The sequence below is a fragment of the Entelurus aequoreus genome, linkage group LG18 (assembly GCF_033978785.1).
Source record: "Entelurus aequoreus isolate RoL-2023_Sb linkage group LG18, RoL_Eaeq_v1.1, whole genome shotgun sequence".
In the NCBI taxonomy this organism is placed as follows: domain Eukaryota; kingdom Metazoa; phylum Chordata; class Actinopteri; order Syngnathiformes; family Syngnathidae; genus Entelurus; species Entelurus aequoreus.
In genome coordinates this window covers 31,612,036-31,756,214 of record NC_084748.1, presented here as the reverse complement: position 1 = coordinate 31,756,214, position 144,179 = coordinate 31,612,036, and the positions used below count along the sequence as shown (strand labels likewise).

Here is a 144,179-nt window from a genome sequence, read left to right as displayed (position 1 = left end):
AATTTATACCCCGCACTACAGTCCCCTGGTCTGCTTCTGACCAGCGGCGTAGCCTCATGGACACTGCCCGTACCTTCCTACCAGTCCCGACCTCGCACCACTGCTTGCCCCAGGTGCACATTCCCCCTGACCTGCGAGCAGCGGGGTACGTGTTCATCCGCCACGATGCCCATAGGGGGCCCTTGCAACCACCATACGACGGTCCTTATCGGGTTGTGGAGGCTGGGGATAAGACATTTGTCATTGACATTGGGGGCAGACTGGATCGCGTCTCAGTGGACCGGCTGAAGCCAGCCCACCTGGATTTGGGCCGTTCAGTTGAGGTGGCTCAGGCACCACGTCGCGGTCGACCCCCACACTGCCAACCGACGTCTGCTCGCCGTCAGCAGCCGGCTGTCACCCTCCCGCTTCACCCCCCTCCACCTGCCCAGGAGCTTCGGAATCGCTTTGGGCGGGTCATTCGGGTCCCTGGTCGTTTCACTGGGCCAGTTCTTGTGAATTCTGGGGGGACGTGTGTGGTGGATATACACACACAGGACACTTATTAATTATTACGGTTATAATTCACTGCGTTCTAGCCCATGTTTACTTGCATAGGTGCATAGGTGCTTTTACTTTGAAGTGTTGAGACACACCTCTGTGGTGCTGACGTAATTACCTGTGCGACAGTTTTGTTGTTGTGTTGTTCTCTCTGAAAATAAACGGAGTGTTACTTGGCTCTCCAAAGAGGAATAAATCTCCGTCGTTTCTCTGCCTACACTCCTACAATATGCAATTATATATATATATATATGTGTGTGTGTCTATATTGTGTACATATGTCTATAAATGTGTATATATGTATACATATATATATATATATATATATATATATATATATATATATATATATATATATATATATATATATATATATATATATATATTTATATTTGTATATTTATATTTGTATATACATGTGTATGTATATTTACATATATGTATTTATATTTATATGTGTGTATATGTATGTGTGTATATATATATTTATATTTGTATATATATATATATATATATATATATATATATATATATATATATATATATATATATATATATATATATATATATATATATATATATGTGTGTGTGTATATATATTAGGGCTGCGAATCTTTGGGTGTCCCACGATTCGATTCAATATCGATTCTTGGGGTCACGATTCGATTCAAAATCGATTTTTTTCTATTCAACGCGATTCTCGATTCAAAAACAATATTTTTCCGATTCAAAACAATTCTCTATTCATTCAATACATAGGATTTCAGCAGGATCTACCCCAGTCTGCTGACATGCAAGCAGAGTAGTAGATTTTTGTAAAAAGCTTTTATAATTGTAAAGGACAATGTTTTATCAACTGATTGCAATAATGTAAATTTGTTTTAACTATTAAATGAACCAAAAATATGATTTATTCTATCTTTGTGAAAATATTGGACACAGTGTGTTGTCAAGCTTATGAGATGCGATGCAAGTGTAAGCCACTGTGACACTATTGTTCTTTTATTTTTTTTTTTATAAATGTTTAATGATAATGTCAATGAGGGATTTTTAATTACTGCTATGTTGAAATTGTTACTAATATTGATACTGTTGTTGATAATATTCATTTTTGTTTCACTACTTTTGGATTTTTCTGTGTCGTGTTTGTGTCTCCTCTCAATTGCTCTGTTTATTGCAGTGTTGCTGGGTCGGGTTTGGTTTTGGAATTGGATTGCATTGTTATGGTATTGCTTAGTATTATTTTGTTGGATTGATCAATACTTTTTAAAATAAATAAATAAATTAAAAAAAATTAAATTAATAAAATAAAATAAAAATAGATTTTTGGAAAAATGAGAATCGATACTGAATCGTACAACGTGAGAATCGCGATTTGAATTCGAATCGATTTTTTCCCAAACCCCTAATATATATATATATATATATATATATATATATATATATATATATATATATATATATATATATATATATATATATATATATATATATACACATATATATATATATACACACACACTCATAAATATTGGTTATTGTTATCAGTATTCGTTAAGGAGAGGATTGGAGGGTTTTCATTGCAATCTTAGGGAATGTAGGGTATAAATGTGTTTGTGGAGCAACATTTACGCAAAATTACATTTGCATAAGGCAAACAAATTGTCCAGTCCAATGTTGACAGAATTAAAAACATGAAAACGATCTGCACACTTATTAAAGATTTTTTTTTTTAAACGACTTCTGACTTGTTGCGATTAACTGTAATTAATTATGAGTTAACTACGGATAAAAGGTGATTAATCACGATTTAATATTTTAATCGTTTCACAATCCTAGTAAGAAGGCGTTAACCACTAAAATGTTTTTTGAAAACCTGTTCTCAATGGTCCTTTTTAAGTCTGTTCCTTCTTTTAGAATACATGTCAAAGTCAAAGAAAAAGCATTAATCCATTGATTTTCTATCAGATGAAGAGGGGCAAGGTGACAAAACAGATAAAGCCGGAACAACACCTTGTAAGCGCAGAGATGCTAAATTGAAGAACACTGCAATTTCCTTTGGGGGCGTGAATTAATAGCACTAGCAAGGGAGATCCCAGCTTGTGATTGTGGAGGGAATGTACGAGATATGCTTGGGCACACATATATTAATGTCGGTTAAAAATGCATCTATTTTGCTCGTAAAGAAATGTGACAAAGGCAGTGTTCGGATTATGTCGGCCTTGTTCTTCTTCCCCTCAGGAACCTCCTCGATTATTTCAATTAAAGTGTCACCTGTTAGCCAGACAGCTCCAGGTGATGTTTTACCATGTTGAGCCAACGCCAACGTTCCCTGAACCTCAAGCACCAACGGAATTCATTTCAATCATCTCCACTGTGCTCGAATGAAGCCAGGGACTGAGACTATCCCCTAGCACACACACACACACCCAAATACACACACTTCCCATTTAGTCTTACCTCACCACCTCCCCCTCCTCCCTCCCTCTTGTGTCCCCTCACTTTAATTAGCTCCAGATTAAATTAAAAGCTATATGTTGGCGTTAATTGATTTATCTAGCAGGGTCTATAATTACAGGTTCTCAATGGAGAGATCGGCGCTGCGATGCCAGAGGCTTTCCTCGCCTCTTTGTCTACACGAGTGTGTGTGTGTGTGTGCACGTACATCGTTCCGTCGCCCCGTGTTTGTGTGTACGGGTGATCGCTACCGTAAGCATAATAAGCATTGTTTGAGCCAGTCGGAGGTTAGCGAGCAGGCGCCGCACTTCCATCAAGCAAAGAATAGATGATGCAAATAGATGCCGTCTCTCACCATAATGAAACACAATTACGGGTTTATTAGAAGATGTAATTACTTTGTTAGAAGGTCTCAATTTGTCCTTGTTGTGGGCCATTTAAGCTATTACACAGTGTACACGCTCATTCATACTTGACCTGCTTTGTAATGTGTGACACTCTCGTTCAGTAACTATTGTGGCGAATTGTTTCTATGACTCGCCAACGAGTACAGTCAGAGCACATGCTTTGCAGCGTAAAGATCGACCGACCAACATGCTACACAATAACCGACATCTGCACAATGTCATGAGATCCAAAATAGGAGCTTTGTCACAAATTCTGACTATAATGTACCCCAATAGAACACATTGCTCCACAAAGGCTAAATAATTCTAATCACATCCACTAGACTTGAAAATACTGTTTTACTCCAGTCCTGTAGTATACTGTAGATCAGTGTTTTTCAACCATTGTGCCACGGCACGTGGGGAATTATGCAACTTCACCTAATTGGTCCAAAAAAATCATAAATTATAATCTGCAAATAATGGTCCATTTCTTAGTGTCTGTGCTGTGTAGAGCTCGGCAGGGTAACCACGTAATACTCCATGTCAGTAGGTGGCAGCAGGTTTTGATTGATTGATTGAGACTTTTATTAGTAGGTTGCACAGTGAAGTACATATTCCGTACAATTGACCACCAAATGGTAACACCCGAATAAGTTTTTCAACTTGTTTAAGTCGGGGTCCACTTAAATTGATTCATGATACAGATATATACTATCATATATACTATCATCATAATACAGTCATCACACAAGATAATCACATTGAATTATTTACATTATTTACAATCAGGAGTGTGGAGGGGGGGTGGGGTGGGGGGGGGGTATGGACATCAAGTAGTGGACATAGAGAGAGAGAGAGAGAGAGAGAGAGAGAGAGAGAGAGAGAGAGAGAGAGAGAGAGAGAGAGAGAGAGAGATCAGAAGGCATAAGAAAAAGAATCTGCATTTGATTGTTTACATTTGATTATTAGCAATCCGGGGAGGGTGTTAGTTTAGGGTTGTAGCTGCCTGGAGGTGAACTTTTATAGCGGTTTTGAAGGAGGATAGAGATGCCCTTTCTTTTATACCTGTTGGGAGCGCATTCCACATTGATGTGGCATAGAAAGAGAATGAGTTAAGACCTTTGTTAGTTCGGAATCTGGGTTTAACGTGGTTAGTGGAGCACCCCCTGGTGTTGTGGTTATGGCGGTCATTTACGTTAAGGAAGTAGTTTGACATGTACTTCGGTATCAGGGAGGTGTAGCGGATTTTATAGACTAGGCTCAGTGCAAGTTGTTTAACTCTGTCCTCCACCTTGAGCCAGCCCACTTTAGAGAAGTGGGTAGGAGTGAGGTGGGATCTGGGGTGGAGGTCTAGAAGTAACCTGACTAGCTTGTTCTGAGATGTTTGGAGTTTAGATTTGAGGGTTTTGGAGGTGCTAGGGTACCAGGAGGTGCATGCGTAATCGAAAAAGGGTTGAACGAGAGTTCCCGCCAGAATCCTCAAGGTGCTTTTGTTGACCAGAGAGGAAATTCTGTAGAGAAATCTCGTTCGTTGGTTAACCTTTTTGATTACCTTGGTTGCCATTTTATCACAGGAAAGGTTAGCCTCTAGAATGGAACCTAGGTAGGTGACCTCATCTTTCCTGGTGGTGACACTGTCACCTACTTTTATGGTGAAGTGATTGACTCTCTTAAGTTTGATGTGGGACCCAAACAGGATGGATTCTGTTTTACCCAAGTGGATGGATAGCTTGTTGTCAGCGAGCCAGGTGCAAATTCTACAGAGCTCAGCACTGAGGATTTTCTCCACCTGTGACTTGTCCTTGCCGGATACCAGCAGGGCAGAGTCATCCGCAAACAAAAACAATTCACAGTCACATGCCGATGACATGTCGTTTATGTATATTAGGAACAGTAAAGGTCCCAATATACTGCCTTGGGGGACTCCACAGTTCACCGAGAGGGGGGGGGGACACGGTGCCGTTCACCTCTACCACCTGCTCCCTCCCCTCCAAGTAAGACTGCATCCAGCTCCAAGAGGTTTTGTTAAATCCGATTGCTCTGAGCTTATCCAACAGTATAGCGTGGTTAACGGTGTCAAAGGCCTTCTGAAGGTCCAGCATGACCATGCCGCAGTATTTGCCCGCGTCCACCTCATGTTTGATGTGGTCGGTCAGATAGAGAAGGCATGTGTCAGTGGAGTGGTTAGTTCTGAAGCCGGATTGGAATTTGTACATGAGTTTATTAGTGGCAAGGTAACTATCGACCTGTTCATAAACTATTTTCTCCATTACTTTCGAAATGGAGCTGAGAATAGAAACAGGTCGGTAGTTGCCAGGTTCCAATTTGCTTCCTTTTTTAAAGAGGGGAGTTACTCTTGCTATCTTAAAATCTTTTGGTACTTGGCCTTGTGTAATTGATAGGTTTATTATGTGCGTGATGATCGGGGCAATGATGGAGGCAGAGTCCCTGAGGAATCTGGAGGGAATATTATCAAGACCGGTGGCCTTGTTAGGGTGGAGCGCGCTCAATTTTTTAAACACCTCATCAGCTGTGACCATTTCTAATTTGAAATCATTGTTGGATACTCCTAGCTTTCTGTAGAAGGCTTTAATGTGTTCTACACCAAAGCGACCAGAGTGGTGGGACAGCTTGTTGACAAGAGTTGCAGCTATGCTGGTGAAAAAGGCGTTAAGTCTGCTAGCTACCTCCATTTTGTCTGTAATGAGGGAGTCACCCTCCTTGATGCTGATGTTGGTGAGTCTTGTTTTAAGTTTCTGGCTGCAACCAGGAAGCTGGTTGTTGAGAATTTTCCAGAGCTCACGTGGCTTATTCGTGTTTTCCTCTATTTTGTCGTTAATGTAATTTTTTTTAAAGGATTTAGTCAGGTTGGTTGACTTATTTCTTAATTTATTGCATTGCTTTTTGAGAGTTGAAAGGAGTAATTTGAGGTTGATATTATTGGGTTGTTTATCTACTTCTGTTTTACATTTTTGGTATTCAGAGTATTTCCTGTCTCTGTCTTTTATGGCAGCTAATAGGTCCGGATTCATCCATGGTTCCGAGCGGGCTTTGATCCTGACTGTTTTCACGGGAGCCATGTCATTTAGTATCTTTAGGAACGCTGTTTTGAAGCGATCCCAAGCGACATCGACCAGGTTGCTCGCGAGCACAGGGGACCAGTCCCACTCATCTAATTTTAAATTGAAATTGTCATTGGAGTATTTTTTGAGTGATCTGGATTGGGCTGTTATGTGGCCATTGGCTTTAGGTTTAGCTATTTTACGGGTGCAGAAGGTTAGATAGTGGTCGCTAAGACCACAGATCATGACCCCACTATTTTTTATTTTAGGCCGGTCTGAAGTGAGAATGAGATCTATGGTTGATTGGGTGGAATCACACACCCTTGTGGGTAGCGCTATTAGCTGGGAAAGACCGTGGAGATTACAAAACTTGCTGAAGGATCTGAAGACAGGCGCATCTTTGCGTTGAATATCTGTGTTCAGATCCCCAGTTATAATTTTCTCCATGTTGTCTGTCCCCGCCAAGCATTCTTCCAAAGCCCCATAGAAATCACTCTGATTAGGGGGTCTATAAACAGTCCCTATTAGTACCGGCTTAGCATTTTTAAATTTGATTTCCGCCCACACAGATTCCAGGTTATTGTGGTTAAGATCAGTGCGAGTTATGTATTTAATATCTTGGTGAATATACATACAAACGCCCCCACCGTGTTTATTCCTATCCTTTCTGATAACCGAAAAGTTTTGTATTTCTATCTCTGAATCAGAAATACTTTGATCAAATTTGGTTTCAGAGAAACACAAGATTTTTACCTTCGTGTTGAGGAACATTTCTCTGATTTGGTCGAGTTTGGCTCCAGAGAGGCTGTTCACATTAAGGTGGATGATGTGTAGTCCACTGGAACCAAAAAGAGCATCAGAGTCCGCTGTGTTGTGGTACTGACCAGAAAAATTGTTGGTTATTATTGCTGTTGCAGTTGAAGAGCAAGGAGAGAGAGGCATATTGATCGTCCTCCAGGTGAAGGGGGAGGGAGAGAAAGGGGGAGGGGAGGGAGAGGGAGGAGGAGGCCAGGTAGGGTTGCTGGGGGATGGGTTGGGTTTCCTTTTGGCGGGCTTTTTTGAAGACAAAGAGAACGAGAATAACGAAAATGTTTGTGTAAAGGCGCCTCTAAATCCTGTGTATGGCGCGTCCTCGGCCGTCCGGGACCGGGGGAGAGGTCGCGTGGTAGTTAATTGCTTTGTAGAAGTCGGAATGTGTCTGGTGAGACGAGGATGGTTTGTTGTGATCCCACTATGTAGACCACAGCGTGCAGGTTAAAAAGGTGTGTGTGGGGAGGCGGGGCCGGCGGACCGATGGCGCCCCCTCCAAGATGGCGGCGAGCAAGCGGCGAGACTGTGCACGCCGAGAGCGACGCCGCAATTGTGACCAGGTGCGGGGATCGCGCACCTGGTCACGATCAGCTGATCCCCTCGCGGCAGTTAAAAGGCGCGGCCGAGAGCGACGAGAGTGTGTTAAATATTATAAACTTATCACTTTATCACTGTTCCCCTAGCATTCAAAAAAGCAGTTATTCATCCTCTGCTCAAAAGACCTAACCTCGATCCTGACCTCATGGTAAACTACCGACCGGTCTCCCACCTTCCGTTTATTTCCAAAATTCTCGAAAAAATTGTTGCACAGCAGCTAAATGAACACTTAGTGACTAACAATCTCTGTGAACCTTTTCAATCCGGTTTCAGGGCAAATCACTCTACGGAGACAGCCCTCGCAAAAATGACTAATGATCTATTGCTAACGATGGATTCTGATGCGTCATCTATGTTGCTGCTTCTTGATCTTAGCGCCGCTTTCGATACCGTCGATCATAATATTTTATTGGAGCGTATCAAAACACGTATTGGTATGTCAGACTTAGCCTTGTCTTGGTTTAACTCTTATCTTACTGACAGGATGCAGTGTGTCTCCCATAACAATGTGACCTCGGACTATGTCAAGCTAACGTGCGGAGTTCCCCAGGGTTCGGTTCTTGGCCCTGCACTCTTTAGTATTTACATGCTGCCGCTGGGTGACATCATACGCAAGTACGGTGTTAGCTTTCACTGTTATGCTGATGACACTCAACTCTACATGCCCCTAAAGCTGACCAACACGCCGGATTGTAGTCAGCTGGAGGCGTGTCTTAATGAAATTAAACAATGGATGTCCGCTAACTTTTTGCAACTCAACGCTAAGAAAACGGAAATGCTGATTATCGGTCCTGCTAGACACCAACATCTATTTAATAATACCACCTTAACATTTGACAACCAAACAATTACACAAGGCGACTCGGTAAAGAATCTGGGTATTATCTTCGACCCAACTCTCTCGTTTGAGTCACACATTAAGAGTGTTACTAAAACGGCCTTCTTTCATCTCCGTAATATCGCTAAAATTCGTTCCATCTTGTCCACTAGCGACGCTGAGATCATTATCCATGCGTTCGTTACGTCTCGTCTCGATTACTGTAACGTATTATTTTCGGGTCTCCCTATGTCTAGCATTAAAAGATTACAGTTGGTACAAAATGCGGCTGCAAGGCTTTTGACAAAAACAAGAAAGTTTGATCATATTACGCCTATACTGGCTCACTTGCACTGGCTTCCTGTGCACTTAAGATGCGACTTTAAGGTTTTACTACTTACGTATAAAATACTACACGGTTTAGCTCCAGCCTATCTCGCCGATTGTATTGTACCATATGTCCCGACAAGAAATCTGCGTTCAAAGAACTCCGGCTTATTAGTGATTCCCAGAGCCAAAAAAAAGTCTGCGGGCTATAGAGCGTTTTCTATTCGGGCTCCAGTACTCTGGAATGCCCTCCCGATAACAGTTAGAGATGCTACCTCAGTAGAAGCATTTAAGTCCCATCTTAAAACTCATTTGTATAATCTAGCCTTTAAATAGACCCCCCTTTTTTAGACCAGTTGATCTGCCGTTTCTTTTCTTCTCTCCTCTTCTCCCCTGTCCCTTGCGAGGGGGAGTTGCATAGGTCCGGTGGCCATGGATGAAGTGCTGGCTGTCCAGAGTCGGGACCCCGGGTGGACCACTAGCCTGTGCATCGGTTGGGGACATCTCTGCGCTGCTGACCCGTCTCCGCTCGGGATGGTTTCCTGTTGGCCCCGCTGTGGACTGGACTCCCGCTGATGTGTTGGATCCACTGTGGACTGGACTTTCACAATGTTATGTCAGACCCACTCGACATCCATTGCTTTCGGTCTCCCCTAGAGGGGGGGGGGGGGGGGGGGTTACCCACATATGCGGTCCTCTCCAAGGTTTCTCATAGTCATTCACCGACGTCCCACTGGGGTGAGTTTTTCCTTGCCCGTATGTGGGCTCTGTACCGAGGATGTCGTTGTGGCTTGTACAGCCCTTTGAGACACTTGTGATTTAGGGCTATATAAATAAACATTGATTGATTGATTGATTGATTGAGACGGAGAAAAGGCAGCTGCTAAAAGACCACGCCAAAGGCGACGTGCTGCTGAAAAGCAGACGCAGACGGGAGGAAACCATCCTCGGCTACCACGGGCACGACGGAGCCGTGCTGCTGAAAAGTAGACGGCAACCGAAGGTGACGTGCTGCTGAAAAGCAGACGGCGGACGGAGGGAAACCAACCGGGCGCTCACGTAAGAAGCAGCTGCTGGAAAGCACCCAAAGACTCTGTTGCTGTAAAAATTAAGAAGTCTAACCCGTCTCATGAGAATGTCTTCCCTGAAATGGTCCTGAGAACCCGCACGGCAGTGGGGACGGCCACAGTGTGTAATGCTTAAACCAAAAACGAACAAAAGGGAAAGGAAAAGGCAATGAAGCATAGGGATGGCTATGTAAAACGACAGTAAAACTGAACTCGCTACAACTGAAGCAGAATGCTGGACGACTGCAAGGTGTGGAGCAGAGACGGCGTCCACAAAGCACATCCGTACATGACATGGCAAGCAACAACGTCCACACAAAGAAGGATAGCAACAACTTAAATAGCCTTGCTTGCTAACACAAAGCAGGTGCGGGAAATAGCGCTCAAAGGAAGACATGAAACTGCTACAGGAAAACACCAAAATAACAGCACAAGACAAAAACTACAGCACTACACACAGGAAAACACCAACAAACTCAAAATAAGGCACGAGGACCTGGTGGAGTTTCATTTTTTAACGTTTTCTGCTGGTGGTGTCCCTCCGTATTTTTGAATGAAAAAAATGTGCCTTGCCTCAAAAAAGGTTGTAAAACACTGCAGTAGATAGATAGAACTGCAGTAATATGCATTATAAACCAACCAGCTATTAAACAGTAATCAATTCAACCCAACCAGCAATCAAACGTAACCAAACCCAACTAGTGATCACACCCAACCCAAACAAATAAACTAGCAGTTTAAACCAAACCTAACTCAACCAACAATCAAACTTAACCATTGGAACACAACCTGTGACTAAACTAAATATAACTAACAATAAAAACTTGCAATAAAAACCCAACTAGCAATTAAGCCCAACACAACCAGCGATCACACCATACTCAACTTGCAATCAAATCCAACACATTCAGCGATCAAACATACACAACTAGTGATCAAACCCAACACAACCAGCAACCAAACCATACTAAACTAGCGGTCAAACCATACTCAACTAGCAATCAAACCCAACAAAACCAGCAATCAAATCACACCAAACTACCAATCAAAACCAACCATTGATCAAGCCAAAACCAGCAAGCAGTCAAATCAGTAACCATACCTATGCCAACCCAAACAGTTGTTTAATCTGACTTAAAATCTGTCTAACAATCAAACCCAATGCTACCAGTGTTCAAACAAAACATTGATTTAGAATCTACCTAAACAGCGATCACACCCAACGAACCAGAACTCATACCCAATTTAACCAAATATTTCCCCCACCAACCTAAACAGCAAGCATACATAACCTAAACAAACCAGTGATTAAACTGAGCCTAACTAATCATCACACCGAACCCAACTAGTGACTGGAACTCAACCAAGTTAACGATTTGTCCCAATCAGCAATAATACCTGTACCTAACTTCACATCTAATCCCAGACAAACCAAATTCCAAACAGTGATTAAACTAAACCCAATTACCGACAAAACCCAAACATTGATCATGCTTAACCTAGAAAGCAGTCAAACCAGTAATCATACTGGCTTGACCGGACTAAAAGTCCGACTAACTGTCATTAAACCTTCTGGCGGTTGTTGGCAAGACTCCAGGATGCAGATAAGAAAGGTCCTTTAATCATGGACCGGATAGGCAAATATCAAAAGATACACCATGAACATTAGTCAACAAACTAGTGTCTCAGTCCTCTGATCATTAATCTAGAGCAGGTGTGGAGAACAGCACTCAGAAACAGTGGTGAAGTCACTTAAAGACAAAACTAAATCAGGAAATGGAACAAAAATATGAGCGCTAAACAGGACGAAGCACTTAACGTAAGAAAAACATCACAAAACCCCAAAAACCGCCATGCAGATCAGGACAAAAGCAATCAGACCAAATGCTAAAAGTGATCAAACCCAACCAAACTATCGATTTCGAGCCCACCCAACCAGCAATCAAAAAAACAATTAAGTCAACCCCAATTTAACCAATGATTTCACCTACCAACCCAACCAGCAAACATCCATAACCTAACCAAACCGGTGACTAAACTTAACCTAATCAATGATCAAATCTAACCCAGACCCAATCATCAATCATAACTTAATCAAATGCACCCCCAACTCCAAAATGTGATTAAACCAGACCGACCTTTATACCAACCCAACCAGTGATCAAAACCAACCTAATCAGCTTTCATACCGAAGCTAACCAAACCAGTGATTAAAACCCAACCCATAATAAGCATATTGTTTAATAATAACTCTGTGACAGTCTCATTCAAAACTGGCCTTTATTATATTTTTAAAGGTAGAATTTTTGACTCAGCTCCTGTGTTGGGGCTCAATGGATTCAATCGAATTCATGTTCTTCTTTCCGGTCCACTGCGTGCATCCCAATGCAGAATACTGGTCATCTGTCAAGTCTAGCCTACCTTGCTGTGTGGAATTGGTATAGTGGGGCAAGAGCACATGTCAAGAAGGGTCGAACATCAGGGTTAGCATAGTGGCAAAAAGACAAAAAAGAAAAAGGTTGGTAGAGAACAAAGAGGTGAGACTGGAAGATGAAGAACTTGTGAGGAGAATAAGGGAGAGTAGAAGATGGATAGGGAGTATGAGATGAAAAGAGACATGGCTCATCTGCTTTTGCTCTTTGGCTGCTGCAAGATTGCAGGATTTCCTAGATCAGCCAAGTGTGGAAGTGAATTTTTCCGTGGCTTTTCCTTCGCCCGCCCTCGCCTCCCCCCTCCAGCTCTCTGGTGCAATTTCTCCCTCATGGTCTTTGTCCCCCTTTTTTCTTTTCCTGTTACACAGCGATGGATTACGTTTCTATTTTATATCAGATTAGGTTTCCTTATCCTTTCTGTGCTACTTGACTAGATCCTACAGTACATATCACTCCAATATCCAGGATTTCGTAGAATCTCTCCGAAATTAGAACATGGTATCCTTAAAGAGAGAGAGAGATGTTTGAAAGTCAGTACTCCCCTCACATTTCAGCATTTTTTGTACTACAGTACTGTATGGGGCCTGATCTGCTAAACGTTTGCATGTACCAAAACATGTGCAAACTTGCTAGCGCATTCAAAGCTGATCTAATAAGCTTGTGCGCTAAAGATTGTGTCTATTAAATGAGAACAAGAGCCAGCGAAAGTGTTTGTCTTAATGTATATGGAGAAAATACACTGATTATCAGAACGCCACAATGCTAGGACGACGAGATACAAATACGGTCATTTAGCACTCGCAATGTGATTTATCAAGACTAAAACAGTTCTACACATTTGGAAGGTACATGCAAACTGGCACAGCTATGCAAAAACGAATGTAAGAATGGAGGAGATTGTGCTGCCATGACAGACGATGGAGAGAGAATACTCCATATGTGTGCGTGTCAACTTGCTTGAACTGTCATAAATACAAATATGAGTCATATTGTCTACTTAGCAATTATTTTTTTTATATAGCTGCCTGATGACTTAAGGTAATGATTGGAGCCAACAGACACCAATAGGAATTAATTTGATTCGTTTTAGTATCTGCTAGTGGGTTTTTTTAATGGTGTTCGTTTTTTTCATAGGATATACTGTATATCATTCAAATATATCCTATATTATAGATATTATTAACATATATCATACCCAACTAGCGATCAAACCCCACACAACCAGCCCAAAAGTTATATCCAACAAGCGATCAAACCCAACACAACCAGCAATCAAACAAACAATACTTATATATTGTGTATATATATATATATATATATATATATATATATATATATATATATATATATATATATATATATATATATATATATATATGTATATATATATATATATATATATATATGTATATATATATATATATATATATATATATATATATATATATATATATATATATATATATATATATATATATATATATACATATATATATATATATATACGTATATATATACATATATATATATATATATATATATACGTATATATATATATATATATATATATATATATATATATATATATATATATATATATATATATATATATATATATATATATATATATATATATATATATACACGTTAGGTCACAAAAAAATACAGAGGCTATATCATTCCTACAAGCAAGTGTTAAGCTTGTTTTGCAGGTTTCCCCTAGTCAGGGGATTTTAGATAAGGGAAACCTGCGAAACAGGCTTGTAGGGAAGAAATAGCCTCTGTATTTTTTCCTGACCTAACGTATATTCCGCTCTCCTCCGGTATTGAGCACTGTATAACGGATAAACCACAGAAACCTCGACTATATATATATATATATATATATATATATATATATATATATATATATATATATATATATATATATATATATATATATATATATATATATATATATATATATATATATATACAGTATATCTACAGTATATCGTTGTTAGCTTTAGCAGTTATCAGCAGCAGTTTGTCGACTCTGACGGCTGTTCTGTTGAATCTTTTCTCCGATTGTGTTACCTCTGGTTAATAAAGAGAAGAAGCCGCCGCCCGCCCCCTCCAGCCGCCGAAGCTACGGAGTGGGCAAGTAAGCTGTGCGCAAAGACGAATGTGGCGGTACCAACTCCGGATGCGAGCCAGACCCTTACCGCGCGACAGACCCTTCCTCAGCTACGATGCCTCGCAGCGGACTTCGATCTGGTATGGACCGAATCCGACTGTTTAAAGCAGGGGTCCCCAAACTTTTTGACTCGGGGGCCACATTGGGTTAAAATAATTTGGCCGGGGGCCGGGCTGTACATACATATATATATATATATATATATATATATATATATATATATATATATATATATATATATATATATATATATATATATATATATATATATATATATATATATATATATATATATATCTTAATTAGATTATCCAAAAAAAATAGTGCTCGATACCGTGGTAGAGCGTAATATGTATGTGTGGGGAAAAAAAATCACAAGACTATTTCATCTCTACAGGCCTGTTTCATGAGGGGTTTCCTCAATCCTCAGGAGATTTTAATGGAAGCATTCACATACCATGGTTTATATAGGGCACAGAGTGGGTGGGTACAGGCAGGCGTGGGAGCGTGGTGATTGGCTCATGTGTTACCTAGGAGGTGTTTCCTTCTGTGACGGCATGCTGATACAATTTCGCTGCGCTTGTTGAGGGATGACAAGTCTGGACGGTATATGATAAACAGTTTCTCTTTTAAGCATAGGTTGCATCTTTTATTACCACTGTTGTAAGGTGTGCTGGATGCAAGAATTTGCCATGTTATTGAATATTCAACATTATTGTCTTTGAGATTCCAAATGTGTTTGCTGAGTTCTGTAGTGTTCCGCAGGCTTTTGCAGCTGAAAGAAGCCTTGTGATTGTTCCATCTGGTTTTGAATTCTCCCTCAGTTAATCCTACATATGTGTCGGATGTGTTAATGTCCTTGCGTGTTACCTTTGCTTGGTAAACGACTGATGGTTGTAAGCACCCCCCGTTGAGAGGGCAATCAGGTTTCTTGCGGTAGTTACAGCCTTTGTCGGTTTTGGAGTCGTTCTGCCTGGTGGTGGGCGGCTCCTTTTCAATTGCTTTATTGTGGTTTGAAATGATTTGTCGCATGTTGTTCATGCAGCTGTAGCTCAATTTAATGTTGTTCTTGTTGAATACTTTTCTTAGGGTGTTGCCTTTGGGGAAGTGTTTGTCGATCAGGGTGAGGAATTTGTGGCCAATATTAGTTGAGACGTTTTTGCTGTATGGGGGGTTGTACCAGATAATGTTGTTTCGTTTTCTGCTCCTTTTTGGTTGGTTTCCTGGCGTGGGTTCGTAGGTGAGGGTGAAGTTGTATCCGCTTCCATCAAGTGCTTTTTGGTACGGGGGGGTTGCTTTGTCGAATTCAGCTTTGCTAGATGACAGCATCGATAGTCTTTTATTAATTCCGGTAGGTATTCTTTTTGTGGTGGTGGGTGAGTGGTTGCTGTCATGGTGCACGTATTGGAGTGGTGTGTTGGGTTTCGTGAATGGTTGGTAGCTGTTATTTCTCAGGTTGAAAGTGACGTCGAGGAAGTTGACGGTTTGCTTGTTGGCTTCAATCGTGATCCGTAGGCCGTTCTCTTTGAAGATTTGGCATATACGCGTTTTGGTATTCTCGCTGCTCCTTGGCGAGGCGCGACACACTGCCAGTCCGTCATCACGGTAAATACCAAGGTTCAGGTTGAGGCTAGCGAGCTGGGAGAGGAGGAAACTCCCAACAAGTTTGCACGTTTCTGCTCCGTCAAAACTCCCCATAGTGACGTCGAATGTTGAATTGTTCTTTTTTTTGGTTTAGCAACATCCAAGACAAACAACAGCACAACTTTATCTCCTTTATCAAGTTGTGGTGTTGTTTGTCTTGGTTTAGCAACATCCAAGACAAACAACAGCACAACTTTATCTCCTTCGATGTCGAAGAATTTTACCCTTCCATCACGCAAGACCTACTGACCAAAGCACTAGACTTTGCCTCGGACTACGACTCAATCACAGGCAACGAAAGAAACATCATCATCCACGCAAAGAACTCCATACTCATCCGCAACGGTACACCATGGCAAAAAAAGAACAATTCAACATTCGACGTCACTATGGGGAGTTTTGACGGAGCAGAAACGTGCAAACTTGTTGGGAGTTTCCTCCTCTCCCAGCTCGCTAGCCTCAACCTGAACCTTGGTATTTACCGTGATGACGGACTGGCAGTGTGTCCGGATCCGGCCCGCGGGCCGTAGTTTGGGGACCCCTGGTTTGAAGAGTCTTATATATAAAAATTAAAACAAAGCATTGCAAAGGCCCACAGCATGTGTTGATGCGATATTATTTCTGCCCAATGTCGAAATTCAATGAAGCGCGGGGATAACTATCAAAGTCAGCATTAAATGATATCATATATCGGTATGCCGGTATTGTCTTAAATACATATATCTTTTTAAAATATACTGGTATAACTCGTAAAACCTGTATATCGCTCAGCCCTAGTTGTACTCCACATAACAAATCACCACAGTTTGGAGCACATAGATGCAGTAAATGAGTGTTTCCATGGTGACAGCCCATAGTACACGCAACATCCTCTTTTAAGTAGGGCGGTTTGCACCACTTTTGTACTTGTTATCAATTGTACACGCAGTCTTAGTAGATATCCCCCAACACACCCACTAATAATACACACGTTTGTTGTTTGCACATGCTATTTACCACTTATTTGGATCTTAGTAGGTCCATAAACTTGTTAATGCCAAAATTGCAGATATTTCTTCTATCCATTGTTTTGATGAATACAAAACATATATTCGAATGGATTTAAATTACTTTGGTTAGATTAATGGGTCCCTAACCTGTTTAGAGACGGTAGTGTCTTCATATTGTTTATATTGCTCATCATCGGCCACACAATCTTACATTTACAATGTAGGAAGCCCCTGCCTCCAAATATAGTCAACCAATCAATACAGTTTACCTCTATTGGTTGCACAAAAGCATGTATAGGTTATACACAGTAGATGTGTATGTGGCAAGGGCTTCTCAGCAGTCTGCAGTTCTATGTTGTTACATTCTGATCAAAGTGAAATCCATCAGCTAAACTTCATTAGGAGGCACAGCCTGGGTAAGTCTCTCCAAAACGCTGCAATTTTCTCAGCCAGTGAGTGCTTCAAACCTGGATGACAATAAGCAGGTTTCTCTTTGAATGCCCAAGTAGCTTTTTTCAAAAGTATTTTTTGAAATGACTCTGGGGAAGTCATTTTTATAGGATTTTAACATTTGAGGGTAATTTTCAGTTTGAGCGTTAATGGATTAAAGCAGCTCGGTGGGCTCAAAATGCCTCGAGGTGATGTAACAGAGTGAACAAGTTCTGGACAAAAGCACAAAGCTCATCAGGGTCCAACACACGATTTGCATTAAAAACTGCCTTTATAAGAATTCTACTCAGTTTTGTCAGTAAAGTATAGAGATGGGTAACTTTCAAATTTGAACCTACTCAATGGTACCAATTGTTGGTACTTTTGTCTGTGGTAATACATATACAGTATGTTTTTTTTAATAATAAAATATAATTTTTATTGATTATGATTATGATTTCTGTTTAGTTCTTATATATTGTTTTATTTTATTTATTTCATTATCTCATTTGCAAGTATGACATTAAGTGGAAAATACAGTTGTAAGTCCAAGACGCTAGATAGCAGTAAAGTATAGTTTATAGTGTGTTTTTTGTTGTTTTTTGTTGCACCCTAAAAAGTGTTAATACTTTAGAATTGTACTTTTTACGCATCAGTTATTTGATTGTAACGTGCATCATAGTTGTAGTTTTCATTAACACATTTGGAGGCTACCATGTAAAATTGCTAATGCTAATCAGCAGCATGCCAATAACAAAGCCAATGTATATTAGCATCAAGCTACATCATTTTTGGAAAAGTGGAGTCTTACTTAAGTTGAAGCAATTTTTGAGCCAGTTGATTTGTTAGCAATAGAAATTTCAAAATTACCACGAGGTAGTTTGACTGAGTCCGCTCTCAGTGCTTTTGGAGTGTGCAAAGATCCGGATGAGTCAACAAATAGATGTGCTGTTACTCTCACCCCGGATACCGTAACAATGCACAATTGTATGTACGTGAATCGGTACCTGGTAGGACCGGCTGGATTTGGCTGGTGCTAAAAAAAAAAAAAGGACTGGATTCAGTACCTATTCCTAATGATAATGCCAGCCTAAGACGTCAAAGTAATTTATTTTAACCGGAGCACATTTATCCATGAAAATATGGAGAAGATGTTGGTGTGTTTGACGTGTAGCAGCCTGCAGAGATTTTAACCGGCGTGCATTTATCCATGAAAATATGGAAAAGATGTTGTTGGTGTGTTTGACGTGATGGAGCTTGCAGAGATACCGTAGAAGTCTGCTTTCCAAGGTTAATGCTATACTTTTTTTTATTTACGTTTGAAAAAGGCATGTTACACACACTAAAATTGTGCTGTTTTTGGGGGGGCCAAGCACTGATAAAATGTATTTTAATTCATTTTAATCAAGAACATTGATTGGAGATGCATGTATTTTTAATTACAAGCTCCGTCACAGAACCAATTAAACTTGTAAACTAACTGTACTCGTATGTCTCTAGAACGTTAGTTTTTGAATGTGTGTTTTTGGTGGTAGTTCTCTTTTGTAAAACCAGTAACTTTCTTTAGAAGAGAACTGCTCAGTTTGTTTGTAGTTAGTCATCAAACTTGTGATGGCAGCTGCTCAAATTCTAGATTCTAGCTCTTTTCCAGCCTGCTTCCATCCATCGCTCTCCTCTTTCTACAGACGTACGGACAGCAGATTATGAGGCAGTGTGTTACGCCCCATCATTTCTTAGGGAACCTATGATTAATTGCACGTTATTAATTTAACTGAGATTGTTCTCCAGACACATAGCGGTCAATAATCTCGGATTTCTTGCTAATGGCCGAATTATTCATAATTTGCCATTTTACCCTTCCTAATGTGTTCTTTCTTTGTGAAAGTTCATCTAACTTGGGGATGAAGGAAATGGAGCAAATAGGTTGATTATCTTTTGGAAATGATGAAAAATAAAATGTCCTTTACTTTAAAACCCAGGTCAAATTGCATAATGCCATTCAACTCTGGAATAATTGTCATCATTAAATAATAAATAATAATAAAAATCATTTTAACAGTTCCAATGTAAACGGGACATCATAGTAAACAAGATAACGAGTTAACGGAAGTTTCTTTCGACGTCACTTTTTTTTTTGTTGTTGTCTTTTCTGTCTTACCCTCAGTCCATACTGTTTACAGCTGATGTTGAGTCACCGGAAGGTATAGAGAGCAGAAATGGGCAAAGAAAAAGTATAATGAAAGGCAAGTTTAGCTTTAAAGCTTTGTCATGTTGTTCTTTCTACAAGACAAAATGTACTGTTGCTTTGGGTTATCTCCCAAGTTCCTAGCTGCTGCAGCAGCAGTGTTGCCAAGTCTGCGTATTATAAGCAACTTTTTTTCTACAGTCACTTAGAAAGTTTGTGAATTGTGAGTTGCGTTTTTTAGGGGGGCTTTGTGTTTGTGTGGTTGCTTATTTTGGTTTGTTTTTAAAGTTAAATTGCCAATGATTGTCACACACACACTAGGTGTGGTGTAATATGTCCTCTGCATTTGACCCATTCCATTGTTCACCCCCTGGGAGGTGAGGGGAGCAGTGAGCAGCAGCGTGTGCCGCGCTCGGGAATCATTTTGGTGATTTAACCCCCAATTCCAACCCTTGATGCTGAGTGCCAAGCAGGAGGGTAATGGGTCTATGTTTTGTAGTCTTTGGTATGACTCAGCCGGGGTTTGAACTCACAACCTCCCAGTCTCAGGGCGGACACTGTAACCACAAGGCCACTGAGCTGGTTTGAACATCTGTTTGCTTATTTGGGCTTATCGGGCTTGCTTTTGAATGTGTAGTTGCTTATTTGGGCTTGTTTTTGAATGTGTAGAACTTGTAGTTGCTTTTTCGGGGGCTTAATTTTAAACATATAGTTTCCTATTTGAGCTTGTTTTTGAATTTGTAGTTGTTTAATTGGGCTTGTGTTTGACTGTGTGGCTGCTTATTTGGGCTTGTTTTTTAACATGTGGTTGCTTATTTGGCTTGTTTTTGAACGCATAGTTGCTTAATTGGGCTTGTTTTTTTAATGTGTAGTTGCTTATCTGGGCTTGTTTTTGGACTTGTAGTTGCTTATTTGGGGCTTATTTTTAAACCAGTAGTTGCCCATTTGGGCTTGTCTTTAAACGTGTGATTGCCTATTTTGGCTTGTTTTTTAACGTGTGGTTGCTTGTTTAGGCTTGTTTTTAAAAGTGTAGTTGCCTATTTGGACTTGTTTTTTAATGTGTGGCTGCTTATTTGGGATTGTTTTTAAATGTGTAGTTTCTTATTTGGACTTGTTTTTAAACACATTTGCTGGCTTGTTTTTGAACTTGTGGTTGCTTTTTAGGGCTTGTTTTTAAACATATGGTTGCTTATTTGGGATTGTTTTTAAATATGGTTGCTTATTTGGGCTTGTTTTTGAATGTGTAGTTTCTCATTTGGACTTGTTTTTAAACATGTTTGCTTATTTAGGCTTGTTTTTGAACTTGTGGTTGCTTTTTAGGGCTTGTTTTTAAACATATGGTTGCTTATTGTGGGCTTGTTTTTGAGCATTTGGTTCTTTATTTGCCTTGTCTTTGAATGTAGTGTTGCTTATTTGGGCTTGTTTTTTAACGTGTTTGTTTGTTACTGGATATTTTCTAACACGCCTGTGCCTTGGAGACTTTGTATGTGTAAGGAATACACAGCTACATTTGTTTGATACTTATTTATAATGAAAAATGTGCGGTTTTAGACTGCAATATTGCTCAACTAAGGACACTTAATTACCTACGATTAGCTTGTGCGCTTTTGTGTGCTTAGCTGTTGCGTAGCTGCTAGACCAACCGTGTGCTATGGTATGGTATTAAGCGGTTAACTGTCAGCTTTGCACAAGTGAACACGATCCAGGTCTGCCTGTTTCTGAGCTTATATCGGACATTTTAGATGCAAGCAGATATAGATAGATCAGGACACCCCTGAACATTTGCACCTCTTTGTTCCTTTTCTTTTTCCCTTACATGTTTTGTGTGTCTTTCTGTATCTGTTTTTGTTAGTACACACATGCAAATGCGACTGCAGGGCAGCAGTCACGTAGCCACCGTCTTTGCTGCAGCACGACTAGAAAACACACGGCGACTACATGAACAAAATTCCTCGCAGGAAGTCTGCTTGTGCAAACCTTTATCAGATAGCACAAAGGGGAAAGGACCGCCGCTTGTGTGCCGTCTGCTGCTGTCTACCAGCAGAAAGGCAGGCGTATTGTTTAGTCGTGTATGTAACTGGGCTCCACTATGCGGCAGCTGATGTTTCTACCTGCTAAGATCGCCATCGCCACAGCGGGGGGTCACGGTAATAACGCTCTGTTGACATTAGCCCAGGTGGCAATATGTCAGCCTGGCGTCATCTCATTCTAATTGTGGCTGCCATTGTTGTATAATTAATGTTTAATTAGGAAACTCGCTTCAGTAGTGATGGGGTCGTTAAGAACACTACACACACACACACACTTCATCACACACTTTAAACAAATGTTACTTTGCAAAGGTAAATAAAGGGGTCGGTTTTTTCCTTGTTTCCCCATCTCATGGCCTCTTTACTTCCTTGTATGAAGATGTTGTCAAACATTGCAGGTCGACCGCTTTTCTCGACATATATAATTTGTTACCCAATGGGGTTTTTTTCTATGAAAAATTGTTCCATAAATTATCATAAATCATATCAGTTATTTTTTGGTGGTACGCAGGCTCCATCTACTGGAACGCCAAACAATCCTTTGATTCAAGTACAGCGTTTTATATTATCATATATTTAAACACAGTGTTACTGTTCAAATTGTGTCTAATGTTACAGTGGTCAAAAATATTAAATAAACCTCTGCCTCGTTTTTAATGAATACTTAGCCTCACTACGCTACTGTATTTTAATGTTGGTCATTATGGTGGTACTTGGAGAGCCAAATGTTTTTTATGGTGGTACTTTGTAAAAAAAACAAAAACAAATAAGGTTTAGATTTGAGAACCACTAAACTACGGTATATTATATTATATTATATTATATTATATTAACTACTTACTGTCTTTTTACATAGTATATAAATGTGCACATAGTGACTTGCTGTTCAGTGCAAAATAAGTTCCAAAACATTAGCATAGTAGTATTAACCAGGATTGTACACCCATGTTTTTGTTTCGATTGTTAGACACTACATGTGTGCAAATACAAAATAATGCAGGTGTTTACAGGGTGGTCACATAAGTTTTTACCTCAGTATTGAGTGATTACAAAAATAATTTAACTCTGCTTGATCTAAAAATGAAACTGTTACCGACTACCACAATTTATAGTTTAGCCACTTTTGAAGCTGGAAAAGTGTGTGATTGTTTCGAGAATGTGTCTTGACATGTTTTGATGTCGGATCGACTGTTTGCAATGAAAAAAAGTCTCCTTTTGACATCCTGCCAGCCGTTTTTCATTTCTATTGAGCTTTTATGTCATCTTACTTACTAAATCAGTCGCAGTAACAATCTAAATGTTATGTTATTACTGCACCTTAACTGTAATCTGAACACGGAAATAAAGCACCACCCACCTCTTTCAATGCACACAGCAGGCGTTTGCTGTAGGGACGTCGCCTCTTCTCACGGCGAAAAATAGTCCTTTCTTGTCGGTAGACCGACTTGCCATGGCTTTGAACCTGATATTTCCATAAGGTAGACTTTCTTTTGTCCATTTTCTGCTTGCTTGTGGCTCATCAGTAACAAGTGACCTACAGCCAAGTTCCCCTGCTACTGCATGGCCCGAGTGTCAAAAAGGAAGAGTTTGTGTTAATCAGCCGTTAAAAAAATTACTGCCGTTATTGAAATTTATAGTTAACGCGTTATTATCGCGGTAACTTTGACAGCCCTATTATATATACAGTTGCGATCAGTTCTTTACACTTGTAAAGAACATAATGTTGTGGCTGTTTTGAGTTTCCAATAATTTCTACAACTCTGATTTTTTTGTGATAGAGTGATTGGAACACATACTTGTTGGTCACAAAAAACATTCATGCATAAAGCAAGGTTAATATTTGGTTACATGTCCCTTGGCAAGTTTCAATGCAATAAGGTACTTTTGGTAGCCATCCACAAGCTTCTGGTTGAAATTTTGCCCACTCCTCTTGACAAAATTGGTGCAGTTAAGCTAAATTTGTTGGTTTTCTGACATGGACTTGTTTCTTCAGCATTGTCCACATGTTTGAGTCAGGTCTTTGAGAAGGCCATTCTAAAACCTTAATTCTAGCCTGATTTAGCCATTCCTTTACTACGTTTGACGTGAGTTTGGGGTCATTGTCCTGTTGGAACACCCAACTGCGCCCAAGACTCAACCTCTAAGCTGATGATTTTAGGTTGTCCTGAAGAATTTGGAGGTAACCCTCCTTTTTCATTGTCCCATTTAAAGCACCAGTTCCATTGGCAGAAAAACAGGCCAAGAGCATAATACTACCACCACCATGCTTGACGGTAGGTATGGTGTTCCTGGGATTAAAGGCCTCACCTTTTCTCCTCCAAACATATTGCTGGGTATTGTGGACAAACAGCAACATTTTTGTTTCATCTAACCGCATAACTTTCCTCCAGAAGGTCTTATCTGTGTCCGTGTGATGTCAGATGAAACAAAAATTTAGCTGTTTGGCGAAACAGGCTTGTAGGGATGATATAGCCTCTGTTTTTTCTGACCTAACGTGCGTGTGTGTATATATATATATACGCATACATACATACTATTATTGATACGTCTTTTTCTGAAATAATTTTCTTCCGACATCTGATTGACTGTTGCTTTGGCTTGCGGATGCATTTTAATGTGGACACAGATGTTTTAACCCTCAATTTCGCTAAGAGAAAAGATAGGAGTTTTTTTTTTTCTCTCTCGAACAGTTCCTTTATGTTTCCTCTTGGTTTTTCTCTTTTTTTTTTCTTACAACCATGGCAACTCCAGCTTGGTTTATAATGTTCTCGAGCTTGTTATTTGAAGACAGATCCTTTTTCCCCCTACACTGGCAGATATCAGCCGAATACAGGAAGGGAGGGGACGATTCATGTGGAGGTGTGAGGTTGTTGGATTGTTTGTGTGCGTGCGTGTGTGTGTGTGTGTGTGTGTGTGTGTGTGTGTGTGTGTGTGTGTGTGTGTGTGTGTGTGTGTGTGTGTGTGTGTGTGTATGTGTGTGTGTGTGTGTGTGTGTGTGTGTGTGTGTGTGTGTGTGTGTGTGTGTGTAGGGCATAAAGATCAGTTGGGGGGTGCAGAGAAAGAGCGTGCAGCTGGAAGAGGCAGAAATGAACAGAGGCGTGAAATTGGGACTGTACCCTCCACCACCCACAGCCCCCCTTTAATCTCCCGCCCAGCGCCTTCCCCTGTCCCCTCCACTCCGTTCCACCAAGGAAGGGAGCGTGTCTGCTCTGACTCCATGTGCTTGTGTGCTTGCTACCTTCCTTTGCTGCTTGTACTTGCTATGCCCAAGTGATGCATTGTCACTCCCCTCATGTACGCATCATTAACACACATATTCACCTACACACACACACACACACACACGCACAAGCTTAACCCACCCCACCACTCCTGCTCCTTCTCTGTAGCGGTCATAACTCACCTTAATTGTATTTGGTAGGTGGCGCTCAGACACAGAGTGCATGATGAAATGTAGCCGAGAGAGAGAGAGAGCAGTAAGTGGAGTGAGGGCAAGGCACTGGAAGGAGGGAAACCATCGACCTATTGGCCCCTGCAAAATACACTCAGGGTACATTCAAACTCACCCTTGGCTTGGATAAGATACACATTAGGGAATTGCCCAAGTACTACACACTCGTATATTCTTTGCATGCAGTGCAACCATCTCATTGGAGCATAGACAATCTGAGATTAGAATCCAAATATTAGACACAGCTCTTATGATGCAATGTAATTCAGCACCACCCAAACTAAAACCACAGGAATAATATAAATCTAAACATTTTTCACCAAGTACCACCTCAGAAAAAACATAGCTCTTTAAGTAGCACCATAATGTTGGTGAAACATCTGGTTGACTGGTGCAGAACCAACAACCTGGTCCTGAACGTCGACAAGACCAAGGAGATCATCAATGACTTCAGGAGGCATCAGTCCAGCCACACTCCACTCTTCATCAACGGCACAGCAATGGAGATCGTAAGCAGCACCAAGTTCCTGGGGGTGCAGATAACTGACAATATGACCTGGTCCCAGACACCAGAACTCTTGTAAAAAGAGCTCAGCAGTGCATGCACTTTTTGCGTCGGATGAAAAGAGCACAGCTCCCTCGCCCCATTCTCACCACATTCTACAGAGGCACTATAGAGAGCCTGCTGACCAACAGCATCTCTGTCTGGACTGGAGCCTACAGTGCCTTAGACTGGAAGTCTCTGCAGAGAGTGGTGAGGACGGCGGAAAATATCATCAGGACTCTTCATCATCTTATCCAGGAAATCGCAAAAAGCCGCTGCCTGACCAGGGCTCAGAAAATCTGCAGAGACTTCTCCCACCCCCACCAAGGACTGTTTTCACTGCTGGACTCTAGAAAGAGGTTCCGCAGCCTCCGTAGCAGAACCTCCAGGTTCTGTAACAGCTTCTTCCCTCAGGCCATAAGACTCTTGAACGCATTTTAATAATCCCCTCTATTCCCCCCAAAACGGATTAACTCGCTGGAATATAAAAGCAAATATAACATACATCCATAAACGTGGATGCATATGCAAAAGTGCAATATATTTATCTGTACAGTAATCTATTTATTCATATATGCACCGCATTGCTCTTTTATCCTGCACTACAACGAGCTAATGCAACAAAATTTTGTTCTTATCTGTACTGTAAAGTTCAAATTTGAATGACAATAAAAGGAAGTCTAGTCTCTAATGACCAACAATATTATACAGTAGCGTAGTAGGCCTAAGTATTCATTAAAAACAAGGCAGATGTTGTATATAATTAATATTTTTATATTTTTGGCCACTGTAACATTAGTCAAGCTTTACACACAGTTTGAACAGTAACACTGTGTTTGAATATAGGACAATAAAGCTCTGTATTTAAATAACAAACCAAATATTTGGCGGTACCATTAGATGGAGCCCATGTACCATTAGTTATACATCTTCCAGGCTTAGAGAATTACTGATATATATAGATTATGACATTAATTTAATCAAAATTAGGCCATTTATATTTTCCAAAACTTTAAATAGATCCTATTAGATAGTGCAGGTGTATCTAATATTTTGATTACCGATAAGCATAAATAAATAGTTTTCCTCCTTCGCGGAAATTGACCTACTAGCCCACTTATATATAATGTAATATTATATTATTATCCAACACTTAAACCTAACTCTTGCGGAAATCAAGGGAACACACTGACCGTATACATACAGCATCGTACACGATAGGAGTATACACAATACACACACAAAAAAGAAAAAAAGATGGCACTGTAAAGGTTAAATTGGCAAAATAAAGATAGCGAAAAATGTTTTAAAAAAGCATTTAAAAGTGGTATTTTAAAGGTCAGTCTTCAGATTTCCCTTTAATGTCCGTCTATGTTCAGTGACATTTCCCCCCCAAAAATTGGTATCATTATCAATTTCAACTTGTTGGCAGTGTCATCACATGGCGTTGGAAGGCTTATTGTGGCTTTATCACCTACATATTCAATGTAAATATTAAAATGGGCTTACTGTACAAAACGTGGTGCATGTTGTTAATGAGGCTATCAAAAGGGAGAATTATCTTTGTAGAGAGAAAATGAGCGAATAGCTTTTCCTCCAGGACTTGGGTTCTGTGCCAGAAGCATTAGAAGGCGCAGAATGTTTGGACAATGTTGTAGGGACAACAATTGGACAAAGTTGACTATAACAAACAGAAGTGCATTTGAAAAAAATACATATGCAACATTTTTGTTTTTGCTCACATTTTTGACGAGTTGAACGCTTAGATCTAAATCTTTTACTACATTTACAAAATATCTATTTCTCTCAAATATTGTTCACAAATCTGTCTAAATCTGTGTTAGTGAGCATTTCTTTTTTGCCAATTTAATGCATCCCATCTCACAGGTATGGCATATCAAGATGCTGATTATTGCACAGGTGAGCCTTAGGCTGCCCACAATAAAAGGCCACTCTGAAATGTGCAGCTTTATCACACAGCACAATGCCACAGATGTCGTACGTTTTGAGGACGCATGCAGTTGGCATGCTGACTGCCGGAATGTCCACCAGAGCTGTTGCCCGTGAATTGAATGTTAATTTGTCTTCCATAAGCCGTCTCCAAAGGCGTTTCAGAAAATTTGGCGCTACATCCAACCGGCCTCACAACCGCAGACCAGGTTTAACATGCTTGTCGTCTTCATCGGGGTCTCGACCTGAATGCGGTTCGTCATCGTAACTGACTTGAGTGGGTAAATGCTCACATTCGATGGCCTCTGGCATGTTTCCCTCTCATGTCCGTCTATGTTCAGTGACATTTCCCCCAAAAAATTGGTATCATTATGAATTTCAAACTGTTGGCAGTGTTATCACATGGCTTTGGAAGGTTTATTGTGGCTTTATCACCTACATCAGGGGTGTCCAAACTTTTTCCACCGAGGGCCGCATTCTGAAAAATCAAAGCAAGCGGGGGCCATCTTGATATTTTTTATTTTAAAAACCAATACAATATGTGTATAAAAAATATACATTTAGGCCTCCACTCAGGCTTGATCCCGGGGACCCCAAAGGGTTTTGGTCAAAAAAATATTAAAAATGTGTCATTATTCAGTATTATTATTTTTTATTATTATTCAAGTTTTAAATCTCTAGATCAACATTAGGTCTATCTGTCAATATAACGGTTTTAAAGATATATGTTGTATGCTCTTGTTGTCAAAGAAAACCCTGTTTTTTTATGGAAAAAATACAAAATATGCAATATTTTCACACAATACAATTTTTAAGTGGAATATTTGAGATTATATAATAATTGGAGCCTTAAAAAGGTCAATAACTCATAACAACATTGATTTTAATTCATTATTATTTTTTGAGCAAAGACATTTAAAAACAAATCACACTAAAATTATTGGGGATCCAAATAATTATAGTGTTAAAAAATAAATTATATATATTTTTTTTTTACTGTTTACTTTTAACACAATAATCTCGAGATCAACTTCAGATCTATCCGTCAATTATACGTTTTATTGTTGTTTATGTTTTTCGTTTGTTCGTTTTAGGCCCTTCTTTATAAAAAAAACAGCTCAGTTTTTTATAAGGCAAACACAAAATATGCAATATTTTCCCCAAAAATATCTCAGATGTGACATAATTGGAGCCTTGAATAGGTCAATAATTCATAATGACTTTGATTTTGATTCATTATTATTTTTTAAAGAAAGAAACAGCCTGCATGGCAGCTTTGTGTTATTAGAGTAAACATTGCGACATTTTCTTGTTACATTTCACCTGTTTGCTCTTTTATACCACTTATCATGTTTTTTATTTTTTTCATTCGTATTTTTAAAATGTGCCGTGGGGCCGTTAAAAAATGACCTGCGGGCCACAAATGGCCCCCGGGCCGCACTTTGGACACCCCTGACCTACATATTCAATGTAAATATTAAAATGGGCTTACTGTACAAAAGGTGCATGTTGTTAATGAGGCTATCAAAAGGGAGAATTGTCTTTGTAGAGAGAAAATGTTATGGCTATGGTGTGTACCTAATGGATTGACTGTTGACTATGTTCAGGGTTAAGAACCAACGCTCCTCAATCGAGAGTGATTCCCGACTCTTACACAAATACAGTCACACACTTAGCATATGTCTGTTTATACACACACACAGACACACACACACGCTTGCGTTTTTCTCCCTGGACAGCTTTGTTAATCAGTGTCGTAGTAAATCAGGGGCCCGGGGTGCAATGGTGGGTGGCATAATAAGCCGTGTGACTGGTGAGAAGGTTTGTGTGCTGTTGTGTCGACTTGGGCGCAGCTTGTTAAGGAGCAACAACAGTTGTGCGAGTCCTTCACTGTTTGACAATCACAAAACTCACTCTTGTTTTTCAGCCACGTTAAAAGTATAACGTTGCAAGGTTAGGCAGCTGTGGTGAGGAATTAGTTGATCAAAAGAATACATTTAAGTTAGAACAATAGAATTGCTTGAATAATTATGAAGGATTTGTTCAAATTAAAGCTGCACTAATTACATATGGCTCATCTTATCCCCAAGCCTCTTTTAGCTGTGTGTTTAGATCTAAGGAGCAACATCCTAATAAAACCTCATTATAGCCATCATAGATAGACTTCTAATTAATTTAAAAGGAAAACAACTCAAAAGGCTGATAATCTCAATAAACTCAATACACTGCAAAAAGTCAGTGTTCAAAAACAAGGGGAAAAAATATATATTTTACTTGAACTAAGCAAAATTATCTGCCAATAGAACAAGAAAATTTGGCTTGTCAAGACTTTCCAAAACAAGTAAAATTAGCTAACCTCAATGAACCCCAAAATACCTTAAAAGAGGTATATTCTCACTAATAACAAGTGCACTTTTCTTGATAGAAAAAACAAATATGAGACCTTTTTTCTCAGTATGTTGAAAAATATTCTTAAATTAAGTAAATGCTAGTGCCATTATCTTGACATAAATGTATGCGCTCGGCATTACATTTCTTGAAAACAGCAATCTTATACTAAAAACTAGTTTATTTTTCTTAATGGAAAGGCAACAAGGCAACCGCTTGTTACTCTCGGGGGTTTTTTTTATTATTGTAATTTTGAAGAATTTATCTGAATGTGCATGAACTATTTCTGTTCACAATTGTTGGAAATGTCAAATGTTTAAATATTAACGGTCAGTTCACTGTACTGTGCCAACTGTACTACTATAAGAGTACATTTTTTCTATTGTTACATTGAAAATAAAACAGCAAAGTCCATTTGGCTGTCATCTGTTTTAATTATGAGACACAATTGTGTCAAAGTCCTGATTTTTTATTTCATGCTCGAAATAAGAAATTATTACTTTGAAAAAGCAGTTTTATACTTGTGAGTGTTGATGACACAGCTTTGCAACACTTGATATTCTAGTTTCAAGCATGTTTTACGCAATATAGGTCATAAAATCTCAGCTACAAGCTGTAATATCTTACTGAGATAATTTAGGACCAAAACACTTAAAACAAGTAAAACACTCTAACATAAAATCTGCTTAGTGAGAAGAATTATCTTATCAGACAGAAAATAAGCAAATATCACCCTTATTTGAGATATTCAATCTTTCTTAGATTTCAGTTTTTGCAGTGTATGCTCCCATTTCTGTGGCAAAGCAGGTTTTTATAAAAGGTAAAAATATGATTACCACCATAGAACAGAAAATGGAATATGTTGTGGTGAAAGAAATCTCTTATGTTCTGGCTTTGGGACTCAATTTGTTTTCTGTATTTTGGTTCTATTTCCTGTCCAGCAATCTTGTTATTGTTGTCCACTTCCTGTTTGGGCATGCCAGGTGGTAACTTTACCTCTGTTTAGAGTGCTGATGTCCTCACCTATACTCGATTGCCAATCAGGAGGCCTCTTGGTTCATTGTTTGTGTCATGTTTCCTGCATTTGCATGTGTTTTGAATTATTGTTTTTGAAGAGCTTTTGACTCACCCGTAGTCCACTGGTGCAACAGGCTTTTTCCTTGTTGATATATACTGAACAAAAATATAAACGCGACACTTTTTGTTTATGCATTTTTCAATGAATTGATCTCAAAGATCTAAAACTTTTACTATATACACTAAAGACCTATTCCTCTCAAATATTGTTCACAAATCTGTCTAAATCTGTGTTAGTGAGCATTTCTTCTTTGCCAAGATAATCCATCCCACCTCACAGGTGTGGCATATCAAGATTACTGCACAGGTGTGCTTTTACAAAAGCTGCCAACAGTAAAAAGCCACTCTGACATGTGCAGCTTTGCTTTATTGAGGTCTGGGGGGGTCAGTATCTGGTGTGACCATCATCTACCTCAACTCATGTGTTTATTCACAGAAGGGACCAAGATAGCCTTGCAAGATTCCATGGTCAAACACAATTTGTTCAAATTCCCGGCCTTTTTTTCCAAAAAGTATGGCTTTGTAAATAATGATCATTATTCATTCATGCACCCCCTGCATCTGAGCATGTGAATTAAAAAAAATACGGCAGCGTAATTCCGAATTGAAAAAGTATTTCACACTTGTTACACTAAATAACACTATATTTTCATGTTTCACATGTATGATTTTTTAGGTTATAGTTTCATGTGAAGATGTCGAAAATCAAGTGGCACACCTTTTCGGAGCACTTTCAGTTTTAGCAGCAAAAACTAAATAGAACCTTGTAAATTGTACATTGGATCTTTTGCAGTGCGAAACATGCATACTACATGAGAAAAATGTTGTATAATATTTCATCAATGTGCAATTACATATAGACTATGTTTTCACTGCAGGCCAGAGTGGACCAAATCAGATTTTTTTCCAAATGACTGTTTACACTGCAAGTAAAATGTGATTTTTATCAGACTCCAGTGTAACAGGCCCATATGTGGCCTTGACGTCACTTGCATGCACACTTTGATGAAGTGAAAACAAAGGAAGTTGACCGGGAGGAAGTTGCTACTACTACAAAATCAAATAAAATTTGCCTTAAAAATTTGTGTGTTTCTATCATACTTGCCAACCCTCCCGATTTTTCCGGGGGACTCCCGAATTTCAGTGCCCTTCCCGAAAATCTCCCGGGGCAACCATTCTCCCGAATTTCTCCCGATTTTCACCCGGACAACAGTATTGAGGGCGTGCCGTGATGGCACTGCCTTTAGCGTCCTCTACAACCTGTCGTTGCGTCCGCTTTTACTCCATACAAAGAGCGTGCCAGCCGAGTCACATGTCGTATGCGGCTTCTGCAGACACGTAAGTGACTGCAAGACATACTTGATCAACAGCCATACAGGTGTTACTGAGGGTGCCCGTATAAACAACTTTAACACTGTTACAAATATGCGCCACACTGTGAACCCACACCAAACAAGAATGACAAACACATTTCGGGAGAGCATCCGCACCGTAACACAACATAAACACAACAGAACAAATACCCAGAACCCCTTGTAGCCCTAACTCTTTCGGGCTACAACACCCCCGCTACCACCAAACACCCCCCCCTCTCCCGAATTCGGAGGTCTCAAAGTTGGCAAGTTTGGTTTTTATGTGAAAGTAAATGGAAGTAATATAATGTATGAATGGATTTGTACAGTGTAATATATTTGGGAGGGTTCTAATCTTCTGATGGTTGTTAAGTAGAGGAGACATGGACATCAGCGTGGCTCTACGTGAGCTTTATTTTTCAACTCAAACGTAAGCAAATGCGTTGCATCAATTCCGGTCTTTCAACAATCATTATTTCTCCCGAATCAAAATATGTATTCGTATATTACATGTAGCCTATTATTTGCGCGCTATTGACACGTGATGCACCGAAAATTCCGTCGTCTTAAATAGACTTTGCTCACTGAAACCGGATGTTGTGATGAAATATTCCATTGGCGACTACGTCTTTCCCCGCGTACACGAGGGACGTAGCTCACTCAAAGCTGACAAAAAAGTCCCATTTGCGTCGCATTCAGGTCGCATTGCGTTTAAACTGAAGTCACATTTGAAAATATCAGATTCCAATCGGATTCAGGACTACCTCCTGATGTGGCCTGAATCTGATGCCAGAAGATCAGATTTGAAGCACTTTGGAGCGTTTAGACTGGCAAAAAAAACCCCGATCTGCGTCACTTGAGGGCAAAAAAATCAGATTTGGTGGCCTTTGATTCATTCGCAGATGCCAGTGATGTGTGAAATACAATGGGATGTACGTCTGGATTAATGATCGCTAATTACATATTCACTGTGTTTGGGGGAAACAAATTAACAGATTGTGTTAGAGTGTGGAATCTCCTCTGTAAACGATAGTAAATTTGCTCCTTAACCGTAAAGCTCAATAAAAGTAAGGCTATCTTTGTGGCTTTCATGAATAAACACATGAGTTGAGGGAGTTTAAAGGCTAAATTTGCTTGGGAGGCACCGGGTGTTTAGTGGTTTTCCCATCAGACCATTATGGTCGATAGTAAAAGAAAAAGAAGCCATTGACTCTTCATTGCAGACCCACACGACCAGGAGGAACACAGCAATCCCCTGCATTGTTTTCTCCTCCTCCTTTCCTCAGTAGCCAAAAGAAGGGAAGTAATTCTAATGGGGTCCTACTTCACACCATCAATTTGTCTTTTACTGCTCCCTCCCTCCTCTCTTCTCTCAACTGCCACCCTCTCCTCCTTCCCTCTGCAGCCATGGTGCAAGGTGATGGAGGCGTGTGTGTGTGTGTATGTGTATGTGTTGGGGGAGCACGCCTAAGGGATTATACAGCCTCCCTACATGAAAGATTCATGATGCAGTGTGTGTGTGTGTGTGTGTGTGTGTGTGTGTGTGTGTGTGTGTGTGTGTGTGTGTGTGTGTGTGTGTGTGTGTGTGTGTGTGTGTGTGTGTGTGTGCGTGTGTGTGTGTGTGTGTGTGTGTGTGTGTGTGTGTGTGTGTGTGTGTGTGTGTGTGTGTGTCAGGCATGGCTGCAAAAAGGGAACACAGACAGTGGGAAAAAGGAAATAAAAGTGGGGGGTATAGTCGGTACAGAGTGTGAGACAAATAGGCTGTGCACAGCAGGGCTTACTCTCCAGGTTGTGATTATACCACTGAGCTCTTTGCACAAATGCACACGGCGTCTCACTTTGGTAGGACATACAATAGAAAATAGCACTGACAAAATATGGTTTCTTTGCATGACTTTAAATAACTAGTGTTTACACACACAGACAGAAGGTACTGTATCATAATGGGCTCGATTAATATACAGTAACAGTGAAAATATGAGGAACATTACTGAACTTTTCAGTTTCTAAATCAGGGGTGTCAAACTCATTTTAGATCGGGGGCCACATGGAGAGAAATCTACTCCCAGGTGGGCCGGACTGGTAAAATCACGGCACGATAACTTAAAAATAAAGACGACTTCAGATTGTTTTCTTTGTTTAAAAATAGAACAAGCACATTCTGAAATTGTAATCTTGTTGGGGTTTTTTACACTTACATGTTGCGGTTAATGGTATTCTATCTTTATTTGTCGTTATTTATATTTTCTGAACAAATTATATGATAATGTTCATCAGTCAACTCATTAGTGTTAATTTTCAACCTATCAAGATAAAAAAAATATGGTAACACTTTAGTATGGGGAACACATATTCACCATTAATTAGTTGCTTATTAAAATGCAAATTAGTAACATATTGGCTCTTAATTAGTCATTATTAAGTACTTACTAATGCCTTATTCTGCATGGCCTTATTATACAACAAGTAAGCCATTAACTAAGAGTCTTCTCTCAATAACCTCCGAATTATATATATATATATATATATATAAAGGTTTATTTGAAATAGGGACAGATACAAAAACATAGACATCTGAAACAGTTATCCAATGTATGCATCATAGTGTTTGTAGCCAAAGCTAATTTACAACACTTGTCCCCAACAACAACACAGATCCAACATCATTAAAATAGAAAAATAAAAAATAGAAAAAGGCGAAGATGAGTCAATAATAGTAATAATACAGATAAAGTGCAAACTAGATAAAAGCCAATAATAATAATAACACAGACAAAGGGCAGACTAGATAAAAACCAATTAGTAAAAATTAGTAAAAACTAAACATGGGAACACGATTGTTGCTCAACTAGCCATAATTTTCATTCTTTTTTGAAAGTGACAAGTGCAGGTATACTTTTCAAAGTGTCCGGTAAAGAGTTCCATAGTTGTGGTCCTTTTATTGAAAAGGCAGTCTGGGCAAAAGGTGTTCGACGGAATGGAACGCAACAGTTGCCTTTTGACATTGCTCGGGTGGTAGATCTGGTACCACTTTGCAGTCTTGTAATTGCCTTGCAGAGCAATTGGGGAGCAGAGTTATCCAAGCATTTAAAAACCAGTTTGACTGTGTGTAACAAAATAAAATTGGTAAAACTTAAAATATTGTATGTGGTTAAAATTTGACAATGATGATATCGTATCGTTATTGCTCATTAGTAACCCTAACCCGTATATGTTCCCCTAGTGTCCAAAAAACTCAAAATTAAGTCTTTGTTACTTTAATAAGCAACTAATTAATGGTGAATATGTTCCCCATACTAAACTGTTACCAAAAATGTTTATCAAAATCAAATTACAGTATGTTATTTATGTAGTTTGATCATTTTCCTCGACTGATGTACCAACATCATGTGGTTTATTTTGTACATATGTAGCATCATCTACAAATATACAAAAAATTGCTATTGCGACATCCAGTGGACACATTTAGAACAGCTGTTTCTTTCATTCAAAAATTTCAGGTTAATTTTCATACTTGGCAATCTCATCCCGCGGGCCGAATAAAACCTGTTCGCGGGCCTGATCCGGCCCTCGGGCCGTACGTTTGATACCCCTGTTCTAAATCGATGAAGACGTCTGACAGGCATGACTTGGTGTGACAATGTTGTGTGTCACCTGCTTTCTGCAAAGCTTTATGTCTTCAGACATGCTGATCACTAAACCTTACGACTTCTTTTTTAGTGCAGCACGTAAAAATACAGAATTTGCAGCCAGGAAACTATCTTCGGCCAGACTCTATTAATAGTTCCCATTCATAAAACAATCACTTCTCCCTTGATGCTGCCCTCGTTTCCTCCAGCAGGCGTGCGCCAGGAAAGTGCGTCTGACCAAACGAGCGGTGTTCGGAGGAAGCGAGCCATTGTGCCAAGAGTCTGTTGCTCCGTGACAACTCCATTCACGAGTCTGTGAACACATGGAAGAGAGGACGTGTTTATCAAAATCTTCACTATTGGCTAACACAGGTGTTAAATGAGTTTTTATTACAGGATAATAAGTCTATCCTATCCTCAGAGGGCCACTTGTAACAGTAAATAATATACAGTGCATCCGGAAAGTATTCACAGCCCTGAACATTTTGTTATGTTACAGCCTCATTCCAAAGTAGAATAAATCCATTCTTGTCCTCAAAATTCTACACACAATACTCCATAGTGACAATGTAAAAAGGTTGTTTTTTTTATTGCAAATGTATTAAAAATTAAAAATCCCATGTACATAAGGGTTCATAGCCTTTGCTCAATACTTTGTTGATGCATCCTGGATGAAAACCATCGCTTCCCATCCAATCTGATGGAGTTGGTAGGTGCTGCCAAAAGGAATGGGCAAAACTGCCCAAAGATAGGTGTGTCAAGGTTGTGGCGTTGTATTCAAAATGACTTGAGGCTGTAATTGTTGCCAAAGGTGAATCAACAAAGTATGTGAATATTATTTTTAATAAATTAGCTTTTTTTTTTTAAAATCACAATGTCATGGTATAATTTTGAGAAAAAAATAATTTATTCCATATTGCAACAAGGCTGTAGCATTACAAAATGTGGAAAAAGTGAAGCACTGTGAATACTTTCTTGATGCACCGTAAATGTAAAATAATTTGCATAGCATTTGATCATTGTATATATTATTTTACGTACACTGTAAAATAATCTCTAGATTTTACATTAAAAAACGTGTCAGAAAAGTCCCCAGAATGTTACCGTAAGGTCTACGATTGTTGTTTTAACAGGGTATTTGGGTCATGTTTTTTTTTTTTATATATAGTTCTCCTATGTTTAAAGTCTATTTCCGTTAAAGCGCTATTTCTCTTGTTTATAGTCTGGTTGCTAGGTGCGCTGATAATACACATCAGTTTCTGTATATTGAATGGTATCCCCACCTGCTGCCGCCACTAATCACACCCCGTTATAAACCTGTGTTGCCGCTTACATGCATACTGCTTCTTGTCGGTCCTTTCGCATCCTGCGAACACGACCGTTGCTACAATGTGACCCGAACCCAACAGTATTATTGTAAACTGAAATTCACGCGAAAATTTTAGCGACTCGGCTGCCAATTTTTTACTGTTAAATCTTTTGTCATCTATGCAGTGCACAGTTTGATGAAAAACTTGCTTTGAAATCATAAATATTGTTTTTGTTTTAACAAAATAATGTTTGGAACGTATGATACTGTATTTGTTGTAGTGTTGTCCCGATACCAATATTTTGGTACCGGTACCAAAATTATTTCGATAATTTTCGGTACTTTTAGGTACTTTTCTAAATAGAGGGGACCACAAAAAATTGCATTTTTGGCTTTATTTTAACAACAAATCTTAGGGTACATTAAACATATGTTTCTTATTGCAAGCTTGTCCTTAAATAAAATAGTGAACATACTAAACAACTTGTCTTTTATGAGTAAGTAGGCAAACAAAGGCTCCTAATTTAGTCTGCTGATGTATGCAGTAACATATTGTGTCATTTATCATTCTATTATTTTGTCAACATTATTAAGGACAAGTGGTAGAAAATGAATTATTAATCTACTTGTTCATTTACTGTTAATATCTGCTTATTTTCTCTTTTAACATGTTCTATCGACACTTCTGTTAAAATGTAATAATCACTTATTCTTCTGTTGTTTGATACTTTACATTAGTTTTGGATGATACCACAAATTTGGGTATCAATCCGTTACCAAGTAGTTACAGGATCATACATTGGTCATATTCAAAGTCCTCATGTGTCCAGGGACATATTTCCTGAGTTTATAAACGTAATATAATTTTTTTTTTAAACGAAAGAAGATGTTGTGATGCCAAAAAATATCAACGTAATCATAGTAGTATTGACTAGATACGCTCTTGGTATCATTACAGTGGATGTTAGGTGTAGATCCACCAATGACGTTTGTTTACATTTTGACGTGTAGTGTGTAGTGAAGCATATTTAGCTATTCCTCGTCTTGCAGGGATGATACTTGTAAGAAACATACTTTAATTGTCGCCATGGAGGCGAGGATTTTCAGCGGCTGGTACATTTCAATATGATTCATTAGTATCGCAGTACTATACTAATATCGGTAAACTGTACAACCCTAATGTGTTGCATTATTCGATAATATTCAAGTTTAAAATATATGCAACTGCATGCAGTACATGTATTTCTTTCCGTTCAAATGAATATAGGTAGAAAGATAAAGTACTTTATTGCACATATTATTATTTACAGGCTTTCGCGGGCCGTATAAAATGATGCGGTCTTCCAGATCTAACCTAATGCTCCCTTTCTAGCGTCCTCAAACACTTTCTTTCATTATTATTATGGCTGCCTTTGATTGCATTTCAGATTAGAGGGGTGGACGGCGGGCTTGAGGGGCGACCAGACAGCGAGAGAAAAAGATGGATGAGGATGAGATGATAATATGTGAACGCCAGGAGTGAGCAAGGGCAGATGAAGGAGAGGCAGACGGACAAGCAGAGTGAGAGAAAGGCTTTAAATGAGAGATGTACAGGGGGGGAAAAACAGTGGAAAAATAGCCTCTAGGGGAGCATACTGTTTGGATGTTCCCCCCCCCCCCCGCACCCCAACACACCACCCCGCCGGTGCAGCAGCGAATAGGAGAGGCCGAGTCGCCACTATTGCAGTGACCTTGCAGGTCAGCTGGCGGAAAGCAGCATTAATCAAAGTGACGTGCAAGCTGAGGCGGCTGATAGCATTTAAGCAGCAACACGCACAACAAACCTCCTTACACACACACACGCACACACACACACACACACCCACACACACACACACACACACACACCCACACACACACACACACACACACACCTTCGTCTACCATCGTTTTTTTCCCCCATCTCCCCCATCATGCATCTCTCTCTTTCTTCCTCCATCTCTTTGCATCGCCCCAAACCCTGTGTGGAGCTGCTGGTACAAACAGTGAATTAACCCATCACCACCTTGTCTTAATGGACTTCTAAATATCAAACCTTGCCCGTGGTTATGCCACAACATTTACATGAGATTTAATCAGTTGCCTTCAGGCCACTGGCGGGTAGTTTGATATCGATTTGCTTGTTTTCGAGTGTGGGTTTGTTTCGACGCGTGTTTTTGTGGAAAAAGCTGGTGGGGAATAATCATAAAAGATGGATGCTTGTCTGAAGGTGTGTGTGTAATGAATGTGCCAGAGGATGAGAAAAGTGATATTCAGGGCTATGACTGATATTGGCCTTTCTATGTTGCCTCTACTGTGCCCTTTCCCTCCAATGGAAAGCATAGACACTGTATATACATGCAAAGCATTTACAACACGGGTGTCAAACTCATTTTAGATCGGGGGCCACATGGAGAAAAATCTACTCCCAAGTGGGCCAGACTGGTAAAATCACGGCACGATAACTTAAAAATAAAGACAACTTCAGATTGTTTTCTTTGTTTAAAAATAGAACAAGCACACTCTGAAATTGTACAAATCATAATGTTGTTGGGTTAATAGTATATATACTTTATTTGTCGTTATTTATATTTTCTGAACAAATTATATGATAATGTTCATCAATCAACTCATTGGTGTTAATTTTCAATCAAGATAAAAAAAATTGGTAACATTTTAGTATGGGGAACACATATTCACCATTAATTAATTGCTTATTAACATGCAAATTAGTAACATATTGGGACTTAATTAGTCATTATTAAGTACTTATTAATGCCTTATTCTGCATGGCCTTATTATACAACCAGTAAGTCATTAAATAAGAGTCTTCTCTCAATAACCTCAGAATTATTGCTCATTAGTAACCCTAACCCTAACCCTTATATGTTTCCCTAGTGTCCAAATAACTCTAAATTAAGTCTTTGTTACTTTAATAAGCAACTAATCAAAGGTGAATATGTTCCCCATTCTAAAGTGTTTCCAAAAATGTTTATCAAAATCAAATTACAGTATGTTATTTATTTAGTTTGATCATTTTCCTCAACTAATGTACTAACATCATGTGGTTTATTATGTACATATGTAGCATCATCTACAAAGATACAAATAATTGCTATTGCGACATCCAGTGGACACATTTAGAACAGCTGTTTCTTTCATTCAAAAAGGTCAGGTTAATTTTTATACTTGGCAAACTCATCCCGCGGGCCGGATAAAACCGGTTTGCGGGCCTGATCCGGCCCTCGGGCCGTACGTTTGACACCCCTGATTTACAATAACAGTGTTCTGGGAGGAAAAGGTTAAATATTTTAACATTGTGAGATCACCAAAGTAGTAAAAATAACTTAAATGGGGACTGCACTTTTGGGGGAATTTTGTCTATCTTTCAGAATCCTTATGTGAGACAATAACACATGTCTTTCTTTATTTGTATGCATTCTAATTCGTAAAATACTTCAAGTACAAGGATGCTAATAATGCAGATGTTGAGAATACTCTATTGCGCCCATAACACCTTGTTAAAAACATTCAACAACTGCCAACAATACTCCATTTACATGTTGTGACCTGAATACTTACCAAGTATTAACGATGTTGTTATTATAAGTGCTAATGCAGACAAACTACTTCTAGCCGCGCCGTGATCCCAAGAGAAGTAACTAGCTTATGCTGCTATATTGACATACTGAGCCAGTGAGTTGGTGAAAGTTAATTCTAGGTTATAAATCATGCCTCTCACCTGGATAGTGGAAGGTTGTGGTCAACTTTGACATCCAACTTAGACTCAAAGATGGCGAGAAATACCTTTTTTTTAACCTTTTGTGGGGATTATGATGAATTCTTCACCTAAGCGGAAATGTATAAACATTGCATCAGTTGGCATCCCAGTAAAAGCAGACTGTGGAAGTCGCTTTCAAGCAGTTCCACTGAAGACACGGCACAAGAGCCAAGCGTGCAGTTTTTAACAAAGGTTTTAATGTACATAGGTTTTTTTCCAAAATCTTTCTCCCCCAGAACGTGACTTTTCAGTCACGTTCGTATCCTCTCCCCCTCCTGCTCCCGGCCGCTTACTGTTAAAGACAACAGATGATTAGATTTACACGTACCATCTGTGAATTCTAATCACCTGCCGGCTGTGTCTCGCCGTCAGCACTGCCACGCCCCCGTCTGATGGTGCTCTGTCCTCAGCACCATGGACAGAGGCGGTGACTTTTGCTCCTGCAGGCAGCGCTGGCTACATCTCCCTCCACACAGACATTGTACAGTAAGTGAATGTTTTGTTATGTTCGTAGTTTGTTTATCTTATTTAGCACTTAGTAGCTTTGATGTAAGCTACAAGCTACATGGGTGTAAAAATAACTAAGCGACAGGAAAAGATACTCGTTCAAAAAGTAGCTAAGCTACCGCCAAGCTACTGGGAAATGTAGTTAAGCTACGTACGCCTCTTACTCGCAATTTTGTTTTTTTACTATTTGGAACACACGGAAAAGAGAGACATGTTTTTCTCTTACATAAGGATTGTGAATGATGGGCAACATTTCCCCAATGTAGTTCCTCTTTAAGTGCTTTATAGATACACGTAAATACTCATAATCGACCCTTTAGGAATTTATTTTCTGAATGACTCCTTTTCATTTTTAACAAGTAAAAATTGCTAAATGTGCTATTTGTCTGATCAAATAAAGGGCAGAAACTTCAGATGAGTGTCTCCTCTCGTCTTAGTGCACATACCCTCTAAGTTCAATGCGCTTAGTGCTTTCAGTCTGTGGAATGTCTTGAAAGGGAACCTATTTTGCAAAACCAACTTTTTTTTACCATTTGGTACCTGCTGTTGTGTATTTGGGATCTGCATAAGTCCTGAAAATTTGAAATCAATCATGGAGGCATTGCGGAGATATTTTTAAAATAACCTTGCCTGAGGCTATACTTCCGCCAAATAAGCCGTTCGGAATTTGCAAAAACCTTTGACATTTTTCGCAACGATTATGTTACTAGAGTATCCATATATGTTTTAAATCTACCCAAAGTTCTTTGCACGGGTCCGCCATTAATAAGCTCCTTCTTTTTTACTATCCTCTTGTCGTGGGGCAGACTGGCTCGTACATGCACATGAATTCTCCACTGTTGCCATTTCTAATACAAAGTAGCGTATAGTTCGAACTTTATCTGTCTGTAGACTCCAAATGGAAGTAGGGTTGTCCCAATACCAATATTTTGGTAACGGTACAAAAAAGGCTGAACGATTCTTTCCACCTGCGACTTCATCAAACTGCATTTTTTTTGTTGTCTTCAAGATAAGCCTGGAGGTATTTTCTGAAAACGATACTTTTCTAAATAAAGGGGACCACAAAACATTTCAATGTTGGCTGTATTTTTAAAAAAATTCTTATGATACATTAAACATATGTTTGTTATTGCGATCAAAAAACAATTTTGGAAGTAAATAACAGTGAACATACTAGAAGACTTCTTTTTTAGTAGTAAGTAAGCAAACGGGTTACAAAGGCAGTAACATATTGTGTCATTTCCAATTCATTCCAATATTTTGTCAAAATTATAAGGGACAAGAGATCGAAAATAGATGGATGAATGGATTATTAATATAATTGTTTCGGTACTTTTCGGTACTTTTCTAAATAAAGGGGACCACAAAAAAATTGCATTATTGGCTTTATTTTAACCAAAAATCTTAGGGTACATTAAACATATGTTTCTTATTGCACTTAAGTCCTTAAATAAAATAGTGAACATACAAGACAACTTGTCTTTTATTAGCAAGTAAGCAAACAAAGGCTCCTAATTCAGTCTGCTGACGTATGCAGTAACATATTGTGTCATTTATCATTCTATTATTTTGTTAACTTTATTAAGGACAAGTGGTAGAAAATTAATTATTTATCTACTTGTTCATTTACTGTTAATATCTGCTTACTTTCTGTTTTAACATGTTCTATGTACACTTCTGTTAAAATGTAAAAAGCACTTATTTTTCTGTGTTTTGAATACTTTACATAAGTTGTGTATGATACTACAAATTTGGGTATCGATCTAATATTAAGTAGTAACAGGTTCATACATTGGTCATAATTAAAATCCTTCTGTGTCCAGGGACAAATTTCCTGGGTTTATAAACAATAACAAAATGGGAAAAAAATTGTGACAATAAAAATATCAATCATTGAAGTATCGACTAGATACGGCTCTTGTACTTGGTAGTGTTACAATCGATATTTGTGTAGATCCCACTTTTTGTTTACGTTCAGGAGCGCTAGATTGCTGTTAGCGGTTAGCTATTATATCCTATGGTGTGAAGTGAAGCATGTTTAGCTAGTCCTCATTTATTTGTCGCCGTGGACGTGATAATTAGTGATTTGGAAGTATTTTAAACATTACGGAGAGATGTGAGCCGCTCTGTAATTGGTGTTTTAAAATATATCTAGCTCGTAGCTTGCTAGTAGTTTTGTTTAATTTCAGATACATTTTCAACATAAATTAATACATCTGTTATTATAACCATATCATATCATACCATCTCCTAAGGATTTCAATAAAACATTTTTAGAAAAATAAGAATACAATAACTAGAAATAAATTAATACTTTTTAAAGGAGCTCAGCTGTTTGCAACTTGCTCTCAGTTACATTTTTGAGACAAAAAATAACAAGAACACCAAAGACTAAGTTATGTTAACATTAGTGGTTTAACGGAACATTTTTTAAAGTGTCCATTTTCTTTACAATTACTAATTATGTTGAATAAAAATTGCTTACCTATCTGAGGAATCTGTTTGCCATTGATTAGTCCTTCTGATGGCATGTGTTTATATGTTTGAGTGCACGTATGTTACTGTGTACATTGCGTGTTATTAGTAACATTTTGTTATTTAGGACATTTCATAATTATTGCTCCTATTTTTTTTTTCTGTACTACTAAAAACCCGCGGAGACCTGGCATTCCAGGCTACAGCTCCCAGACTCTGGAACAATTTGCACCAGTCCCTCCGTGATCTTGACTGTGTTGAAACTTTTAAGAAACATTTGAAAACTTCTCTTTTTAGTAAGGTTTTTAGTTAATGCACCTTTTAACTATCATTTTTAATCCACTTTGTATCCTTTTCATGATGTTGTCCCTGTTGTTTCAATAGAATTGTTGATTTACTTCACCTATGTTTTGTACAGCGCTTTCTGATTTTAACTGTGAAAAGCGGTTTATAAATAAAATGTACTTACTTACTACTAAATTGTTTCATTTGGTAGCACCTGTGCTTTTAGTGAATAGACTAAACATGCAGCCCTGTAATTGGCGATTTGTATTAACTAATGCTCACTGTATTACTATTATTGATTAGAGCACAAAAGGTTACAATAATTGATATGAACCTGACCGCATTTATTGAAATGTAACAAACCTGATATACTGTAAACATACTTGCCAACCCTCCCGAATTTTCCGGGAGACTCACGAATTTCAGTGCCTCTCCTGAAAATCTCCCGGGACAACCATTCTCCAGAATTTCTCCCGATTTCCAGCCTGTATGAAGTAAAGAGACGTAACTTCGTCACCTCGCCTGGTTATTGACTCCAACCCAGAATATTACACTGCCCATACCTACGCTCCTTCAAAGGCTGTGCTACTGGCTGCAAAGCATTGCACTTTCAAATACAACAATGAGTAGAGAGGAGTGTTATGTGTGTATATATGTAAATAAATGAACACTGAAATTCAAGTATTTATTTTATTTATATGTATATATACTGTATATAATATATATATATATATATATATATATATATATATATATATATATATATATATATATATATATATATATATATATATATATATATATATATATATATATATATATATATATATATATATATATATATATATACATATATATATATATATACATATATATATATATATATATATATATATATATATAGTTAGAATTCACTGAAAGTCAAGTATTTATTTAATTTATATATACATATATATAAGAAATACCTGAATTTCAGTGAATTCTAGCTATAAATATACTCCTCCCCTCTTAACCCCGCCCCCCGGCACCGTCCATTCGACCCCGCCTACCTCAACCCCCACCCAAATCTCCCGAATTTGGAGGTCTCAAGGTTGGCAAGTATGACTGTAAATATCCTAGCACTTTTTCCAACGTCTAATCAGATTACACTGATGTCATTCCCTATACGCCTTGCAGCCATTTCAATATTATTAATGTAAACAACATTCTAGTCCATTCTAGTCCTTTTGTTCCTTTTCTATCACTCCGAACCATAAAGAAACTGCAATTTGTAAGTTTTACAACGTAGCATAGCTTCTCTCACTGACAGCATGCAATCCCAGCCAGGCAGTTAAAAAGAACGTCAACAAGCCATTGTGCACATGGTGACGCTCCTCTCTGACAGTCGATACAAAGCAATCAATACAACCCGCAGACGCTCACTAGATAAGGTGTGTGTTTTATTGTGTGTGTGTGTGTGTGTGCGATACAGACAAAAGAGTGTGTTTGTGTGACTCCAGACTTGGGGGGCTAAGGGTAGTTATAGCTGGCTGAGTAAATTTGTGGCCGCTTGTCTTGTTGCACTGATGATAGTATTGATCTGGTGAAGATCACCTGAAGGTTGAGATGTGTCGTCTCTGTTTGGACTGGCCACACAACACCTTTTACTGCTTTTTTCCCCCAGCTATCCCATTTTTTTTTTTTTTGATTGACAGTTGTGCTACTTTCATTCTCTGTAAGTCATTATAACACTAGGATAAAACAGAAAGTAGACTTGTTAGCCCTTAATTAGTCATTTGAATCCATAAAGGCAATCAATTAAGCTTAAGTGTGCAATAAATCTGATTAAGCAGTCAGTTCCCAAAACACCATAAAATCCATGCAGGTCTTATACCCTGGTAATGAGTTTGCAAATAGGGAGGGGGAGGGGGGCTAATAAGTGATGGTGCTCACCCACACAAACACACAAAACGTGCTGTACAAACCACGTGGACACTTCTTTTTCCGCCTTTCATGGGTGTTAATTCAACATATTATCTATTGGGGAGAAGGATAAGTGAGGCTTAATATATGCTAATATTAAGGCCTGGAGAATGTAACTATAAATCAAGGTCACCAGGAAAAGGCGGACTTGTGGGGATGTTGTACAGGAAGGACCCTGGTCTTTTGTAAAGTTTGAAGATTGTTCCTGCTATTTAGATGCGTTAGTTGTAAAAAAAATAAAAAAAATAAAAAAGAACGATGTTATACATATTAATAATATAATATAATATAGCCATGAAAGTTTGATCATGTACGTTGCCAAGACTATCTACACTCCCTTATCAAAAATACTTACCCAGATCCCAAACATACACAAAAAGGTACCAGTAGGCAAGAAAAGTTGGTTTTGCATAATAAGCCCCCTTTAATACCAGCTTTACAGTTTTAAAAAGCTGGTTTCAACCAAATCAATGCAATAATTACTTTTTAGTAAACATACCAAGTGTGTGTGTGTGGGGCAGCAACGTTGGGTCATCCAGGACAGCTCGAAGGGGAAGGGGTATGCTGCCTGCAAATTTTGTAGATCAGACTTCTCCATTGAACATGGTGGCCTAACGGATATACTCATTCATGAACGGATTATTTATATATATATATAAGAAATACTTGAAAATATATACACCCCCGAAACACACACACACACACACCCCCATCTCCCGAATTCGGAGGTCTCAAGGTTGGCAAGTATGATGGGGGGACCCTTTAAGAGTCTTATGTATGGGGGCCAATAATTAGGTGCAATACTCCTGCTTGTGATTAATAGATTAATTCAAAAAATAATAGGCATTTATTAAGAAGATACATTTGGAATACATTTAGAAACGTTATATTAATGCTGGTATTCCAAGGATGTGCCTTCCTTTCGGTGAATCCACCACTGTATCATTCCTCCCTATTCTGTGACACCCTCCCTCCATCCTCGCCACCTTGTCTCCTCCCTCCCTCCTGGCCTTTACCTGCTTGCTTGTCTCAGGGGAAATTACCACAGCTCCGAATCGCTGTCCTATACTGCCCTGCACACACACACGCATATGGACAAGCAAACACACACACACACCCTTGCGATGATAGTGCAGGCATGGCTACACATGCCTCACCACATCACGCACACACACACACACACACACACACACGCACACACAGATGTGTGTTACCCTAACTTGCCATGCTGTCTATTGTGCTTCCTCTCATAACACGGTATTACATTGAGGATTATAAACATTTATGCTGCAATTGTGGGGAAGGGGCTAATCTAATATTGCATTTGTATAAACTACACAGCAGTTGCTGCATGCATTGTGTGCATAAATGTATGAGAAAATGATATCGGATCTTTGTTGTGATGTAATGTTTATTCTGTGTGAGAGTAAATGAAAAGGATCCCCCCCGGCCTTGCAGCACTGTCTTATCTGGCAATTTTGCAGAGCGCCATTGTGCTCAGTAGTCATATTTGATGACAGGAAATGTAACTAATGGTTCAGTTATTAAACTATTAATTGATTGTTGAGATTGTTGTACGGCGAGTGCAGTATTCAACCAGCAGAGGCGCTTTGGATTCAGTCTCAACTAGTTAATAACGTGCAGCCAACATCAAGACTCCTCTGTGCAACATCCGCGATAAAACAGTGCCATCAAAACAAGTTAAAAACATTCGGAAAATCATATTTAAAAACTAAATATTGATAAATCCAATTTTCACCGAAATAAATTAAAGCAGACAGGGGTGTAGCACCAAATTCTGGACCCACATACCTAAGACTCCTAAAGGGACGCTCATCCCACCCTTAGATCTAATCGCTACTCCATGCACACAAATAATTACTGAATGGATTTGGTTGAAACCAGCTTTTTAAAACACATGTATAAAACCTTAATTAGGTTTGCGACTTTTCAAAGGTGGAATAACCTTTCTATAACATATCTAGCTAAACCCCCTAAATCAGTGGTTCTCAAATAATCAATAATCACTTCAGAAAACACTTGGCTCTCCAAGTACCACCATAATGAGCATAATTAAAATACAGTTGCGTAGTAGGCCTAAATATTCATTAAAAACAGGTTTTGTTCAGCAAATATATTTAATATTGGTGGCTACAGTAACATTACACACACTTTGAACAGTAAGACCGTGTTTTAATATTTAACTTTGTGATTCTTTGAGGTACCACAGGATGGAGGCCACAGTACCACAGTTTGAGAATCACTGCCCGAAATGATATAGTTTCGTTTTGGGAAAAAAGTTTAGTTTGTTGTATTTATTTATTTATTAATTTTCCAAAAAAAGCAAACACATTCAAAATAAAGTGGCTAAAATATTAATTTAATGAATAATATAACCTACTTAAATAGGATTATAAATATGTCAAGTGTTCCTTTACTTTCTCGTGTGAAGTAGAGATTATCATCAATTAATGGGATATTACCAATCATTATAATACCTCATTATTAATATCATCATTATTATATTATTAGGACTTAACTCTCCTGAGAGTTAAGTCTCCCCCGGTCTTTAAAAGAGATGCCTCGGTTTGTAACTTCCATTGAGTGTCCTTGAATGCACCACAGATATGGGCAATGAGATGCAAAAGTGAAACTTGTACATACCTTTCTCCTATGCTGCCATATAGAAATGTATTATATGTTTCCCTTTCTCCTATCACCTCACCCTTGTTCCAAAATGCTGGTGTGCTGTGTGCCGATGCTTAAAGATGAACTTTGACGATTTTATGACGTCTGTGTTGAGTGAAGTGTTAGAAGTTAGGTTTGTTGCTATCAAGGTGGAACAAACCGTTTCATGTTCTTGAGAGGGGTAAACTTTATTATACTTTACTGTTTTGATTTTATATTAACATTTATGATATATTTTTTTTGTAAATTACCTATGTAAAACATCTTCAAGCTTTACAACATCCCCACCTACCCTACCCCTCAAACCCCACCCCCCAAAGGCAGATGCCCACCCCTACCTACGTAATGGATATGTAATTCCATCACATCGCTAGACAGCAAAGCAAAACTAGGATACTCCCTTAACGCTTTTACCGGCCCCCCCCTTCTTCCAGTCCGAGTGGCCATTTTGCATATGTCAAGTCCAGCCTCTTGAAATGTCACTTTGAGTCAAGCAGCAGTAGCCCGCTGTCTGCATTTTGATTGCACACGTGCATTAAGGGCAGTGTGCGGAAGGTTGTGTATCCATAATCAATACGAGAGTATCTAACTCATCTTTCACTGACAAAGGCCCATCTGAGGAGGGGAGGTTTATAAGGTCTGCTTTTGGGGCTCAGTGGGGATATTGGTGAGCCTTTGCAGTCTGGAGTGGGGCAAAACACAGTAGAAAGTCACACCTTTTGGACAGAAATGTTACAAATGATCATCAGGAATTATATTGTGGGAGATATCAGCAAATTTCAGCTCAGTGGGCAACTACAGGACTAAGTGTGATGATAACCATAGAATCTGAAAATATTGCAATATAGCAATAGGGGAGCAAAAAAAGTGGTACACTGAGCTATTAAGTATATTATGGCAACAATAAGTCAATAGAACAGTCCCTCCATGATTTAGTCAATTCACACAAATTCAACCAATCCCCACGAATAATGCACGTCCTCGCAACTTTATGAGTGGCCAGACATGTCAGACTTTCCCCCCAATCAAATGTGTCTTTGAACAGTGCTCAAATGTGTAACAATATAGCAACTCTTATTGCTTACATGGCACAATTACATAGCTCTCACCTACTTCCTGTTCCTGTCTACAGTGGGTAATGTAGTATATAAACAATTACTTCCTTTACATTTACATGTGTTTGTATGTTTATTTAACCTTTATTTATCCAGGGTAAGACAGTTAAAAACAGATTTTCATTTTCAATGCTGACCTGGCAAAGAGGCAACATTTACATGTAAGAGATGTTGAAGCGTGATGACAATCTCTCATCGCCACTCATGTAATAACAAAAACTACCATTTTAGATTGCTCTAAGCAGTTCACAAATGCTCTTAATGTGCGGGGGTAAATCTTTTGGGACATGAATATTTAAGATGGACAAAATACTGTATGGATAATGTCTGCAATTTGTGGATGACAGACCAGACAGCAAACAATAAGGAAGACTTTGGTAGTGTTTCTTTCTGTAGTTATAATTAATTATATAATTAATTTACTATTATCAAAACAGTATAGTAATTTCACAATGAGCTATGGGTATGTGCTTTTACTGCAATCTAGTGTCTACTTTTACATATGTGAACATCAATACTGTATTTATTTTCCAATTTTTGCTCCAATCCTGTGCTTTTTGAGGTTAAGGTTACATGAAACACATAAACCTTACAAATAAAGCTGCAGTCTTTTTTTTTTTTTATTAAAAAAAAAATAATACTAATAGTAACAAATACAATTGAAATAAATAGTAGTAGTTTATTTTGGACATGTTAAAACAAAGCCAAAGAAACAATAACAATATAAGGTGATCATTTTAATAACATTACAGTAGAGAAATAGGAACAAATACTTTGCAGTGAAAACAGATAAACAATGAAAACCATACATAATGGTGAGGTTTTTCATATCCAAAAAGGAGTGGGAAGAAGTGACTTACTCCCACCCCCTATTTATGAATCAAATACCTAGATTTTTTATCATCATTATTATTATATACAATGATTAATTTACTGGTCTTATTACAATATATTATCAATAATATTTTACTTACTTTACTCACTTTTATTTGGCACAAAAATACAGTACATAAGTACAATATACACATACTGTATATAGTCACATGAATACAAGTACTAATGATAGTAACACCAACCAATAAATTACTATCCAAAGAATTAGAATAATAGCGTAAGCCCCTTGTGATTGTCATTCTTGTACATAGTAAAAATAATGTATTTGTATCACTTCTTAAACTGAACTAAGATTGAACATTTGTTTAACCCTGCATTCAAACTGTTCCATAGTTTAACCCCACATATTAAAACACAACTGTTTTGGTCTTACATCACAAATTTTACAATTGAAATTAACCCTAATTTATGAGCCCCTTCCATTTTAATGAATGGTTTTAAATGTAATGTGTGCTTTAAATGTAATGTGTGCTGTTTGTAGTTCCACAAGATCTTTAAAATGTAGTCGTTTTGAGTGTAAAAGTAAAAATAATTAGTCCATCCATCCATCCATCTTCTTCCGCTTATCCGAGGTCGGGTCGCGGGGGCAGCAGCCTAAGCAGGGAAGCCCAGACTTCCCTCTCCCCAGCCACTTCGTCCAGCTCTTCCCGGGGGATCCCGAGGCGTTCCCAGGTCAGCCGGGAGACATAGTCTTCCCAACGTGTCCTGGGTCTTCCCCGTGGCCTCCTAACGGTCGGACGTGCCCTTAACCAGATGACCGAGCCACCTCATCTGGGTCCTCTCGATGTGGAGGAGCAGCGGCTTTACTTTGAGCTACTCCCGGATGGCAGAGCTTCTCACCCTATCTCTAAGGAGAGCCCCGCTACCCGGCGGAGGAAACTCATTTCGGTCATAACCCAAAGCTCATGACCATAGGTGAGGATGGGAGCGTAGATCGACCGGTAAATTGAGAGCTTTGCCTTCCGGCTCAGCTCCTTCTTCACCACAACGGATCGATACAGCGTCCGCATTACTGAAGACGCCGCACCGATCCGCCTGTCGATCTCACGATCCACTCTTTCCTCACAAGACTCCTAGGTACTTGAACTCCTCCACTTGGGGCAGGGTCTCCTCCCCAACCCGGAGATGGCACTCCACCCTTTTCCGGGCGAAAACCATGGACTCGGACTTGGAGGTGCTGATTCTCATCTCAGTCGCTTCACACTCTGCTGCGAACCGATCCAGTGAGAGCTGAAGATCATGGCCAGATGAAGCCATCAGGACCACATCATCTGCAAAAAGCAGAGACCTAATCCTGCAGCCACCAAACCGGATCCCTTCAACGCCTTGACTGCGCCTAGAAATTCTGTCCATAAAAGTTATGAACAGAATCTGTGACAAAGGGCAGCCTTGGCGGAGTCCAACCCTCACTGGAAACGTGTCCGACTTAGACAACAGTGGCCAAATGTTAAGCTCTGACACTGATCGTACAGTAAGCGGACCGCCACAATCAGACAGTCCGATACCCCATACTCTCTGAGCACGCCCCACAGGACTTCCCGGGGGACACGGTCGAATGCCTTCACCAAGTCCACAAAGCACATGTAGACTGGTTGGGCAAACTCCCATGCACCCTCAAGGACCCTGCCAAGAGTATAGAGCTGGTCCACAGTTCCACGACCAGGACGAAAACCACACTGTTCCTCCTGAATCCGAGTTTCGACTATCCGGCATAGCCTCCTCTCCAGTACACCTGAATAGACCTTAAATAAATAATTAGTGTGATCCTTATATCTTGCTTTGTGAATGACCCTTTTTGCTTTTTTTCTGCTGGGTGATGAGTGGATATATTGTGTTGATGTAATTATTGCCCCAAACCTCTCCACAGTAGGTTAGATATGGAAGGATTATTTAACAGTATAGACTACAGAGTGTTTTGAGAGTTTTGCTATGCTTTGTAAAACTTTGGTTTGTATATGATTAATATGCCATTTCTAGTTGATATGACCATTGTTTGTAATAAATTAAAAACATTTGGAAATTTTAGGCCGCAACGATCACAAAAAAAACACAGAGGTAGCAAAAGAGGGGACTTAAACAGTCAGCTGTAGTGACTCAGGATGCTCTTCCTGCACGTTAATTATTGCATCTGTCTTGTTTACACAGCACGCTTGACTTATTTCACACTTGTATGACTATTTGGGTGTTTTTTGTCTTCTCGTCGCTGCTTTATTTTTACATCAAAAGACCTTTCTGATGCCTTTATCTGGGCTTGTTTGGCTGGGTGTTGGAGCACTGGCCAGGAATGTGCTGTTTTTAAGAAAATAAATCACATGTACGACTATGCTGCCACTGTTCTTGTGCATAGCAATCAAAGAATGTTTAGAAATCTATCAATTTCCACTGTTTGCAATGAAAAGAGTGCATCAAATCCAAGATTAGCCTGCAACAGAATAAGCCTAAAGCTAGTCTTTAGTGATATACATTTTGACTTGAACAAAAGCAGAGACTCTCGGGATTATTTTTGTGCAATTGTCCTGGTTCTGTTTTATGAGCGTCTGTGATTATTAATGTTTCTGGGTAGAGGAACTTCCCCCCGTGGGAAATGTGTTTAAATGACAAAACGGAGACACGGAGCATGTGCGTTAAATATGCATGAGATAAAGCTGAGAGTGTGCTTCTGCAATATGAGACCAGTGTTGTCTGCAACTCTGTGGTTTGGTGGATGCACGTGCATGCTGCTGAGAATGACCACAGACTTCGGCAGCAGGTTTAGAATAATTTTTAAAAAGAGTCTAGCGTTCTAAAAAAAAAATAGAGTGAAGCAGCGCTTTGTCTTCAAGAGGAAGACGTGAGTGAACTTTATTTCATGAGAATGTCTGGCAAATCTCTCTAATCGGCTTAAGTCTGTCAGCAGCCTGCCTAAATGTGAAAGCAATTAGGGAAATTGGTAGAGTCAAAGAAACATTAGAGAGGCTCCTAAAGGAATAGACGGAGAGGATGAGTAAAAACTTACAGTGAATGCTGGAACAGTAAAATGACACTGTTCCTATTAGTTGTGTGTGGGTACGCCATGATCACGGTCCGGTAGGTACCTCGGTTTGAAGGTTCATTTTCAGCACAGTTGTTTAAAAAATGTTTAAATTTAAACATAATATACATCTTCAAAGGCTAGATAAATAAATGAATACAAATGTTTAGAAACGGTAAAAATGTAAGAAAAAAGATGTACTATGAAGAGACAAAGCTGAGATGTTAATACTAATAACTTGAGGTGGGACTCTTTGGGCATCCCATGATTTGATTCTATTCTGATCCTTGGGGTGACAACTCGATTCAGAATCAATTCTCGATTCAACACGGTTCTCGTTATATATTTTTTTGGGTATAAAAAAATAATAAAATATTTTCAAAACATATAACGTACAATTTACAGCATACGCGCAGTGTTGGCCTGAAAAAAACTTGTTTTTAGAAATGTATTATTAAAATGTTATTTTGAAAAACCACAAAAGGTTAATCTATTTAATAAAAGAAAATAGTTCTACAATATTAGGATAGAAAGCAATTGTGAAGACAAAACAATATTGAAAAAATGAAAACCACAAATTAATAAAGGCAACCGTATCAATATAATAATATCAATATTAGTTGATGTTTTTAATCCAAACAATTATTTTGAAAAATGCAACAAAAAATTACAAAAAGTGTTCAGATTAAATTGGTTTTTTTTCTTTGATTATTATTTTCCAATTGATTCTCAAAAATTATGAATCAATTTAGAATCTCAATAAAATAATTGTGATTTGGACGTGAATGTTTTTTTTTAGCACCCTTACTAATAGCTAATAGTATTTAACTTGTTTCACCTGTAACACAAAGCTGACTCAAAGTTTGGTCTTTTAAGGATGAACATTTCTTATCACGGTTATTGTGACTAAAATTATCATGGTTATCATTATTATCACGGTATAGCTCAAAAAGTACTTATACATATTATCAAGCAATCAGATTGCGCTAGTTAGTGACCAGAGCGCTAGCTGCTTCTCCTGGAAATAAGCAGTATCACCATGGGATGAGCTTATTGAAGCGCAATAATCACCGTTTTGCAATAAATATGATTTGAAATGGTAATATAAACCATCTGGAATTTCACAACGATTTATGAATAATATCTGTTTTTGTCTTTATTTATTTATTTTTTTACAAAAAAAATTCCCCCTCATGCTTTGAATTTTCAGTATGTGACTCATTGTAGAAAAAGTTTGGACATCCTTGGTTTAGACACAATAACCCACAACATTCCTTATGAAGTACAGTGCTTGAACAATTAACAACAACACACACATTTGATCACATTGAAAAGGATCACGCTCGCAACTCTGGCACTATTTACTACTTTTTATCATATAAAAATGTATTGATAGATAGAAGAAGTTGTACATACTGTATATGCAACATGAATGCAACATTGCAATAACCATGGGAGCATACAGTATATCCAGAAATGTTGCCAGTCGAAATAAGCTGTCTTTAGTGACATCAAGTTGTTGGAAACCATGATATTCAAATATAATACATTTTCAGGTCAATTTTTTTATTAAAAAATATATATTGTTTGCACTTTTTTAAGTGAAATTATTTTTTGGGACGGCGTGGCGAAGTTGGTAGAGTGGCTGTGCCAGCAATCGGAGTGTTGCTGGTTACTGGGGTTCAATTCCCACCTTCTACCTTCCTAGTCATGTCCGTTGTGTCCTTGGGCAAGACACTTCACCCTTTGCCTCTGATGGCTGCTGGTTAGTGCCTTGCATGGCAGCTCCCGCCATCAGTGTGTGAATGTGTGTGTGAATGGGTAAATATGGAAATACTGTCAAAGTGCTTTGAGTACCTTGAAGGTAGAAAAGTGCTATACAAGTATAACCCATTTATCATTTATAATACATTTTTAATAAACCTAGGATTTAATTTATTGCATGTATTATACTAATTCATGGTAAATAAATTGTTCAATAATTTATATATATATATATATATATATATATATATATATATATATATATATATATATATATATATATATATATATATATATATATATATATATATATATATATATATATATATATATATATATATATATATATATATTTACCATAATTAAAACATAAATGTGCAAACGTTCCTGAGACAACTGCGACCCGCAAACACACTGCAAAAATGTGAGCCTCTCAAAAGTATGTTTGAACTGAACTCGCGGGCCTCACTGCAAGTTGAATAGCCCAATTGATGAACAAATGAAACCTTTAGGAACACCACTAGAAGTTGAACAAATGACTACTGATTGCATTTAGATTAAACAAGCTACAGAAACACCTTTGTTACATAAATCACATTACAAAAAAAATGTGTAACTGCCAAAAAGAAGTGGACTTAAAGGAGTGCCTTGAAGAACGCCTCAGTTATGTTAATCACGAGTTTGGACCTTAGTGTTCTATGTTTGCTAGCAAGGTTACAATGTCAATGCAAGGATCTGCCAATGTGTTTAGGAGCATTGTTTTTAGGAATTTGCTGCAAAAATGTTTGTCTGTCCTGAACTTGGGGGGCCGGTATGGTGTCATTCCTGGGCCGGATCTGGCCCCAGGCTGCCAGTTGCATAGCACCGTCGTACATACATTTCCATCCTCTTCCTTAGGTGATCTGACAAAACAATATAATGTAGGCACACGTTTATTAAAATTGTAACAAAGTGCTAGATTGATGCTACCAGCTGAAAGGTTTCTGGTAAAACATAGTTGAAGTGGTTTGCATGAACCCCAGAATAAACTACATAAACCTCAAGGCATTTTTTTTCTGAAGACATTCCCCTCTGCTCTCACCCTTGTTAACCCCGCGTACGGAACATCTGCTTTCCTCTATTCTGTTGGCTATGGATGTCTGAAAAGCTTTGGGCATCTTGCCTTGAAACCCAGCAAGAAAAAAAAAACTTTAGGGCCCCTGGCTTTCTCTTTAGTAGTCTCGTAGTGTGTAGGAGACCTCAGCTTTTCTAAGCAAGTTCTCACTGGTCAGCCTTCGCCTTTGTAGACCGCAACTTTGACCTGTTCCCACTGCACTCAGTGTGTGTGTGTGTGTGTGTGTGTGTGTGTGTGTGTGTGTGTGTGTGTGTGTGTGTGTGTGTGTGTGTGTGTGTGTGTGTGTGTGTGTGTGTGTGTGTGTGTGTGTGTGTGTGTGTGTGTGTGTGTGTGTGTGTGTGTGTGTGTGTGTGTGTGTGTGTGTGTGTGTGTGTGTATAGTCTGCACACAGAGCAGTCATTTCCATGAGAAAGGAGTGCAGAGAATGGACAGGGGCCACATTTTCTTTCTCCAGGATGTGTGCAGACGCGATCCAGGGAGCAGAAGGGCGACCTCATCCATCATGCCGTGAATAGGCAGGAATTATCGCCCCCAGGTCTTTGCACAACACCTGATCAAGACATTCTTGACAAAAGCCGGGTAGAAAAACTATAAGAGAAGAGTTGAAACTCTGCTGAATAAAGTGCATGATTGAACAAATTGAATTATTTAATTATATTGTGTTGCATATTATAACTGTAAGGACGCGGTGAGGGAAATTACAATTATTCACAAACTTTACACATACTTTCTTGTATTTAATTAATACGGTCATCCCTCGCCACATTGCGCTTCAAATATTGCAGATTTGCCACTTTTTTTTAAGCATGTTCTACAATTTTTTGGTCCTAAATTAAGCATTTCCAAGCATAAAAATGGCTAACTAAAATAAAATGTCAATAACACAGTAGTATTGTTCACAAGATGAGACCAAACCAATCAGAGCACGCTGTTCAATATCGTGGCCTCCGATTGGCTAAGCCTCAGGCAGCATTACTCTATACTGGGTTAAAACAGTTGACTAAAGGGTGTTATTTCATGCCAACAGGGTTGAAAAATCTATTTAGAAAGTACTAAACCATTTATCATGCTATAGCTAGGAATATATTCAGTTTATAATTAATTATTCCTACTTCGCGGAAATCAATCAATGTCTGGAACCAATTAACAGCAATAAACAATGGATTAATATTATTATATTTGATGTCTCTTTTGACACTTAAGCAATGCAATCTAGTGAGAGGCCAATAACAATCTCACAAATGGTACTACACAATGTCTTGTTACACAGACATGTCATATTCACATCAAAAGGCAGGGAAAATTGAGTTTTTTAGGCAGCATTTGTCTATTTACGCAGACATCCATTAGCAGTCATTATTATGTTTCTTCACGTCTGACTTGGAAGGGCTAACTATGTTCATTTTCCCGCCATCAACAGCGCCTTGTGGTGATAACAAATGTGGACCAACCAACACCACAAAGGCGTATGTCGGTATGTAAAAGTAGTGTAAGGGATAGCGGTGCTACTGTGTGGGATTTGTAAGCATGATAAGTATCTCAGAAACATATTACAGTCTTGACAGTATCTGGTGATACACAGTGCATTACTATATTGGTATTAGCATTATCTATTTGCTATCTTTCCATGTAAATGAAAATAAGGATGAGATTTTCTGTGTGGATTTTTTTCCCTACATTGAAAAATGTATTTATGGCATGTGACCCATGAAATACCTTCTATTGGTAAACCTTATGGCTGTGAATGTTTGGGCACCACACGATTCCATTCCATTCGGTTAATGTGGGTGACGATTCGATTCAGAATGGATTCTTGATTCAAAATATATACTTTTTTGATAACATTGGATGCCAGTTCTATGATTAACTACATTCCTCCATAAAATAGATAAACAGCTCTGATCAATTTCTATATTACTTAAAAGAAAACTGGTTTTGTGTGAGAATCAGCACCTCCAAGTCACCTAGAAAAGGGTGGAGTCCCATCTCTGGGTTGGGGAGGAGATCTTGCCCCAAGTGGAGAAGTTCAAGTACCTCAGAGTCTGGTTCACAAGTGAGGGAAGAGTGGATTGTGAGATCGACAGTAATGCGGACACTGTGTCGATCTGTTGTGTTAAAGAATCAGCTGAGCCGGAAGGCAAAGCTCTCAATTTACCGGTCGATCTACGATTAAAAAAAGTCCCATCCTCACCTATGGTCATGAGCTCTGCGTTATGAACAAAAGGACAAGATCACGGGTACAAGCAGCAGAAATTAGTTTCCTCCGCAGGGTGGCGTGGCTCTCCCTTAGAGATAGGGTAAGAAGCTCCGTGAGGAGCTCAAAGTAAAGCCGCTGCTCCTCCGCATCGAGAAGAGCCAGATGAGGTGGTTCGGGCATCTGGTCAGGATGCCACCCGGACACCTCCCTGGGCAAGTGTTTAGGGCAAGTCCGACCGGTAGTAGGCCACGGGGAAGACCCAGGACACGTTGGGAAGACCATGTCTTCCGGCTGGCCTGGGAAGGCCTCGGGATCCCCGGGAGGAGCTGGAAGAAGTCGCTGGGCAGAAGGAAGTCTGGGCTTCCCTGCTTAGGCTGCTGCCCCCCCGACCCGACCTTGGGTAAGCAGAAGAAAATGGATGGATGGATGGTTTTGTTTAAAGAAATGCTTCCCAAACATTTAATACAGTTGAGTACAAATGAGGCAAGAGAAGTATCCAACACTTCTATTTTCTAATGTAAATCTGCACAGCAAATATGGGCAACTGCATTAACAATATGATTTGCCATAGTGGCTGGACAGAACAGATTGAAAAACGTATATATACACTACCGTTCAAAAGTTTGGGGTCACATTGAAATGTCCTTATTTTTGAAGGAAAAGCACTGTACTTTTCAATGAAGATAACTTTAAACTAGTCTTAACTTTAAAGAAATACACTCTATACATTGCTAATGTGGTAAATGACTATTCTAGCTGCAAATGTCTGGTTTTTGGTGCAATATCTACATAGGTGTATGTGCCCATTTCCAGCAACTATCACTCCAGTGTTCTAATGGTACAATGTGTTTGCTCATTGGCTCAGAAGGCTAATTGATGATTAGAAAACCCTTGTGCAATCATGTTCACACATCTGAAAACAATTTAGCTCGTTACAGAAGCTACAAAACTGACCTTCCTTTGAGCAGATTGAGTTTCTGGAGCATCACATTTGTGGGGTCAATTAAACGCTCAAAATGGCCAGAAAAAGAGAACTTTCATCTGAAACACGACAGTCTATTCTTGGTCTTAGAAATGAAGGCTATTCCACAAAATTGTTTGGGTGACCCCAAACTTTTGAACGGTAGTGTATATACCAGGGGTCGGCAACCTTTACCACTCAAAGAGCCATTTTGGAAAGTTTCACAAATTAAAGAAAACAATGGGAGCCACAAAAAAATTTTGAAAATTTAAAATGAAAAACACCGCATATAAAGCTTAAATTGCTTTGCGCTATGTTAACCAGGGGTCTCTGACACACGCACCGGCACGCATCTTAATATGGAAATTTAATGTTAGTGCGGCCCGCGACTTTTAATTGAATGGCGCTTCATAGCCTCTTTCTTGCCAACCCTCTCAATTTTCCGGGAGACTCCCAAATTTCAGGACGTGCTGGCACTGCTTTCAGCGCCCTCTACAGCCTGCCCAAACAGCGTACCTGCTTGGCCACATGTTGAATGCAGCTTTTGCTTGCTCACGTAAGTGCCAGAAAGGCATACTTGTTCAACAGCCACACAGCTTACACTGACGGTAGTCGTACAAAAACAACTTTAACACTGTTACGTTACAAATATGCGCCACACTTTGAACCCACACCAAAAAAGAATGACAAACACATTTCTGGAGAACATCTGCACTGTAACACAACATAAACACAACACAACAAATACCCAGAATCCCATGCAGCCCTAACTCTTTCGCTCAACCGACGCACAGAGAGGAGGAGGGGGGTTGGGGGTGGGGGGTTGATGTGTGGGTGGGTTTTGTGGTAGCGGGGGTGTATAATGTAGACCGGAAGAGTTAGGGCTGCATGGGATTCTGGGTATTTGTTGTGTTGTGTTACGGTGCGGATGTTCTCTAGAAATGTTTTTGTCATTCTTTTTTAGTGTGGGTTCACAGTGTGGCGCATATTTGTAACGTAACAGTGTTAAAGTTGTTTTATACGTCCACCGTCAGTGTAAGCTGTGTGGCTGTTGACCAAGTATGCCTTGCTGTCGCCTGTGTGTGCAAGTAAAAGCAACATATAACATGTGGCCGGGCTGGCACGCTCTTTGTAAATGCTATAGAGGACAATTAATGCAGTGTCATTAGGGCACGCCCTTGATTAAGTAATTAGAGTGAAATTAGGATAATATTTGCCCTGGGAGATTTCTAGGAGAGGCAGTCTCCTGGGAAAATCGGGGGGGTCGTTAAGTATACTGGGAAAACCGGGAGGGTCGGCAAGTATGCAGCTGAGCCGCATCAGAGTGGTCAAAGAGCCGCATGCGGCTCCGGAGCCGCGGGTTGCCGACCCCTGGTATATACTGTATATTCCCACTTCACACATACACACACACAGAGACGTGTATATATATATATATATATATATATATATATATATATATATATATATATATATATATATATATATATATATATATATATATATATATATATATATATATATATATATATATATAAATCGATTCAAATTCGAATCGCGATTCTCACGTTGTGCGATTCAGAATCGATTCTCATTTTTAAAAATCGATTTTTTTATTTTTTTTTTAGTTAAATTTTTATTTTTATTTTATTTTTATTTTTTAATTAATCAATCCAACAAAACAATACACAAAAATACCATAACAATGCAATCCAATTCCAAAACCAAACCCGACCCAGCAACACTGCAATAAACAGAGCAATTGAGAGGAGACACAAACACGACACAGATCAATCCAAAAGTAGTGAAACAAAAATGAATATTATCAACAACAGTATCAATATTAGTTACAATTTCAACATAGCAGTGATTAAAAATCCCTCATTGACATTATCATTAGACATTTATAAAAAAAAATAAAAAAGAACAATAGTGTCACAGTGGCTTACACTTGCATCGCATCTCATAAGCTTGACAACACACTGTGTCCAATATTTTCACAAAGATAAAATAAGTCATATTTTTGGTTCATTTAATAATTAAAACAAATTTACATTATTGCAATCAGTTGATAAAACATTGTCCTTTACAATTATAAAAGATTTTTACAAAAATCTACTACTCTGCTTGCATGTCAGCAGACTGGGGTAGATCCTGCTGAAATCCTATGTATTGAATGAATAGAGAATCGTTTTGAATCGGGAAAAAAATCGTTTTTGAATCGAAAATCGTGTTGAATTGAAAAAAAATCGATTTTGAATCTAATTGTGACCCCAAGAATCGCTTTTGAATCGAATCGTGGGACACCCAAAGATTTACAGCCCTAATATATATATATATGTACATATATACGTATATATATACACACATGCATGCATGCATGCATGCATATTAATACTGACCAAAAGTCTAAATCTGAAAAACAAATCTTAAATCTTAAAAAGAAAGATCTGAAATTGAAAAAAAAATCTAACTGAAAAAGATAAAAATTTAATCTGGAAAAAAAACATAACCTTAAATATCAAAATATATGAAAGTGGAAAATTTAAATCAATAATTCATTCTAAATAATTACCAGAGTAAATCCTAATTGTATTTAACTTGAAAAAAACATGTGCACCTATTTTCTTTTTAAATACATTAAATCAAACTTAATTTTTTAGTTTCAAAGTTTCAACGTGCAAACCTTTTGGCTTTAATTTAGGTCCTGGTTGTTGTTTTTTTACTTCATAATGTGAGATACATCAGAAACTGTGAATACAATGTTCACATCGCACTTCAAATATTGCAGATTTTTTTATTTACATTTTTTAAGCGTATCCTAGTGTCAAGGTGACTAAATGGTGTTATTTAATGTCTAGAAAGCTTTCATAATGTAAAAAATGTTTATTTTGAAGATTGTTCAAACAGTTTTATGTTCTAGTTATGAAAACATTTGATTTATAATTAATGATTCCTACTTTGTGGAAATTTGCTTGTCATGCCGGAACCAATGAACAGCAATAACCGAGGGATTACTGTAACCTGAAATCCATTTTCTACCGTTTGTCCCTTTCGGGGTCACCGGGGGGTGCCGGAGCCTATTTTAGCTGCATTCGGGCGGTAGGCGGGGTACACCCTGGACAAGTCGCCACCTCATCGCAGGGCCAACACAGACAGACAGACAACATTCACACACTAGGGCCAATTTAGTGTTGCCAATCAACCTATCCCCAGGTGCATGTCTTTGGAGGTGGGAGGAAGCCGGAGTACCCGGAGCATACTTGCCAACCCTCCCGAATTTTCCGGGAGACTCCCGAAATTCAGCGCCTCTCCCGAAAACCTCCCGGGACAAATATTCTCCCGAAAATCTCCCGATTTTCAGCCGGAGCTGGAGGCCACGCCCTCTCCAGCTCCATGCGGACCTGAGTGAGGACAGCCTGTTTTCACGTCCGCTTTCCCACGATATAAACAGCATGCCTACCCAATCACGTTTTACCATACGAGGAGTCCGGCATACCGCCGATGAGCATGGTGCAGATGGAGAAGATCTTCTCGGCGTCCGTGTTGGCGCACACGTTGCCAAAGCCGACGCTGGTCAGGCTGCTGAGGGTGAAGTAGAAGGCGGCGATGTACGAGCTGCGCACCGACGGGCCGCCGACCGTGCTGTTGACGTTGGGCATCTCCAGGCATTTGCCCAGCTCATGGAGCCATCCTCGGGGAAGAGACGGGAGGACAACAGGGTGACAAGAACTAAATCATCCAGACTAGAGATAAATTGTATTATTATGTTTATCTTACCTAAAAATAAATATATTTATTAATTATTTTTTTAAAACTAAATACATTTTTACTATATTGTGCTAAAAACATCAAAATTAATTGTATTTTTAATTGTATTTTTTCTGACTCCTTATTACATCTAGCCACAGAATTATACATTAAAATAAACATATTTGAAATAATTAATTTTAAATGATCATAATAATTCATTTAAAATGACCATATTTAATTATTAAAATAATTTCTTGTTTATCAACAACTTTAGCATTTTATTCATTATTACATTTTGAAGCTCTCAGAAGCCAAGTTATGTTATATTCCTTAAGATTTATTTATGCAAGTTTGAAGTATCAATTCTTTCTTTTCTTTCTTTCTTTAGTTTATTTCGAACATGAACACACTTACATCTTAATACGTCACACAATTTCATATCATTTCATTTTACATCATGCCCGAAAAGGAGTAGGAAGAAGCAAAGCTTATTTAATCCTACCCCTTCCCCACTTCAAAGCGTTTACAATGATATAGAATCATTTACTGACCTTTTTATATAATAAAATAACATCTATGAATTAGTATACACAACAGTTTTATAATATGTAATTAATTAATTCAGTCATTATTAACATACTGAGATGAAGAATATCTTATTTTTAATAAGGTTAGAAGTATTTCTCATAATTCTTCTTCTTTGTACTTTGTAAGCACTATTATTTTGAACAACCTCTTAAACTGGATCATATCAGTACAATTTTTAACTTATTTACTTAATCCATTCCATAATTTGATTCCACATACTGATATGCTAAAAGTTTTAAGTGTTGTTCGTGCATATAAATGTTTTAAATTATTTTTTCCTCTAAGGTTATATTTCTCCTCTTTAGTTGAGAAGAATTGTTGTACATTCTTTGGTAGCAGGTTATATATTGCTTTGTACATCATATTAGCTGTTTGCAATTTTACCAAATCACCAAACTTTAATATTTTTGACTTAATAAATAAAGGGTTTGTATGGTCTCTATATCCAACATTATGTATTATTCTAACTGATCTTTTTTGTAACACGGTTATTATCTAAACATAGTTTTGTTTGCATATTTTCAGGATGTAGATATATATATATATATATATATATATATATATATATATATATATATATATATATATATATATATATATATATATATATATATATATATATATATATATATATATATATATATATATATATATATACATATATATATATATATATATATATATATATATATATATATATATGTCTTAATTAGATTATCCAAAAAAATATAGTGCTCGATACCGTGGTAGAGCGTAATATGTATGTGTGGGAAAAAATCACAAGACTATTTCATCTCTACAGGCCTGTTTCATGAGGGTTTCCTCAATCTCCTGACGATTGAGGAAACCCTCATGAAACAGGCCTGTAGAGATTAAATAGTCTTGTGATTTTTTCCCACACATACATATATATATATATATATATATATATATATATATATATATATATATATATATATATATATATATATATATATATATATGAAATACTTGACTTGGTGTAGATATATATATATATATATAATATATATATATATATATATATATATATATATATATATATATATATATATATATATATATATATATATATATACATACATATATATATATATATATATATATATATATATATATATATATATATATATATATATATATATATATATATATATATATATATATATATATATATATATATATATATATATATATATCCATCCATTTTCTACCGCTTATTCCCTTCGGGGTCGCGGGGGGCGCTGGAGCCTATCTCAGCTACAATCGGGCGGAAGGCGGGGTACACCCTGGACAAGTCGCCACCTCATCGCAGGGCCAACACAGATAGACAGACAACATTCACACTCACATTCACACACTAGGGCCAATTTAGTGTTGCCAATTAACCTATCCCCAGGTGCATGTTTTTGGAAGTGGGAGGAAGCCGGAGTACCCGGAGGGAACCCACGCAGTCACGGGGAGGACATATACCGGTATATATATATGAAATACTTGACTTGGTGAATTCTAGCTGTAAATATACTCGTCCCCTCTTAACCACGCCCCCAACCACGCCCCCGGCCCCCCAACCATTATTCTGTAAAAGTAGCTCTCACTTGAAAAAATGTTGGAGTTAGAGAGTGTTGGTTGGTTTCAGAATACATACATGCATACCATCCATCCATCCATTTTATACCGCTTGTCCTTTTAAATAAATACTCTACTGTACCGCATCCACCCATGTAATCTGTGCTGCTTGGCCATCCTCAAGTGTTTTTGGGGGGCGGGTCTCAAAACAGGGGGCGGAGTTAAGTCGCGTCCTCTGATTGGATGGTACTGAGTGACGTTCCTAAAGCCGCTTCCTAGTCTGTCTGCTCTCCGGGGGTGGAGAGAAGCGACACTGCGGTGTTTGCTAGTCGGATCAAAATGGCTGCGAGACCACTGACACCGAGAGCTCACTGAACGCCTACCATGACTGTGCTCTCAGCCGTCTGGACCCACACAGAATGTATTTTACCGGAGTCGCTTCTCACTTTGCATTTGCGGTAGCCGGCGCATCACAAGTCGTCCCGCTGGCGAGCTAAACCTTTCTTTTTTAGCACTTTAAACCTAGTTAGCCGGCTGGCTTTCGGACGGCCGTTTGCTAACACGGACAAAAAACTGCGCCATAATTGTTTTTGTTGAACCTCTAGCAGCTAACGTTGGCTCCAACAATTTTATCCGGCTTTCAAGCGCCGTTTTTATCCGCGTCGTTTATTTTTGTTGTGGTTGCTGGCTGCGCTTCGCCCCCTTCCCCGCCCCTTTCCTGTATCGCATATGACGTTTTAGCATTTCATATTTTGGACAAGTGCTTTTTTTGTTTTGTTTACATGTTTCCCCGCCCCAGCTATACATTATAATATTGTGTTTTTGGTATAAGTGACTGAAGAGGGGTCGTTGTTTACCTCGCCATCCGGTCACCAAGCTGCTACGGCGGTCGTCGACGAAGCTGCCGAGTCTTGACTGAATCTCTGTCGTCGCTTTACGGGTAACTTTGCAGAGGACACCGGGGGGATGATTTCAAGCTGCCAAAGCCGTGGTTAATGCAAGGTAACGTTGCATTTCATTTGTATTTCTAAACACTGTATGTACTCTCAATTTGTAAACCATTTTGTTGTGTATTCCAATGTTGCTATCCTGCAGAAATTACACATGCATGATGCTGAATGTGACTTTTTTTTTTTACGCCATGCATCACTCATTTCATGAGCATTAGATGTGTTCTCCAAAGTACTTGACGTGAAACTTTTTGTCTTACATCACAACTCTGCCGTGATTGGTGGGAGTTGGGTTGGAACACACCGTACATGTGGGACTTCCACATGCATGCAGAAAGGATTACTATAGCTGGCCATTGACTAAAATAGCATATTAGGCTTTATATTTTATGGAAAATGCATGGTTATATTTTGCAGCACAGAGTATCTTGTGCATGGAAAATGCATGGTTATATTTTGCAGCACCGAGTATCCTGTGCATGCATTCCACTAGACACAAGTACATTAGTAAAACATTGCTTCCCCCGTTTCCCTGTGTTCAAGTTCCCAATTCTGAGGGTTAAACACAGCCTTTGATATCTCATCTGCATGTCTTAATTGAAGTACATAATTTCCTGTTCAATTTCACCCATCCCCCACTCCTCTGTCGTGTTCCGTCAGAACTGTCTTATCTCAATTGTCACACACCAGTGGCGTGAAGAAATGGAAAAATTGGTGTGCGAAGCGGGTCGCACACATACAGTACATGTGCGTGGGTATTTCTTGCCAGATGATGTTTAATAGTCATGTGCAGGAATTTTTTCACCAAGCTCGAGGGTCCATGCCCTGCTTTTGCTAATCGGGTCATGAGGTGCCCCCAACTGGTTCACAGACCCCTCCATACACACTACTTACCCCCACCCCCCGATGGTCAAGTGTCCTCCTGTCTCAACTGCCACCCGGTCTTTTGCAAAGGCTTGAGGAGCAGGACATAAAAGGGGTGGCTGTGAAAAGATGTTGCAGAGGCTGTCAGGGAGTAGTGGGAGGAGATGGAGCCAAAGCTTGTTAAGGAGAGGGAGTCTGTAATGTAGGTTCCTTACAGTCTGGCTTTTAAGCCTGCACGTCTGTTTGAGCGGGCCGCCCAGGTAGATAAAATCCGTCTGCTTTTATGATTAATGATCGCCGCTTAAATTTAGCGGCCATGGCTGCCATAGGATCTTTATAGTATGTCAGTCCTCCCTTTTTACGGCATTTTTAATGATTGGTGTGAAACATGAAATTCCAGTTTGCGGAGCATTATTTACTTGTCAGCTTTTCTTGTTCTTTTTCTCCTGCTAGTGTTTTTACCATTATGTCCCAATTGTTTATACAGGGGTGGGCATCATTGATCTTTAAGAATTATCTCGAATGTTGTTGACTAATGTTGCGTCATGAAACAATTACAACAAAATGGACTGTTGGGTGGATCTCGTTTAAACAATATGTCATCAGCTATGACATTAGAGGTTGAGCTACAGTACACATTGTAAACTAATATAATCTAGTGTTCTTCAATACAGTGGCAACTCAATTTATAAGATTTGGTTCTGTAACAGAGCTCTTAACTCAAAACACTTGTATCTTAAATCAACGTAATGTATTGGAAAAAATTTAAATCAATTTAATCAATGCTCGGTACTCAAAAAAAGGCCAATTTTAACATGTAACATGCCTGTTAAAAAGAAAAGCAAACCTTTGGATGAAAAATATTGTATGAAAAGACAATACAATAGGATATACTACAAGCAACTACAGTAGTTTTATGAAATAATTTAGTGTTAATAATAATGTAAAGTATTTACTTTAGAGGGTAGACTTCTACGGTATCTGCTTGCAGCTGCTTCTCCGTCAAACCCACCATCAGCAGCTTTTCTATATTTCAATGGATAAATGCAGACTTGCAGTGCTACATTCCAACTCCTTCACCAAATCGACTACACACTTTGTCATGTTTTTGTTGATGTTGTTCTTTAATTCAATTAATATAATCTGCTTATTCTCAGCACTGTCCTTCACACTTACTTTCTTCCTTCCAATGGTTGAAAAACAAAGTTTGGTGAATTTTTTAATTTTACAAGGCTGAAACTTAAAGAAATTTAAGGAAGGCCACCACCAGGAGATGAGCCTGCTGCTTAATTAGACTCAACACGGGAAACCTCGTCCGGACACAAAAAGGATTGACAGATTAATAGCTAGTCTATTTTTGCAGTACTTTTTGTGTCTCACATTTGCAAAGAAAATAATTATTTATTTATTATTATTTCTCGCTAATGCGAGCAAGTAGGACCAGACATTTTGGTGGCATTTGCTACGCCAAATAATGGCGGGGATGCCTTTAACTTACATTTTGGCTTGCAATTTAAAGCATAACAATTAGCCTAGAGACCGCTCTTATCTTAAAACACGCTTAATTTGAAGCACTCTTAAGTTGAGGTACCAGTGCAATGAGGACATCTCCCAAAACAACAATTAATTGAATAATTTATCATTAATTTAAGAAAACTTAAATCAAACGCATCCTAGTCTGGAGTCCTTGGGTCTCGGGAATTAAATTCAGGGCAATCCTCTTGGTACTCTCTGAGCAATGTTTAATTTTTATAAATCCAACAAATTTGTTAGAGGAGTAAATAAATACTTGCTCGTGTTATGTTGCCTTCTGTGGCAATTTGTAAACTATCCAGCAGGAGAGCACAGATTAATTAATCAATCTGTGCCAACACGTGCAAATGTGCATTTAAGACGTTTGAGTTTAAAATAAACTCAGTCTCAATATTGTTTTCTATTGATTTTTTTGGCAGCACAGTAGGTGCTGTCGGCTGAGCATGATTTATTTTCATTATTTTTATCTGCAGTCCTTTATCGGTGCATTCCCCACTTCCAGGGTTGTCTGACCTTTTACAGATAATCCACTGCTGCATATCTGGTCATTAGGTTGCAGTCCTTCCTACTACATTGTCAACAAAGGAAGCTCGATCAGACGTGCTTGCTTTGTGTCATGCTATCCCACAACTCTTAAGTTTTTGTATGTTTGACATACTTAGTCACTTTCCTACAAGGCTCTAAGTTCCAATGAACAACAAGTTCTTTCAGTCCCATGTCAGACTTTTTTGTTGGCTCTAGTAAATCCCACTTAGTTGTGCTTCGGAAAAGTGGCTTATGTGGTCTATCCCCTTTCACCCCCGTCATTGACCTTGTCCCAGGACTGATCGTGGTGGTCACTGAGCCTGTGATTATGAAGCCTTTCACACAACTGGCACAGACATGAGAGAGAAGATGCTTAACATCACTGCAGGATGCTGCTCCAGTCAGGAGGGCTTCATTGACAGCGGTATCAACTGCATTCAATTTGTGGCTGCCAAAAGCCATTAACCTTGTTCTCTAGTTTGTGCGTGGCTATTTTCAAGTGTAGCGGGGCAGAAGAAATGGATGCCAGTTTAGTGTGATGTGGACATTATGATAATGTGCACTTTATTTGTTTTAAACTATTTTAGTTGCGTTCTGTACAAAAAGTGCACTTTAATTTAGTGTTTTTTTGATATGTCATCTTAGTGACATCATGCACAAAAGTGCACTAATAGCTTGTTTTAAAATGTCTCTGACAATCTTGCACTTTCTGTTTGGAAATTACATGAATGTTTGTGCCACTGCTTAATAACTGTTTAATAAATACAGTGTTGGTCAATTGACTTAGTTGTGATTTCCCTCTCTGCATGAAAGTTTAAAATGAGCATATATTAATGCAGTATGAACAAGAATGTTTTAATGTAGACACATAAAATCATCATACTGCTGTGGTTACATGCATCAAGTGTTCATTCAAGGCTAAGGCAAAATATCGAGATATATATTTTGACATGGCCTAAAAATATCGAGATAAAAAAAAAAAAAGCCCATATCGCCCAGCCCTATGTTCATTACACAGTTTTCAACTTTCCGCCTCAGGAAGTCTGTTTGTTGGCAAAACTTGCTGCACTATTACTTCCGTTGTGTCTCTCCCATCTTTTGTGGCTTAAAAATGTGTTACAGTTTTATTTATTGTATTTTGGCGTTTATTTGTTGTGGCTTTTGCAATTGTGCTGTAGCTGAAAGTTGTCGTGTTTTGGCTTTGTGATATTGTCTTGTGGCGTTTGCGTTTGTTCCAACTGTTCTCGGCCTCCATAGGTATCCGCCATTCTTGTTTTGATGACTGATGGCGATGATGCCCCAGACAGGCAGACAGACTTGAATAATGTTTAACGTCCTTATCAAAAGTGCTACGGTAGTAAGCGAGATTTTGAGCTCATTGTAAACAAGGGATAAACATGGCAAAAGTTACCTGGCAGTCTGAAGTTACGAAAATTGATGCGAGAGTTAAAAATCCCTGGCGCTGGCCTTGTCTGTAAAAAACTATTGATAAAACACTACTAAGACTTGTTTTTGACAAGATTGATAAACATGGCTTTGCGAAAAGTAAGATTTTCCCCAAGGAAATCAATTATGGGAAACATGGCCATGTCTCTCACAAAGATCATGTTGCTTGATCAAAACACAAGGAGCTGGTTTATATTCAGAAGACAAACTATGCATTACCTGGTAAAGTGATAATAATTTCATGAAATCTCCTAAGCATGTTCATTTATTCTTTATAATAAATATAAACGGAAATTTAAACTGCAAAGTTAAGATAAACAGTTACAGTATTTGTCTTTTGGTGTATCTTCTGTTTGATATTTTATATGTATCAGCATAAATGAAATACGTTATGTGTGAAAAGATATAAATAAATAATCACTGGAAAAATTGGGACTTTAATCATTGTTAGGATATAACTAAAATGCATGTTTTAAAAATATGTTGTCCACCTTTCAGTGATGTATGTCTGTTAGAGGCTTATAGTCCGGAAAATACGGTAGCTATATTGGTGTTAATTTAGTGTAAATTTGTTGATGGTGGTGGATTTTATCATTATTTTGTCTTTATCTGCTAAAAAAGCCCCTAAACAATATTTGGTGCATTACATGGGACATGTAAGTGTCAAAAAGATAGTTAAAAGAGTTTGCTGGATGAGAATAAACCCAAAAGTAAAATAAAGTGTAGAAATGCACCCAATTGCAGGAAATGCTGTCTTGATTTTCAAAATTGTATTTTGGGTTCTGCGTGGCAGCACTTGGTGCTGATAGAAATCTTCTTATTTTTCCCTCAAACGGTGCTCACATCCCTGTAAATGTGTATGTGACTTTGAATATATTTACTTTTAACATCATTTTATAGATGGTTGTACTGTACCTAAATGTAACATTTATTTTCTGTAGAAGTTTAAAATATAGTTTAGTCTTTGCGTCTGTTTTACATCTTCCTCAACGTGTGTGCCAATGGAGGGGGCAGGGTTTAGGGGGGCCCCAGCAGGGATATGCCAGGTCAGCTTTGAATAGGGGGAGGGTAAGAAGGGAAAACCTGGCAAGCTGCTTGCCTGTGAGTCCTGGCGTGGCTCCAGGGGAATGTTCACTGTGCGGAGGTTTATTTGGGGGGGCCCCTGTTCCCTCCCTCGCCTCCATGTTGGCTAATTGAAGAAACACGGTGGGAAGGCGAATGGCATCACATTGAAGCTGACGGGGAATATGCAGGGCATCCAATTCAAATGTTCTCTTCTTCACTCCCCAACAAACATTGGACAGCCTTACTCATTATATAACATGCCTTGAGCCCTACAGCACGTCCAAAGCCCACAGTTAAAGCCATGTAACTAGCACTAGTATACAACAGCTGGTTTTACGCTCAGGGTTGTGGCTTGTACAGCCCTTCGAGACACTTGTGATTTAGGGCTATATAAATAAACATTGATTGATTGATTGATTAGATTTAGACAGATTGTTTACTGTTTGCTTTGTCGCCAACATCAGCACAGTGAACTAAAAATGTATCCCAACGGGTACACTCTGATCCATCTTCTGTGTGGTCTTTGTTATTGCTGACACCATTGTCAACTTCTGAGTTGTTGACTGACATTTTGGTGCATGCAGTGTCAGGAAGCTGTGCCAATGTAACCTTGATAAATCTATTCCAGTGGATTATTCTCATTCGTCTTGGTGAACATCTGGTTTGTCATCTTTGTGTGTAGTTTGGCTCTCGTGATTCTGACAGTTTTTACACTATAGGGCCTACCATGATATACTCATTATAAACAAGTTAAGTAACAGAATGTTTATGTCTGGTCCTACTCTTGACTTGTATGTGATAATGTGTTTGAGAGGTAGGCCTGGGTTGATAACAAATTTTGCCTGACGATATATTGACCTACGAACTATTGCAGATAAACGATATTGCCATTTTTATTTTTATGAGACCAAATTAACTTTTGATTTAATGATAATACATAATAATGCATGTATATCCTTTCAAGTGCAATTAACTTGTATTTCTTGTGTATTTAAGCATTGTAACTGGAATGAAAATGTTTAAATCTTCAAGTTAAATCAAATAAAATCAATTAAATATACTTTAAGTGAAAGTTTGCACTTGAATAAAATTAACATTTTAAGGAGGGGATTGGAGGTGGCTCATATATACACAACATATACCATAACAATAAATGAAATGGCTAAATAAAGTATTGACAAACAAAGTTGCACTTCAATATTGAACATGCAGGGAGAGGTAGAGTTGCACATTAACTGACGATCAAGTTAGGACCTTCTTAAACAAAAGTGCAAAGTGACAATATAAATACTACAACTTAAACATATGTATTAACAGTCCTATGCAAAACAAAATTAAGTTTGACAGATGCTAGTTTTAAACCAGCATGTCTTCGGCGATGTGTTTAACCGCACTTTCTGTATGCGCACACTGTTTTGCACCGTTTTTGTTTACAGAGACCTGGCTTCTTCGCCAAACACGAAGTGAGTGTGGACTGTTGAGTGGTTGTTTTCCAAATGGGTGTTGTAGTCGCGCACTGGCCGAATGTGAGTGTTGATCGGCTCATCTTGTTCCAAAGGTTTAAACTGAAATATTCCCATATTGGTGCGGCGGTATTTGGTTTTGTGATAATTCTGTCCGTGTTAGCTGCTGCATGCTAACTAGTTGCACTGTGTGATGCTAGCGGGCCCGTGTCGCTGCACAAAGAGTCAAAGACACTTAATGAGGACAAGACAATTCACCCCTTCTTTTCATTCCGCTATGGTACCAACATGCGTAGCCACTAAAGCGACAAAAAGTGTGGCTGATCTTGAATGTATGCACATGGTGATTTATCGACGCTGGAAAACTTACCAACTTTAATTTTCATTTATCGTCTGTTAATTGACTTATCGAATATCGGCCCAGGCCTAAAGAGAGGTTAATACATATAAAGGGAATGTGAGGCATTGCAATATGGATAAACAACATGATCAAATTTGTTGCTCTTGGTTGATTCTGTGGAATTGATTTCTGATTATCTGCAAAATGGACTGCCCTACTTGGCTCTAACCAGCAGGGACATTATTGATGCAGTCTCAACTAGTTTGGTCTTCTAGCAAAAAGTATGTGCTTTAATTGTTGTGTTTTCAAGGTACCATAGGTGTAAAATATGTTTTTGTTGTCTCCCGTTGATGGACAATGCAAATTGCAATATCTTAACACAAATAATGGAAATATTAAAATATGCAAGCATGTGCAGAATATGTGCCGTCCTGCATAGACAAACACAAAGCAATCAAGAATGTGTTGCTTGACAGCTCATTGACTTCAGTCGACAATTGAGAAAGTCATGGCATCTGCGAGCAAGTATTCCTGCTCGATCCCGTGCTGTTTTCCTTCTTAATGAGCTGTCACCGTGTTAAAGTTTCAGATCGACTCGGCTGCTTCCTCAGCAAACACACTGCGAGCTCGTTTTGCCGAGGCAAACCTCAAAGCTGTTATTTATAGAACCATTCCATAACTCTCTCGCTATTTCTGTCTTGGACTTTATTCCCCTGCTCTGGCTTTTTCTTTCATCACCATTCTTAAGTCACTCAACAAATCCCAGCATCCACAAGTTTCACTGGCACATTTAATTGATCAAGCCCAGTCGAGCAGAAGTGAAGCATGTTTGTGTTTGTTTACACACACCTGTTGATGACCAAGCTGGTAGCTGTAGAATTCTTGGTAAACAGTGTTTGAAGCACAACAACCTTGCTGCTGGAATTTACAGGCTTGTTTCAGTCACCCCAACATCACCATGCTGAGTTAATAACCACCCATATTACTCTGTATAGAAGTAAAGATGCAATAAGGTAAGCACTGATCCTGTTCCATGTCCGTTAATAATAATAATCCTCCAGAGACTCTTGTGGCTTTTTTGTAACCCACAGGAATGACTGGCTTAGATAAATGGTAACAGTGGTGGCGATAGCTTTCCCACATTGTGTAGCTATGGCCAGATCATATTGCTTCACCACTGAGACTGTGCTCTACCAGAGCCGTTACCATGTGAAGCATTGTGTATTCTTTTCGGCGTCTTAGCGTTTTTAAATTTTCTTTGTCTTCTCCTTCACGGCTCGGCATCTCTTAGCGGCACTATTTTATGCACTGTTTCTTTTCATACTGCAATCTTTTCCCCCATATTCCTATGGTTATTAGTAGTCAAGGCACATGGATCTTTCTGTGTTTCCCGTCCTTACTCTGCTGACTCTCTCCCTGTCTGCCAGTGCTCCAGTGAGGATTCTCTTTCCAACTTCAAGCCTAGTCTCCTTTATAGCCATGTCTGGTTCTCCGGCGGCTGTCGTTCTTATTACTGTTGTTCTGCGTCTGCTTTCATCCTCCGCCTGTTTTCCCCCGCCTCGTCTGCCCACCCCATTCTCTTTCGCCTACACCCTCCATGCATCTGTAACTGAAAGACAGGCACCAGATACACATCCCCCGCGTCGTCTTTCTTCGTCAAGCTCTCCCTCTTTTTCTTTGTGAGTCTGTGACCTCATAATTCCTGCATTCCTTCTTCATTGTAGCTGTGCTTTGAACATATTGGGAGCTCCTTTGGGCAAAACATTTCTTATATATAAACAAATATGTTAATTGGATTCAGTCCCTTAGTTTGTTGTATAGGGCACAATACTGGGTCACCACTGATGAGATACTTGTGTCAGCAGTACTGAGGTAGAGTCAGATAGACAGGTATTTTATGTGAGGCCTAGGTTTTTACTTTGTCAGCTAAAAAGCCAGCTGTCCCTACTGCCGCATTTAAAAGATAAACACCCTCAATAAAATCCAGTAGTTTTCTCTGACGTGTGCCACAGTTTATTTTTGCAATAGCAGCATATTGAAAGTGGCAAAGCTGTATTCGAAGCAGCATATGATTTAAAACATGTAGTGATTGGACGCGGCAGTGGAACAGTGATTGACAACATGGGGATGGAAATGATGGAATGTGTCAACCGGGATGTGGCAGGAATTCCCAGCAGATTGGGAATTTCTACCAAATGTTAAATTAGTGAATACTAAAGGGAGCTGCTTTGCTGTGTGTCACAAATCAATTTAAAGTACCAATGATTGTCACACACACAATTTCTAGCATTTGGCTGCATTTCACATTGTTAAAATGACCTCTTTGCCTTATCTTCTTCTATCATTAGCATTGCTAATTTGTTATTGACTATTCTCCCGGAGATTAGTCTGACCTCAGACCTCTTATGCTTGCTATGCAGCGTCAGTCGCGGGCACAAATCAGTTTATATACCACTGCCTTCTTCTGGGTTTCATCCTAATGTAAAACCATTTTAAACTGACTAGACTTCCTGCGTAAATTGTCAGTTTTTCTTTAAGTGTAAAAATAAGGTAACCAATGGGTTACATTATTGGTAACATAAAAACAAAAACCCTCTCCAAACCCTCTTTTAACACCTTAAGTGACCGTGAAAATAAACTTGATAACACCTGAACATGTTTATTAAATAGCAGAATTAAATGAAGCAGTGAATCCACTTGTCAGTCATCTACAATCTTTGTCTTGATGGGTGGAGGCAGGACCGATAACTTACACACACAGAATGCATGAACAGAGAGCCTCACTAGTCTCTAGTGAGAAGCAGTGCAAAGTAACAAAAATTAGGATAAAAAAAGATTATTGCAAAGGCAAATGTCTGTTGTGGGAATATTTGGCCTTTAAGCGAGTGAGCACCACGGACGAACGAGCAAGTATGCACAATTTGTTCAAAAGTGGTAGCTAAAAAAAAAAGAGAAAACATCCAACCCAGTTTTTCCAAATGGGGAAAAAAACTGCACTTCAAAATGTGCAATATTAAATTTATTTTTGCGAACTGAGATTCCGAGCCAATTACATTTTTGTTTGTTTACTTATTGGGATACGCAATGGTGAAAAACACTAATGGAAAGTCCAAAGTACATTGCGTTTAAAAGGACTACTTGCGGGCAGCCCGGTGAAACAGGGGTAAGTGCATGTGTCTCACAATAAAAAGGTCCTGAGTTCAATCCCCAGGCTCAGGTTCTTTCTGTGTGGAGTTTGTATGTTCTCCCCGTGACTGCGTGGGTTCCCTCCGGGTACTCCGGCTTCCTCCCACCTCCAAAGACATGCACCTGGGGATAGGTTGATTGGCAACACTAAATTGACCCTATTGTGTGAATGTTAGTGTGACTGTTGTCTATCTAGGTGGGCCCTGCGATGAGGTGGCGACTTGTCAAGGGTGTACCCCGCCTTCCGCCCTAGTGCAGCTGGGTTAGGCTCCAGCCACCCGAGAGGGACAAGCGGTAGATGGATGGAGGACTTACTTGGATTGTTGTTGTTGTTATTGTCATTATAATTATTATTCAGATTGGTATTAGTATTTATGTTAATATTATTTTTCATTATTGTTATATATAATGATTAAATTAATGCTTCATTTGGTATCAAAATAATGCTGATATTATCGTCGATCTGCAATAATTGGTGGGACAATATATCATTCAGCAAATTTTATTGACAGCCCGGGCCTACTTTTAACTTAAAAGACCAATTTAAAAAAAGTTGCGATACACTTACCTTGTGTAAAAAAAGTTAAAGGCCTACTGAAATGATTTTTTTTTTTTTAAACGGGAATAGCAGATCCATTCTATGTGTCATACTTGATCATTTCGCGATATTGCCATATTTTTGCTGAAAGTATTTAGTAGAGAAAATCGACGATAAAGTTCGCAACTTTTGCTCGCTGATAAAAAAGCCTTGCCTGTACCGGAAGTAGCGTGACGCCACAGGAGGTAATATTCCTCACAATTTTCCTTTGTTTACAATGGAGCGAGAGAGATTCGGAGCGACAAAGCGACGATTACCCCATTAATTTGAGCGAGGATGAAAGATTCGTAGATGAGGAACGTTACAGTGAAGGACTAGAGAGGCAGTGATGGACGTATCTTTTTTCGCTCTGACCTTAACTTAGGTACAAGCTGGCTCATTGGATTCCACACTCTCTCCTTTTTCTATTGTGGATCACGGATCTGTATTTTAAACCACCTCGGATACTATATCCTCTTGAAAATGAGAGTCGAGCACGCGAAATGGACATTTAAAGTGACTTTTATCTCCACGACAATACATCGGTGACACACTTAGCTACTGAGCTAACGTGATAGCATCGTTCTCAAATGAAGATAGAAACAAAATAAATAAACCCCTGACTGGAAGGATAGACAGAAGATCAACAATACTATTAAACCATGTACATGTAACTACACGGTTAAAAATTTTCAGTCTGGTCAGGCTTAACAATGCTGTTGCTAACGACGCTGAGGCTAGTTTAGCAACTTAGCAACCGGACCTCACAGAACTATGATAAAAACATTAGCGCTCCACCTACGCCAGCCAGCCCTCATCTTCCCATCAACACCTGTGCTCACCTGCGTTCCAGCGATCGACGGCGCGACGAAGGACTTCATCCGTGGGTTTGGCGGCAAGCATCGGCTAGGCGTAGTAAGTAGTCCTTGTTGTGTTGCTGTAAGTATTGTACTTAGCCGCTAATACACCGATCGATCCCACCTACAACGTTCTTCTTTGCAGCCTCCATTGTTCATTAAACAAATTGCAAAAGATTCACCAACACAGATGTCCAGAATACTGTGAAATTTTGTCGAAGAAAACAAGAGGTTTTTATATCGGGTCAGATAGGGTCCAACCACTTCCGTGGATTTTGTGACGTCACGCGCATAAATCATATCCAAAGGAGTTTTTCAACCGGAAGTGTGGCGGGAATTTTAAAATTGCACTTTATAAGTTAACCCGGCCGTATTGGCATGTGTTTCAATGTTAAGATTTCATCATTGATATATAAACTATCAGACTGCATGGTCGGTAATAGTGGGTTTCAGTAGGCCTTTAACTACTATATAATGTAAAAAAAACATTGCAGAATTTGTGCACTCATATTTCCCACCCAAAGTTTTAGTTACTGGTACTCGCTTTTAAGGTATTACAAGTTTTGTTTTGTCTATACTGTACTAGGAAGCCAATTAAATAAACATATCAATATCCCCAAAGTATCATCATAGTGTACACAAGTAATGTTTTTTTTGTTACAGAGGTGTATAATACATTTGATACAAAAAGAGATGAAGACACATGGTGCACAAACATGCACACTGAAGTCCTGGTCCTCAACTCACGCCTGCAATAGTTTCAAGGAGCTGTCACCAAAACAAAGCCAAAGGAACTACAGGCAGATACAAAACATTTTTGCTTTGTGTGGCTTCAGGCGATCTATGCAGCAAGTTTGACTCATGCCGCCACAATAAGATCTCAGCGTACTTTGTAACTTAACACGGTCCTTCTCGGACTGTCCTTCTCGGACTGTCAGCGCTCTGCCATCTTGCTCGTCATGCGAATTCCTTTCCAAATGGCTTTTGCTATTCACTTTCTTCATATGTCTCCTTATTTCATGTATGCGTCTTTTTGTGCTGTCACTTCCCCTTTTTACGCTCCTCTCGTTTGTTTGTTGTATCCTATTACACTTCATGGGCTGGGAGGTGAATGTTCCTTGGACCTGCCAAATACATTTACATATGAAGTGAGTGTTGTTGATGGGAAAGAAAAAAAAAAGAATCTTTACACACTGTGTACTTCTGCTCCGGTTTGAAGTAAATCCTGGAGGCTTTAAGGAGGCTTAACATTCATATTTGGAATGCATACACAGATGCTTTGACTGTATGCCTCAATGGTACACATGTCTACATCTATACACATGTCAAATCTGTCTAAATTGTTATTGTGGAAAAGTAAACAATGCAAATCAAAGACTGGAATTATTTCCTCATGTTTGAGTCATCCTTTTTTTTGTACAGCTGAGAGAGGCTAGCAACACAAGAAAGAGAACCATTTGATGGAAGAAAAGAGAAAGAAAAAGCAAGAAGAAAAGATCAAGAAGGATAACGCTCAAAAAAAGGTAGGGATAAATACGTAATTCCATTGATTGAAGTTACAAATATGCAGTAAATCTCATTTTAATCTTAGAAGTGAGCACATATTGGAATTGACAATTAAACACCAGATTGAGACACATGTGCAATTCTGTACTTCCAACTATATAGGAACAGTTTAAGGAAGGCCATTTGTTCCAGAACAGGGCTTTTATACACTATACTAGCCCTTGAGTTGAGTCCCAACTTGGGGAAGACTAACTTTTTTGCAGCAAATTAAATGTAATAAAAACTAGGGCTGTCAAAATTAACGCGATAACGTAACTGTAAGTTTCTTTAACGGCCCTAATTTTTTTGACGTCCAATTAACGCGCATGGGTCCTTTCTGACCCTCGTAGTGTGGAAAAATGTAGCTGCGTTCACCGTTTACTGATGAGCCACAAGCAGGAAAATAATGAGCAATAATGGCCATTATGAAAATACCAGGTCCAAAGCCATGGCAAGTAATTCTCTCGACAAGACAAGACTTTTTTTTTATTCACGATCGCCGTGAAACGTCATCACTGGAGCAACTGCCTGCTGGCGTTCTTGCAGAGGTGTAGTTTAGTTCACTTTGATAACATAAAATGTACATTGTTACTTTAACTGCTTTTGTAAGTTGGCATAAAAGCTAATCAAAAAGGAAAGATGGTCGGCAGGAATTCTAGAGTCACTTAACTATATTCTTTATTGTTGTCACAACGTCAAAATATGTCAAAACACCTCTTATCAAACCAATCCCATACTTCCCGCTTCACAACAATAGCACTATGCGGGACATCTGGTCCAACTACAGTAACAAAATGCTTTGTCAAAATTGTAATGTTTTCTTTTGTAATGTAATTAGTGATCTTTCTACCTAAATAGATGCTAGTACATCAGTTGAGGAATATAGAGGGGGACTTTCTCTGGAATTTTGAAATAATGTGTATATTATTTTATAACATGTTCTGATTGATAGTCCTCAACAGAATGATGAGCTGGCTGACTATTAAACTTGATTACTAAATAGAGATAGTTAAAACATTGTCATGTGGTGAAATACATAGTATTAACTTGTACAACACATAATGTACAGAATATCAGAAGCATTTATTCAGGTAGAAATATCAGACTACATTACCAAACATTTTTGACAATCAAACCATGATCGTAAGTAACAATCCATCATTTTGTGTTATTAATGCGTGAAACTGGTATTTAAACATAGTGTAGCTCCTCCTCTGAATGCAAATGCTCCTATAGCAGGAATTGAAATTCTGTATTCCTACAAAATACAAAATCTGGCAAGACACTAAAGCACTGGAGATCATTTTCACAATCGTCATTAAAATTGTATTTGTCTTTTTGTGTTGAGCTGTTTTAAAAAAATTGAATTTAAAAAAAAGCTTGATGTTTAAAAAAACATTTATTAAAGCAAACTAATTGTCTAGTCCTGGTATTGGAAACTTGAAAATCATCTGTCTATGGTACACTTGTTAATGATGAAAAATTATATCTATCTACAATTATTTGTGATTAATTTTGAGTTAACTATGAACAATAGGATTAATAGCAATTAAATATTTTATTCATTTGACAGCCCTGATATAACACTACAGCTTTTTTAGCTAACCAAATAACCACGAACAATGCAATTAATCACGATTAAATATTTTATTCGTTTGACAGCCCTAAATAAAAACACTAGAGCTTTCCTTTTGTAGAGAGGAATTTTCACTAGTGTAAACAGATTCTTGTATTGACATTTTAAGCTCTTAAAAGGCTCGTGGACACTTGTATTTTGCATAGGGCGGCAGTGTATTTGTAACTATCAAAAGAAACAGAAAAAAAACAAATGTGCACTACATAGGGTGCTTGTTCTCAAAATAAAAACAATAGTGAGGATAGAAGTCCGTACCCCGGATCCTTTGCTTCCTGGAAATGTGGCCCCTAGAACAGTTTAGTTGACTAGCGCTGTTCTAGAATGTGACTTGGAAACTGTTACAGCTGCAATAAGTGGGCCAACCCCATATTGTTTTTGTTGGAGCTTTATATTAAAACCCATTTGAATTTGAATTTTAAGTTTTCACCCTTGCTATATTTATCTAATGGAAGTCCACTTTTGTCTTCCCCCTGCAGGCTACAGAACAGAAACCCAAAGGTGAGTACTTTTTATCCTTTACCTCCTAATACTATGTTACCACACATAGCATTTACACTCAGCCTTTTGGGTTTACACGCACCTCTGACAGTGAGGGTGTGTGCGCACACATGTGCAACTGTGTGCCCCACGTCCTAACGTCTCAAAAACACACACATAGAGCAGAGCCTATGCAGTGGAGTGAAATGCAGAGAGACGTCTGGTTTGCCCGCAGCAGCAGGCAGTGGAGCGTGAGGGCACCCTGACATAACAGAGAGTGTGTTGTGGGTAGAATGGGGTAAGGGGGAAGTGGTAAAGAGAAAAAAAGAAGCACAGGGAAAAAAGACATTCAGCTATTATGCCTCAGGCTGAAAATCCAGTGTCCTCACTTACCCTTGATGGTATTTTTTAAAGCAAACCGAAATAAAGCATTCTGGAGTGTTTCTAGGATTGATTGCTATCCTCCCCTAGATTTAACACCATTGTGTCCATCTGGGTGTCACTTTATTGAATGTCATAAGAGCTTGTCTTGACCCCTGAACTGCCTATTTTGTTGCCAGCACCCATCACCGCCTCCTTCCATTACAGCTTCCACTGCGTTGCACAAAGCCAACATCTTCCTAATTTGAAGATTTTTTAATACCATCTTTTAGCTTGTGGATTACAAGATGGAAATCCCTTTTTATTATTCAGAAGCAGAAGCTAAGACACTCTTTTCAGTCTTAATGCATTAATGGCTGCTATGCAGTACATGAATGGATATCTAGAGTACAAAGTACGGCTTAATCTTTTGACAACCGTAGAGTTGTGCTAGTTCTCTCAGCTTTAAACATAGACAAGGAGTTTTCTCTTATAGTTGGTTATTATCCGTGTGATATGTTGAGCTTGTATTCATTCATTTATTTGAAAATCTTGAAAAAAAATACAAATATGATACTTTGGGTTACTCGATATAGGTAATATAAATATTGATTTGGCTGACAGAGCTTTCAATACTGCCATATTGTGATAATGCATGTTGATGACAAGGAATGGCTAAACATGCTACATAACACACCGTAGGAGGATATGCTATATGCTAACAATTAACCGCAAGCTAGAGCTCTTCAATGTAAACAAAGGTGGGCAGATCGATGCAGATACCAACAGTAGTCATACCAAAGACTATAAAAATGGGACCCATTACCTCCCTGCTTGGCACTCAGCATCAAGGGTTGGAATTGGGGGTTAAATCACCAAAAATGATTCCCGGGCACGGCACCGCTGCTGCCCACTGCTCCCCTCACCTCCCAGGGGGTGAACAAGGGGATGGGTCAAATGCAGAGGACAAATTTCACCACACCTAGTGTGTGTGTGACAATCATTGGTACTTTAACTTTAACTTTAACTTAACTTAACGATACAAAGTATAACATCATTGTACGATCGATACTATATTGGTTCGATCGATATTTTTTTATTATCCAAAAAAAATAGTAATTTTTGTTATGGTTTACAAACTCATCAAATACGTCACAGGACACAGTAGGACTTTAAGGGCAAAAACCAAAGGATTTCAATCTGAGCCAGTAGTAAGAAATAATTGAATTATTTTAATTTATATTGTTAAACCGCCACTGCTTGGTTTGGATACCAAATTTTTAGTATTACCCAAAACAAATGTTAAGTATCCAAACAATAATAAAAGCTTATTACATTTTGACAGAAGTGTAACTCGAATCATGTAACAGAAAGTAACTGTCTATTAACAGTAAATTACCAAGTAGATTAATAACACATTTGAGAAAATAATACTGTTGTAAACGAAGCAATATGCTACTGCTTACATCAGTAGCCAAATTACGAGCCTTTGTAGTCCGCTTTGAAATGGCTCTATTATAATTTGTATACTAAATTATATACTGTATTGTTATCGCAGGAGGCAGCACTATATATAGCGATATAGATTTTAGGCCATATCGCCCATTCCTAATGATCAGATTAACTGAATTGGGTGATTCTGATTGGAGCGACAAAAAAATGGAGCTAAAGTTGTGAGTAGGGCCATGACTGAAGTGATGGAGTTGAGAGGTTGTCGAACACAATGAGGCAGTAAGTACTTAAGACTTGCCAAAAATATCCAACTGGAGTCAATGACGGTGCAAATATTGAACATTTCTCTTTGCATGGTCATTTATTTTATGGTTATGTTTAATGAGCGAGAAAGGAACACAGGATGAGGAAGTGATTGGCTATTTCTTTTGAAAGAATGATAAAGAAAGTAGGGTTGTTGTGTTGACTAATCGCTCAATAAGCTACCTCTGATTTTGCTCATAACCTCTGTATCTCTTCTAGGGAAGGCATTATTGACCGGAATGAGTTGTTTTCATGTGTAGAAAAGAATAGATGTGTGTGTGTATGTAGGAAGGTAGCAATCAGTATGCAGAAGGGATTTGTGTCTTTCCATCCATATCGGTAAATTCAGAAATTCACAGACACATACAGATGCACGCCGCCTTCCCCCATCACGTTTATTCTGCTCACCGCTCTGCAGGCCTTTTTTGGTCTCCAAGCATTTCAATTTGTTTGTGGTAATCGATCTCGGCCAAGCTTGTTCATATGTATGAAAATGAGATAAAGCTCCAGCACAGTGGAATTAACTTCTTTGCCCCCCATTAGGCATAGAGCTTCGCACCAGCATAGGGCTCCATCCAGCAGGCGGCCTCATACTGCCCCTATTCAGCCCCCGTGCGCAGGCACGCACACACATACACACACACAGGGTGGACCTTTGATACAGGGCCCCCCATCCGTCTCCATTGTCCTATTTCCCATTACTTCCAAAGAGATGCTGATTATTCACTCCATGCACACACACAGCTTCATCACAATCTCTCAATACCACCACTGCAATCACAATCAAGTCGGGCTGTTTCACATTGGCTCCTCAAACGGAACAAAAGCATACTATTGCTAACAGTGTGAGAGAGCGAGCAGGAAGAACACAAAGTCAAACCACATGTATCGTATTAAATCTTTTAAAAAGATGTGCACACTCCTGTCTTCAATGTAATAGTTTCAAGCAAGTGCTTACCTTGCCGATTTAGAAAAGCAGAAATATTTGAGCCGTGGTGGCATTTAGCATGCTTGTAACCTGCCAAGAATCACAATTATGCAAATGCACTATCCGAGCAAAACGCTACTCAAAAGCTATTTGTGAAGCAGGTGCTGCAGTGCCGCAATGCAATATGTCAAATTCTCGAACACCGATAGTCTAAAAAACCGGCATTTGCGTTTTTTTGCTGCTCTAAAAATCCATTAGCCTATATGGACACTTTCAGTTCTGTTTTGTTCAGATTTAGAATTAATCTGCTTTCCTACATTTTATTAGTTGTCACCACATTTTTCTTCCTTGGGATCACTGGTACTGGAATTCAACATACCAAAGAAAAACACTTATTTTGGGGTACTGAGTTAAAGTTTCAGAATGATGAAGTGTAGGGACTTTTGCTAAAGGGTTTTATAATGCCATGCTGTACCATTGTACAACTTGCATCTTATTGTTCCCAAAAGTTGAGATTAAATTCCAAATTGTACTGCTCCAAATTGGAGGTTCCACAGTACTGTGTATAAAACGAAGGGTATGGATACCCCGTCCTGTCCTGTCATCCACACCCTTTGCATGTCCACTTATTGTTTCATCCCATCCAGGCAGCAACATCATTAACAAAGTGATAACAGCATCAATGGTTATCAAAGTGAGACACACAAATAAACACAAGTGTCGTGCATGTTTCCGTATTGGATTAATTTGCAATTTCATATGCTATTAATTGCGTCAACACAACAAGGGAATTTCATGAATCACAATCCAATTAGAGGCTAATTTATTTAAGCATCGACACAGCTCTTCTCTTCACTTAGCCACATTCATAAACACCCAAAAGAATTAATAGTGTATTGCCCACGAATTACGTCCCGTGGATTTATGACTGCCACGCATAATTGTTTTTCCGCTACCGCACCCCCACCCCTCTTGTGTACTCATCCCGCATGCGTGTCAAATGTTGGAGGAGAGCGAGAGATGAAGGGGAAAGCCTGGGGTCAGAGCGACAGGAAACAACAGGGCCACACAGACCTAAACAATGCTTTGCTCTTTGTCAATTCATACGGCAGAATCACTCACAGGCTGCTGGTAAGAGAGGCCATTTGATGCCTTTGGACCCTCCCCCCTCCCCTTCATCTTCGCTCTCCTCCTCCACATAGCGAGAAGCTCCGTGTCAAATGTCTGGCAGATTATTAATAACATGTGGCTTAGCTGCTCTGAGTGACAGTTCTGCTGTGCTGTGAGGCCAAGATGTTTGCATACATGTTTATACAGTTAAAGGCTGTGATTGTGTTTGCATTGAGAAGGCTTTTCACTCTTGACAGCTAGTCCCCGTTGAAACAAATATTTTTACTCAATTCTGGTACTTATGGCCTTTTTCTCATACATTAAAACCCTGGTGTTTGGTAGTTTGACACCACTACAAACTATACCCCCATACAAAGAAAATGCTTCTAGATTTATTTATTTTCCATCCAAAACAGAGGCTTTTTGAAGGATAAGAACAAAACACTTCTCACTGGACTGTATACCTCTCAAAAGTCAGCTTTTATAATTGTGTAAAATTAAACAAATGTATGTACGAGATCCTATTATACTGCACAAGTGGTCATAATGTTTTAGAGCAGTTGCTGTATATGTTGTAAAACAAATCAACCTCCCTAGAAAACATATTACTTTTTATAGAACAGTACAGTGCCACACAATTTTCTTGTCCTGTACCCGTGTTTAAGTATAACCTTCCGTCATTATTCACTCCCCATTTTTGTAGAAACATATTTTATTGCTAATAAACATGCTCCCTCTGCTTAATATTGCTACTCTGTCAATTACATTTACACAATTAAATTTGATGCATCTTGTGTACACAAACCAAATTAGCGCTTTTAATTGTAGCTCCTCTTTCCAACACATACTCTAGCAGTGAAAAACAACCATGACCCATGAGAGAGAAAGGGGAGCCTGGCATTGGGATGGAGATGGGAAATAGGGGGTGGGGGGCACTAATTAGATGGAGAAGATGGAGGAGGCATGAGAGAAGGTCACATGAGGCCACAAGAGGCAAATAGAGGTGCGGGGAGGCAACAGTCAGTCTCTATGGTAACTGCCTTTTATATAGAAAGGGTGAGGGGTGAGAATGTTTTTGCCATAATGTGGTGTGAGAGTGCTAGGGAGTTTTTCCCCTATTAATACAAGCAGATGGGACCTCAGAGAGACTCCCACCACCAGGTAGTCTATAAACTCACAACATATACAATGAAATAGTAAATGCAAAACAGGAGATTAACACACGTGTAGTGAAATAGAACAGAAATGGTTTAAAGTCGAGAGCAGATTTTAAATCTGTCAGACTGAAACCATGCATTACTTTGTTACTAACTGTAGTATTGTCAATGGAGGAGATGCATTTATAACATTTTGTATACAGATGTAAATTCCTCCTTACATTATCATCTCTTCTTGGCTTGGGGGGATGGCACCATTGTACAGGGCGTATAGGCCCGTGCGTGCTGTCCATCCCCCCCACGACAAACATGGCTGCATAATGAAGTGGTTCTGCAGACAATAGACAGAAGAGCTATGGGAACCTGCGCTGCCTGGCACGGTAGACTTATGTGGCTCTGTGCCACACTGTACCATATATACTCGTCTTTTTGTCCTCCATGTTAACTTGCCCTTTTCCTGAAGCTGTCTAGCCATCCACTTGACCATTTAGTGTGGAGAAAGGCTTTCTGTATACCCTAGCTTCATTAGATGCTTTAAGTCGGTCACTATTTGACAATCCTGGCCCAAATATGCACATTTCCTCCACCCTTCAATGATTTGAGCTGTGTTTGCTACTTCACATCGTTGAACATGTTTGTATCATACTATAATCATATTTTGTTCTGTGAACCAAATGTGTTTATCTCTGAAGCGCCCAGTTAAACTGCAAAGGTCTTAAATCCCTTCATATAATGCCATCTTTTGTGAGACATTTGCGTTATTGAAGGCTGATATTGGTTGCTCAGTAGCACACCAAAAGCTGGGTTGCTTCATTATTTATTAAAGCTTAATTTATGATTTGGCCCGTGTGCCGCCCACAGAACATGAATATTGCTGATGCAAAATAAATAAGACATTGATTCAAGTCAACAAAGGGAATGTTGCAAAACACACCTGTAATCTTCGCAAATCTCGTCAACTACATCCACAGAGAGTCTGAACTAGCATATTTTATTCATTCAGATGCAATACGCGTGTAACCTCTTTAATTTACTGTGTGCAGATCTCATTCCCTTTCAATGGCAGTAAATGTAATGAGCATACTCTTCACATTCCTCATTTAATCTTTCATAGACATGCTCTTATCTGAGGGATATCCCTACTAGACTATTTTTTTTCTTTGTGGTGTTTTTATGAGAAGCCTTTTTAAAGAATGTGCCCACCTCTCATGAATTAAGAAAGGAGCTGTCTTCTTCAAAATTAAAAAGCACGCCCTGGTGAATGTATTTCTGATTGATCAAAGCAAAGGAGAGCTATTTCTCTCGCAGGTACTATTTACTCACTTTACTTATTCTGGATGCCTAATTTCCACGAGGGAGCTTACATTCTCAAAGATACTGCTTGCCAGACACTTGACAAGTTCTATTGATTTTTTTTTTTATTATCACATTTTAATAATATAGATGATAAATTCTCACGTCAATGCATCTTGTAGGGAAAATAGTTAAACAAGGATGTTTCTGACCTTTATTCTTGCTTCTTGCACGTAACATTGAAATTGCACTTTCACCACGGAAGCATCACTTTATACTTGCATTAAAAAATGTATATAATTTAAAAAAAATGTGTAGCCTCAAACTAGATATGATAAATAACAAACCATACTGTACAAAAAGACTCTCTGATTAAGTATGAAATATTGATTGACAATATACAGTACACATTTGAAAAGGTAATAATTGGAGGAATGGTCCAATGATTGTTGGACAAACTCACTAGCATTAACATAAAAACTGTAAATGCCATCATGTCACCACATCCCCCATGTGTTTCAATAAAACATTTAATTTTTAAGTCAAACAGATGGTTACCTCACATTAGATGTTACCTGCCCAAAATATTTTCACCTTTTTTCTGCTCGTTTGCTGCTCTTAAATATACAGGATGCTTTCTGGTAATGCTGCATTGTAGATGTAGTGCTATTGTGAAATGCCACCTCTGTTTGACGTTGCAAACATTTCACCACTGTCTTTTTCAGTTTTTTTGATTAATCATAAAACTTATCTCTCCTCTTCTCTGGGCTCTTTGCTCTTTTTCCACTTTCTTTGAGCATGTCTCTTGCTGTTCCCGCTCTTCCCTCTCACACACACACAGGCCACTACAATGGCGGTGTGAACTACATCACCAATAGGTGCACCACTCTTATGCGTGCTCTATAGGAGCAGTCTTGCGTAAACAATGTTAGCATATTTAATCTATTTAACAAATCATTGAAGCAACAAAATGGAAATTAATGTTTTTTTCTAATCAAAATAATCAATTTAATTATTGAATCGTTGCAGCCCTAAAATACATGCAAACAAAATACACACAACCATGATCTTACAGCTGTGTAGCAAGTGCAACCTTGTGTAGACGTAGACATCTTAAAGCCATGGTTAGATTGCTGCCCAGAAGGGCGCTCGCGTTGGAACAAGCCTCAAGTAATATAACCAGCCGTCATCCTGGTCTATGTCAGCTATATGCCCCATTAACATACACGTACATAAAATATATGATCTCATTCACCCCTTCGACAAAAATATAGCATCCCTTTTTGAATCCTGTCGCTCTTAAAGTCCAATATCTACTCTAGTTTTACTTCTTATTGTTCAGTCGGTTTTTTTTTTTAGTGGAGGATTATTCTTGTATGCGTTTTCTCAGCCTCCCACTGTGTACAGGCAGAATTGCTTGGTGAAATACAGCAGCTTTAATCAGTGTAATGCTTTTATAAAAGTGTCAGCTACATCCTGTCTCATATTACTGTTATAGCCTTTGCCAAAGCGCTCACAATTGTCAGCTTCTATTCAGGCAGGTGCGTCTATCATATTCTAGAGACCAGTAGCGAAGACCTGGTTCTGGAACCCTTTTAATGCTAATGTAAGTAAAATGGTTCTTTCAAATAGATGCCTCAAGTAACTATTAGTTTAAATTGCGGTACTCATTATAATACACATGTAACTGCTATGTGGTAGCTTACATTCCGTTTGGGGTTGAAAATCGGTGCTAAAGTGAGTCCAACCAGATAACAAGGTTTGCATTTTTTCCGTCCTTCCAAAAGGTTGCATGGTTTCTTGATTTGTCACTGCAGTCTACTGCACCATACAATGGTGGGCGGGATCAAGATGGATGAAGGCTCAGAGAGAGAGTAACACAGAGAACATCAGGCTGAGAGAGAAATAATGGAGAAACCGAGAGGGAGAGCAGGTGGGTTTTAGAGTTGCTGTGATGGAAAGACAGAGGAGAGGGGGTGGTTGCAAATGCAAGAGAAGAAGTAGTGGATGAAGAGGATAGCAGGGGGGCAGGGAAGCATGTTTTTGCTATCCTGTTGTCTGATTGGCTTGGAGCAGCATCAGGCGGGCTGAGCAGGATTTAATCAGAGATGTGCGTCAGCGGCTGCAGTTCCAGGCCAACAGCCAGCCAGATACTGCTGGAGGGAGGAAGCGGGGAGGCTCGCTCTCTCAACATCCCTCCCCTCTTTCAATGTTTCTGCAAGTGTGTTTGAAATCAGAGAGGGAGGGGGTGTGCAAACATATGTGTGTGCACTGAATATTTATGTGTTCTACAAAGATGTGAAGGCGTTTGAAAGACACAAACAGAAAAAGGGGGCAATGCCATGTCTTCCCTCTCAATGTACGAAGTGTATCTCCACAGGATATACTTATTTTTGTTTCCGGCCTTTGGATTAGGTTTGTGTTTGCTGTGAAGGTTTTGGACAAGGTCTTGGCAGGCACAGTAAAAACCTGTGTAATCTTGGCCCACTCGGACCCCCATTGTAGCTTGTGTGCGGTGCACAACCGCTCATAGATGTACTTGATTGGTTAATGTACATTTTCCCCTCTCTTGTTTTTACAAGGCACCTTCTTATATAAACATGCAGAGTCTTTTTGCCTGTCCTCCCTTCAATGAAAACAGTCTCCGCATCAAATGTTTCATATGCCCTGGGACAACAGAAAACAACATTATTAACTATTTATCAAGATTAACAAAGCTTTGTTCACAACCTATTGCCTGTCACAAGTTAGCTGCAGCAGAATGAGCAGATTTTTCAATGAAGTAGGCAGATAGTAAATAGCATCCTAAGAGTTGTGTATTTGTGCACATTGGAGAGGATATTTTGGCTTGATGAATGTTTTTCTCACCAACCTTTGTATTCAGTGGTTCCAGTAATGGCACTTTTCAAATTAGTTACATTGAAGAGAGATACTTCGGAAAGAGGGTTACAATCACACCAGGCTAGAAAGAAAGGGCACAACACATCAACTTTAGATTCAGAAAATACCCCTTTCCACCAAGAAGTTCAGTACAAAAATAAGTAATTTGTACTACGGTTCTGGCACCATCAGACAAAAGCAGTATCTGTATAACCCTAACCATGAAATTAATACCTTGCTTACTGCATGTGTCGTCTGTCTGTGTGTGTGTGGGTGTTTCCATCCAGTGCCAGAGCCTGCTCCCACTTACCCCGGCACATCCAACCACCACCCCCCTGCCAGTCCTAAGCTACCACTCTCCTCTTCATTTTATTCTGGCAATGACCAGCGCAACTCCTCCAGTAGCCAGCCACAGAGTACGACTTCCCCTCAACTGCAGTGCCAGTTGTCATCTCACGGTGCTCGCTACCCGCCAAGAGAGGTGCCCCCACGCTTCCGCCAACAGGAGAACAAGCAGCTACTGAAGAGAGGCCAGCCATTACCAGCAGGAGCCTTCAGTGCTCTCACACAGTCCTCCTCCTCGTCTTTGTCACCTTCATTACCTTATTCTTCACCTTCTACAAGCACCAGCATCACTACCCCAAACTCTACAGAGGTCACTGCAGGCAAACAGCAGCCAGGTTTGTGCATCTTTTTAAGCCCTGCGCTAGAATTCTGATTCATTTAAACATGGTAAAAGTGATGGGTGTGTGCCAGTGCTTAGCATTCATGTTACAGCGTGTCAATGCTTTTTTCAGATTAGTGTGAACAGCGATATTTTGACAAAGATGTCATTTGTATGTGAAACATTTCAAAAAATGCCAAGATGTAATGTTTCTATTTTTACAAGGTCAATGCTTAAAGCAACCTTAGAATTATACAAGTATGTTGATAATGGATAGCTGTAAGAACCGTCCATGTAGTCAAACATACTGGCGACCTAAATACTGTAGGTGTACAAATACAGGAAATCATGCAAGCATCTGTTTTCTTCTTTGGGCAACCACTCACTATAATAATTGCTAACTTACATTACAAATACAACACCTGGTATGCAGTGAGCAGATCCGTTGCAGCTGTGCTTTACAACTAGACAGCTAGTCAACAAACTATAGTCATTAGCTATGCAGCAAACGACCCTGATATTTAACTCATCTCTGCTTGACTATTAAGTATTAAGACAATCCGCACATTTATTTATAGAGTGTTATTGACAGTTTGACAATATTGTGACTTGTTCCCTATTCTCTTTTATTACAGACAACTGTTTTATCAAAATTAAGTAGATAGTACACAATAATTTAAATAAAATCAGAAACTACTATCTATTGTTTAAAATAATGTTTGCCCTCAGTCCTCCAGGGACCGACTGTCTGAGTTTGTAAAATTAGCTAGAACAAAAAAAATGATTTAGAGAAAATAAAAATATCGATCTCATCACTGTAGTATTGAGCATATAGGTATCGACACCACTTGCGACATTGCTGACATACCAACAGATGTTATATTTTTCTGTCTCTCTTATTTATCTACTTGTCTATTTCCTGTTACGAACTGCTTAGTTTCTGCTGTAACACTGTTCCATCTACACTTCTTAAACTTTACTATGCACTTCAATCAATCAATCAATGTTTATTTATATAGCCCTAAATCACAAGTGTCTCAAAGGGCTGTACAAGCCACAACGACATCCTCGGTACAGAGCCCACATACGGGCAAGGAAAAACTCACCCCAGTGGGACGTCGGTGAATGACTATGAGAAACCTTGGAGAGGACCGCATATGTGGGTAACCCCCCACTTATTTATTCTGTTGTTTCTAGCTAGCTTAGAATGCCATTTACAATTTGCTGTCTGTGTGTAACATGTTTAGCCTTGTCCTAATACTTGATAATGATATCTAAGATATTGGAAAATGCAGTTTATTTGTCGTAATAGAGGTGATTAATTATTTATTTAGGACAGCGGCTACATATTGTGTATGAAGACACGCAATGAGCTGCTAGCTTGTCGGAACGGGATTAAAAATTAATACAATGTTAGGTTTGGCGTTTGTGATAGATATTTGAAAGGCATTAATCAGAAATGGCAATCACATACTTTTTTAAGAAGATGGGCCAATACTGATCGGACCTATCAATCGGCACATCCCTAGTTCAACTTCAAGTACAAACTTTGCTCATCTGTGGGCAAGGAATTTGAATACAGACATAGAAATACCGCTAAATCCTTTAGAAGACCAAACCTGAAAATCTGTGTGTCTGTAGATGAATAAACCTTTGGCTTTCTGCATAATTAATAATATATAATAAATTACTTTTAGGACACCACACCACTTTTACTGACCTCTGCTGGGGTTACTATGGCTCAATGGTTTTATATATCCGCCTTACTTAAACAGCCCAAGAATTGTGTCCACACAAACGCATGCACGTAGATGTTGTGGGTGTGCAGCTGTAGGAAAACTAGAGTGACCTAGTTGTGTCGCCTCAGATCTGTGTCTGCCTTGCAGACTAGCTGACACTCCCACACGCTAGTTTATACCAAAGCTATTGTGGTGATTTTGTATTCTCCCCAATGAACACAGTGACAATCACCAGGTCATAGTTGGTTTGTTCAGAATGTGTCGGCAAAAAACATGTGACTTAAAGGTCTGAAAGGGAAGCCCCATATAGGGTGAAGGGTATCCCAACTTCCCTCATGCAACCCTTATACCAGACCCTGCTCCCACCCTTTGTTGCTTCCACATGGAGAGACATGTCAGTCTTTCCAGCTGACTGGGGACCATTAAGTTGACCAGACCAGATTGGCTGCCCTGTAGCAGGTGCTAAAGCGGGGGCCTTTTAAGACTGTGGGAACTTGAGCCCAACAGCTGTTATGTTGTGGCCCAGACAGTGCATGTAGCCAGCAATAAGTCGCGTTTAAGGACACTTGGACTATTGTTTAGGCAAGCCAACATATAGTTTTTGTTCATATATTTTGTTTGTGAAATGTTCAGTGCAGCTGAATAGTTTGTATTTATAAATTGCACAGTGCTAGAGGCACCAGTTTATGAAAGCTACACTTCTATTAAATAATGTAAGCACCATATAAATATTTTACTTGTATATTTCAAGTCATCAAATAATCACAGAAGTGCTGGGCCCAGAGTAAGCCTGGGTGGTTTATGTTGCCCCTTTTGCTGTAATACGCACACTCTCAGAGGCACACAAGTGAATCCCCTGGTGGCTTCATTAATCCAGCCTCCTTCAGTGAAACCAGAGAAGTCACCATCGCTCTGTTTTTTTCTTTGCCCAGTAGAGGTAAACAGACATCTCCCGGTTTCCAGAAAAAACAAATGTATGCCTCCTTTGCCCCTAGTGGGCTCTAAGGTATCTTCAAAGAGTTATGGATCGGACCTATTATGTTACTGAAGACTACTAAACATTCACTTTACTCCGACACACAACCTCTTGACTGATCTAACCTATGATTTCCTCAATGCAAACTGGCGAAAAATGATTTTTGTGTGTCTCATTTCCTTTAGTTTTTGCAAGTGCCAACCTTTACCCATAGATGTTCTTGGAAAAACACCCTTCCATCCATCTCAACCCTCCTTTTATTCAATTTCAATGTTTTCTGGAAACTCTTGTGTTTACTGAACAACTATACATGTTGACTTTACTTTCGTCTTTAACTTTCAAACTCAATTTACTCATTCACACTTGTACATCTGTACTGACAGATTGCTTGTTGCTGGAATATTTATTTCTCCTTTTGTAGAAAGTGTGCCAGCATTAGCATTTTTGGAATGTGCATGACCTTATGCGATTAAGCTGCCTGAGAAGAAGATAGATTGATAGATAGAACAAAAGCAACTTAAAGTACTTGTGTGTACCTACTCAGCCCAAGCACATACATTTTACTTCAACTGACTTGCTTGTTTTTACCCCTGATTTTGTATCATGATGTTTAACTTTAGCATGCTGAGAAAATTATACTCATAGTATTGTTATAGGATAGTGATAATAGTTTACTTTTCATTGTCACCTGTTTAATATATACCATGTAACTTTAAAAGCTAAACAATATTTTCCTATTTGATAATACACACTTAGTATTTCTTCATTCATTGTACAATTCCCCCATCATGTGCTTGCTTGGCCAGTGTGCTGGTTAGATTAATGATAGGATTTCCTATTGTTTTGAAGACCGTCCCCATGAGACTGGCTGGCTTGTATTCTAGGTGTTTGCATGCCGGATCAATAGCTTTTTCTTCTCTCTGCTTCTTGAATTAACAAGATCATTGATTTGCTGCCTCCAATTGATTCATTTCCTTGTTATAGCACCGATTCGATCTATTACTAGTCCCCCCTCTGATGCCTTTGGGCCTAATGAGATTTATTTTGTGCAGTATAAATTAAAGCATTGTTGGGGTGGGGGTGGAGTTTTTGGCTGTGTGCTACTGATGTTTTAAACACAATATATAGGTATAGATAAACCTATAGCAATTGGATAAACCGTATAATATACCTGTACTGCAATCAGAGGGTGAAACATAGGCCCATTTTTGCCTTTTTTAATTTCATATTGTGTTTGCGGAGGAGGAGCGTTGGGTATGATGGATGAGAAGCCATCTTGGTTTCATTTCGATAAATGAGCAGCGTTCCACTTGAGCTTTCTGGGGTTAACAAAGCCAATGGAGACGGATGGGTCCCTACTGTGCTAGGTGTTAGGTGGGAGAAAAAATAAGGGATAAGGAATAGCATTTCGGGCACAAAAGACAAAGACATGTACGGAGACTACAAGCGTATGGAAAGAAGAGGAAAATTCTAATGAAAAGAGGAAAGCTGTTTCCTGCCAAGTTTCGTGCTTAGGTAGTTATTAAAACGTAGGTTCGAGGGACTTTATAGGACCTTCCCGGCCTTATCATTTCCTCAATTTTCTTCTTTGTGGTGTCATTTTTTTGTCAAATTCCTTTACTCAAACTTTGCTGTAATACATCATTTGTTGTCCTTTGTCTCATTTCTCTTTAGACATATCCCTGCCGAGTGGCAATTGCTTTTTGGGAGCATCCTTGCAAGCTGACAGCGTTTCCCGTGCCAACAACAAGATTATTGAGAGAAGTGACACTAAAGCTTGGCCCTCCATTAGCCGCAGCAGTGACCCCAGCCATCCTGCAGCACCAGAATGCCCCTTGGGCTCAGCTAGTTTCAGCACAGACGTCAGCGCTGTCACTCCCACCAGTAGTACTTTTCTGAGTATGGCCACAGGTGCCACAGGCCAACCGGCCAACTACCAAACTCTTAAATCTAACAATAACATGATGACAGGACCTGGGTCAGCCAACACGTTATCTAGTAACAAAGGTTGGGGCTCAGACACTAAACAAGATGGAATTAATGGAGGGCGAGTAGGAACGCCTAATCACTGGGGTTCACCCGGTTTTAATTTAAATCTCAATCCCAATGCCAACCCATCAGCCTGGCCAGTTCTCGGTCATGAGGGGGGTGGTGTTATTGGCCCTAATGGGGTGTCCACCTCATCTCACCCACCAAGTAATGGGAATGGAAACCTTGGGAAAGGGGGTGTTGGAGGCGCAAATGCTTGTGGCGGAGGTTGGGTTAGCATGGTTGGTGCTAATGAAAATGAACAACAGCGGTCCTCAACGAACACAAGCTTGTCTTTCAATATGGAAACTAACCGGAACATGGATGGACCAAACCACAACAAGCAACAAGCTCAGGAGCCTATGAGCCCTATCCATGGCTTAACTGGCTGGGGAGGCCAGTCACCTACTGAATCATCTCAACTTAATGGAGACACAACAGGCAGCTCAGTATGGGGTAGTCCAGAAACCAAGGCAGTTGACTCCCCAAAGGACTCTGCCTGGGAGGCAGCTCCCTCTGCAGGCCTCTCTTCCTGGGGCCGCCAAGGTAGTGGTGGGGGGAGTAATGGAAGCGGTGGCTGGGGAGACTGGGGAAAATCCTCCGGCGGCGGAGATGCATCGAAGGCCTGGGACTCTCTTGATGCCGGCAGTTCGGGTTCTGGTCAAGAGCAACAGCTTGGCTCATGGGGTAAGCAACCTGGAACTGCTCCAGAAAGCGAGGGGAGTGGGGACAGCAGAAATGGCCTATCTCACAACAGAGAGAGGTCGTCAAGCATGGATTGTACCCCTCTGTTACCACGACAGGACTTGGACCCAAGAGTACTAAGTAACATGGGCTGGGGGCAGACTCCCATTCGACAGCACACAGTATGGGAGATGGAGGAGGCAAACTCTGATGATGGGAAAAGCAGCAGCAGCTCAGACACATTTGAAGGTTCCAGCTCTAGTAGTGGTCCTTCTTCCACAGATAGCAGTACCGTCAACCCCAATACTGCTGCTAATCAAAGGCATGAATCCGAAGGAAAACGTGACAGCGATGGATCTTTAAGTTGGGGAGGCCTTCCACCTCAGCAGGTCAAGACTGGATCTGGATGGGGTGATCACCCACAGTCACTGAACGAAGCAGCTAATGGCACCACCAGTGGCTGGGGAGACTCAATGCCAACCAATGGACCTAAAAATGTGGGCATGACAACTTGGGGCTCTCAGGACAAGTCCCCTACTTGGGACAGTGACATGACAAAAAGTCAGTCCAATAATTGGGGGGAGGGCCCACGTAGTAGCTCCCATGGTTGGGGCACTAGTAATGGGGGCTCCAACAGCTCGAGGGATTGGGGTGAACCAGAAATCAAGAACAATGGGTCCCCCAGCAGCATGTGGGAAGGTGAAGGAGGAAATGGAGGTAATAGTGGTTGGAAAGAAAATGCTAGAGGAGGAAACCGAGGAGGTGTTAAGCTAACTTCCTCTGTGAGCAACAGCACTTGGGGAGAGACCTCACGTGCCAATGGCCCAGTACAGGGCACCTGGGGCTCGTCTAAACCCAATGAAAGCAGCAGCAGTAGCAGCACTGGTAGTGGTGGAGGAGGTAGCATTGGTTCTTGGGGAGGTCCTGGGTCTGTGAAACAGAACACCTCCAATTGGAGCAATGTCAACAAACAGGACCAGTGCTTGGAGTCCACTGGTTGGGAAGAGCCCTCGCCACCCTCCGTCCGCAGAAAGATGGAGATTGATGATGGAACATCTACCTGGGGTGATCCTAACGCATCCAACAAGACTGTCAACATGTGGGATCGCAATAATCCTAATGGTAACCAAAGCAACAGTGGCCCGCCCTCCATTAAGAATGGTGGTATGATCCCACCCAACAATACCAACAACAATCATTCTGTCAGCCCTGGAAACAACAATCACAACAATCACCATGGTCATCTGATGCACCACCATTCTCACCATGGCAACGCACCAAGCCATTTGCAACACCACGGAAACAACTATGGCTCACCCAACAATTGTGCCCCGCACCAGGGTGCAGGCCCCCACGGTAGACCTCCTATTGCTAACCCAGGTAAGACAGCTAACTGCAGTATGGCTATATCTGACTTTGTATTTCTGCTTTCTTTTATGATCGTGATAGAAACAGCAGTATCGTTCAAGATCTTTTCCACTCATTCTCACATGACGTGATGGCATTACCATTAAAACCATTAGCGTTAAGGATTGTTAGGTATTCCAAGCATTATTTCTTGAAGTATTTTTTTCATAGTCATTAAGTGGGTATTGAAGCATAATTATAATCATATATGTGCCATTAAAGATTTCCAGTTAGCTAAATTTAGTGTAGAAATATATTTCAAGACAAAAACTACATCTAGCATGCATACTTGTCAAGCTTTGACTACTCAATTCTTATCCCGCTGCATTTGATTGAGTGAAACCATCGCCCCCTCTTAATAATCAGCCGCATTGTATATATTGATGGTGATTAAGACTGAAAAAAAACATCCTTCAAGTGAGATACTCAAAAAGCAAATTCACTCGCTGTGTCAATAACACTTTTCCAAAATAGCAAGTCTCTTTGACTTTGATTGCATTTGATGGTGCAGTGCAGTATGAGTCCGGTTTTTAAATGCACCCAACACATAATACACCCCCTCTCTTTTTCAGGCTGGGGAGAGCTTCCCAACGTACAACCCAAGTCAGAGCCTGCTTGGGGAGAGCCTGCCGCTCCGACATCAGCTGTGGACAATGGCACCTCCGCCTGGGGTAAGCCTCCAAGGGGAGCTGGAGGATGGGGAGGAGATGGTGGACATGAGCCCTCCGGGCCTTATGGCAGGGCCAACGGACCCTCCTGCAAGCCTGGTAAACGTCTACCTTTGTTTGCATTTATGGTAGATTATGTACATCACCATTAAACACAATGTGCAGTGTATACTTTTTTAAGGGACTAGTCAGAATATTTTCCCTGTTGCTTAAGATAGTTTTTTTGTATTATCTTAATCTTAAAATTGTAATCAGTTCAACACCTTGTATAGATTTGAAGGTATTTGTGAACCATAGAGGACGTTGCTGTGTGCAAGGGAAGACAGTGCCATCAAGTGGTTACATTCAGAACTACATGTACTACGTATACTGTTTTTTTTTCTCTCTTGAGTTTTTACTAATTATATTATCTTATTGTTTCCCTGATTTTGACACAATGTGATTTCCTCCTTATAGGTCCAAAACCTATGCAAGACAGCTGGGGAAGCGGAGGCGAGGAAATGGGCATCACTACAAACCAGTGGGACACTGAGGACGGGGACATGTGGAATGGCCCCACCATGCAAGAGAGCACTTCTTCTTGCAATTCTTGGGGCAATGGACCCAAGAAGGGCCCGAGCAAGGTGCATGTCCCCCTAATTCTACACACAGATATTATTCATGTGAATTCACCACATTGATCTTGAAATTATTAAAATTATTTGATTCGTTCCCTCAGGTGAAGATGGGTAACAAGCCGGATGAGACATGGATCATGAACCGTCTTATCAAGCAGCTCACTGACATGGGCTTTCCAGTACGAGCCTGATTTATTGTTCAGATTAGCAGACTGATATGCAGTCCATGTAAAAAGCTAAGGTTCCTTTACGTTTCGACTGACTGATTAATAATGTTTGTGTTACAGAGAGACCCTGCTGAGGAGGCTTTGAAGAGCAACAACATGAATCTTGACCAGGCCATGAGTGAGTTTAGTTTGAGTGGCTTGACCTAGTAGGATATATATATTGTTTTATTTTAACATTAAAAAAACCTCTCCTCCTCTCAGGTGCTCTGCTAGAGAAGAAAACTGACTTGGACAAGCGTAGTGTAGGCATGTGTGATTACAGCAACAGCCTGAACAAGCCTCTGGTGTGTCGACCATCTGTGCTCACTAAAGATCACTCTGACCGCAACGCCTTTCTTGACAAGGTATTAAACACCTCGCCATAAATTAGAAAGTATAATATTTATGTATTTATGTTTGTTGCGATTTCTGTTTTTTTCCCCCTCGTACCATCAAATTTTACTTCTGCAGGATGGTGTTCTGTCCGATGATGCCACCCCATCACCGTTTCTGCCTTCCCCCAGCCTGAAGCTCCCCTTGGCCAGCAATAGCCTTACTGGGCAGGGTCTGGGACCGGGCCACTCGGGGCTGGGGATGCAAAACTTGAACAATAGACAGGTATTCTCAATAAATTGTAACTAACAAGCTCAATTCATTGTGCCTACCATTTTGCATACCCCCGCGACCTCGAAAGGGACAAGCGGTAGAAAATGGATGGATGGATTTTGTATTCCGTCCCCAACATCAGGGCCGGCCTGTGGCATAAACACTCTATGCGGTTGTTTAGGGCCACAACCACTAGGTGCCTGGGCTTTTGTAAGGATATGAAGCTATTTTTTCTTTCATTTAAATCAGTTAGGCAGAGGGGTTAGTGCATCTGCCTCACAATACAAAGGTCCTGAGTAGTCATGAGTACAATCCCGGCCTCGGGATCTTTCTGTTTGGAGTTTGCATGTTCTCCCCGTGACTGCGTGGGTTCCCTCCGGGTACTCCGGCTTCTTCCCACCTCCAAAGACATGCACCTGGGGATAGGTTGATTGGCCCTAGTGTGTGAATGTGAGTGTGAATGTTGTCTGTCTATCTGTGTTGGCCCTGCAATGAGGTGGCGACTTGTCCAGGGTGTACCCCGCCTTCCGCCCGATTGTAGCTGAGATAGGCTCCAGCGCCCCCCGTGACCCCGAAGGGAATAAGCGGTAGAAAATGGATGGATGGATAAAAGACTACCTCATAAAAGTTCAGATGAAATCAATTCCACTGTCAAAGTTACTAATGTGGTTGTTTTAATCAAATTAGGAATGTGTGACAGTACCTACACCCATTGCAAAAATGCAAAATGGTTTATTACTTCTTACCCAGCATGGAACACTTCCTGTTCACTCAACACAGACATCATAACATCTTCAAAGCTCACATTTGTGCATTCACACAGATCGCCAACATTTTGGTACCAGGATAAAGCTAGGAGTAAAGGTTAACATCAACAATATGACAAATATATTTTTGTTTGCATAGGACAAAGTTATTTTTAAGTTTCACTTTTGCATCTCATAGCTGCTAAACACATAATTGTGGTGGGTTTAATAAAACATTTATTTAAGTTTAAAACGGAGGCATCACTGGTTTATAACGACATGGGAGACTTAACCCCAGTAGATGCACAAATAATATAATAATCATTATTATAAATATGTATTGTTATGATTATTATTATTATCCACTGATTATGAATCAGATCATCTCTATCTTACATTATGAAATAGAGGGAAACTTGATCGACTTATCATATTTAAGTGAATAATGTCTTCTTTGATTTTAAAACTTACATTCTGAGTACTTAATATTACATTTGTCGGCACCCATTTGTTAAAAAAAAAAAAAGTCTAAACGTGTGTACGTGGAGCGGTGACGTTAGGTTTAGGGTGTGGTGGGGCCCTTTAGGAGTCTAACAATAAAGGGGTTTACCCTTATTTATAGATATACTTAACAATATTTAAGTAATATTAAAGACCAAAATGGGGCCACAAACAAAATCTTGAGGGCCACACAAAACCAAAGACCAGCCCTGCCCGGCATTCCCCCATCGCTCGCTTCTGTATCAATGACATCGCCTGAAGTACCTTTTGAAACCAGATTATATCATGTTTAACTGCCAGATCTAGCTCTAGCACACATTAACTCTTTGTCCTTGAAGCCCAAGCAAAAGTGCTATTTTGTGTTTGGAATTGGGATGGCAGCTGCCTTATAACAACTTGTTTATTGGGCCTTACAAATATAAACAGATTGCTACTAACTGACTGAGCATATTCACTGCTGGACGCTGTATTGTATTTTTGCCACCCTGCGTCAATGACAGACATTGCCTGAGGCATCATGTTTCTGGGTTGCCCATTCCTTCCCTCTGATTGTCCCCTTTTCATGAATATGTAATGTCTACGGGGACGTGCTTTCATTTTTGTCCATTTGGACTCATGGGTGAATCTATCAAGATTTTGTCTGTCAAAAACCAAGGTTACCTTGGGTGTCTAATAGTTTTAAATGCACCAAATCAAAAATATCCTTACGATTTATAAAAAAAAAAAAAGAAAAAAAAGTGAATGTTTTAAAGGCGTGAAATCTTTGATTGGTCTTCTAGATACCCAGTGGAATGTTTGGCAGCAGTGGGGCAGCACAAAGTCGGGCCATGCAGCAGCCTCCTCAGCTACCAGTGCCACCTCTCAGCTCCTCCCAGCCTAGTTTACGTGCTCAAGTGCCTCCGTTTCTCTCCCCTCAGGTACATGGGTACACCTTCATACCAGACACTTTATTAGGCACACCTGTGACCTCCAGTACAAGAGCTATATCAGAGATTCTGCTTTTATTAAGGCAATGCTCAGTTTTATTCTAAATGAGTCCACTGGGTACAAACTGCATGCGCAATTGTAAGCATATTCATCAATTATTATTCTGACAGTGCAGTTTATCCACTACTTTCAAATTTGTTTGTGGAGGGCCGCAACAAATAGATTTGGCGCTACCTGTTACGGCCTCGCTAATGAACACATTATAATGCAGCTTGTCGTTCCAACTCTGTACTGTAGATGGCGAGCTGCTTCTTAACAGACCTCATAGGACCCCCATTCTGCCAGATAATAAAGATGTCCCTTCCCAAGTCAATGTGTAAATTGAAGAAACCAAATTATTTGAAAAATCAGACTAATAAAGTGCAAGGAAACATACCCCTCCCGTCTCCCAAACATCACAGGGTCAATCAAAACTATTGCCGCAAACAAACATTGTGAATATTTTTACTTGTTGTGAGTCAGTTTTTTTGTTTTACTTGTTACTAGTTAAAACATTTATTTTTGCTCCTTACCTTGGCAGGTCCAAGCACAGCTCTTGCAATTTGCAGCAAAAAACATTGGTCTGAACCCTGCACTTTTAACCTCGCCAATAAACCCTCAACAAATGACCCTGTTGTATCAACTTCAGCAACTGCAAATGGTGAGTTGCTCCCTTTTGAACAAGTGTTCCTTTTATGTGGCTGTAATGCTTTGCTTCCCTTTTGTTCAGGCATACCAGCGTTTACAAATCCAGCAGCAGATGATGCAGGCGCAACGCAACGTTTCCGGCCCCATTCGACAACAAGAGCAGCAAGTGAGTCAACAACCGCAACATCGCACCTCACTCACACCATCCTTTGAAAAATGTGACTAACTGAAGCAAAACCGCATGACCACACATTTATCTGAACAGTGGTTTACGGATGCAATTTCCTCATTCACTGTATTTCTGCTTTGCCACCCCTCCTCTTCTAGGTCGCACGCACAATCACCAACATGCAGCAGCAGATCCAGCAGCACCAGCGTCAGCTCTACCAGGCGCTGCTGATGAAGCAGCAGCAGCTTCCCTCCCATTCCACCTCCTTTTCTTCCTCTTCCGCTGGTCTGCACGGCCCCACTGGAGGCTCCGCATCCGGCAAATCAAACCTGGATCCTTTCACAGGCCCACATCAGACCTCGGGCCTGGCCGACACACTGCACACCAAAGAGTCGCTGTCCTCACCCAATGCCTACAGCACCTACTCTCTTTGTAAGTCCTAAAAAGTAACAACACATGTTCAACACTTCATTGATAATGTGACTTGTCTTCCTTGCTGACCATGGTAACAGCAAGCGGAAGGGTTGCAATAATAGCTTTTGCTTGATGCTTTTTACTGCCGCTAAAAACAATAAAAGGAGATAATTTACTTGGGGTGTCTCAATCAGATATTGATATTAGATATTTGTCCGATATCAACCAATCAAGTATCGGATGATATCGGCTTGCATCTAAAATCTCCAATACGAACTACGATACCAGCAGTCCTGGAGTGTGTTTACTTGTGCAAAGCTGGACATTTAACATCTAAATGTCCACCAATAAGAACACAAATTTGATCTTTCCTTGTATTTTAGTCATATCCTTTACAAGATGTAAACATAGTGGCTATAGGCTAGTTCATAATAAGTCTCCTTTATTGAACAATGTTGCAGTCTAAAACACGTGTCATTGAAAAAACAAATATCAAATTATTATGGTTGCTTATTACATACAGATACAAAGTATCCAGTAACAAACATGTCTGCATCATTCAACTTCCTGTATCATGCTCTTAATTTAATAATTTATTGTCGCCAAAACAAAAACTCTCCACTTCAAAAGCATGAAGCTCTTGTAAGGTTGGTGTTTTTATTCCTCCCATTGTTCTCTGTTTGACTAATTTCACTTGATCAAACCTTTTTTAACATTTCACACTACAAAATAATAAATGTATGTTCTATGGTTCCTGCTGTTATCGTATCAGGCAAACAGTCAATGCCCTAATATCGGAAGTGGAAAAGTCGTATCAGGACACCCTTAATAATTACTGAAATTTGTTGCTCAGCACTTGTCTTTCCAAAACACAGTCTTGTTTAGACAATGTATTTCCAGAAACAGTGAATTCATTTACTCAAACCTGTATTTATTAGAGAGGTTTTATTTGTATAAAGACATTTTCCTAAGGAGAGCATTGTTTTTATTTTTATTTTACAAATACAGTGGTCCCTAAATTATCATGGGGTTTATATTCCTGACAAAGTAGGGACTATTTATTTTATGCTTTCTATGAAAATGATATGCATTTAAAGTCTTATAAGCCCTAAGCACAGCTTTCTCACACACTTAAAACACTTTTTATGCTCTTAAAAAACACCTCACACGTACTAAAACCTACGTAATTTTAACAAAGAATCTCAGTGTATTCATTGTTAATTTCGATGCACCGAGACCGCAGAAAGTAAACTGCAAAGTGGCGAGGATACACAGTAAAAATGTGTGTTTTACGAACTTGAACCAAAACCTTGACTTCAGTTTTTCTCATCATCAATGTACTGGAAACATTGTACTCTTAATACTAAACATAACCCAGCCCAGAGAAACACTCTTCTCTTTAAACTCCTGTGTGAGAAAAGCTTCCTTTTTACAAGCTGATGATGCACTTTGGAGATCATTTAGCACGGCTATTTTACAAAATACTCAATTTCCTCTTTTGCGATATAGTATAGACCTCCTAACTAGCATCTGCCACATTCTGCACACTGCATCTTGTATGTGCTTTTTTTGAGCTGTTAAACATTCTCATTTGTGTGTTCTTTGTGCAGCTGGACTCAATCCAAACATGAATGTAAACTGCATCGAGGTCGGAGGTCTGTCGCTAAAAGAACCCCCACAGCCCCAATCCCGCTTGTCCCAGTGGACACACTCCAACGCCATGGACAACCTCAGTGGCAACACCTCAAACTTGGAGAACAACCTCAACAAACACGGTGAGTTAAGCATTCAGCAACAACTTTTTGGGAAACCGTACATCCAGTAAAGAACAAACTCAATATGTGTGTTTTTCCCATACATTAGGTGCCATATCTGCTGCCTCAAATCTAGGGCCCCCTGGGAAACCTCCCCAGTTGGAGGACTCCTACAGTCCATACAGTCTGATGTCCAATTCAGAGTCGCCTGCCAGCCCTTTGGTGCCCCCAGACAGCTGGGGCCAAGGAAAGAACCCTAATGAAAAGATCACCAACGGGACCAACATTAACTGGCCCCCAGGTTAGTACAAATGAATAGCAAGTAATGATTCTTTATTTAGGACTGCACAATTATGGCCGAAATCATGATTTTTAATCAGGACTATTTATTATGTCAGGTGAAACATAGTGTTGATGTAACTTCATGTAATTTCTAATGAAATAGCCTAAATAAAGGTTATGCGTATATTTAGGGACACATCTTTGTGTTTTCTTCATTATTTCATCTTTTTTTGTGTTTTCTTCATTATTTCATCTTTTTTTATATACAAAATTATGCTTTTATCTATAGTTAACCATTCTTTTTTTTAATATCAGAATATAATAACAACACAGGTTTCCTGCCCCTCGCCCAAACCAATCACCCCTCCTCCCCATTTCATTTTTTTATCCGTTTGTATTTGTTACACCTATCAAACGATTAATCGAAGCAACAAAATTTAAATCAATACTTTTTTCTAATCAATATAAACAATTAAATCATTAATCATTGCAGCCCTAGTGTGAAACATATATATGACAAAACAAAAAATATCATTATACTTGAGTTGCACTCTTGTTAAAGAGTCCTTCAATGGGCAGTTACATTTCCGCATTACCTGGATTCATGCACGTGTGAACATGAGAGGGGTGCACGAGTTAAATTAATTGTACGTCTCGTCAGAACACCAGCAAAAATGTTGGCATGCAATGGAAAAGTTTGCCCAGACTTTGTTTAGCTCGATGGCTAGCGGTTAGTCCTGCTTGTACAATTACAAGGAGACGAGCAGGGTAGCTTGTTGTGCAGGCCTCCACACCTGTCGCCGTTTGACAACAGTGGTGCGGTTTTTACCTCAAGCCGAGGGCTCCACGGAAGTAAAACCACGAGCAGGGTCAATGTGGTCAAGGAGCTCTGTGCGCATACACGATGGCATTAGGCGTGGGCCGGGGCTGCCTCATGGTGCTTTTGATATGCAGCAGAGCTTGTTGATATAGTCGGCGATCACCCTTGCGTAATGGTGGCAGCCAAAATCGTGATTTAAATTGTATTAATTGTTCAGCCTTACCTTGATTACATCATTACTCAGCACTTTATTTTTGCTTCTTTCAGAATTTTGCCCAGGTGTGCCATGGAAGGGCCTCCAGAACATTGACCCAGAGAACGACCCTAACATGACGCCCGGCAGCGTCCCCAGCGGTCCCACGATCAACACCAACATCCACGATGTTAACAGATACCTGCTGCGTGACAGAAATGGAGGTACGGACACACGAACTGAGCTAAAAAGTAGGTCGACTTTCTTAGCTTCAGTCTCATGCCACTTCCTTTGCACGTTGAAACCACAAAGAAATGCCCCACCTCGCTTTCAGTTAGCATTCTTTGTTTCTGTCCGTTTTCATAGGAATTCAACAAGAGTTAAGAGACGTTATTGTTAGTTGCTCTGTGGGTAAAGTGTCTTTTGCTGTTCAAGGTAAACTGTCGGATGTGAAATCCACCTGGTCCTCGGGACCTATCTCCCAGAACCAAGGCTCTCTGACCCACGAGCTGTGGAAAGTCCCTCAAGGCCCACGCGGCTCCACAGCCCCATCTCGTCCTCCGCCAGGCCTCACCAACACCAAGCCGCCATCTTCCACGTGGGGGGGGAACTCACTGGGCCTCTCACAAGGCTGGAGTGGCTCCTACTCCTCTGGTAGGCAAACATATACGTTATTGTTTTTATGAACTCTTTTTTTTTTTAAGTTATTGCACAGGTACTACCATGGTAGCAAATTCCCCTCCCCAGAATATACTTTTTTTATTGGGATTCATGTCCCATCAAAGGCACTTCACTGATTGAAGCAGGTGTGGAATCACACTCCTCATGCATGAACCCCCACTTGAGCCAGGCACACAGAACGTTTTTACATGTGACTGTTTAAATTTGACACATTAACTGCACGCCTTTATTTATTTATTTATTTTAATTGCGATCCCTCGCTACGTCACAAAACTGCCATCAGCTATCAGCAGCTGTCCGGGCAATGCGAAGTGGAGATGAACTTGTCAAGATGCACTTAATCTTTGACATCAATAAGAGCGTGGAATAACAACGCGGCACACGCAATGCTAACAACACGGCTCACGCAATGCTAACAACACAGCTAATGATCGTAGAAGCGACTGCTTAGTTGAGCAAGTATTTCCCGAAAACTTGCGCCTTTAATTTCAACACATTAAATCTAATTTTAACTTGGAGGAAGTACCCAGGATGTGACAAGGTATTTCCACATATTGGTCGGGTTTTAGACGGCCAGAGCAATGACGCTTCTTGGAGCATCCTACTGGTCCTAAAGGTACCTTATTATTGTGCAATACTTAAAATACTCAAACACTACAGTATGACGCTGCTAATCGCTAACAGGCAACTAGGGCCGCTAATTGCTAGGTGGCCACTAATGCACTAATCGCTAGCTATCTTAAATGCTAAGATGAATATATTAATATAATTATTCATGTTTTTATTTTAGACCTGCAAGGTACATTGAGTAGGGTGGCCATATCTAAACTACACTACAGTAGTTTAAATACTATGTATTTTATGAGATTTACATTTGTGGAATAATTGTGGTTGGAATATTAACAATTATCCCATTAAAAAAAAAAGTCTAACAAACCAAAAATTTCACGACCCCCTAGTGGTCACAGGCCCCCCTGTTGAAGACCTCTGCAGGGTTGTTTTCATGTTTAGAGGGCTCTAATTATTTGATGTTAAAAAAACATTTTTTTTAATGCTCGAATTATAGAAAAATTTGATTTAGTAATAATAATCCTACATTGTGGAAATGTGTTTACCACGGTCAGGCCTAGAACCAAATACCTGTGATAAACGTGGGACGACTGTAAAGCTGTTGTGCACGATCATGAGATCATCTTACATTTTTTGAGGTAGCGCCAACCAAATGTGTTCCTTGCAGAGATAACATCTGCTTGCCTTTAGTTTCTCTCTGGACAAACAACCTGTTAAACTGCCATCCTGAGCTTGAGTGTCTCTTCGACAGCATTCTCTTGACTGTGTTGTTAGTTTGCGGCTCACTTAGTAACCTTTTAATGTCATCACATCATTCTGTTTAGCAACATTTAGCCAGCTTACAAAATGTGACATTAGTTTGTTCCTTTTCCGAGCAGAACATTTATTGCTGTGTTTCTAGCAGAGGGAACTACCTGGAGTACAGACAGCTCCAACAGGACCAGCAGCTGGCTGGTGCTCAGGAATCTCACACCTCAAGTAAGAAAACGTCTTTTTCTATCCAGCATGTGTTTGCTTCTTGGTAGCTTCTGTGTCAAACTCAATCACACAGGGGGATGCACACTTTAGATTATTTTTCCACTTTTTCGATGCACACTTTAGATTATTTGACACCATCTGCCACGTTCACATGCCTGCATGTGTCGTGTAACAAAATATTCATCTTGTTTCCTGCCCAAGTGTTAGTGCTGATTTCAAAGATACAGAAGGGTTATGTGCCAGTCATCTGTGGTTGGGCCAAAATGTGCAACAAGAGGTCAATGTGTTTTGCAAATGACAGGCGGGCGCGTGGGTTTTGACTCGTGAAAAAGACGACAGTTTTGGCTTGCAGAACGACAACTTGAAGCAGCGACACAACGGTAACATCGTCCCTGGCGAGCGTTGTAGACACACGACTGTCACTAACAACGACCCTGCTTTCCCGGGACCCGTATCAGCTGGCATTTGGCACAGTACCCCATATGCGCACACATAGCTGCCCGGGATATGCAAAGGTCCTAGGTTCGATCCTGGGCTCGGGATCTTTCTGTGTGGAGTTTGCATGTTCTCCCTGTGACTGCGTGGGTTCCCTCCGGGTACTCCGGCTTCCTCCCACCTCCAAAGACATGCACGTGGGGATAGGTTGATTGGCAACACTAAATTGGCCCTAGTGTGTGATTGTGAGTGTGAATGTTGTCTGTCTATCTGTGTTGGCCCTGTGATGAGGTTGCGACTTGTCCAGGGTGTACCCCGCCTTCTGCATGACTGCAAAAGGACAAAGATGGACAAAATTTGCATTTGGGTCAACCAGGTGAAATTTTCAAAGTGTAAAATACGATCCGCCTTGAAAGTAAATCCTGTCCAACACAAGCAGATTTTTGGCTCAATTTAACTGATTTGTTGCACATGTTGGTGCCGTTCCGCGGGCAGTGGAAACTGACATGATGACTTCAATAGAAAGGGAATGAGACCGCAGCCGTGGCGATGACGTTCCGCAGTCGTTTGGCATCCTGTGGAAATCCTTGTGAGAGTCCATTAATGCGTGGTGACTGGTGAGCGGGACTGATTGCGGGAAACTCGGAGAGGAAGACACTATGAGAGAGACGCTTTGTGTGCACGCTGACACAGCTGTGGTTGCTCGTTTAATAAAGTGATTGTTGGTCGACCAGCTCCTCATCATCCTTTTAACGGGACAAAAGCTCCAATATTTGATATGCACACAAAAGATGAGAATCTGGGAGATTTGTAACTTCAATGTGCGGGAGTTGGCTAGTCTGAGCATGCGTCTGATAAGGAAGTGTTTTTCCCAGCATGCTTTGTTGTCATGACAATGATCACTTTTGACTGTAATTATGCATCTTTATCTGTTGTTATTGGTAATCGTCTTACACAGTTACATTATTGCCACTTTTGGTGGTAACGTGACATCCTCGCGTTATGCATCTTAACACCACTGTGGCCTCTAGTGTTACATATTTGACATCAGATGTTGTGAGATTGTGTTGATGGACTGGTTCTTATTTGATGAAAGTCGCCATGCGGGCCAGATGCATGAGGATTATCATATGGTCCTGCAGGCTGCATGTAACACCTCCCTGGGCTGGATCTGGTTCACGGGCTGGGGGTTTGACACCTGTGCTTTAGAACGTGCGCCCCCGGGACTATCTGTCGTCATTTGTAGGCCAAGGAACCGAATTTGGCGACTGAAGTATAAACATGTGCCACAAAGACAGGATAATCATGTGTTTTCTCCCTGCCAATCAGTGGGGTTTTCATTAAGGAGAGCCGAGGGACATTTTGAGCCATTCAGTTATTTTCAAGCCATCTTATATTACAAAAAAATCTTCAAATTACACTTAAAAACCTAAATTACACTTAAATACCAACAAAAATGGTCATTGAAAATGCCATAGTTTTACAAAATCTAACATGTATCGTAATATAAGCCAATGCAATCCATGTTGGAGATTTCAATTTGGACAATTGACTATCACTTTTCAATGTTTATATTTGTTTCAATGTTTATTTGATTTTCCCATTCAAAGCATGCAGCAGAAATTCCTGTCTTTTTTTACTGTCTTCAGCTGAAATGATTATTGTGTGTTATTGACACAAGAAAAGTGCTTGTCTTGTTGTTGGTATATAAACATTAAGTAAACAGACTTTAAAGTCATAAAATCCTCTCAAAATATAATTATTTCAGGCAGATTGATTAGTTGAATGTGGAATTATATTTCCTGTGATGAGGTGGCGACTTGTCCAGGGTGTACCCTGCCTTCCGCCCGAATGCAGCTGAGATAGGCTCCAGCACCCCCCGCGACCCCGAACGGGACAAGCGGTAGAAAATGGATGGATGGAATTCTATTTCTTTATATTATTTTATTATATCTACAGTATATAAATTAAAAAAGATTTGAGCTCAAAGAAGGATATTTAGTATATTTACGTTTGAAGAGTTAGTACAAAAGTTAATGTTTATTAAACACTAGTGCATTCAAAGGAATACTTTTTTGGTCAAATTAATCACACTTTTAAATGTTCATTAATCATGATTAATCACAGTAAATTACTTGCTTGCATAAATAAAATTCACTTAAAGAACAACCCAAATGTCATTTTATTGTCAGAATGTCATACAGGAACATTTTAAAATGTTTTACTTGAATGCATGTCATTTATTTGCTGGACAGTTTTATCTCAAGTCCCCTCTGGGTATATTTTCAAATAGAGCTGGGCAATATGGCTGAAAACTTTATCACGATATACCGTATTTTTCGGAGTATAAGTCGCACCGGCCGAAAATGCATAATAAAGAAGGAAAAATACATATATAAGTCGCACTGGAGTATAAGTCGCATTTTTTGGGGAAATGTATTTGATAAAACCCAACACCAAGAATAGACATTTGAAAGGCAATTTAAAATAAATAAAGAATAGTGAACAACAGGCTGAATAAGTGTACGTTATATGACGCATAAATAACCAACTGAGAACGTGCCTGGTATGTTAACGTAACATATTATGGTAAGAGTCATTCAAATAACTATAACATATAGAACATGCTATACGTTTACCAAACAATCTGTCACTCCTAATCGCTAAATCCCATGAAATCTTATACGTCTAGTCTCTTACGTGAATGCGCTAAATAGTATTATTTGATATTTTACGGTAATGTGTTAATAATTTCACACATAAGTCGCTCCTGAGTATAAGTCGCACCCCCGGCCAAACTATGAAAAAAACTGTGACTTATAGTCCGAAAAATACGGTAAGTGTTTTATATCGGTGAGTATCGATTATTGATATTTTTTATGACCTATCGTATGAAATGTAATGATTTTTATTTAAAATGTAACCTACTTCCGCACTACTTTTCATTCAGGTAACTGTCTGCGGGTTAAGGTAAAGGAGGATGTGTGTTTAATCTGCATTTATACATGATTGATGCAATGTTTTTGTTACATGTGTTACCTTGACAGCCCTAATTAACTGCATAAAGGATTTTTATACCAACATTGAGAAAAACTAAAGAAACCCGTGGCTTGTAGAAAACCTTGTTGTAACGCTCCTCTTTGTTTTTTTGCAGATCGACGGCTCCACTCTGCGGACTCTGTGCATGCAGCACGGCCCCTTGATCACATTCCACCTCAACCTGACCCAAGGGAACGCGGTGGTGCGCTACAGCTCCAAGGACGAGGCCGCCAAAGCCCAGAAGTCTCTGCACATGTAAGTGTCAGCTCTTTTCTCACGTCCTCTTGGTTGCACTATACGTTTTAATATTGAATGTGTGTTGTTTAAGTATTGTACTAAAACTAGCATAACCACTGCTGCTGATTGTTTACTAGGATCCCCATTTGTCTTCCTGGGGTCTAAAATGTCAAAAGGCTTTGATACGTGTACAACATTAAGGAAAAAAGTCATGCACACACATGACAAATAACACAATAATAAAACTGCTCCACATTATGCTAATGTAGGATCAAACAAAACAATTCAAGCTCATACAAAAGGTACTAATTATTTGCAGGTAAATCATAAATAGACCAAAAAACAATGAAATGATTTGCGTGTAAATATATTACATCTTAATCTTTTACAAAAAGTTACTGAATTCAAAAATTAAGGAAGTGAATCCCAAGCCACCATTGCGTTATTATACTGCATTAACTTGACGCACCAAATGTTTATAGATATCACTGAAAGTATACAATTTAAATTATATCAATTTGGCTGACAATAGAGCTTTTAGTACTATCGTGATATCATATGCTGATGACACATTCTAACTCTGTCCTGCAAATTTGACTGCGGAAAGCTAACGACTCATAAAAGAGTCTCAAAGCAACATAGCATTTTTGCTAGCAGCTAATGTTCCTTCTCAATGCAGGGCCACTTTTAAGTCACTAATCATGGCAGAAAATTAATTTCCTTACAGATATTATTATCACTGGAGGACAAGGAATAGCTAAACCTGCTAGGACACAATAAGCCATGCTAACCGCTAGCTAGAGCTCTGAAATGTAAACAGAAGTGTGGATCAATACAATATTGACAATAGTGATACCAAGCATAGTGTGGTCGATGTTGTAACTTATGGGTTATATAGTTCATTTGTGATGATCATTCATAATTTGCATACTTGATTTAATTGCTGATCTATTATTATTTACAGTTAAAGAGTTAAAAGGGAATTGATTTGATTTATACATGTATTTGATATTGATTATTTGAGAAACACTGACACTGAATTGAGTTGTTTTCTACTTCATAGCCTAGTAAAGGGTTAACTAAAATACTGCATGTTCCACAATTCATTGCGGCAAACCGGATGTAAGAAAGACCGGGAGCAGGTGCATTGTGGTTGATGAGATTGAGGATTACGAGCCTACGGGTGAATGAACGAACGACAGATAACAAGATAAAAGGATCGTTTCGTACCGTTTTGTCAGCCCATTTTTGTCTCATATAAAGTACAACTTTATTTACACATTTCCGACGTCCTGTCCAATACTTTGATCGTAGTTAATCTACAGTCGATACTACAGTGGTTAGATTAATATTTTTTATCATCCGAAAATGTTTTTGTTTACAAACTCATGAAATAAGTCCCTGGACACAGGAGAGCTTAGAAGGCAATAAACAAATGATTTAAATCAGAGCCAATAAGTTAAAGTTAAAGTACCAATGATTGTCACACACACACACACTAGGTGTGGTGAAATTTGTCCTCTGCATTTGACCCATCCCCTTGATCACCCCCTGGGAGGTGAGGGGATCAGTGGGCAGCAGCGTAGCCGCGCCCGGGAATCATTTTTGGTGATTTAACCCCCAATTCCAACCCTTGATGCTGAGTGCCAAGCAGGGAGGTAATGGGTCCCATTTTTATAGTCTTTGGTATGACCCGGCCGGGGTTTGAACTCACAACCTACCGATCTCAGGTTGTGAGTTCAAACCCCGGCCGGGTCATACCAAAGACTAGTCGGAAATCATTTAAAAAATATTTGATATTGTTATACCGCCATCCTGTGTTTTTGTCAGATTATAATTTAGCAAAAATGGAATCAGTCAATGATCTTGAAAATTGTGAGTAATCAGTATCAGCATTGGTATGGCTGATACTGCCCCTGTATCTACTTGGTATTGGATCTATACCCACATATGTAGTATCGCCTGAAACTATTGTAAAGTATCCAAACAACAGAAGAATAAGTGGTTATTACATATTGACAGAAGTGTAGATAGGACCATGTTACAACAAAGTAACCAGATTATATTAGTCAATTAGCAAGTATATTAATAATCATTTGAAGAAAATAATGATGCAATATGTTACTGCATGCATCAGCAGCCAAATTAGGAACTTTTACCCATTTTGAAATTATTCTATTATATGTCAAATTATATAACGTTGAGTGTGTAATATATATAGTGTGATATAGATTTCAGGCCATCCCGGTATTATTGGCTTTTTGACTAGATTGTTTTGAAAAATAAAATGAAAAATAGAATCATTTATCCTAACCTGCACAATTATGTTGTCATGGAAACAACATTTTGCTGACCCATGTCGTGCTTCCTGTGTCAGGTGTGTGCTGGGTAACACCACCATCTTGGCGGAGTTTGCCGGCGAGGAGGAGGTGAACCGCTTCTTTGCACAAGGCCAGTCGCTGGCCTCCAACAACACCACCAGCTGGCACGCCAACCCGGGACCCAATCAGAATCGAATGGGCGGGGCAGCGCCGTCCCACTCCATGGGCCAGTGGAGCAGCGGCGGAGGCAAGTCCAGCGGCGGCAACCTTCTTTGGGGGGGCGTGCCCCAGTACTCCAGCCTGTGGGGGCCTCCCAGCGGAGACGACGCCCGGGTGATGGGGAGCCCCACCCAGATTAACACCCTGCTGCCTGGAGACCTGCTGAGTGGGGAGTCCATGTAGGAGGACGCCACGCCACGTCCACGGAGGAAGGAGGGGCTTGTACAGGAGCAAAATCCAAGCAAATCATGTGGCGATAATCAGCACCATTTTGGAACTGTGAAATGTGAAGCAGAAATCTGAGGTTTTCTCCCACACGGACTTAAGACCTCAGTCTTTTATTTTTGCAACAAACTGACACATAAAACAAAAACCTTTTTTTTAAATTTTATTTTAGAAGAAGCAATCAAAGCTGCCATCTACCTTTTTCCTCCAAGATGAATGAAATCATCCCAAACAAAGCAAGCATTCCCAGCATGCACTGCGGCCAATGAGGTGGTGGGAGGACCGTTCCTCGCTACCTTGTTTCTCAGCACTATAATTAGCCTTAAGTGCTCTCTGGCCCAGGTTCTTCTTCCCAAGCCGCCTTTTTCTTTAGTGGACTCATGAAGTATGTGATGTAGTCTTGCACACTTTCACCTTCTTTAACCGCAGCGTTTGTCTTCTCTACGACGCTGCTGGCTGCTCGGGGTTCTGATGTCTGTCCCAAAATGTAAGCTGTGTGCATATTAATCACTGACAAGACCACCCGGCTAATGGGGGTCACCTCCAGTTCTTACTGGTGCTTTTTCTCTTCAGTCTGACTCGGTGGGCAAGGAGGAAGAACACGACTCCACCTTTGACAGTTTACATTGTGCAATATACACTTTTGCTTTTCTTCTTGTCGTCGTGTACTCCATTGTTTGGAACTTGAAAGACCTTCCTTGGATTCCCTCCAGAGCGCCGATCCCCCGTCCCCCCAAGTTTTTTAAAAAGCAGCGGGGACTGAACCCTGCAACAGAGGAACATGTCCTCTTTGCGTGCCGTACCCAACAAAAACTGGATCCACAGGCCTCTGGGTATCTGGCACACTACCAAATAAAAGGACGGCGGTGCTCCTAATGCAGTAAACTTACGAGTGTTCTGGATCAACAAAGGAAAGACCTTTTTTTTTGTATTATTTTTGTTTGAAATCATAGCACTTATGAGGAGCTGCAGGCTCCAATCCAAGAAATCAAGACAGCTCTTTTTTGGACCATTGATATCACTGTTACTCCAAATGTTTCTAAGCCTCGCGCTCTTCGGGAGACCTGAAGCGTCTCCGGAGGCGGGGCGGTGGGAAAGGGGGGGTGGGGGGGGGGGGGTTGTTTGGAAGCCACCGAGTGCCTCTGTACTGTGGTCTCCCCCCTTAAGCCCCCTTATCGAGTGTGCGGCGGCCATCGCCACAGCAGCATCAGCCGCACTTCCTCTTAACGGGCTCAATCTGGCAATAACCACCTGCCTGCCTCTGATGTGGCCCACGCCCACCGACTCTTAAAAAAACTAACAAAAAAAAATACACAAAAATCACTTTAGCTGGAAGATTTAATAGTCATATTTCTGGATTTTTTTGTTGTGGCGTTGACACGCTGAAGTAGCCCTTCACTGTTCATATGCAGAAAACACTCGAATGGGATCAATACTACAGACTTTGATTGTGTTGGACAGTATTCTGTACTACTTCCAGTCCAGGTTGTTTCTTGTTCAACTCTTGTTTTGGTCCAAGCTGCTCTCATCGCCTAGCTGCTATGCTGTCATCACCCCCCCCCCCTCCCCCCCTCCTCCAGTGGGCCCTTGTACCAGTTTCTATGCAAAAGACAAGAGGCCCTTTTACAAGCAGTCCCCCACCCGACCCCACCCACCCCTACTGCGCACTTCACGATGGCCGCCATTTCTCCAAAACACTGTCGCTATCTTTAGTCGGAACACGTTATCAACAACACCCGCCGTGTCCGAGCATGATCTCAGGGTAGGGGGGATGGCGGGGGGGGAGCGGACGCCACCGCAACGATGCAGCTCTGAAACTCTGGCACACCTCGGCCTCCCGACACGTTGTGGTGTGAAAAAGAAGCCAACAAAGTGTGCCAACTTGACTGAAAGCACCCTAAGGGCGGGGCTGGGGGATGAAAGTGTTGACGGGCAGCAGCAGCATCACATCCTGGAACGACTGACATTTCTCTTTTATGTTTTTGTGGGACAAACCTAACCTCGCGTTGGACGGTTCCAGTTTGCTACAGTGCACAGTTGATGATGGGTAATCCCGGGTACATATTTTTTTAAAACCAAAAAAAAAACTGAAAAAAAAATATCACACATTTTAACATCATTTTTATGAAGTTTGACAGAAAAAAATCTTAAAAAACAAAACAAAAAGTATATGTTAAAGCTCTGCACTTCTAGCTGAAGGGTCGAGTCTCTCGTAACCCCAGGAAGAAGTAGACCAGCGACCCGGCTGCCTTTTATTTGAATCGTTTTTATGTTGACGTCCTGCTCAAAGCCGGCCCACTGATATGAACTGAACATTTCCACACAGCCAAAAAAAAAAAAAAGGCTCCTGCGGGCCCAAACTGTATCAGTTTCGCTCACATGGCGACGAGTTGGAGAGGTACAAAGTCTTAAAGGAAGAAAAAAAAAGGCTACCTTTTTCAGGACGTGACGTCCTGCAGCACACAAGCAAAAATCACTATTGCCTGTTTCTGTAACTGCCTTGATGATCCAAGCTCAGACAGACCCAATAGCCGAGGAGTGGAAAACATGCTGCACCAGCACTGAGAGGCTCTCTTCTACATAGCAGTATCTTGCAACAGCAACACGCCTCCGATTGTAGCCTCTCAAATGTTACCTTTGTGTTTGCCTCACCTGAAGATGAGCAATATGTTCGCTTTTTTTCCTCTTTATTTTCGTGCCCCCGCAAATATGCGAAGAAACCAATTTGGTTGTAAACGGATACTTGATCGTACAAAAGTTGGAGGTTGAAATTCTGCACATTTTGCTTTTTATGGACAAGATGCAGTACATCGAAGCAAGTGTACTCTATTGTGTATTTGTTTAAAGTAAAAAAAATAAACCCGCCAGACATGATTATTCCCCTCAGCTTAGAGCATTCCGAAAATAACATCACTTAGAGAAAATAAATATTAAACACAAATACTTGAATCAATGAAATACAAAGGAAAAAGGGCCACACTCAAAAGAAAAAATAATCAACATTGAAAAGGGAAAAAAGTCACAAAAATTCCTTATTTAACTTGGAAAATGAACCTTACAAGAATTTTTTTTTCTCCCGGGGACAAAAGTAAAAATTGCAGACAAAAATGTTTTATTACGCAAGGAAAAACTATTGTTTTATCAAAACAAGTCGATATTTGACCAAGCAAATGTCATTTTTGTAGTAAAATGTGAAGTCAAATTCGAACATTTTAAAAACAAGCTATGAGGGGAAAAATATTTTACAATCAAGTTGTATTTTTGCTCACATTTCCCCAAAAATTGTGAAAACCCTTCAGCGAACTGTCACATTTGTGGTAGGCGTGTAGATTTAACATTCTAAACGTAAACTTTATTCAACGTACAAACTTATACAATGTAAAAAATGCAAACCGTATACAAGGTAAAAAATGGAAACTTATACAACGTACAAACGTATACAAGGTCAAAACATACATTTTATACAATGTAAAATATGTCAACTTTATACGTCAAAAACACTTTATACTACGTAAAAAGCGTAAACTCTATAATATAACGTTCAAACCTACACAATGTTAAAAGCTTAAGCTTTATATACTGTACAAGTGTATACATTTTAATAAACTTAAACTTTTTTTCTTCTATCTTTATAGCGCTTATCCTGGTTAGGTTCAGGGGTAAGCGGGAGTCTATCCCAGCATGGGGAGACAATGCAAACTGATTGTGCGGCCTACATGATGGTCCACTGTGCGCTTTTTTTACATCATTTGTAAAAATAATTTCTATGTAAGATTACAACTTTAAATTATTGCACAACTTTTTTTGTAACGTAACATCTGTTTTCTGACTTTATCCTCTTGAGACGACCAAATAATTCTTGCAGTTGAATTACTGTTTTTCTTTGAAAGTGTGGCCCTAAAATCTCCTTGGCAACGGCGCACCAAGCAAGGCAAATGTTCGTCTAAAAGCTAGGCTGAGAGGGTTGAAATGTGTTTGCATTGAGTTACAAATCCTTGCAAAAACTTTGAAATGCAAGTGTGTGTGTGTGTGTCACCTTCTAATGTTGCACTTAGTGTGTCGTAGCCCTCACTCAGCTAATCGTAGATAAAAGTACGGAGGGGAGACGGTGACAATTCATGTGTAAATGTTTACTCAAGGACTTAATGGACTTTTTCTTTTCATTGTATAAAAGTTTATCTACCTTATAGTGGCTTTTATTGTGGAATAATCCCCATGCAGGATTATCAATGAGTATTGCACCATTTTGTTCCCATGTAAAAAAAGGTTGAAAAAAACTATTAAGAGTTGAAAAAAGGTTGAAGATAAGAAGAGGTGTGGCCATAGGACTGGTGTTAGGTTCAAGAGCAATGGGAAACAGGAGGGGAGGTCATTTCAGAGGTGCCTATAATTTTGTTTGATTCTTCTTCTGCAAAAGCCACTTGTTGTCGTTTACAAGCATTTCATTTGTGTAACCGTGGAGCGAGTAGGAATCTATGACAGGAATGTTGTGTGTTTCATAAAAGCGTCAAACACGGACATGAAAACCTTGCAAAATGAAGATTTATGCTACTTTGCGAACTCTGGGATTGATCAGTGTTGTGTTGTCCTATTTCAAGTTGTTGACACATGATCTCTTTTTGTGTGTGTGTTTGTGTTGTTTGCCATTATGTTGGGTCACTATCTTGCACACTTGTAAAAAATTCATGGATTTTTGTCTCAGGAAGGTCAGGGTTCTAACATCCCAACTCCTCCATCGTTTCTTCACAACTAAGCAACAGGCACCGGTGAAGCGTTTGCTTTCTTTGTTTGTTTTGAGTTGAAAAGACAAGAAGAAATGTTTGTAGCACGTTCCGCATATTTACCAAATAAGACTGAGAATCAACTGATTTTAAAGAGAAAAAGAAAGTGCTTTACATGTGAAATCCCAAGTAGACGTTGCTTTACATTTGAAACCGATCAATGAAAATGTTCTTGCTTCTTTGTGTATTCCTGTGCAGGATGTTACTTGTCAATCATCTCTCCGTGCAAACAGCTGGTTTTTAAAAGGATCATGATCTATGCACAAAGTGGGAGGGGCAAGTCCTTGGGGTTCAGGGTTTGATGTCGGCTTCTTTTTGTCTCTTGTCATGTTTTAGCGAGCCCTTACATCGCCATGCTGTGTAACCCTTTTAACCAATGAGCGCTTGTCCTTCTGCTAAAGCACTGTGGGTCCTACTGAGAAGAAGCCCAGGATTTTAATAAAAGGCTCTTTAAAGGGGTTTTTAGGATTGGGGGGCGGGGGGGTAATGTGGGTACTTTTGCCTTTACTTTAAAAAGAAAATAAAAAAACGTGGGAAAAAAAAATGTCTGTAACTGAAATACAAAGTTGTGGCTTTTAATGTTGTTCCTTTTCCTCATAGAATGTGATTGTTAAGGACATGCACCGGACAAAAACAAGTTTCCATGTGAATTTATGGAGCTTATTTCCGATTCTATTAATAAAGTACAGATTTTCTTGGCTGTTATTTCAGTTTGTCGTCTTTTTCTTTCTTTTCAGGAAAACTGAACACTATCAGATCATACAAGCACTTTTAGCTTTACTTTTCAAAGAAAAATGTATTTTATTTATTCTCTAATGCATCCAGAAAGTATTCTAAGCGCTTCACTTTTTCCACATTTTATGTTACAAGTTATTCCATTCATCCATCTTCTACCGCTTGTCCCTCTGAGTCATGGGGGTGCTGGAGCCTATCCCAGCTGCACTCAGATGGACAAGTCTATCGCATTCACACACTAGGGCCAATTTAGTCTTGCCAATCAACCTATCCCCAGGTGCATGTCTTTGGAGGTGGGAAGAAGACGGAGACGAGTTATTCCAAAATGAATTAATTAATGTTTGTCCTCAAATGTGGAAAATGTGAAGCACTGTGAATACTTTGTGTGGACTGTAAATGGTTTTGTGACATAGCTGGTATTGTGAAATGCCGACTGAAAGGAATTATAATAAATTATTGGTATTTGGCCGTTATTAAAGCAAACAGTTTTAACATGTCTTTTAAAAAGAAAAATAAACTTATCAGATAGGAAATATAGAATAAAAACAACATATCTAGAATGCACTGCAAGCAATTACAGTAGTTTTAGAAATGTACAGCATTTACTTTGGGAGAGTGGACTTCTACACTGAGCTGTTTCTGTCAAACACACCATCAGCAGCTTCAATGAATCTGCCATTTATACAATTTTAACATTCTTGGCTGGCATTATGGACTCAGTTTGGTGCAAACTTGCAGTGATACACCAACTACTTCAAGTCAGCTACACGCTTTGTCATGTTTTAGATGTTTTATTTTTTTTTTATTCAATTAATATCTGCTTCTTCCTAGCACTGACTTTCACACGCACTTTCTTCCTTTCCGTCGTGAAAAAAACAAAGTTATGTCGATTTCTAGCTCTAGGCTAAAGCTAGCGCGTAGGACATCGGATGTTTTGGTTGGATCTTACAGGGTTCACTGTAACATTTGCCAACTAGCTGGTAACCTAAAGCATAACAAAAAGCAGCAGGACAGCTGGTATACAGAAAAGCTCGTGAGCTGGGGCACTTTTAAATCATAAACATTATACTATTTCTACTTTTTGCTGTCGAGTATTTTGTCAATTTCTGAAGAAATGTAAAATAATAGAATACATTTAATACTTTAAATAATTACGTCCTGGTGTTAAGTCTGATAAACAACCTTTTGAATCCTTCCAATGTTCAGGAAGTAAAATATTGGATGGAAATGTTGTGCAAGTCACAACGCGGGAATGGCACGGAGTTGTGGGAATGACCCAAAAATGATAATCATTGTACATCTGGCAATGCTTTGTGTCCCACAAACATAGGAACTGCCCTCACACTTCGGCAAAAAGCAAGGAAAAATACTATAAAAGTAAAACGTCTCTATACTTTAGAGCAGGCCTGGGCAATTATTTTGACTCAGGGGGCCAAATTTAGAGAAAGAAATGTGTCTGGGGGCCGGTATATCTATTTTTAGGATCACTAACACAAAACCTCACAATAATGTCGGATTGAATGCTAAAACATTAAGACAGACCGCCTGAAAATATGGAATGGAATTAAAAAAATTTTTACTGAATGAGGCACCCAGAATGTGCATGAAAATAAAGAATGTGGGATTTGCAATATTACCGTATTTTTCGGACTATAAGTCGCAGTTTTTTTTCATAGTTTGGCCGGGGGTGCGACTTATACTCAGGAGCGACTTATGTGTGAAATTAACACATTACAGTAAAATATCAAATAATATTAATTAGCTCATTCACGTAAGAGACTAGACGTATAAGATTTCATGGGATTTAGCGATTAGGAGTGACAGATTGTTTGGTAAACGTATAGCATGTTCTATATCAGGGGTGTCAAACGTACGGCCCGAGGGCCGGATCAGGCCCGCGAACAGGTTTTATCCGGCCCGCGGGATGAGTTTGCTGAGTATAAAAATGAACCTGAAATTTTTGAATGAAAGAAACAGCTGTTCTAAATGTGTCCACTAGATGGCACAATAGCAATTCTTTGTATCTTTGTAGATGATGCTACATATGTACAAAATAAACCTCATGACGTTAGTACATCAGTCGAGGAAAATGATCAAACTGCATAAATAACATCTTGTAATTTGATTTTGATATAATTGTTTTATCTTGATAGATTGAAAATGAACACCAATGAGTTGACTGATGAAAATTATCACATAATTTATTCAGAAAATATAAATAACGACAAAAAAAGTATATATACTATTAACCGCAACAGGTAATTGTAAAAAAAAACAACTTTATGATTTGTACAATTTCAGAATGTGCTTGTTCTATTTTTAAACAAATAAAACAATCTGAAGTTGTCTTTATTTTTAAGTTATCGTGCCGTGATTTTACCAGTCCGGCCCACTTGGGAGTAGATTTTTCTCCATGTGGCCCCCCATCTAAAATGAGTTTGACACCCCTGTTCTATATGTTATAGTTATTTGAATGACTCTTACCATAATATGTTACGTTAACATACCAGGCACGTTCTCAGTTGGTTATTTATGCGTCATATAACACACTTATTCAGCCTGTTGTTCACTATTCTTTATTTATTTTAAATTGCCTTTCAAATGTCTATTCTTGGTGTTGGGTTTTATCAAATAAACTTCCCCAAAAAATGCGACTTATACTCCAGTGCGACTTATGTGTTTTTTTTCCTTCTTTATTATGCATTTTCGGCCGGTGAGACTTATACTCCGAAAAATACGGTAACTATGAATGATAAAACACTGAATATTGACAACATATGAACGTCACACCCCCTCTCGATCGACATATTTTACAATCAAGCGAAATGCAACAGAAATGCAACAAACAGCGAAATATGAACGCGATGGCTAACCCCCCCCCTACAATCTGATATATCTGAGATATCACTAAGCTTTAGAACTTTGTAGTAAAAATCTCCTTCCGCGTCTGTCCCTGACACCAGCATTTCAGGCTGGACGCTCTGGAAACACTCTGTGGAAACGCTCCCACACTGCTTGGTGCCTCGTCTGAGCTGCTGTGACTTAGGTTACCATGGTAACTAGTATATCATGCAAAAGCACAGATTCCAACCATTGTAATACTTTGTATAGTTCAATACTTACGGTCATTTGAAAACATCACTGCACATCATAATGGCAGCTACAGTTTCCATCTTAAAAATCTAAAAAAAACATTTGGGAATGTCCGGTGGGCCAGATTGAAAAGTTTAACGGGCCGCATGCGGCCCCCGGGCCTTAATTTGCCCAGGTCTGCTTTAGAGTAGTAGGTGTTTAGGTTTAATATGCACTGAGAATGTTGTGAGAATATTTTGCGACACAAGTGAACAGCAAGATAATGTTGTGGCCGCACAAGAGAATATGCTCCGGATGTTTGAGGGTAATATATTTTCTGACTTTGAAAAGTTCATCTAAAGAGTTCGGACGGACGCAAAAGGGGAATTGGGAGAGCTGCGTTTGTGTGGATGTACCACGACATAACTTATTGGCGAGCATAGACGTAATGTTTGCATCAAGCTATTCAGAATCCAGCTAGTTTGACATCTGACTAAACGAGTTCTACTTTACTTTTAGAGCCCCGCTTGAAGTTTCGTACTCGTTTTCTGGGCAGGATTTCTTCCCCCGGCAGTTTCTGTACACGCTCGGCTCCTCCAGATGCAGAGGATCCAATTTGTCAGTGGGGGTCTGCACGCCAACCATCTCCTCGTAGATGGGCACTTGAGGGTGCTGCTTGGAGCCGCACGCTTTTTTCTGCAAACAAAATCAGTGAGATGCATTTCCTGTCAATCAAATCAAAGTTTCATGGGTGTTGGCTGCCTTCATTGTGAGGAAAGAAAAGCTGTTGTGAAACTGCTGTGGTGAGCTTGTGAGAGGAAGTGGGGTAACGCCCTCGACCGGCAGGTGATGGCAACACCAAAACTTACTTGGCAGAGCAGCAGCGTGGCGAGCAGCAGGAGGAGGACGACCACAGAGGAAGAGAGCGCGTACAGCAGCGTGGTGTAGCCGGAGGAGCTGCACTGACCTGACAGGACCAACAGAGACAAAAAGAAGCGCTCGGTCCTCTGATGTAGAAGAAGTAATAACAGGAAGTGTGGCAGTTAAAGAGTTCAGTGGAATTGCAGAAGCCAATGAGGCCACTTCCTTCCTAGGCTGAACAACAGATGGGGATCTTGAGAAGGTTGCAGCCGTTGTGCAATGATTAAGTGTTAGGAGGTGGAAACCAAAGATGCTGTTAGAGGTTAATTGGGAAGCGGCCGTGAGGTCAGCACCTACCTTGCACGGAAACAAAGACAGCCCGTCGGCTGTCTAGTGACGTGCTACCGTCATGGCGGCCGCGCAGGAGGAGCTGGCAGCTGTACAAGCCGCCGTCCTCTGGCTGCAGCTGACGCAGGGTGAGGTTGTACGTGAAGCCCGTGGGGCCCGGGGACGACCACAGCTGGAAGCGTGAGGAGGAGGAAGCGGAGGAGGGCGGCGGTCCGGTGCGGTGGTGGCGCTTGGAGTGGTAGAGCAGCTCCACGGGATCTCGGCCCCTTCGCCTCGTCAGGCTCACCCCCTCCACTGGCAGGTCCTCGCCGTGGGGGGGGAGACAGGGGATGACGGCCGAGCCCCCGGCGCACACTTCTATCGGCCCAACGTCCACCCAACCACCGGGGGCGTCTCAAGAAGGGAATGTAGGGATGAAAGCTCAGACAATTACCTTTTTAGCCTCAGTGGCTTCATAGAAACTACACCAATTGCCTCAGCATCATCACCCCAGGGTGCAAGTGGACATACTGGTGCTACTAAATTTGAATAATATTTTTTGTCAATTTGTTTGACTAATAATCCATCCATCCATTTTCTACCTCTTGTCCCTTTTGGGGTCGCAGTTGACTAAGACAATGACATATGTAACTGACATTTTATTCAACGAATAAAAACAAAACTAAAATGGTCGAATCAAATTTAATTTTGTCTTGTAGTTGGGCGGAGCAAGTTTGGAATTAGGGATGAAACCATATAAGAATTTAATATCAGGTTTTTCGTGACTAAAATGATCAGGGTTATTAATACCGTTGTATTGTTGAATGAACATTCAACAACACACAGTGAAATCTTTTAAAAAAATAAAAATTTAAATAACTAGAATAGACACACTGTTAGAAAACCCACTATTTTGCAGGTTTTGTGTTCTACGCTTCACTGATAATGATTTAGTCTTAGTATTTTATCTGTTTTAATGGTTAAGATTTTATTGTCTTAAATATTGGTTTGTGCTGTAGGACTTTAAGATGCATTTCAATGCGTGCGCAACAAATAAAATCTATTTTTTCTGGTGGGCGTTGTGGCGTCCTATAATACTAGTCTGTTCAGCGGTCCTTGAACGCGCCTTAAAAACACCGAGTATAGAACAATCACACGCACAGCTTTTTTGCACATTTAAAGGCCTACTGAAATGCGATTTTCTTATTTAAACGGGATAGCAGGTCCATTCTATGTGTCATACTTGATCATTTCGCGATATTGCCATATTTTTGCTGAAAGGATTTAGTAGAGAACATCGACGATAAAGTTTGCAACTTTTGGTCACTGATAAAAAAGCCTTGCCTATACCGGAAGTAGCAGACGATATGCGCGTGACGTCACAGGTTGTGGAGCTCCTCACATCCGCACATTGTTTATAATCATGGCCACCAGCAGCGAGAGCGATTCGGACCGAGAAAGCGACGATTTCCCTATTAATTTGAGCGAGGATGAAAGATTAGTGGATGAGGAAAGTGAGAGTGAAGGACTAAAGGGCAGTGGAAGCGATTCAGATAGGGAAGATGCTGTGAGAGGCGGGTGGGACCTGATTTTCAGCTGGGAATGAGTAAAACAGTAAATAAACACAAGACATATATATACTCTATTAGTCACAACACAACCAGGCTTATATTTAATATGCCACAAATTAATCCCGCATAACAAACACCTCCCCTCTCCCGTCCATATAACCTACCAATACAACTCAAACACCCGCACAACACACTCAATCCCACAGCCCAAAGTATCGTTCACCTCCCCAAAGTTCATACAGCACATATATTTCCCCAAAGTCCCCAAAGCTACATACGTGACATGCACATAGCGGCACGCACGTACGGGCAAGCGATCAAATGTTTGGAAGCCGCAGCTGCATATTCACGGTACCGCGTCTGCGTATCCAACTCAAAGTCCTCCTGGTAAGAGTCTCTGTTGTCCCAGTTCTTCACAGGCCAATGGTAAAGCTTGACTGTCATCTTTCGGGAATGTAAACAATGAAACACCGGCTGTGTTATCCGGCACAACAGTCAGGGGGTGCATTTCTCGGGTGTGCGTTATCCGGCACAACACCTGCCGCAATACACCGCTTCCCACCTACAGCTTTCTTCTTTGCTGTCTCCAATGTTCATTGAACAAATTGCAAAAGATTCACCAACAAAGATGTCCAGAATACTGTGGAATTTTGCGATGAAAACAGACGACTTAATAGCTGGCCACCATGCTGTCCCAAAATGTCCTCTACAATCCGTGACGTCACGCGCAGGCGTCATCATACAGAGACGTTTTCAGCAGGATATTTCGCGCAAAATTTAAAATTGCACTTTAGTAAGCTAACCCGGCCGTATTGGCATGTGTTGCAATGTTAAGATTTCATCATTGATGTATAAACTATCAGACTGTGTGGTCAGTAGTAGTGGGTTTCAGTAGGCCTTTAAGCATCCTAATTTTTCAGATAGCAATGTGTTCATAAGTTTAGATTAGGGTATATCCTTTTTTAATGATAAAATACGTTAAATGTCTCTTGTTTTCATGTTAGCATTTAAACTAGCAACCTTCCCCAGTCAGTCCAAGAGTGCAGCTATTAATCATGATTTTTCCATAATTTATTTTAAAACAGTTAATACTGTCACAAGTTTTATCGCGGTTATTAGCACTGTTTTTCCTTACATCCCTCTTAGAAATATATCCAATCACAACTCTTAAAAGGTGCATGAATGAGTTACAAAGGAGAGCCAATAAAATGGTTTTCTTTGTGAGATAAGAAAGTTGGATTTCTCACCACCAAAACAAAATTGTCTGCATCAAAGAAGTCCCACATCAAAATGTGTACACCTGGGAGACAGAAGAGGACTAATGTTGACTAAATTTACTGTAATTTTAGTTGACTAAAAAGGTTTTAACAACGTAAATCAATTTAGATGACTGAAATATGATTAAAACTAAACAGCATTTTGCTCAAAAGACAAATACTAAAAATAAACTGCTGTCAAAATTAACAGTGCATCTGAGTAAGCATTAAAGGGTATTATTGTGAAAAAGTTTTTCTTTTTCTTTGGCTTGAAGTCAGCGGACCAAGTTAGTGTTTGGTTGTTTATACAGGTTACAGTAGTTCACCTCTTTTTACAATTGTATGAACAAATCATTCTACTTTACATTCTATTACAGGTGAAAATATTTCTGATTTTATCATGTTTGCAAGTTCTCCTGGTGACTGCGTGGGTTCTCTACGGGTACTCCGGCTTCCTCCCACCTCCAAAGACATGCACCTGGGGTTAGGTTGATTAGCAACACTAAATTGGCCCTAGTGTGTGAATGTTGTCTCTGTGTTGGCCCTGTGATGAGGTGGCGACTTGGCCAGGGTGTACCCCGCCTTCCGCCCAAGTGCAGCTGGCATAGGCTCCAGCACCTCTGCGACCCCGAGAGGGACAAGCGGTAGAAAATGGATGGATGGGATTTGACAGTAATGAGATTGTTTTCAAACATATACAGTTAAGAATGTAAAAACTTAGCGCAGGTAATGTTTTATGATGGTGACAGTTTGACTTTGGAACAGATTTGATTCTTGTCCATAATGTAAACAAACATGAATCAGCGTCCTAATTTGATTGAAACAAAAATGTACATGGCTGTTATTTGTCAAATCACGTTAGTGGTAAAACAAGCCTGCTGGTTCGCAGTAATTGTTTAATCCCCGGTATAAAAAAAAAGCTTAAAGGAACAATATTGATGACTAAGTTGCCATGGCATTCACACCAAAGCATATCCAGCACATATTATCCAGAATACAAGGTGTTTTAAATGCAAATCATCATAGGTCTCTTTTGAGGATTAAGGCCGTTTTGAAGTCAAAATGTCAAATTTAAAAAGGAACAAAAATATACAGCGGGAAGCAGTGAACGGAGCTCGCAAGTTAATGTGGATGGCCATAACTCAGCACCTACAGACAGAATAAGCCTGCTGTTTACAGTGTTTTATATTATTCATGTACCACTGTGTACTTAATGTTTTGAGTTAATTTATGTGTAGCTGAGATAGGCTCCAGCGCCCCCCGCGACCCCGAAGGGACAAGCGGTAGGAAATGGATGGATGGATGGATAGTCCTGTGGTTGACAGGTGGGCAGACCCTTGACCTTTAAAGGGGAGCTACAGTATGATGATTTTTGTCTTTTGAGTTATAAATGTTACAGTGTTGGATACTTGTGTTAAACTTGTATTACATTTTGGAATAAAACTAACATAATAAAATGTAGGAAAAAAATTACGCGCTGTGAATACTATCTGGATGCATTGAAGGTTCTCTGCTCGTTGCTCTGCTGCCTGGAGCTTCCAGTGTTACTACTGCTCGTTTAATACTTCACTGAAGTCTAGAAAATAAATACGTCCGTGTTGTCCATTCGCCATGTTCCACAAGACCTTTTTTTCAACATGGACCAGTAAGAATTAAATTGAATTAGCCGCTAAACTCAGACAAAAGACATCTTAACATTGCAACGTGGTTTGAGGAAATACAAGAGAAGGTAGGATAAATAAATATTTTCATCTAATAGTGGCATGTGCACAATATCACCGATATGCAATGAGATATGTTGTGATCCGGGATTCCCAATACGGTTAATGAAGTTAGTTTTCGAATGTGACAAAAAAAATAAATAGCGGTGATGTTTGGCTTAAAGATTTATATTAACAGCGTACATCAAAATATAAAACGCTGATACTTTGGAGAAGGTGGGGCATGGATGGTTTCATTAAAAGGGAATGAACAGTTTGCAAACAGTCTTAGAAAACGGTTAATAAAAGTGACTTTGGTGCAAAATTTACACTAAAAGATGTCCAATACATTTTATCTAGACCACAAGGAAGTGTATTAAATGCAGATTAGATTAATCAAAAATCCCATTTAACAGGATAAGAACTATTTCACTGAATCTGTGCCATTTGAGTCTCTAGAAAGTAAACTGTATCAAGATAAAATAACAAATATTTATTCTATTTAGCAAATCTACACATTGATGTGATCGCATATTCAAAATATAGTAGTAGTTTAAAATAAATATTTAAACTACTACATTGAACACTAGAAAAAGAACTCGGGCACTTTTTACAAGTGCATCTTTCAACAAAGCCTGGTTGGTAGTATGTGTTACAAGAACAAAGCCTCCAAAATACACCAGTAAGGAGCATATTTGCCAACCCTCCCGATTTTTCCGGGAGACTCACGAATTTCAGTGCCACTCTCGAAAATCTCCCGGGGTAACCATTCTCCCGAATTTCTGCCGATTTTCACCCGGACAACAATATTGAGGGCGTGCCGTGATGGCACTGCCTTTAACATCCTCTGCAACCTGTCGTCGCGTCTGCTTTTTCTCCATACAAACAGCGTGCCGGCCCCGTCACGTGTTGTATGCGGCTTCTACAGACATACATAAGTGACTGCAAGACATACTTGATCAACAGCCATACAGGTCACACTGAGGGTTGCCGTATAAACAACTTTAACACTGTTACAAATATGCGCCACACTGTGAACCCACACCAAACAAGAATGACAAACATTTCGGGAGAACATCCGCACCGTAACACAACAAACACAACAGAACAAATACTCAGAATCCCTTGCAGCCCCCACCCCCATCTCCCGAATTCAGAGGTCTCAAGGTTGGCAAGTATGGTAAGGAGGCATTAGCCCATTCATTCAGGTCAAATCAAGTCTGGGATTAAGACTAGAACTTTTTTTTTCGTTTCCTAGATTAGATTTGACTAATCTAATCAATTGGTCTGATTTTGTTCTAGTCCAGATCTAACCTGGATCCATAGAGACACACCGTTTGCTACACCTGCGCTCGTTGACCTTTGGAGGCTCAGTTCATGTTAACACACCATAAACCACGCTCTGAAAATTTCTACTTGTAAAAAGTGATGAGTTTTCTTTGGGTAGAAACACAAGTTTAAAGTTTAAACGTTTACAATACCACAAAACATATTTTTACTATTTGAAGATTTTCATAGCCCATCAATTAATTTTCTATATCTTTTACTTGTTAGCCATTTACTTGTTGTAACTCAAAATAAACTGAAAGTTCTGTCTTTTTAAAACTATACATCTGTTTAATACATATATTGAACTTCAATATATGTTAAAGTCCTAAAACGAAGAGGACTCCACATCCACAGGGCAGGCAGGAGTGCCACCACAAATCTTTTCTACCCACAGCCATAAGAATTTACAACACACTTATAAGATTACTGTGATCTTTTTTTTCTTGGTGTGCAATATGTGTGTTTATCCATACATAGTACAGTACAATTGTTAGTGTATTATTTATGTTTAATTTTTCATTACATTTAATTTTGTTACCGTATGTAAAAATCTGCACTGAAACTACAAAATTTCCACATTGTGGGATGAATAAAAGTTTATCCTATCCTTAACAGAACTGAAAATAACAGGAGTGTGTTTTAGCATAGAATTAGCTAATTAGATTTGTCAGATTTAGCCCAAGAAACAAAAAGAAAACCTCCATTAGTCAACCGTTTGGAAGCGCATGTGGAGTAAACACTGTTGTGGGTGTCTCTTATTCATCCAGGTCAGATCTAGCCTAGGACTAAAACTATATCTGACCAATAGATTACACTGGTCAGAAAAGTTCAACAATCAATACTTTTATTTTGTTTTTGGGTGCGTTAACACTAATGTTAACGCACCAAAAATTAACGTCAATGTTTTTATAAGATGTTAAAACATCTTATAAAAACTGACTTCAGTTAGGAACAGCTTTCCAATTTAAATTAGATATTTTCAGTCCATCAGCCCGTTTAAATCTAAGCTAAAAATATATTTGTACTCCGTGGCGTTCAATATTGGTCGTTTTCCTTCTTATTTTTTGCATTTTATTTATTTATTACGTTTTACTATTTTAATGTGATATTTTCTTGCACTTCTTTTAGGGCATACTTGCTGCTAGTGTATTCATCTTGCTGTATTAAAATGTGCATTTGACACTGCTTTGCACTATTTTTAAATTGTATGTCTGTAGAGCACTTTGGCACTATGTTTAAATGTGCTATAAAAATTATGAAACTGAACTGACCTGAAAAACAAATGACTCCATAAAGCCAGTTTTTTTTGGTTATGTATCAATCTTTTGATCTGCCACAATGAAATACAATTTAATCAATACCTTACATTGAAGGCTTTTCTCAATATTTATTAGATCATAATTAATCACAAATTAATTTTAATCACTTCAAAGCACTATTGTCATCTTATCGTGGCATGTGCACTGTATCAGACCAACTGATTAGATTGATCAGATTTAGTTTGGGGTACAAAGAGAACGAACGCCTCCAAAAGTCAACCAGTGAGGAAGCGCAGGTGTAGAAAACATTGTTGTGAGTCTATGAATGTTCACATTGTTCTAGACTAGATGTAACAAATCTAAGTCTATAAGTATGAACTGATGAAGCCTGTTTGGATGAGAGGCGAAACATCTTCTGAGACAAATGGAATAGTTCAACTGCGATCGATTGAATACCCTGAGAATTGTTGTTGTGCATCAACAGATCAAGCGTACTCACCAGTATCAACAAGGAGGAAGAATTCTGTCTCTCCTGTTCGGTGTTCATCCTCAGAAGAAGGGTTCTCTATCACAAACTCACAAACGTATCGGTCGGTGTCATTGGCTTTGAGGTCAGACATTGTCACATTCACAGAGTGGCTGCTTGGGTCGCCGCTGACCGCCAGACGCCGTTTGTCATGAGCCTTTTCCACATGCGCCTCTGTCCCCTTGTACTTGAAGAGAACATCATCAGGATGCAACCAAGTGCGCTTTAAAGAGAAGGCTGCAGGTGAATGGATGCTGGACTTGATGGAGCAAGGAAAGACTACCAAGTCGCCCTCCTGCCTCTCAAGGAATTGAATGTCACCGCACACTACCAACACAAAAAGGACCACACAGGTTAAAGAAAAGCATAATTAATCCTGAATTGGAATGGCTCAAAGTCTAACTCACCAAACACACAGTGAATCACCAACAGAGTCCACAGGAAACGGATCCCAATCATCTTCATATCACTCAAGGCTCTTCAGTCCCAGAGACAGCAGGGAGTAACACATGCAAGAACCAAAACTGCACGTAGAACAGCGACCCTAACTCGGAGGAACTCTACCAAGCTCCACCTTCTTACATCAAGGGCGAACAAAAGAGGAAGCCTCAGTTAGCCCACAGCGCAAGTTGGCTCAAAGATAAACAGCAAGAAGTGTAGCTCCCTTTTGGAATTCACGCATGCTGATGAGCAAAAACAACAACCTGACAAAAACAGAACTCTTGAGACCTCAAATTACATCCAATCAAAACCAACAATTGTTAATAATCAAATGTAGATACTTTTTCTTATGCTTTCTGATCTGTCTCTCTGTCTATGTCCACTACTTGCTGTACATATCCTACCAAGTCAGACCTATGTCCATTTCTGTTCTCAATTGTTGATGACTGAAGTGATGATAACAACAAAACCTAACCCCCCCTCCACATCCCACACCCCGGATTGTAAATAATTTAAATCATTCAATGTATATACCCTGATGATTATCTTGTGTATTATGATGATAGTATATATCTGATAGTATATATCTGTATCATGAATCAATTATGATTAAACAAGTTGAAAAACTTATTCGGGTGTTACCATTTAGTGGTCAATTGTACGGAATATGTACTTCACTGTGCAATCTACTAATAAAAGTCCCAATCAATCAAAATCAAATGGAACTAAGACTGAGGTGACCTTTTTCCAATAGCGTGGAAAATACTTTAACTTAGTTATCTTTTTTACTTGTTTTTCTCAGAAAAGAGGATAGAATGAGGTCTAGTTTGTGATTGGCTACATGATGCTATTTCAAAATAGTGTGAAGACTTTAAAACATGTTAAGACAAAAGGTCAGAAAATGTTTGTCATTGTTGGTATGTTTCAAAATTCTCAATCCAATTTACATCCGAGCCTGCTAATGAAATACTTTTTACAGTACCAAAGTGGAATATAGATATTAAAACATTCGCAAAATGCGGTCATATGAACTGATTGTTTACATTAACTTTCTTTTGTAAAAAAATAAAAATTTTAAAAACAAAATGTGCCTAGTATTTTTCAATTGCCAACTTTGTTAGTGTTCCCAAGTAACATTAACACTAGCTAAAATGTCTTGTCTCAACCCAGCACAATACCATAGACAAATTTATTTCATTGTATTGTGTATTTGATGTGCTATGCTTCTGTAACCAAGGCCAATGTGGCTCTGCCAGTATGTACAGTTAGGCCCATAAATATTTGGACATTGACACAATTTTCAGTATTCCAGCTCTGTACAACACCACAATGGATTTGAAATGAAACAGTGTGCTTTAAGTGCAGACTTTGAGCTTTAATTTGGGGGTATTTACATTCAAATCAGATGAACAGTGTAGGAATTACAACACATTTTATATGTGCCTTCCAACTTTTAAGTGACCAAGAGTAATTGGACAAACTAACAATCATAAATCAAATTGTCACTTTTTAATACTTTGTTGCAACCCCTTTGCAGTCAATGACAGCCTGAAGTCTGGAACCCATAGACATCACCAGACGCTGGGTTTCGTCCCTGGTGATGTTCTGCCAGGCTTCTGCTGGAGCTGTCTTCAGTCTTCAGTTCCTGCTTGTTCTTTGGGCATTTTCCCTTCAGTTTTGTCTTCAGCAAATGAAATGCATGCTCAATCGGATTCAGGTCAGGTGATTGACTCGGCCATGGCAGAACATTCCACTTTTTTGCCTTAAATAACTCTTTGGTTGCTTTCGCAGTATGCTTCGGGTCATTGTCCATCTGCATTGTGAAGCGCCGTCCAATGAGCAGATAATATTGCCCGAAACACTTTAGAATTCATTCTGCTGCTTTTTTCAGCTGTCACATCATCAATAAATATAAGCGATCCAGTTCCACTGGCAGCCATGCACGCCCACGCCATTACACTACCATGCTTCACTGATGAGCTGGTTTGCTTTGGATCTTGAGCAGTTCCTTCCCTTCTCCATACTCTTCTATTTCCATCATTCTGGTACAAGTTGATCTTTGTCTCATCTGTCCATAAGATGTTGTTCCAGAACTGCACAGGCTCTTTTAGATGTTTCTTGGCAAACTCTAATCTGGCCTTCCTGTTTTTGAGGCTCACAAATGGTTTACACCTTGTGATGAAACCTATGTATTTCCTCTGGTGAAGTATTCTCTTAATTGTTGACTTGGACACAGATACTCCGGGAGAGTTTTCTTTATCTGGCCAACTGTTGTGAAGGTTTTTTTCTTGACAAAGGAAAGGATTTGTCTGTCATCCACCACACTTGTTTTCCGTGGTATTCCAGATCTTTTGGTGTTGCTGATCTCAGCAGTGCGTTCTCTCTTTTTAAGAATGTACCAAACAGTTGATTTGGCCACACTTAATGTTTTTGCTATCTCTCTGATAGGTTTGTTTTGATTTTTCAGCCTAATGATGGCTTGCTTCACTGATAGTGACAGCTCTTTGGACTTCATATTGAGAGATGACCCCCCCAGATTCCAAATTAATATACCAAACTTGAAATGAACTGTAGCCCTCTTATATGCTCCTTGTAAATGAAATAACGAGGGAATAACACACCTGGCCATGGAGCAGCTGAGTAGCCAATTGTCCAATTACTTTTGGTGCCTTAAAAAGGTGGAAGGCACATATAAAATGTGTTGCAATTCCTACACCGTTCACCTGATTTGGATGTAAATACCCTCAAATTTCAGCTCAAAGTCTGCACTTAAAGCACATCTTGAATGTTTCATTTCAAATCCATTGTGGTGTTGTACAGAGCTGGAATACTGAAAATTGTCTCAACGTCCAAATATTTATGTACCTAACTGTACGTTAGTAAACCCTACTCCCAAACACTTGAAGGGCTTGCGCTAGACAGAGTTGACAGCTCTGGCTTTTACATGCATATCGCGCTCGACACTTACAGCAAACTAAATCTATTCGAGCAACACAAAACATAGGATGGACCAGTGTTTCCACGACCTGGAGGACAGTGACGTTTATGGGGTGTCAAACAGGGATATAGAAGGCTGCTCTAGCAACTACTGTCCACTAGGTGGCGGTGGATTTAATGTCTCACAAACTTAAATTCAACAATTGAAACACACCAACCAGAAGAATGCAATGACGTGTTTATTTGCGCAAGTTTTAAAACACAGCAGGTAAATTAATACATTAATGCTGTCTCAACATGCAAAACATTTTTACATTTTGTGTGCCAAAAAAAGCTTACATTCCATGTTTTATTTTTTACATTTCACAAAGGAAATGTCAAAGGAAATTCATGTTGTTACCATTTCAAGTAGATGGTAAATGGTTATACCAGGGGTCACCAACGCAGTGCCCACGGGCACCAGGTAGCCCGTAAGGACCAGATGAGTCGCCCGCTGGCCTGTTCTAAAAATAGCAGCACTTACCAGTGAGCTGGCATTTACAGAGAAAAAAAGTGCTGCACTTTCCCTCTGTGCAGATGGTGCTGAAAGACAATGCTTCTGCATCTGAGGCTTTTGACAAAGTTGCAGAAAAGTACTCTCGGGGGACGTGTGGCGAAGTTGATAGAGTGGCCGGGCCAGCAATCGGAGGGTTGCTGGTTACTGGGGTCCAATCCCCACCTTCTACCATCCTAGTCACGTCCGTTGTGTCCTTGGCCAAGACACTTCACCCTTGCCCGATGGCTGCTGGTTAGCGCCTTGCATGGCAGCTCCCGCCATCAGTGTGTGAATGGGTGAATGTGGAAATACTGTCAAAGTGCTTTGAGTACCTTGAAGGTAGAAAAGTGCTATACAAATATAACCCATTTATCATTTATTTACTCTCAGGTCATAAACAGAGTTTGGCAAGAGTTTGAGAACAGGTTTTGTGACCTGGATCAGCTTGAGCAATGTGTATCGTTCATTTCTAATCCTTTCATGAACGTGGACATATCATGCATTGCTGAGCAGTTAAGTGCAACATTCAGCCTGGATGTTGAACAGGTGGAGATTGAAATTGTAACACTGCAAAATGACCTCCACCTCAAAGCCCACCAGGCTGCACCAAACCTTTGGTGCCTTGTTGACACAGAAAAGTACAGTGGTGTATGCGCAGCCGCTATGAAGGTTGCAAGCCTGTTTGGTTAAACTTATCTTTGTGAATCAGCCTTTTCCAATTCATGATTTGTTAAAAAATGTTAGTGGCTAGCTAGTTAAAATGGGATATTGTGATTTCACAAGACTGTCTTAGAAGTGATCATTTGAAAATGTTCAATTTGAAAAATGTGCACTTAGAGAAAATATAAAAATAAAGTGTTGCATATTGATATTTATCTGTTTCTATATATATATATATTTGTGAGAAATCATTAAGATGATCAGTGTTTCCACAAAGATAAATATCATTAATTATTAATAACATAGAGTTAAAGGTAAATTGAGCAAATTGGCTATTTCTGGCAATTTATTTAAGTGTGTATCAAACTGGTAGCCCTTCGCATTAATCAGTACCCAAGAAGTAGCTCTTGGTTTCAAAAAGGTTGGTGACCCGGGTTATACTTATAAAGCTTCTACCTTCAATGTACTCAATGCGCTTTGCCACGATTTCCAAATTCACCCACTGATAGCATGAAAGGCCTTAACCACGACCCATCAGGAACAAGGGTGAAGTGTCTTGCTCAAGGACACAACAGATGTGATTAAATGGTAAATGGGTTATACTTGTATAGTGCTTTTCTACCTTCAAGGTACTCTAAGCGCTTTGACACTATTTCCACATTAACACACTGATGGCGGGAGCTGCCATGCAAGGCCCTAACCACAACCCATCAGGAGCAAGGGTGAAGTGTCTTGCTCAAGGACACACAGATCGTGACAAGGTTGGTAGGTGGGGATTGAACCAGTAACCCTCAGGTTGCTGGCACGGCCACTGTCCCAAATGCACCACGCCGTCCCCAAAGTCAATTTATTTAATTAATATGGGAAATTAACACATGGCTGAAACCTGCCTAGACGGAAATGTGATATTTACATTTTGGGAGCCAAAAAAAAGTCATCTTTAATGTTACTTTAACATTTTGCAAAGGAAATAACAGTTGTTTTCATTTATACATTGTTGGTGACTTCTTTACATGACTGCAAAATTACACTGCGTACAAACCTGCATTTGATCAATCCCGCATTTGCATGTTAAAAAAAAAATCACATCTCCAAGTGTTTTTATATGAATAAAAACGTTTGAAAATGCATACTTTTTGGTCAGAAACAAATATGACAGTGTTGGTTCAGTTTAACAAGGCTGTTTAAAAGCCCTTTAAACTGATTGTTGGTTCACTTACCATTTCAGTCCCTCCCATGGCTACCATTTCATTTGACGTGCCTCCGCTTCTACCATCTCTACTATGACAGTCGGAATTACACAGCATATTTCCATCACACATGAATAAACACCAGGCCTAACATCCAGTTGTACAGTACAGACCGACATTACAAGGAACAGCAGGTACTTACTGAGATTAAATGGCCTGTAGCGCCAGTTGAGTGGGCACAAGGCTGAAAAGTTGAGTGGGAAGGGCTACAGACGACAAACAGATACAAAGCAAGCAGTAAGTGAGCGGCAGCAACACTGACTGGTGTAATCCATTTTTAATCCAGGAAAAAATTTGACAATCTTTCTTTTTACTGTCTTCATGTGACCAACCTGACTGTATGTCCCATACAGCAAATCCCCCCCACCCCCCAGACGGATGGCCAACACTCAACAATGAACATGTAAGCATTTTAAATACAGAGGGTAATGAGATCTACCCTAGAATACACATACTGCAGTAAATAAATTCTAGTTCAGCTCTTTCTGTAACAACAATTTGTTGTATTCATTAGTTAAAAAGGTTAAAAAGTAATGTAGTTTGGATTCCCATTACATTATAACCCATTTAAATGATTAGAGCTGATATTTGCTGCAGATACTGTATAGCTGGGTGATATTTGCATAATGTGTAAACTTTGAACAACATAAGTTAATGCTAAATTACTAAATAAAATACCTTTAATATACTTTCAACCATTTGTTCATATGCTTTGTGATATCATGCAGTAGTTTGGACCACAAGTTGACCATCATGGTTCAAAGCAAGCTTTTGGGTCATTTAAATTTGAGGTCTTTAAAAAATGTCAGGTGGGTGCCACAAAGAGAACGATGGCCAACTTGCATCTTAAAATAAAAAGCATGGTACAAACCTTCGTGACTCACCTTCGCGCACGTCAGAACAAACCAGCACTGCAGTTTTAAGGTGGATTTTATTACAACAGATTGATAAAACATTACAAAGGATGCACACAGGTACCCTTTAAGCAGGAACATCTTAAAACAAGCCTGAAATAAGAAGAGAGCTAGAGACTTATGAGCTGCAGATTGGTAACACTAAACATCTTCATCACCGAGACCCTCACCAACCAAGGTTGGGGACGCAAGTCCAACAGCACCTAAGCATGCTGTGAGGGCCCGAGTGATCTACAAAAACAAACAAAATCCAATAAATGGTTTACAAGGTAAACTTGCCTTTGTAAGGGGTTGGTACGTTCATGTAAGTCCAGCAGCTTCAACAGAAATATGATTCACTTTAACACACTTCACCCCTAAGAACCTGAGTGAAACCTATGAGGGAAAGAATTTAATCTTCACAAGTGATCAAATAACAAAAAAAACATTCAGGAACTTGTGTGGTGTTGGACTGTGGGTACATTAAATGTCCATGTGTTGCTAACAAATAATTAAGTCTTCTCCACCACTGGGGTTACTGCTCTTTGCTCGCAGCTAGGTCAGAAAATGTACAAGGATGAGAGAAAGGTGTTAACCTCAAACCTAATGTGGTGGCTGCTTTGCTGCTTCAGTAGCGCCCGGCAGGTGACATGGCAGGTGGCCTCATGCCCATGGGGGGGCCTCCCTGGTAAGAGGGCACCAGAGGAGGAACCTGCCCATACGGAGGCATCCCTCCAGGCATGAAGGTTGGCATACCCTGTGGAGGGGCACCATACTGACCTACAGAGAGCACACAAGAAAAGAACACAGTTAATCAATGTTGTTCAACAAAAAAAACAGCAGTTTATTCCATTGACCCATTTGCTACCGAGAATATCCAGATTATAGTGAAAATTAAAAAACGGAATGTCTCAGAGGCTGTACTATTCGAAAACCAATTCAGCGTTTGGTGGTGGTTCTTGGCAGAAGTCAAAAGATCTCAGTTCAGTCACCAAATGATTAACTGCAGAGTTTTCCCTTAATGTAACTGATGGTGGCCCACCATCACGGCAAAACCAAAGCCACCACACCCTAAAAAATACCTTTTTTTAAAAAAAAAAAAAAGTGAAATCAAATTTAAGAAATATAATGTATTGTAGCCTCCAGAAAAAGTCACAAGTCCAACAATATTTTTAACTTTTACTAACCGGCCCAATTCAAACAGGTTTTCCTTTCCGTGCAAACACTTTCGTCTCCGTGCTTCCCCAAACACAACACTTTCTCATTCTCCGCCAATCCACTTTCAGGCAGACAGAGTTTGCAATCATGAGAAAAGATAACATATATAAGAACATCAAATAAAAAATAAAAACATAAAACATTACCATAAACAGATCGTTACAGTATGAACGGATGTATAACCTATTATTTGCGCACTATTGACTAGTAATGCACCTAAAATTTGGCAGCCGAAAAAAAGGCTCACCAAAAACATCACTGCCGATGACGTAAACAAGATGCACGCAATTGTCTGGAGCGTAGTCAGCATGTCAGTGATGTGGATGTAACTAATATATATACCCACAGACAGCGATCTACAAAATGTGCAAATTTAAAAACAGGACAGTGGCGGCTTTTAAGGAGAGCAAGTCAAACTGAAGTAGCAGAGCGAAACAAGTCTGACATGCTTGCTGCAGCTCACTTTTTGTTGGGAACATCGAGGGACAGAAGTAAAGTCTCTAAACACGAGTACATTCTGTCATAACACCAGGAAAAAATACTAGATTTGTTGGTGGTCGTTCTTAAGAAAAATTACCTAATAATCTCAAAAAAATTAAAAAATTCTCAACAGAAGTACATTGTACAAAAAGCAGCAACAATAGAAAATATAGCAAAATGATAACATATTGTATTTATATATTATAATACTAATTAATCATGGAGATTTGTTTTAAAAGCATGTATACATTTTTAAACCTTTTTAAAGAACATCATATCATCATAGCAAATTATGCGATGACGTCATGGTCACCATGGCCTTAATCTTACCCACACTGCCACTGGTATTTTGGATATCTCCAGCTTTTTGCTACAGTTATACCAAAAATAAGTCTTCAACTTATTTTCAGAGTTGTGCGGCTGTTAATGTTGCTTTAAAAACACTGCCGATAGCGGTTTTATGATGGCAACAGCTATACCCTGGAATGAACTATTCCAGTGTCTATTATTTCCAATGGAAGAAACTGAGAACTCAACTAAAGGAGAATAAATGCTTCCAACCTGTCAATCATTGAGTATTTAGACAAATCAGACAAAGGTGAATTTGCAGTGCCCTCCCACTGCACTACTTTTCTCCAGTAGTTGTTTTGATCATTGACGACACGTACTGTAGGCCTCCTGAAGAAACTCACTTTTTCATGAATGGTAAACAAAAAGAAGTAGCTTAATGTAGTATTATTTTGTTTCGTAAACAACACAGCCGTGTTTTTGTAGCTACAGCCCTACGGAAAATACGTATTGTTTTTAATGAATATCATAGCAGTAGCTTGTAGTGGAACGCAACATTTCTTACGTACTTTCTTTAATGTGGCTATCTTTGGTTAGGAACAATTATAGCATAAGGAATCTTCTATTTTTCCTGGTAAATTTGAGTCAATGTTGTCCCATGCCAGGGACCCCCTACTTATATATCTTGTAAAAAAGTGTTATGTTTTATATTACTGTTCACAAAAGCGCATTGTTATTGTGCAATATTAAGATATCTGAATTATAGCAGTAGTGCCGCTAATCGCTACCAAGCAACGGACATGCTAATCGCCAGCAGGCAATTGGCACACTAATTGCTTGCTGGCAACGAGAGCGCTAATCCCTAGCTGACAACTAAACCACTAATCGCTAGCTGGCAGCTAGAGTGCTAATCACTAGCCATCTTAAATGCTAACATGAATACAATAATATAGTTTTAATGTTTTTATTT

At 39.5% G+C, this 144,179-nt stretch overlaps 3 protein-coding genes across 12 annotated transcripts in view; 1 reads left to right on the top strand and 2 right to left on the bottom strand.

The window, feature by feature from the left end:
• Positions 1–66,645: 66,645 nt before the first annotated feature.
• On the top strand, positions 66,646–122,568 carry LOC133634037 (trinucleotide repeat-containing gene 6C protein-like). Of its 4 annotated transcripts, XM_062026978.1 has the most exons (23): positions 66,652–66,771; positions 67,183–67,352; positions 80,579–80,679; positions 82,814–82,835; positions 92,585–92,977; positions 97,351–99,768; positions 100,368–100,562; positions 100,920–101,086; positions 101,182–101,259; positions 101,368–101,425; positions 101,509–101,651; positions 101,758–101,904; positions 103,919–104,056; positions 104,647–104,766; positions 104,836–104,919; positions 105,081–105,354; positions 106,947–107,111; positions 107,200–107,391; positions 108,460–108,609; positions 108,821–109,039; positions 110,538–110,614; positions 114,204–114,343; positions 116,703–122,568. In XM_062026978.1, exons 3-23 carry the CDS (start codon positions 80,617–80,619, stop codon positions 117,046–117,048), a joined length of 5,589 nt encoding a protein of 1,862 aa, XP_061882962.1. In that variant the 5' UTR covers positions 66,652–66,771; positions 67,183–67,352; positions 80,579–80,616; the 3' UTR covers positions 117,049–122,568. The 4 variants fall into 4 exon arrangements, with proteins under 4 accessions (XP_061882964.1, XP_061882961.1, XP_061882965.1 ...); XM_062026980.1 differs by having other exon boundaries at positions 66,646–67,352; positions 110,541–110,614; XM_062026977.1 differs by having other exon boundaries at positions 66,646–67,352.
• LOC133634038 (uncharacterized) lies at positions 122,331–136,246 on the bottom strand. Its single transcript, XM_062026982.1, has 5 exons — positions 134,915–136,246; positions 134,481–134,834; positions 126,897–127,280; positions 126,548–126,645; positions 122,331–126,374 (listed from the first exon to the last, which is right to left on the bottom strand). Exons 1-5 carry the CDS (start codon positions 134,970–134,972, stop codon positions 126,183–126,185), a joined length of 1,086 nt encoding a protein of 361 aa, XP_061882966.1. The 5' UTR covers positions 134,973–136,246; the 3' UTR covers positions 122,331–126,182.
• Positions 136,247–141,242: 4,996 nt separating this feature from the next.
• The window catches only part of LOC133634035 (BUB3-interacting and GLEBS motif-containing protein ZNF207-like), a 17,339-nt gene continuing 14,402 nt past the window's right edge, over positions 141,243–144,179 (bottom strand). For 3 of the 7 annotated variants that reach the window (XM_062026970.1, XM_062026975.1, XM_062026974.1), the window contains 2 exons: positions 141,820–142,003; positions 141,243–141,619 (listed from right to left, as the gene is read on the bottom strand). In XM_062026970.1, coding sequence (XP_061882954.1) covers positions 141,545–141,619; positions 141,820–142,003 — 259 coding nt within the window. In that variant the 3' untranslated portion in view covers positions 141,243–141,544. Of the gene's footprint in view, positions 142,004–144,179 lie in introns of all 7 variants that reach the window. The other 4 variants (XM_062026971.1, XM_062026973.1, XM_062026972.1 and 1 more) reach the window with 2 other exon arrangements.

What these genes read in the sequence shown, in the direction of transcription:
- LOC133634037 (XM_062026977.1), top strand. Translation starts at nt 80,617, where the DNA reads ATGGAAGAAAAGAGAAAGAAAAAGCAAGAAGAAAAGATCAAGAAGGAT. An exon ending in ACCTCCTATTGCTAACCCAG is followed by an intron (nt 99,769 to 100,367) that starts GTAAGACAGCTA and finishes TCTCTTTTTCAG; the next exon opens with GCTGGGGAGAGCTTCCCAAC. An exon ending in GCAACGCCTTTCTTGACAAG is followed by an intron (nt 101,652 to 101,757) that starts GTATTAAACACC and finishes TTACTTCTGCAG; the next exon opens with GATGGTGTTCTGTCCGATGA.
- LOC133634038 (XM_062026982.1), bottom strand. Translation starts at nt 134,972, where the DNA reads ATGAAGATGATTGGGATCCGTTTCCTGTGGACTCTGTTGGTGATTCAC. An exon ending in TGTCTTTGTTTCCGTGCAAG is followed by an intron (nt 126,646 to 126,896) that starts GTAGGTGCTGAC and finishes TGGTCCTGTCAG; the next exon opens with GTCAGTGCAGCTCCTCCGGC. An exon ending in CCACGCTGCTGCTCTGCCAA is followed by an intron (nt 126,375 to 126,547) that starts GTAAGTTTTGGT and finishes TTTTGTTTGCAG; the next exon opens with AAAAAAGCGTGCGGCTCCAA.